This window comes from Zalophus californianus, chromosome 7, assembly GCF_009762305.2.
Source record: "Zalophus californianus isolate mZalCal1 chromosome 7, mZalCal1.pri.v2, whole genome shotgun sequence".
NCBI classification, from domain to species: domain Eukaryota; kingdom Metazoa; phylum Chordata; class Mammalia; order Carnivora; family Otariidae; genus Zalophus; species Zalophus californianus.
This window is the reverse complement of record NC_045601.1, coordinates 74,100,341-74,220,118: the sequence shown is the minus strand read 5'-3', so window position 1 is coordinate 74,220,118 and position 119,778 is coordinate 74,100,341. Positions and strand designations below refer to the sequence as shown.

Genomic DNA, 119,778 nt, shown 5'->3' with positions numbered 1-119,778 from the left:
AGCGGGCAGCATGGGCTTCATGTTCATGCTGGTTCCTGAATTTATTTCCTATTGCTACTGTAGTACCACAGCTTAGTGTGCTACTTAGTACCACACACTTAGTGGCTTAAAGCAACCCCAACTTTCCTTATAGTTCTAGAGCACAGAAGTCCAAAATCAGTGTCAGTGGGCTAAATCAGGGTGTCATCAAGACTGTGTTCCACCTGAAGGCTTTAGGGAAAAACTCACTTCCTTGCCTTTTCCAGCTTTCAGAGGCTGCTCACACTTTGGCTTATGGCCTTGCAGCACTGCATCCTCTGCTTCTACTTTATATCCCTGTCTCTGACCATCCTGCCTCTCTCCTATTATGATCCTTATGATTGCATTGGATTACCCATGATAACCTCCCATCCTGAGATTCTTAATTATATCTGCAAAATCCCTTTTGTCACATAAGGTAGTATATTTACAAGTTCAAGGACTAGGACATGGACATATTTGGGGGACCATTAGCCTACTACAGTCTTCCATTTGGCCCCAAAGATTCATGTGCACCTCACATGCAAAATACATTCACTTCATCCCAATGCTTCCCAAGTTTCAATTATTACAGCATCAACTCAAAGTCCAATATATAGTCTAAATTTTATTAACTCAAAAGTCCCAATCTCGTCCTCTTTTTTTTTAAGATGTATTTTTATTTATTTGAGAGAGAGAGAGCACAAATGGAAGGAACAGAGGGAGAGGGAGAGAGAATCTCAAGCAGATTCTGTGCTGAGTGTGCACAGAGCCCAGTGCAGGGTTCAATCTCATGACCCTGAGATCATGACCCGAGCTGAAACCAAGAGGCAGACACTTAACCGACTGTACCACCCAGGTGTCCCCCAGTCTCATCATCTTAATTATCTAAGTCAGGTATGGGTGAGACCCTGGGTACGATCCATCTTGGGGAAAAATTCTCTCTCTGTGGACCTGTAAAACTAGAGAACAAGTATTTTGTTCCCCAAATGCAGTGGTGGGACAAGCACAGCATACCAGTTATAGACATTACTGTTCAAAAGGGAGAAACTGGAAGGAAAACGAGGAGTCATCAATCCTAAGCAATTTTGAAATTCAATTGGGCTAACTCCATTCGGTTGCAAGTCCTGGAAATAATCCTCTGTGGCTCATGGCTTCGCCCTCTGGGCCTGCAGCTCTGCCCTTGCAATTATCCTTCCTTTTTCTTGAATGTATTTATAACTGAGTAGTTTATCCACCTGTTTCCTGCATGTAGACTTTTGGGGGTCTGACAGCCTTCTTTCATCTTGTCTTCTCTCTGTGCCTTAAAGCCCAAGAGTTGGCAATGTTTCAGCAGGTGTAATATTCTCAAGAACATTGTGAGCCTCCTCAACATGTCACATGTGTTCATTGCATCAGACAGGAGGCACAAATTGCACCACAGAATCATTCCCTCTTGAGGCAGGGACATGACCTTTTGTAACTCCAAGCTGGTCAGGGGCAGGTGGCTTTTGCTTTGACCAACGGCAATTCTCTAGAGAAGGGAGCATGAGTGGGCCAACACACGGGCTAGTAAAGAAATCTGGGTGGGACACTACCAGCACCCTTATAAACAGTAATGGATGACATCTTTGGGTTCTAAGCAGCCTCTCCGGTAACTTAACTTTTGTAATCCTCCTATGAAAACTCTCAACACAGAGACTTAAATGATCCTTTTAAATATAAGTCAGGTTACTTCTCTGCTCCAAATCCTACAATGGCTTCCAATTTCACTCAGCAAAGAAGCTAGAGTCCTTACAGTGACCTCAAGGCTTTCCTCCCCTGTCCCGCAGCCGTACTCATCTCATCCACTGTTCTTCCCCTGCTCATCCTGCTCCAGCCTGGCCTCCCTGCTATCCCTTGAAAATGTCAGACATTCCTCTGTAACAAGGGGGGCTGTTGCCCTGGCCAGTCTCTCTATCTGGAACATTTTCCTTCTAGATATCCACTTGGCCCACTCCCTCATCTCTTGAAAGTTTTTCCTCCAAATGCCCCGTTATGGGTCAAATTGTACCCCCTCCTAACCCGCCAAATTCACATGTTGAAGTCCTAATCCCCCAAACCTGAGAATGTGACCTTATTTGGAAACAGGGTTGTTGCAGATGTAATTCATTAAGATGAGGTCATGAGGGTGGGCCCCCAGCTAATATGACTTGTATCCTTATAAAAACAGAACTGTTGGACACAGACGTGCAGAAGAGGAAGACAACGTGAAGACAAATCAGGAGAATACAAGCCAAGGAGGGAGGCCTGGAATAGACACCCCTCCCAGCCTTCAGAAGGAAGCAAGCCCACTGACACCTGATCTCAGACTTCCAGCCTCAGGACTGAGAGACTACAAATCTCTGGTGTTGAGGTCACCCGGTTGTAGTACTTTGTTGGAGCCCTAGCAAAGTAATAACCCCCTCCTCAACGTTCTGAATGAGGCTGATGCTGGTCATGCTTCCAGATTGGGCACTGCATTCCCCTTATTCCTGTCCAGCACCCCCATCTCCCTGATCATACGCTTTTTCTTTCTCTACAGTACTTATCACCTACATACTATACAATTTACATGATTATTATGTCCGTGGTTTCCTCTGTGCTCTTCCTGCTACAACGTAAGCTCTGCAAGGGCTAAACCAGTGCCTGAAACACAGTAGGCAGTCCATAAAAATTGGCTGAAGGGAGAGAGGGACTGTTCCTTAGATCTGTTTTACAGGAGAAACTGGAAGGCTCTGGGAGATCTGGTATATTGTTCAGATGCAGGGCTGCCAAGCAGAGGACCAAACTGGGTTCCAAGAAATTGAGAAACTGTGGAAGGCTTGAATGGTCCCCTTTCTGTTGGTTTCTATTTATCTGATTCTTTTTTTCTGTCTCTAACTTTTGACCTCTTTATGCATTCTTTTTAACTTTCAATCTGGTTTTATGGAAAGCGAATGAAATCTGTAAATTTATCTTTTAACTTGCATGGTTTTTCCATCTAAATGTATTGTGATTACTGATGATGTTTTATTTTTAGCATCTCATTTTGTGATTTCTATTTGCTTTGCTCTGCTTTTCTCCTTTCTTGCTTCATCTCATGCAGCTGTGGTCAAGAGCATGGGGTCTAGAAATAGCCTATTTGGACTGGTTCCATACTTGCTAACTGTAGAGTCGTAACCAGGGTACCTAACCCCTTTGAGACTGTTTCCTCATATTCAAAAAGGGATAACATCCATCTAAAACTTTGTAAGCATTAAGTGATAAAACATGTAAAGCACTTAAAATAGTGATTGGTCTATTCTGCATACTCCATTGTGGCTCATTTGCTTTTATTCTTTCTCTCTCATTTAAAAATTTTAATTCCATTGTAGTTGTTTTTACTCTCTTTTTAAAGAAGTATTTTATTTATTTATTCATTCATTCATTCATTTATTTGTATATTTATTTAAAGTATTTTAGAGATTACTCTTGAATTTTAATGAACATACTTGATACTGAAAGTTAAAGTCTGTTGTTTAACCACTCACTGAATTGAATTTATGTATCAATTGTTATATATATTTTTATATATTTTGTTTCCATAAGTTCTGTTTGGCTCCTTTTTTTAAAGATTTTATTTATTTATTTGACAGAGAGAGACACCGCGAGAAAGGGAACACAAGCAGGGGGAGTGGGAGAGGGAGAAGTAGCCTTCTCGCTGAGCAGGGAGCCCGATGCGGGGCTCGATTCCAGGACCCTGGGATCATGACCTGAGCCGAAGGCAGATGTTTAACGACTGAGCCACCCAGGCGCCCCTGTTTGGCTCTTTCAAAAAAATTGATCTGTTCTTTTCTCATGAGGTCCTGATTTTTTCATTACATTTGCTATGATTTACATCTATCTCTATTTTTTATATATATTTTTTTAAAAAATTATTTAGCCATACTCATTTTATGCTGTCTTTTAGATTGTTTCATAATTTTAGGCTCTGGACTACTAATCATCCTGGGGTTTTTTTGGGTTTGCTACTTCTTACAGCCAATTGTTTGCAGCTCTTCTTAGTGTGTTTGTGTGTGTGTGTGTGTGTGTGTGTGTAGTTGCACGAGCTTCCTTTCAAGGACTCTTGTTTTTTTCCTATGATTGTCCCATGCACCCTGGTTTTACAAAAATATCCCTAGAGAACAACTTTGTGTTTGTGTTGCTTATCCTTAAGCCCCAAGTGATTTGATCAATCTGGAATTATGTTATTTTTGAATTTTTGCTTGGGGATTTTTTGCCTCTTAAATGGAGTATGAATTTGGATCCCACCTCCACATGAAGCATGAGCTTGGGGTTTAGATGTTTTCAGGGAGACTTTGTTTTTCTTAGAGACCCTGGTAGACCCATTTTCCTCATCCCTTTACTCTGTCAGTCAGGAGTTCCTTGTCTCCTTTCACTAAGGGTCTCAGGAAAGCCGGGGGGTCTCTACATCTGGTATGAACCCTTTTTTTCTGAATGGATATTGTAACCCACTTCATGATGTAGATTAAAACCCTGTCCCCCGGGGTGCTATGGCATTAGCTCACAAGCTTACCATTCTGGCTTTAAGTTTCCTGTTTATTTGTGTCGTCTGAAAACTTCTATCTTTGGTAAAGTGTCTTTCCATGTCTTTGGCTCATTGTCCTATTGGGGGTGTTTGTTTTATTACTGACTTTTGAGAGTTCTTTATTATGGTATAATCCTGTATCAGATATATGATGTACAAATAGTTTCTCTCAGCCTACAGCTTGTCTTTTTCATTTGCTTAATAGTGTCTTAGAGGAGCAGAAGTTCCTTATTATGATACAGTACAATTTATCAATTCTTTTTAATATATGTCATAGTTTTGGGCTTGTGTCAAAGAAGTCTTCACCAAACTTAAGGTCATAAATATTTAATCTTATTTTATTTCCTATAAGTTTTATAGTTTTAGGTTTTATATTAAGGTCTATGATCCATTTTGAGTTAATCTTTGTGTATGTTGTGAGGTATGGATCAAAGTTTACTTTTATTTTTATTTTTTATATTAAGATACCTAATTGTTTCAGCCTTATTTGTTGAAAAGAACCTTTTCTTACCGAGTTGCCTTTGAGCCTTTTTTGAAAATCAGTTGTCCATGTACATGTGTTGGCTTATTTCTGGATGTTCTATTCTGTTGCATTTTTCTATTTGCCTATTTTATGCCAAATCATACTTCTTGATTACTGTAGCTTTATAATTAGTGTTGAAATCAGATATTGTAAGTCCTCCAACTTTGTTCTTCTTGCTTGAAGTTGTTGTAGCTATTTGGGGTCCTTTGCATTTCTATGTGAATTTTGGAATCAGTTTTTGGAATTTCCTTTCTTATGTCCTGTTGTGCCAAAATTTTACCCATTCCTTAAGATCCATCCCCAAAGCCACATTTTCCAAAAAGGCTTTCCACATCCCAGGTGAAAGGAATTTCTTTTTCTTCCATGCTCCACTCACACTTCGTAACACCCTATCGCATTTATTCCTATTTGGCTACGTGTACTTGTCTGATCTCTCCTGCCATATAGTAAACTTCACCAGGTCAGGAATCTTGATTTGTACCCTCTCCCTGCTGAAAAAGCTAGCTTTAGACTTTGCAGGCATGAGCCCTGCATTAAGAGAGATCTACAGAAGACATGTAGCTCATCTCCTGCATATTGTTAAGGAGTCCAACAGATCTAGAATGGTTTATTTTATCATATCTCCAAGTTCTCTCAGGCTTCATTATTCCTATTGCTGGTACCAATGGGCTGTTGTCCAAATATCAAAACATATTCTAGATGACTTGTGGTGATAATTATGCAGCTGTGTCTTAATCTATTGTTCACATGCTCCCTCATCAGTGAACTTCTGGGAGCATGTCATATCTTTAAGGACATCAATGATATCTTTGGCTCCTAGGGCAGCAGTACCTCAACTCAGACTTATTATATTTCCACTGGTTTCCTCTGGCTCTACTCTAGCCCTCCACTGCGGGAAACTTACTCTCGAAAAGCCTATTATTCGCAGGAAGAATTTTTCTGGGAGTATAAGTATATCCTTCTCATGGCGGAAATTTAGCCCAGTGATCTGGCAGTATGGGGATATATTTAGTCTGATTTTGTAGAGTCTAAACTGTTCCATACTTATTAGGAACAAATACGAGGAAACTGCTTTAGCACCTAGAAATTAGCAGCATAATTATATAAGTAGGGAAATCAGCTTTCTCATCACACTCAGGCTATGTCAATGTCATACTCACCTAGGATTATGGTTTCTCCTGTGAACAATCTGAGCTTCAAATTCACACTTATGAATGGCTTTTTGGTTTTTTCCCTTTGTCTTTCCATATTCGCTACACCCGGTAAATCCTATTTATTTGTGGTACAGCACTAACGGTGCTTAAAGCATCATTTGTTTAAAAGGCTAGTAGACAATTTGTTAGAAGATAGAAATCCCCTTCAGTTTTTTTCCTCAAGTAAAGTCTTTGTGGTTAAAGAAAATTCACATTAAAATCTGAAATAGAGTGATATAAAATTAAAAAAAATTAACTATTAGATTCCATGAACACTAGAGCAGTTGTTTATTTCTAAGCCTATTTCTGTAGCAGCTCTGCAATGATTCCTTCTCAATCAAAGTCCCTGAGAAGCCTGGGTCATTGCTGTCATTATCATCATCATCATGGAACTGATTCCTCCAAGAGATCCTAGGAAAATAAAGAGATGAACAGGGGAGGTGGGGATGTGAGTGTATGTGTGTATACAATGAGAAATATAATCAGGCATTGGATGCAGACTATATGTCTGGTTTAGAGAAGAATGTGATCATTAAAACCTGGTGTGGTGAACAAAGGACATGGTGGGGGGCGAGACGGTCAAATGGAAAGGAGAACATAAGCCAAGGTGTTAGCATAGATGGCATGGTTAGATTAGGAGATGGATCTGAATGAGAGGAGTGTGGTAGGCAGAATCATGCTCTCTGCTAACCTCCCCCCAGGGTAGCCACCTGTGAAAATGTCCTGTACCTGCCAAAAGCGACTTTTGTTGTTAAGGATCTGGAAATGGAGGGATGGGAAGAGCATCTTGGATTGTCCAGGTGGGACCAACCTAATCATATGGGTCCTTAAAAGCAGAGAATGTCTTCCAGCTGTTTTGAGTCAGAGGCACAGAAGAATGCTCAGAGAGATGGAAGGTCGCTGTGAGGATGAGGGGAGGGGGGCAAAGCTAAGGAATAGAGGTGGAAAAGGAGAAGGAAAGGCTGGAAAAAGCAAGGAGACATTTTCTCCGTCTCCAGAAGGAATGCAGCCCTGCTGATACCTTGATTTTAGCCCAATGAGAACTGTGTTGGAGCTCTGATCTACAGAATGGTTAAGATGATAAATCTGTGCTGTTTTAAGCCATTGAATTTGTGGTAATTTGTTCCAGCAGTAATAGGAAACTGGCATAGGGAGTATTTGTGTAAGAGAGTAGAGGTCTGGAATGGAGTGAAGACGAAGGCCAGGTCAGACTGAATAGTGCCTTGATGGCTTAGGGTAAGGATTCTAACTTTACACCTAAAAAACAGCTGGGAGAAGTGGGAAGCTGGTATGCATCAAGCAGAGTTTTAGGAAGAACTACCTAGCAATGTTGTTTTGCAGGCTATCTGGAGTGAGGAGAGCACTGGGGGAGAGGCATCAATTAAACTTAACTCTACGAGAAAAGTAAGGAGTAAAATGGTGACCGGGCTTCTGTGGTGGTGGATATGGCAATGGAAAAGGACAGGTAGATACAAATACTATTTTTGAAGAGATTGGCTACAGGATTGATGACCACATGTTGAGGAGAGTTTGTCGATGTGGACTAAATGTTTGTCCCCTCAAAATGCGTATGTTGAAACCCAACCCCTCAGTGTGATGGTACTAGGAGGTGGGGCCTTTCAGAGGTAATTGGGATTAGATCAGGTGGTAAGGGTGGTGCCATCATGAATGAGATTAGAGCCCTTATAAAAGTCCCAGGAGAGCTTGCTTCTCTATTTTCTACCTTGTGAGGATACAAGCGGACAAGACCTCTTCAGGTCAGGAAGCAAACTGTCATGCACCCACCTTGATCTTGGACTTCCCAGCCTCCAGAACTGTGAGAAATGAATGTTTGTTGTTTAAACCACCCAATCTATGGTAATTTCTTAATGCATCCCAAATTGACTGACAGCTGAGAAGGCGTCAAAGTTTAGAACTTTCTGGATGAACGCTTAAACGCAGGGCAACGGGCAGCGGGTTTCAGGAAGAAAAATGACCTGACTTCAAACATGTTGACTTCTTTTGAGAACAGTGGGTAACTCTGGCAGGAACTGGGAATAGGGGCCGGCACTCGAGAGAGAAAAGGTAGAGATGCAGGCCCTGCGTTATCCTGTCGGGTGGCAGAGTGTAGATTAGTCTCTGGGTCTTGGAGGGAGGAGAGGGTTGTATTTGCAGGTGATGGTCAAGGGACAAAAGAAGGCAATTAATGTACTGATACTATGTATAAGGGACGCGGCTGCTGTGAAGGTGCTGAACCTGCTGGCTCTTACTGGGGCTCCTTGCATGTGGCCCTGATAGTGAGCTTAACAGGTAAGACATGGACATGCAAATGTGTGGTTATTTACACTTACTGCTAGGAGCTGGGGTGACTTAAAACCACCCCCGCAAATATGCTTCTTCCTACTCAGTCTTTTCCAATAAGCAGGCTCAATTTAACCCTTTTATAAATATTCTTTCTCTCATGACTTCATTTTTGCCTACCTCACAGTCTTCTCCAAAATCCCTTCCAGACCTTTCTCCAAGGACTTAAACACAGACCATGTGCAGTCTCCTATCCTCTGTCCCCTGCATCAGGATTTTCTAATTGTCATATTAGTACCCTGAGGTGGGGACCACTGGCAGGCCACCATTAAGGGTTCAAGAGCAGGGAAGGTTTAATGGGAGTTGCTCCACTGGGTCAGACTCCTGCTGTGTTCTCACCTCACTTTTGTGCTCCAGGGATGTTTACCTGGTACAATTACCCCTTTTTATTTTTTTTTTGGTCTGCTTCTCCCCAAAGTCTAGTCCATTTCCTTTGTTCCTCAATTACTAATGATTCATTTTGTCCTGATAAAACTCAATGCTTCCCTTCCCCTCCTAGAGAATAGATATCCCCTCTGACACTGCCCTTCAAACATTCCTAACAATTCTACAAAGCGAGTGTGGGTGGAAAAAATGTTTCCTCCTATGTGTATTATTTATGTGGCTGTGGTTGAAGCTTTCAGCAAACCTGGAGACAAATGGACCTACTATGGTTTAGACTTTAGGGGCATAAAGACTAATTAGGGTTGGACAGGTGCTGAGAAAGAATCCATGTGCTTTTCATTTTAGACTTTTCTACAGAAACTGGAAAGGAAGGCTCTAATTCATGGGTTCGAATACCAAAATAGAATTAGAGTCACTTGGGAGGTTTGGAAAATTTTCAAACTTCACTCTTAATCACCATTCATTGCTAAGGAGTTATTCAAAGCAGGATAGTGTGAATAGCTCTGTAACTATAAAATTATCTTATTCTGAGATTATCTCAGTTACATCATGTACCTGTGGATCTGACCTAATTAGAGTCCTTAGTAGTATGGGTAGGAAACTGTTTTCAACTTCTTGGCATTTAGTCACAAATTTAGGATATTTGTAATATGGAATGGGACCCTAATATTTAAAAGTCTGGATTTCCCAAGGTTGGTGGGTTGACACTAGTTATAGCATGCTATGGGCTCAAAGTAATAGATTGAATCAGAACTCTGCACAGAAGCAGTGGTGTCAGCAGCAAGCCCTGTATCCTGATAAGGTTTCTGCCCTATGGATGCAGGTACCTTATGACATTGTGAGGGGGATGGAATTGGTAGGAAGGGACTGATAATTTTTGGAGCTTAATTCTTCATAAAAGCCTCCCTTTTCAAGGGCGCCTGGGTGGCTCAGTTGGTTAAGCATCTGCCTTCGGCTCAGGTCATGATCTCAGGGTTCTGTGCTCAGCAGGATGTTTGCTTCTCTCTCTCCCTCTACCCCTCCCCCCAACTCGTGCACTCTCTCTAATAAATAAAATCTTTAAAAAGTGCCTTCCTATTCAAGATAGCCTAAGTGCTGTCTATCTTCTGTGTTCTCATCCTAGACCCTTTGGACAATGACTAAGGAATGGAGTATGGTTCCTGAGGTTTATAATTGTAACTAATAATTCTGATAGTACTTAGGGATCTTTAATCTGTAAACAGAATTGAACACCTGTCATGTGCACAGCTTATTCCAAAAGAGAAACCGAATCCTCATCAAAATAGGATGTACTTTTTTCTGATAGTAATATTTGATGTTTGTACTTCTTATGTTTCAGAATCAACCATGTTTGTGCTTGGAATGAATGGCTAATGGATAGAGTCAAAAGGGAGGGAGGGGTGTAGCTATAAATTAATGGGTTTGCAGATAAAAAATATACAAAAGTACACTCAATAACCAAAATAGTTTATGTTGTAACTTAAAATTCTTTCACATAAAAAATAGCTACCTTTAATTAATGCTTGTTCTGCCCTCTTAAAGGACATAAAAAATGTTGAACAGTGACATTAATTGAATTACTTAATTTCCACATTTCACATTTGCTACCCATAATTTCACCAAGATCTATTTCACCTGTCTTTTACAAAATATTTCACTATATTATTATTTCAGAATTGCACTTAGTGGCATATGGTCATTGAGCACTTGGAATGTGGCTAGTCCAAATTGAGTTGTGCTGTAAATGTGAAACACACCAGATTTTGGAGACTAAGTATGGAAAAAAATGTAAAAACTCATTTTATACTGCTATTTTGGATATATCAGATAATATAAATTAACCAAATTAATTTCATTTCCTTCTTATCTTTTTAAATGCGGCTGTAATAGGAAACTGAAAATTACATGTGCCTCATATTATACTCCTATAGGACAGCACAGGGCTGGAACACTTGAAAACAAGGTGGCTCCAGCTTGAATTTACCAGTATTTTATATACGATCTGCTTTTGGAAACAGGCATTGTGAAAAAGAACAACTGGCTACTTTTATGCATGCTTTTAATTTTTTCTAATGAACATACATTACTTTTTAAATAAAGATGTTATATTCTGTTTGTAATCTAAGACTTTCAAAAAAGGACTAGTATTTAAGACCTGGAGCATAAAAGATGAAAACAATGAAGAAATCGCATTCCCCTATTACATGTGAACTTCTGTCAGGTGCAAACATGAGGCAGCCAGAGGTAGAAGTGGAAATCTGGGAGAATGCAGAGCGTTCACTGTTTGCTGTACAAAGTTACCATTCTTGTCAATTATTGTGGAAGCTCTACTCTGGGGACTGTCGCTGCGACTGTCCAAACCACTGTGCTCACGTTCTTCTCCATGTTTCCATGAGAAAGAGCTGTTTTTCTGGCACCAAGGATTCAGAATACACACTTCGTCAAAAAATGGTAGAGCGTGAGCAATTTTTTTCTTTCCACATCTAGACTAGAAGACCTTTTCCAACTAAGCTCACTCGTTCTAATCATCTGACACAAAGGGACGTGTCCATAAATTAACATGTGACTGCTTAATGATTTCCAGTAAAATACAGCATAATATTTTTCCTTACTGGTTTAGGGCAATTTATTTTGAAATGTTGCTTTTGTATTGTTTGCTTCCTGGCCACACACCGGAACACTTGTTTTCAAAAGCCTTCTTCTGACAGTGGCACAATCCCGTTCACCCTCCATCTTCAGGGCTTTCCATGAGGTCCTGGGAAATCCCAGTTTCTAGTAATACTCTGGCGCATTCACTTCATCTGCAAAAGCCACCGGCACAACCACCCCCTGTCGGTGCAGCTCTCGAAGAACATCTAATATGGAGTCTAATTCTGTGCGGAACTTGTCCAACTCACGATTCTTCAACTGTGCGAGTCTTTTCCATTTCTCAACTTCTTTGTTTTGCTCAGTTTCTACTACTTGGTGTGTTTGCTGTATTATCTGAGGAAAAAAAAATTCACATTACCATTACAGTTCACAGTGGGGGTGAAGACTTAACAATCTCAAAGAACTCAAGTGGGACAATGCTGACTGTAGAAGGGAGGGAGCAGGAGGGGGAGCCTTACCTAATGGGATCCATTGTGTCAATCAACAGGCTGGTGGGTGAAGCGGGTAAGAAGTGGGAACTCTAAATCTGATAGGGAGTTAGGAAGCTTTAGTCTTTTTTTTTTTTTTCTTACTCAAAACTTAAAAAAAAAAAGTAGCATTTAAAGCATCAGAAATTTCTAATACCTTAGTATGAATCCAACCCCCGCCCTGCCACCTCCCGCAAAAATGTTGTTCCTCTTAAGAATAGCACTTGAGGTGCAATCAAAACAGTTCTAATATACAACACATGTCATTTACACACATTATAACAATAGAAATGTAAAAGAATAGGCATTTTACATATGTTAACTCATTTAATCCTGCCAACACACGAGGTGAATTCTATATATTTATCCCCATTTACCAGGTAGTTTCTGGAAATGGGGGCACAGATTAAGCAAAAAATAATTTGCCCAAGATTCACACACAACTGGTTAGAGGCAGAGTCAAGGTTTATACCCCAGCAGTCTGGCCTCAGAGTCCCTGCTCTTAACTACCACCCTAGACCGTCTTGCTCATGTGGATTAATTTTTTCAACTCTGAACTGAGGGTACCCTGTCCAGTAACTTATAATATACTTCTTATAATTTCAAAATGTCTTACCATAAGGGAATCATTAGTCACAAGTATTACAAACCACAAAAAGCTGGACATATAAACAACTAGCTAGGGCAACAAAAGCAATAATGTTTCTAACTATTAAATATGTTGGACCTCTGCAATATAATTTTTATAATTCTGTCTGGCTATAGAATAACTTCATAACTCTAAAAAGCACTGGAAAAATACTGTGTAAATACTTGAGTTAAGGGAAACACAAAATGCTGTATGAACTTTCAATTCTAAGCTTTAAGCATACTTGGAAAATTTTGGATGTCTATTGAAATTGGGCATTTAACCAATTTTTTCCAGATATATTGATATAATTGACATATAACACAGCGTAAGTTTAAGGTACACAATGCATACATTGTGAAATGATTAATACAATAAAGTTAACATCCATCACTTCACAGTTTTAAAATTTTTTCCTTATGATGAAAACTTAAGATTTACTTTCTTAGTAACTTTCAAATATACAATAGACAGATAGACCAATGGAACAATTTAGAGCCCAGAAATAAACCCATGCCTTTATTATGTTAAGGTCTTCCCTCCCTCCCTCCCTCCTTCCTTCCTTCTCTCTTTCTTTTTTAAAGATTTTATTATTTGAGAGAATGAGATAGAGCATGAGAGGGGGGAGGGTCAGAGGGAGAAGCAGACTCCTTGCTGAGCAGGGAGCCTGATGCGGGACTCGATCCCAGGACTCCAGAAACATGACCCAAGCCAAAGGCAGTCGCTTAACCAACTGAGCCACCCAGGTGCCCTTTCTCTCTCTTTAAGATTTTATTTATTTATTTGACAGAGACACAGGGAGGAAGGGAACACAAGCAGGGGGAATGGGAGAGGGAAAAGCAGGCTTCCCGTGGAACAGGGAGCCCAATGTGGTGCTTGATCCCAGAACCCTGGGATCGTGACCAGAGCCAAAGGCAGACACTTAACAATTGAGCCACCCAGGCGCCCCAAGATATTCCTTCTTTCCCTAATTTGTTGAGTTTTTTTTTTTAAATCATGAATAGATACTGAATTTTGTCAAAGGCTCTTTCTACATCTATTTAGATGATCATAGGATTTGTATTTTTCATTCAATTAATGTGATGCACCACATTTATTGACTTGCATATGTTGAACCATCCTTACATCCCAGGGATGACTCCCACTAGATCATAGTGTATAGTCCTTTTAATGTGCTGTGGAATTTGGTTAAATATTTTTTTGAAAATTTTTGTTGGCCTATAGTTTTTCTTTTCTTGTAGTGTCCTTATCTGGCTTTCTTATCAGGTTAATGCCAGCTTTGTGAAAATGAGCTTGGGAGTGTTCCTTCCTTTTCTAGTTTTTGGAAGAGTTTTTTTTAAAGACTTTATTTATTTGAGAGGGAGGGAGGGGGGGAGAGAGAGAGAGAGAGAGAGAGAGAGAGAGAGAGAGAGAGAGAGAGAGACTGCACAAGCAGGGGGTAGAGGGAGAAACAGGCTCCCCGCTGAGCTGGGAGCCCAACATAGGGTTCGATCCCAGGACCCTGGGACCATGACCTGAGCTGAAGGCAGATGCTTAACCAACTGAGCCACCCAGTCGCCCCACTACTTTTTATGAGTTTGAGAAGGATTGGCATTCTTTAAAAGTGTGGTAGAGGGATGCCTGGGTGGCTCAGTCGGTTGGGCGTCTGCCTTCGGCTCAGGTCATGATCTCAGGATCCTGAAATCAAGTCCTGCATCGGGCTCCTTGCTCAGTGGTGAGCCTGTTTCTCCCTCTGCCCCTCCCCCTGCCTGTGCCCTCCCTGACAAATAAATAAATAAAACCTAAAGAAAAAAAAAAGTGTGGTAGAGTCACCTGGCCCTGGGCTTCTCTTTGTTGGGATATTTTTGATTATGGATTCTGTCATATTAGTAAAATGGTCTATTCCTATTTTCTATTTCTTAATGATTCAGTCTTGGTAGGCTGTATGTTTTTAGCAATTTACTGATTTCTCCTAGGCTGTCCAGTTTGTTGGCATATAGTTGTACATAGTAGTCTCCTATGATCCTTTGCATTTCTCTGGTATCAGTTGTAATGTCTCCTCTCCCATTTATAATCTTAAGTCCTTATTTCTCGGTTAGGCTAAAGGTTTGTCAATTTTTTCAAAGAATCAACTGCTAGAGTTTTGTTAATCTTTTCTATTATCTTCCTAAACTCCATTTCATTTATTTTTGTTCTAATCTTTCTTTCCTTCTGCTAACTTTAGGCTTATTTTGTTCTTTTTCCAGTTCCTTGTGCTGGTAAGTTAGGTTGTTTATTTGAGATCTTTCTCTTGATTTAGGCATTTATAATCTTCCTTCTTAGAACTGCTTTTGCTGCTACCCATAAATCTTGGTATGTTGTGTTTCCAATTGGCTCAAGATACTTTTTTTTTTTAAGATCCTTTTTAATTTCATTTTTAATTTATTTGATCCATTTGTTATTTAAGGGTATGTTGTTGAATTTCTATGTATTTGTGAATTCTCCAGTTTTTTCCCTAGCAATTTCTAGTTTCCTATCATCGTGGTCAGAAAACATACTTGCTATGATTTCAATCTTAAATTTGCTAAGACTTATCTTGTGTCCTACTATATTATGTATCCTAGAAAATTTTGTGTGCCTGAGAAGAATGTATATTTTGCTGTTGTCGGAGGGACTGTACTGTGTATGTCTGTTCTATTAGGTCCATTGTGTCTATAGCATTATTTAAATCCCATGGTTTCCTTATTGATTGTTTGGACGTTCTATCCATTGATAAGAGTGACATATTAAAGTCCCCTACTATCATTGTATTGCTGTTTACTTCTTTTAGTTATTGTTAGTGTTTGTTTTATATATTTAGGTGCTCTGATGTTGGGTGCATAAATATTTAGAACTGATATATCTTGATGGACTGACCCTTTTATCATTATATAGTTACCTCTGTCTCTTTTGGAGATTTTTAGCTTATAATCTATTTTGTCTGATGTAACTACAGCTACTCCTGATTTCTATTTGTTACCATTTGATTGAAATACCTTTTTCTGTCCCATCACTCAGTCTATGCTGTTTTTAAAGCTAAAGTCTTCTTTTAGGTGGCATACTATTTGGACTCTATTTCATCCATTTGGCAATTTCTGTGGTTTGACTGGAGCATTTAATCCATTTACATTTAAAGGAACTGCTGATAGATAATGAATTAATATTGCCATTTTGTTCCCTTCTGTTTTGTAGATCCTATGTTCCTTGCTTCTTATATCTTGCAGTCATCTTTTGTGATGTGATGACTTTTTGTAGTGGTATGCTTTGAGTCTTTTATCATAATCTTTTCTGTAATTAGTACAGATTTTTCCTTTGTGGTTACCATGAAGCTTACATAAAATGTAATATATTTATAACAACCTAATTTAATTTTGATAGCATACCTACACTTTACATTTTCATTCCATGCCCCCCAAACTTTAGGTTACTGAAGTTAAAATTAATTTTTAATACTTTGTATCCAATAACAAATTAGTGTAGTTAGTTATTTTTAATATGTTTTTTACCTAGAGTAAAAACTGTTATAAACTAGAGTTGTAAATGAATTAGGAAGCACCATTACAATATTAGTGAATCTTACTTTGACAACTTATTTACCACTGAGTTTTTACACCTAACATTTGTATGTTTTTATGACGTTAACTGGTTTCATTTTATTTCCACCTGACAAATTACATTTAGCATTTATTTTAGTGGTAATGAACTTAGCTTTTTATGTTTCTTGTATTGTGTATGACATAATGATTGATGTTTGCATAGCCTGTGAAAAGATTACATAATAGTAGTTAATATCCATTGTCATACATAGTTACAAAATGTGTTTTTCTAGTAAGGAAAACTTTCGAGATTTACTCTTTAACAGCTTTCAAATATACAATTTATATTTCCTTATAACTTACTTACAGTAAGTCAGTCACCATCCTTATAACTTACTTACTTTACAACTTTACAAGTTTTTACCTTTGTCTCCCTACATGCATTTTGCCTGCCTCCCATACCTTGCCTCTGAAAACCACCTATCCTCTATGAGTATAGCATTTAAGAATTTTTTAAATTAACTTTTTAAAAATTTCTGATAGCTTTTTATTAGTGTATAGGAATGCAACAGATTTCTGTATATTGGTTTTGTATTCTGCAACTTTACCGAATTCGTTTTTTTGTTTTGTTTTGTTTTATGTTATGTTAGTCACCATACAGTACATCATTAGTTTTTGATGTAGGGTTCCATGATTCATTGTTTGTGTTAACACCCAGTGCTCCATGCAGAACGTGCCCTCCTTAATACCCATCACCGGGCTAACCCATCCCCCCACCGCCCTCCCCTCTAAAACCCTCACTTTGTTTCCCGGAGTCCATTGTCTCTCATGTTTTTTGGTAAAGTCTTTAGGATTTCTTATATATCATGTCATTTGCAAAGAGTGACAGTTTTACTTCTTTTCCAATTTGGGGACATTTCATTTCTTGAATAATTGCTCGGATTAAGATTTCCAATACTTTTTTGAATAAAAGTGGTGAGAGTGGGCCTCCTTGTCTTGTTTGTGATCTTAAAGGAAAAGCTTTCAGCTTTTCACCATTGAGTATGATGATAGCTGTGGGCTTCTAATATGTGGATTTTATTATGTCTAGGTACATTCCCTCTATACCCCATTTGTTGAGTTTCTATCAGGAAAAGATGTTGAATTTTGCCAAATGCTTGCTCTGCATCTATTGAGATCATTTTATGACTTTTACTCTTCATTTTGTTAAGGAGGTGTATCACACTGATTTGTGGATGGGGAACCATCTTTGCATCTCTGGAATAAATCCAACTTGATGGTGTATGATCTTCCTATAACATATTGCTGAATTTGACTTGATAATATTTTGTTCATGAGTTTTGCATCTATGTTCATGAGGGACACTGACCAGTGTTTTCTTGCATGGTTTTGGTATCAGGGTACTGCTGGCCCTGCAAAATAAATTTGAAGAGTTTCCTCCTCTTTTATTGTTTGCAAATGTTCAAAATGGATTGGTACTGATTCTTCTTATATGTTTTTAGAATTCACCAGAAAAGCCGTCTGGTTTGGACTTTGTTGGGATGTTTTTGATTACTAATTCAATCTCCTTACTAGTAATCAGTCCTTTTAGATTTTCTATTTCTTCATGATGTCTTTTTGGTAAGTTTTATGTTCCTAGGAATTTATCCATTTCTTCTAAGTTGTCCAATTTGTTGGTGTACAATTACTCATACCAGTCTCTTATGATCCTTTATATTTCTGTGGTATCAGTTGTAATGTCTCTTTCATTTTGATTTCATTTATTTTAGTTTTCTCTTTCCTTGGTTAGTCTAGCTAAAGGCTTGTTAATTTTATCTTTACAAAGAACCAACTCTTAGTCTCTTTGATCTTTTTAGTCTTTATTTATTTCTGCTCTGATCTTTGTTATTTCCTTCCTTTTGCCAACTTTGGGCTTCACTTATTCTCTTTCTAATTCCCTGAGGTGTAAAGTTGTCTATTTGAAATCTTGTTTCTTGACATAGGCACTTAATACTATCAACTTCTCTCTTAGGGGATGCAGCAAAAAATAGTTCTAAGTTCTGGTATATTGTATATCCATCTTCAACTGTCTCAAAATATTTTTAAATTTCTGTTGATTTGTTCTTTGACCTACTGGTTGCTTAAGAGCCTTTGGTTTCATTACACACACTTGTGAATTTTCCTTTTTTTTTTTTCTTGTAATTGGTTTCTAATTTTATATCATCGTATTTGGGGAAATTGGCCTGTTATTTCAGTCTTCAATTTATTAAGACTTGTTTTGTGGCCAATATATGACCAATCCTGGAAGATGTTCCATGTGTGCTTAAAAACGTGTATTGTTAACTTTTGGATGGAATGTTCTGTATATGTTAATTCCATCGTACCTAATGTGTTATTTCAGCCAATGTTTCCTTAAGGTTTTGTGTCTGGATGATCTATTGATGAAAGTGGGGTATTAAAGTTCCCGACTTCTGATGAGCACTGGGTGCTGTATATAAGTGTTGAATCACTAAACTGCACACCTGAACTAACACTACACTGTATGTTAACTGGAATTTAAAAACTAAAAAAATAAATCCCTACTATTATTGTATTGCTATTTCTTCCTTTAGGTTCATCAAAATTTGCTTTATGTATTTTGTATGTCACATTGTATGTTTTTTGGGTCACTCCTTTATCACTATGTAATGACCTTTGTTTCTTATTACTGTTTTATAGTCAGTTTTGTCTGATATAGTTAGCCAAGCTTTCTATTGGTTACCATTTGTATGAAATACCTTTTACCATTCCTTCACTTTCAGTCTATTTCCTTACATCTGAAGAGAGTCTTCAGTAGGCAGCATATAGATGGGCCCCCCTTTTTTCTTAAATCCATTCTGCTATTCTGTCTTTTCATAGGAGAATTTGGTCCATTTACATTTAAAGTAATTATTGATGGGTATATATTTCCATTCTGTTAATTATTTTCTGGGTGTTTTGTAGTTCTTCTATTCCTTTCTTCTCTTGTGCTCTTCCTTTGTGATGTGATGTTTTCTTAGTGGTAGGCTTAGGCTGATCTATTTATTTTTTATTATTTTTTTAACTTCATAGTTGACATACAATATTCAGGCATACAACTAGTGATTTAACATTTATTTACATTATAAAAAGCTCACCATCTGTCACCATACAAAGACATTACAGTATTATTGGCTATATTCCCTTTGCTGTACTTTAAAATCTATGACTTAGTTATTTTATAACTGGAAGTTTGTATCTCTTAATCCCCTTTACCTATTTCACCTGTTATCCCATCCCTCTCTCCTCTGACAATCAGCAGTATGCTCTCTGTATTTGAGTCTGTTTTGTTTTTAGATTCCCCATGTGAATGAAATCATACAATATGTCTTTCTCCGACTTATTTCACTCAGAATAATATGTTGTAGCAAATGGCAAGATTCCACTCTTCTTTATTGCTGAGTAATATTGCACTGTTGTGTGTGTGTGTGTAAACACACAAATACACGTGCATATGTAGCACATCTTTACTGACACATGTATTGATGGATCCCTAGGTTGTTTCCATATCTCAGCTATTGTAAATAATGATGCAAGAAATATAGGGGTGCATATATATTTTTGAATGTATTTTCATTTTATTCAGGTAAATACCAGAAGTGACACTATTGGACCATATGGTATTTCTATTTTTCTTAAAGTTTTATTAATTTGAAAGAGAGAGTGAAAGAGCAAGAGAGTGCACCAGTGGGGAGGAGGGGCAGAGGAAGAGGCAGACACCCCACTGAGCAGGGAGCCCAACCCTGGGGTCACAACCTGAGTTGAGGCAGATGCTTAACTGACTGAGCCACCCAGATGCCCTGGTATTTCTTTTTTTTTTTTTTTTTTGAGGAACCTCCATATGGTTTTCCATAGTGGAAGGAACAACTTACATTCCCACTAACAGCACATGAGGATTGCCTTTTCTCTACATCTTCACCAACACCTGCTGTTTCTTGTATTTTTTTATACTATCCATTCTAACAGGTGTGAGGAGATATCTCATTGTGGTTTTGATTTGCATTTCCCTGATGATTAGTGATGTTGGGCATCTTTTCATGTGTCTGTTGGTCATCTGTATGTCTTTGTAAAAATATTCAGGTCCACTACCCATTTTTAAATTAGATTTTTGTTGGCACTGAGTTATGAGTTCTTTATATGTTGTGGATATTAACTCTTATTGGATATAAGATTTGCAAATACCTTCTCACATTCAGAAGGTTTCCTTTTCCTTCTGTTGGTTTCCTTTGCTGTGCAAAAGCTTTTTAGTTTGATGTAGTCCAATTATTTATTTTTGCTTTTGTTCTCTTTGTCTGAGGAGACATATGCAAAAAAAATTGCCAAGACTGATTCGAAGAGTTTACTATTTTTGTAGTTTTATGGTTTCAGGTCTTACATTTAGGTCTTTAGTCCACTTTGAGTTTTTTTTTTTTTATTTTGTACTATTGATATTTTGATAGGGATTGCACTGAATCTGCAGACTGCTTTGGGTACTATATCTGAACAATATTCTTCCAATCCATGAGTATGGTATATCTTTCCATTTATTATGTCATCTTCAATTTCTTTCATCTAGGTCTTAGAATTATCAGAGTACAGGTCTTTTAACTCCTACATTAAATTTACTCCTACATACTCTTTTTGATGCAGTTATAAAGTGACTGTCTTAATTTCTTTTTGCTAGTTTTTAGTATATAGAAATGCAACAGATGTCTCTATCCTGCAACTTTACTGAATTCATTTATTCTGATTTTTGGTGGAGTCTGTAGGGTTTTCAATATACAGTATCGTGCTATTTATAAAGAGTAACAGTTGTACTTCATCCTTATTAATTTGTATGCTTTTTCTTTCTAATTACTGTGGCTGTGAATTCCAGTACTATCTTGAGTAAAAGCAGTGAGAGTGGACATCTTTGTGCCTGATCGTGAAAAAGCTTTCAGTTTTTCTCCATAGAGCAGCATCACGTTAGTTGTGGGTTAGTCATATATAGCCTTTATTATGTTATGTTCCCTCTATAGCCAGTATGTTGAGAATTTTTATCATGAATGTATGCTGAACTTTGTTAAATGTTTTGCATCTGCTGAGATCATCATATGATTTTTATCTTTTGTTAATGTGGTATATCATGTTGATTTGAAGATACTCAACCATCCTTGCATCTCTGGAATAAATCCCCCATATTGTAGTGAATGATCTTTTTAATGTACTTTTGAATTCAGTTTGCTAATAGTTTGTTAAGGATTTTTGCATCTATGTCCATTAGGGATAGAGTCTGTAATTTCTTCTTTTTTGTACTGTCTTTGTCTGTTGTTGGTATTAGGGTAATAGTGGCTTTGTAGAATGACTTTGAAAGCATTCCCTCCTCTTCAGTTTTTTTTTTTTTTTGGATAGTTTGAAGAGGATGGTATTAATTCTTCTTTACAGGTGTAAAGATTTCTTCCAACATTTAAAGCTATCTGGTCCTAGACTTTTCTTTGTTGGGAGTTTTTTGATTACCAATTCAATTTTGTGACTAGTAATTAGTCTGTTCAGATTTTCTAGTTCTTCCTGATTCAGTCTTGGGAGACTGTGTATTTATAGACATCCATTTCTTCTAGGCTGTTCAATTTGTTGGCATATAACTTTTCATAGGAGTCTTTTATAAACCTTTGTATTTTTGTGGTATCGGTTGTTAATTTCCTCCTCTTTCATTTTTGATTGTACTTATTGAAGTCCTCTCTTATTTTCTCGATGAGTCTGGCTAAAGGCTTATCAATTTTGTTTATCATTCAAAGAACCAGCTCTTAGTTTCATTGATTCTTTCTATTTTTTGGTCTCTATTTCATTTATTTTTGTCTTGATCTTTATTTCCTTCCTTCTCCTATCTTTGAGCTTTGTTCTTCTTTTTAGTTCCTTTAGGTGTGATATTAGATTGTTTGAGATATTCGTTTTTGTTTTTTTTTTTTAAGATTTTATTTATTTCTTTGAGGGAGAGTGAGCACAAGTGGGTGGGGGGAGGGATAGAGGGAAAGGGAGAAGCAGACTCCCCACTGAGCAGGGAACACAATTCGGGGCTTGATCCCAGGACCCGGAAATCATGACCTGAGCCAAAGGCAGACACTTAACCAATTGAGCCACCCAGGTGCCGAGAGATATTTCTTGTTTCTTGAGGTAGGCCTTTATAGCTATAAAAATTTTCCCTCATAGAACTGCTTTTGTTGTGTCCAGAAGATTTTGGAATGTTGTGTTTCCATTTTTATTTGTCTCAAGGCATTTTAAAATTTCCTCTATGATTTCTTCATTGACCTATTGATTATTTAGTAGCACCTTGGTTAGCCTCCATGTATTTGTATTCTATTTTTTTTTTTGTAATTGATTTGTAGTTTCATAACATTGTGGTTGGAAAAGATGCTTGCTTTGATTTTAATCTTACTAACATTCTGAAACTTATTTTGTGGTTTAATGTGATCTATCCTAAAGCTCATTCCATGTGCATTTGAAAATGTATATGCTGCTATTATATACAGCATATTACATCCAATATCCATTAAGTATATCTGGTCTAATGTGTTGTTCAAAGGCACTGGTTTTCTAATTGATTTTCTGTCCAGATGATCTATCCATTAATGTAAGAGAGGGTGTTAAAATCCCCTACTACTATGATATTACTGTCACTTTCTCCTTTTATGTATGTTAATATTTGATTTATATGTTTAGGTGCTCCTATGTTGGTTGCATAAATATTTACCATCGTTATATCCTCTTGTTAGATTGATCCCTTAATCATTATGTAATGCCCTTGTCTCATGACTGTGTGTTGCTACCTTTTTGATTTCCATTTGCAATGGGATATCTCTTTCCATCTCTATGTTCAATCTATATGTCTTTGGGTCTGAAGTCAATCTCTTGTAGGTAGCATACAGAGGTGTTTTGTTTTTTTTTTCTTTTTATCCATTCAGTCACCCTATGTAAGAATGAGAAATCAATCACACTAATCTCTTTGTCATCCATTTTACATTTTGTAGTTCCTATAATGATAAAGGCTAAAATTCTGACATGATTAAACAGCTAGGGTTTCTGTGGGACTCAGGTCAACCATAAACCTTTGCATTTCTGTGGTATTTTTTGTTTTCAAAGAATATATACATTTACGCTGTTATAGACTGAATCTTTTCTGTGTCCCCACAACCCCCCCTTTCATACGTAGAAGCCCTGACCCACAGTATGGCTGTATTTGGGGTAAGGTTAAATGAGGTCATAAGGGTGGGGTCCTGATCAGACTGGATTAGTGTCCTTATAAGAAAAGACATCAGAGAGCTCTTTCGCTCTTCGCCCTCCCTCACCCCCAGGCACACATGCTGGGGAAAGGCCTCTGCAAGCCAGGAACAGAATGCTCACCAGAATGAATCAGCTGGTAATTTAATCTTAGACTTCTAGCCTCCAGAACTATGAGAAAATTAATTTGTTTTTCAAGCAACTCAGTTTGGCAGCTCAAGCAGACCAGTATACTGTTCAAGCAAAGCTAAATATCAGCAGAAAGGTTAATGCCTAAAAACATCATGCCCTTACTCCTGCCATTTTTAATTTCTATTAATTTATCTGTTTGTAGTTAAGGAGAGTAATTGTGATATTACTAGTGCAGGGCATATATTTTAAATGATTTCTTTTTAATGTAATTCTACTTCTTACAAACATTTATGAAATGAATATGGAATATGGCTTCCAAAAACTCATTCCCAGGATAAAATGCCTAACATTTTAGGCAACCATCAATAATTAAGAACATGAGGGGCACCCGGGTGGCTCAGCTGGTTAAGCATCCAACTCAGTTTGGACTCAGGTCGTGATCTCAGGATCACGATCAAGCCATGCATCAGGTTCCACGCTCAGCTTGGAACCTGCTTGAGATTCTTTCCCTTCCTCCCACTCCCTCTCCCTCTGCTCCTTCCCCTGCTGTGTCCTCTCTAAAATAAACAAAATCTTAAAAAAAAAAAAAGATACAAGTTGTTTCTCTATTATTCCAGAGATAAGACCAATCTTTAAATTTCAAATACATAAAGTCTTATATGCTCTTAAAAGCTGTATTTTTATTCTTAATATCAAGACACAATGAAATACTTTAGGAAGTGTTGGCTAGGGATGGCCAACCTACAGCAAACTGGAGGTACTTAAAAGTGAAGAGCTATACAAATATGTAAATATAATTTACTACTTTACCTGTTGAAGTTCCTGCTCTCTTTGCTGATGTCGCATTTCCATCTGTTTAATTTTCTTTTCTAAGCTCATGAAATGTTTCATCTCTGGTGTATGGTTTTCTCTGGCTTCTCTTAGTTCTTCTAGGAGTTTTGTAATCTAAAATTGAGATACAAAATAAATGAAAAACTGGTAAGAAAAATAAATTTTTTACCAGGTAGTTTTAAGAATATTTACTACATTTCCTTTGTATAAAATTTCTCTAGAGAAGACTCTTCTTGTTAATAAGAAAAATATCTTGAGTTGTTAGAATTAAGAGTTTGCATTCCCTATGTTCAGGAAGAAAAGGCTCATCCTAGCTCTGAAATGACCTCATAATCCAAAGGTTCCCGATGACTGGACCACCTCCTCCCATGTACGCCAGGCTGATTACAGCATTCAAAATGAAGGTGGGCACTGTCTTTGGTATATTTAGCTGTGCTAACAAAGTATCAATGTATTTAACAAGGCTGATTACTTTTAGGGTTATATAATACATTTAAAGCACCCTACACAGTATAGTACCCAACACACAGAGTTCAACCTTTTTCTGAGGAAATACACTGAATTTCTTCTGTCCTGGCTGTTGTCTTAGGTCCTGAGGATACAGACATGAAAGACATAGTCCATACTCATGGAGATTACAGTCTAGTGTGGTACCTCCCTTTTCATACTATGGTCAACAGAGAAAATGGTAATATTTTCATGGTACCCATTAGTAAAACAGAGGGGATCTGAGAGCTCTTTCTTTTGGGCTTGAAACAAATGTATTTTCTTTTTACCACATAATTTTAAATAATTTTCTAATTGTTAGTAGCAAAAGGCAAAATAATAAGTGAAAATGGCTAAAATGAACAAATTCCATCATGTTTCCCATGAAACAGTACCTAATAAAAACACTAACACTACAAGAAAACCCAAAAAACAACCCCTACCCCCCCACCGCCAAACCCCCTACAATTCCTAAGTAGTTTCTAAAATGTGAAAATACAAGCAAATTAAGTCAGGAGCAAATCTAAATCTAAATATTTAAATGTGGGACATCCCTGATGATATCATCCGTGACCAAAGAAATCTGCAGACTTTAATTCGGATGACTGCCACTATCATACACATAATGGTTAAATATCACTTCAACTTCAACACATAAACTTTTTAATGACTGAAATTTTGAGTTTGTAATGAGACAACATTTCCAGTCATCAGTATCTTACGATCCACAAGGAACCCATTCCTGTATACCAGCTGGAAGTTCTGGTCTAGTGAACGAAGTAGTCAAGTGAAGGAGAATTCTAATAAGTAAAAAATCTCCCAATAGGACCCGATGACTTCATAAGTGAATTTTTACCAAAAATTTGAAGAATTAATGCCAATCCTTGTCAAACTCTTCCAAAATACAGAAGAGGCAGGAACACTTCCAAATTCATTTAATAAGGCCAGCATTACCCTAATAACAAAGCCAGATAAAGGGACTATAGGGGTACCTGGCTGGCTCAGTCAGTAGAACATGTGATTCTTGACCTCAGGGTCGTGAGTTTGAGCCCCACATCGGGTGTAGAGATTACTTAAAAATATTTAAGAAAAAAAAATTTTTTTTAAAGACTCTATCAGACAACTATGGGCCACTATCTCTGATGAATATGAGTGGAAAATTTCTCAATAAAATACTAGCAATTTGAATTCAGCAGTACATTAACAAAATCCTTCACCATGATCTAGTGGAATTTATCTCTGGGATGCAAGATAGTTCAGCATATGAAAATCAGTGTAATAGATCACAAAGAATGAAGAAAAAAATCATATTACCATCTCAATAGATGCAGAAAAAGCATTTGATAAAATTTAACATCTGTTCATGATAAAAACTCTTAAATTAGGTATGGAAGGAATGTACTTCAGATGATGATAATATATCATAAGCCCACACTGAATTCCCGATTCAATGGTGAAAGCTTGAACGGTTTACTAAGACCACGAACAAGACAAGGGTGCTCACCCTCACCACTCCTATTCATTATAGTACTGGAAGCCCTAGCCGGAGCAATCAGGCGAGAAAAAGAAATAAAGGGCATCAGAATAGGAAAGAATTAAAACTGTCTCTATTTGCAAGTGACATGATTTTATATAGAGAAAATTATAGAAATTCCACCAGAAAAACTGTTAGATCTAATCAATGAATTCAGTAAAGTTGCAGGATACAAAATTAAAGATCCGTAGCGTTTTGTACACTAGTAATGAATTCTCTGAAAAAAATGATCCCATTTAAAAAGCATCATAAACAATAAAATTCTTACAAATGAACATAAATAAGAAGATGAAAGATTCCTATACCAAAATCTATAAGACACTGATAATGGGAATTGAAGTAGATACAAGATAAAAAGTATTCTTATAATCCATATTCCTGGATCCCATAATCCTTATGATCCAGAAATATGGATTGTAAGAATTAACACTGTTAAAACGTCCATGCTACCCAAGGCCATCAATAGATTTGATGCCATCCCTATCAAGATTCCCACAGCATTTTTTACAGTAATAGAGAAAACCCTAAAACATCTACGGACCACAAAAGACCCTGAACGTCAGTGCGGTGTTGAGAGGGAGAGAGCGGTGTATCATACTTCTTGATTCCCAGTTGTAGTGCAAAGCTAGAGCAATCAAAACAGTACGGCGCTGGCACAAACACAGGCACACAGTCATACATGACAAGAGAGCCAAAAATACTCAGGGGAAAAAAGACAGTCCCTTCAATTAATGGTGTTGGGAAAATTGAATATTCACATATAAAAGAATGACACTAGATCCCTATCTTATACCACTTACAAAAATTAACCTTAAATGGATTAAAGACTTAAATGTAAGACCTGAACCCAGAAAACTTCTAGAAAAAAAACAGTAGAAAAGCTCCTTGACATGGGTCTTGGCAACAGTTTTTTGGATATGACACCAAAAGCACAAGCAACTAAATAAAAAATAAACAAGTTGGGACTATATTAAATTGTAAAGCTTCTGTACAGAAAAATCAACAAAATGAAAATAATCTATGGAAAGGAAAAAATATCTGCACACTATATTTATAAGAGGTTAATATACAAAACATATAAAGAATTTATAGGGGCGCTTGGGTGGCTCAGTCGTTAAGCGTCTGCCCTCAGCTCAGGTCATGGTCCCAGGGTCCTGGGATCGAGTCCCATGTCGGGCTCCCTGCTCCGCGGGGAGTCTGCTTCTCAAATAAAAAAGTTATATAACTCAATAGCCAAAAAACCCCGAAATAATCCAATTAAAAAATGGGCAAAGGACCCAAAATAGACATTTTTCCAAAGATACATAAATAACCAATAGGTACGTGAAAAAATGTTCAGCATCACTAATCTTTAAGGAAATGCAAATCAAAACTACAGCATCACCTCACACCTGCCAGAATGGTTAGCATCAAAAAGACAGCAAAGGCTGGTGAGGATGTGGAGAAAAGGGAATCCATGGGTGTTGTTGGTGGGGTTGTAAACTGGTACGGCCACTATGAAAATGAGTATCGGAGGCTCCTAAAAAATTAAAAATTGAATGACCATACGATCCAGGGATTCCACATCTGGGTATTTACCTGAAGACAGCTATGTTGGAAAGATATCTGTACACCATGCTCATAGCAGCACTGTTTAGAATAGCCAAGACATGGAAGCAACTCGACTGTCCGCTGATGGGTGAATAGATAAAGATGTGATATATATCCAGCCACAAAAAAGGAGGAAATCATGCCGTTGTGATAACATGGTTGAACCCTGACAGTATTATACCAGGTGAAAGAAGACAGATATCATACGATCTCACTTATATGTGGAATTGAAAAAACAAAAAAACAAAACAACCCCCAAACTCCTAGAAAAAGAGATGAGATTTGTGGTTAGCAGAGGTGGAGAGGAAAGGGTGGGAGAGAGGGGAAGGGGACGAAGCGGTCAAAAAGGACCAAACTTCCAGTTATAACTATACTAGGGATTCAGTGTACAGCATGACGACAATACTCAACGCTGCTGCGCGGTGTACGTGAGCTGTTAAGAGTAAATCCTGAGAGTTCTCACCATAAGGTAAGAAAAATCTTTTTCTTTATGGATGATAACTAAGCTTACTGCAGTAATCACTTCATGATCTATGTAGGTTAAATCTTCATGCTGTATACCTTAAACTTAGACAGTAGTGTATGTCAATTATATCTCAATAAAATTGGAAAAAGAGAAAACGTATATACTGACATGAGAATATATATATACTGTTAGGTAAAAAACAGCTTTTAAAAATCATTATGCATACACACATACACAAACATGTATTTTATGTGTGTGCATGCATGAACACACACCCTCACCGTATTTGTATCTGTCTACGAATAAATAAAATCTGGAAGAATATATAGCAAAATATGCTCTGGGTAATGGGATCATGGGTGTTTTTATACCTTCTAATATATATTAATCTTAGTATAAAAACATGTTCAATATTCTTAAATATATAATAAACATTTATATTAAAATATATTAAATGTTAAATAAATATTATTTATAAATAAATCCATACTCAACCGGGATAGAAGTGAATAACATCAATAAAAAGAAAGCATATATTCCTTAATGAATAAAATTCTTATTGTCTTACTAGTTTATTATTTTACTAAAGTGAAAGAGTGATTCTCCCAGATCATGTTACTAAAGGTAAAGGAGACAGACATCACTGACCACTAGCAGCAGGAGGCTCAGGTAAGGGAATTCAGATGATCCATGCATAGCCCACAGACCTCTTTCCAAAGAAGACCTATATACTGTCCTCTTATACGCCGGTGAGTAGAGAATCTTACCAACCACAAATTTCAATTCAAACTGGACCATAAAATTATGCTATTTTTCCCCCTTTAAATGAGCATGACCGGCTTGAGTCTGTGTGCTTTCAACCATCTCGCGTGCCTTCATACTCTGCAACTTACTGGCACGATTCATTTTCCTGGCCACGCTGCTGGGATGAATGCTAGTGGTTGTGAACACTTAATCCAGGGAGTCTAGATTCTAATACGGTCTAGCACTGATGGAGATACTGACCGATTTAAGCCTGTTACTACTGTCCACTGTCCGCAGGCAATGCCTGGTTTGGAGGTGGGCATGTGACTCAGTTCTAATGCAAAGAAAGTTAGCTCGGGGACCTTACAGTCTACATGGATCGGTTTATTTTTCTGTCCCACTCACTAGAATGCAAGCTCTTTGAGGGTGTTACCTTTAGGTGTTCTATATTTCTAGTTCTATATTTCTATATCCCAAAAGCCTGTCGACAGTGCCTGACACCTAAACACTTTTTAAATGCTAGGAAGTAGATTTTATTCCATTTAATAGCTAAAAAAACCCCTGAGACTGAGAGAGTTAAAAACACTAGCAAATGCCTGTGGGTAAAGGGTAAATGTAATTCTTCATTCTGCATGAGAAACTAGCCGTGGGTTCAATTCACTTCCTCGCTTTGTTCTCTTGATAAGGATAGATGTCATCTACGTACACTGCTTGTGGTAATGCCCCGACTGGTGGAAAATCATCTGGGCTTGGAGGACTTGGTATGAACTGAAATACCTGGTGGGACAGGTAGGGGTAGGTTTGGGCTCTCCTGAGTGCAGTGACTCTTGCACTGGGCATGTCCTTGTGGGGTCCACTGTGCATGAGTTATTTGTTCTAAGAGACGCTGGTTCTTGTGGAGTCGGGGAGAGTTTAAGCCTGGGTGGTTCCTCCAACTGCCAGATGTGAGTCTTATTCCCTTGCATGTGTGCTGTTCCTGGGACAGCTGTGTGGACTGCTGTGGGACCTACTCATGCCGGCTGTTGCCTTGTGTTTCCTGGTCTGCAGCCAGAGTACCAAGTGTGGCCTACGGTCACTGTATCACTCTAAATGTTTACATGACTTGCCACCGTAAGGCTCACTGACATGTTTAACAACTTAAACCCAGATCTTATCATAAACCCCCAAATCATTCCTACTATTCATTCATAACCTAAAAGCAGCTAGCTGTAGCATATTTGACACAAATTAGAAGAAGAATTTTGATAACTTTTAGGAGTCACTGTAATAGTCCTTGGGTTCCCATATTAGAGGTCACTCTTGAATGGTTTCTAAAATTTGTATAGACTATACAAATACAACAAAACAAAATCCTATTGATGAAAAAGAAACTATGACCAATAAAATGCATATACTAACTGCAGGACATGGAAACAATAGCAGCAATCCTCTCAATTGTCTAAATTTAAGGAGTTGAGTAAAGATTCAAGTCCTTCCTCTTCAACTTTAGGGTGCAAGGAAATAAATAGATGGTTGTTTCCACTCAACAGTGAGTGGAAAAATAAGACCGGAAATCTATGATGAATGTTTAAACATGAAAGATTACCTTTTACATTTTAATATTTAAAAAAAAGATTTGAGGAATACATGCCTGAGTTAGCATCAACTGAATGAATATACACCAGAGGCGTGGTAATGTTTTCAGCCTATTGCAGCAGATATGATTTTAAAGAGATGTGGTTTAACAACGCTTTAGGTAACATAGGCATGGAACAAAATGCAGAAATTTGAAAAATCTTTTCAGGTTTTCATGATTAACACGCTAGTGGGAGATGGTTCACTTCCCAATGTCTTGAACTATGCTGGAACATTTCAAATCACTGTTTTTTTCTATAGAAATAGAATAACAACAAACAAGCAGTCAAAAAACAAAACAGAATTTGCTACTGTTAAAAAATGTGTATTGTGCTTTTTCTTGTGGTCAGAAAGAGACCGGGATTTACCCTCCTTTCTTAGCCGAAAAACCAGACGACATGTGAAACGACTGTTTTCAAACCCTAGCTAACAGCAATGCAGGATGGTGATTCGTGAGGGATGGAAAACATACAAGATGAACTCTAAGACTGTCTAGCTGGCTGCCCAGAGGCAGTTCCGAAGTCAGTGGAAATGGTAGCCTGAATAATTCTGGGAATTCCTGCAGGGCTGGGAAAATGAACTATTCCCACCAGCCTGAGAGAAAAACCCTTCGAGGGCCTTCAAAAGGTTATCAGTAGTGGGAATAAATAAGCCCTGTTCAAACAACTATTATAAATGTGCTGCATATTAAAAATGCAGATTGTCATTTTATTCAAGAGATGGAGTGTTTTACTTAGTTTTCCAGTAAATAGGTTTGAAAATCATGTGTTGCAGCTTTTCTATTTTCAAAATAGTTTAGCTATTCTTAAACTAACAACATTGTAATTTGACTAAAACTGACCTTTATCATGCAAACACTAGAACATACTTCCTTTTATTGCTTTTTCCCAAAAGTTTACTTTAGGTTTGTGAAGTTGTGTTAAATTACTGCTTATACAACAACGTTCATGTACATCATAAACACTGAAAAGAATGCACATGTGCTGAACTACAGCCTTTCAATAACTGAAACAAAACTTTTTAATTGATAGTTACCTAATTGTGGAGTGTTTGCACATTAATCTTTTTATATTGCAATCAGTTGTACGTTCTGCTTGTATGGTTTAATAAATTCTTGAATAATAAAAAATGGTGTATATGCTTCAAAGAACAGAATGCACAGTTTATCTGTTTTTTTTTTTTAATTCCTAGAATCAAAAGCATCTTAGAGTGATAAAAATGGTGAGTTTCCAGAAAGATCTATTTCCTGTGATATTGTTATTGGGAATCCAGCATGATTATAATGACAGCTGTCTCTATTTCTTAACCAAATTAAACAGTATTAGTACTCAATGCAGAAGTGGCCTTAACCATCCAATTTTATGTCCTTAAGAAAAAAAAAAAAAATCAAAAGAACCAAATACCCCTCCCCTCTATTTCCTCATTGCCCAGAAAAATCTCAGCATCAAATACATAATAAACTTAATATTTGAGAGTTTCATCTGGGGAAAGCAGACGTACCATAAACAAGTTATTAATATTTTTTGACATGTGATAAATATTTTCAGGTTTCTACTTGTACAGTTAAAAAAATTTATACAAAAATATGATTGAAATGGCAAAGAAAAGCTTATGTTAATCCAATATTTTTCTTATTTCTTACCTCTTTCTGTAGGATTTCTTCTCGAACTTGACAAACTACAACAGACTCCTGTTTACCCTGCAGCTCGTTAACTTGATTTTGGAAATGTTTTAGAAGTACCTAGGAAATTACGTTAGAAGTGCTGAGTTAAGAAAGCTCTTCCTCAAATATTTGAAAAATATAAGAAAACCAACTAATGAATTTCGTTTGTAATAAAAAAAAATTCCCAATATTTTAAAATTACCAAATTCTAACATGGAAATAAATTGCCACAGGAATTAAGTTCATTGGATTAATTAAGCTCATTGAATTCACTCATTATTTTGTTTCAATATTTGATATAAAGCATCATACATATTACAAATTAATGGCTACATAACTACTTGGCTTCTTTATCTCTAGTATTTTTCTTCTGGAGGCCTGAAAAACACCTTTTAAAATAAACCTCAATTATAAAGTCCAAGCATTTTGAAGAAAGTAACCAATATTGTCTTTATTACTTTGTGAGTAAGGATAATAGTTTTTATTAAAGAGCTACTGATAAAATAAAGACAGCACAAGCCTAGTATTAGCATGAAATAAATGTCACATTTTTGGCCAACTGAAATACATAAATACTTTCATCAAGAACCTGAAAACTTGAGGAAAATGTGCATCTCTTACCTCCAGTGCTTTCCTTTTACTATTTCTATCATCAGACTATGCTGACTTCCACTTAACTCGTAATTTACAATATCACATTTAGAACTCTGGGAAAGTAACATTAAGGGCACCATGTGTGGCGCCCTGACACTACTTTATCCACCTCTCCCAACTACATACTGACTTGCTATCCTGTTTACACTGCCCACTGACACCCTGCTCCCATTGTGTGTGTGGGGGGGGAGCCAGAGAAGTTATCTGCAACTGCTCTACGATTACCTTTGAAAAGCACTCTAAATTTTTCTCACTGAAATATTAAAATAGACAAAATTCCGTTTCTGAGCTACATGAATTATAGACCTCATTACCCTTCAGGCTTCTATCCCCTGAATACTTGAACGTGCATCTCCTTATAAGGACACCTTCTCACAAACCCATAATAGCATTTTTATAGCTGAAATAATGTACAATAAGTTCACGATATCCACTATCTGGCCCTAAAAACAAAATCGCTCAACTGGGGAAGTTTAAATGGGCTCCATGCTGGGCAGGGCCTGAAATCACGACCCCGAGATCAAGACCTGAGCTGAGATCAGGAGTTGGATGCTTAACCGACTGAGCTACCTGGTCGCCCCTGAGTGATTTGTTTTTAATCAAGATGCTATTAAATAATTATTGATGGGAGAGGTGGGGGTAAGATCATCATTTCCTGGTTTCCGCCCCTCAGCTTGTTTTTTAAAATTAAAACCTAGAGAAAAGAGCACAATAGACATTCATTCTTCAATTTATCAATTGCTAACATTTTTGCCATATTTGCTTTTTTTTTTTTTTTTTTGGAGGGGGGATACAGATACAAATTCTATCTTAATGCTGTTTTTTCAATTTTCTAACACCACAGAAGATGGACCACATAGTAGATACTCATGATATTCCATGTAGATGTACATACTAACCAAGAAGGAAGATACACTTTTTTGAGGAAATGCAGATGAACTTTCAGCATACTCTGTCATAATTCTAAGAAGACTATGCTTCATAATGGCTACAGCTGTGTGTATCTCTCTGTTGATTATTTTATCCCCAGTGCCTGATTGTCTATAGACCTTGAATCATTATTTGTTTAATGAATGAAAGGTAATTGGGCAAGAAGAATGACTAGGATAATTACTTGTCAGCTGGGACTTGGGTGGAGGGAGATGGTTCAACATTCAAGTTCAAGTACTCAGGTCTCAATCACATAATGTGATTGTACCATCCCTTACAACTGCCTTAGAAGAAGAACTATTTAAGAAATGTTGGGACAAAACTATGAAACCCCCTATTTAGAATAATCTTAAAGTAGAACAGTTAAATGCATGATAATGGCATCCTCTCCTATAAAAAAAATCAAGTCAAGAATTTCTCATTTCTATCAAAAAGTGAACTTGAAGCATTTCTAAATAATGTTAACAGTCCTGAAAAAAATAGTTTTAAAGCCAAAGAAAGTGTGTTAAAGTCATCTACCTCTTGAGTTGCTATTTTACGATTTAGTTCAGCTACTTTGGAAGAAGAATTTTCTACTGCATTTTGACAAAGGAGTTTCTCTACTTCTCTCTGATGAGATGCTTTGAGAGATGCAATGCGTGCTGCCGTATCTTCCTTGACCCTGTAGAGCAAATCAAAGAAACTCACACATAAAAACAGCTCTTCAATTCAGAGTTAGCACAAAAATAATGTAAGAAGTCTGGAAATTAAAGAAATGAGAGAGAGCACCAATACCTACTGCACTCTGTCAGGTGCTTTATACATGATTGCCTGTGAGATCTTACAACCATGCCATGAGCTATTATTTGTTGAATTTTATAAGGGCAAACTTGAGTTTAGGAAAGAGTGATGTCTCTAGAGTTCATTAGTAAATTGCAGAGCTGGGGGTTCAAGCCCAGCAGAGTTGGAGCTCAAAGTCTGGGACTTTCACTCAACCCCAAGCCTGGGGCTATACTTTCTGTTAGAATCAAAGGTTCTAAATGTTCTGTATGGATTTAAAGCAGGGGCCTCACATTTTATCTTTTAAGATAAACTCAGATTTTTGCCCAGATTCTTATTTTGATAATCACAGCTCCTTTTAGAATCTCCAAAGCTTTGTCCCTAGGCAACATTCACTGGTTTTTGGTCCATGGATATGACTCGAGACCTAGCTGCCATGTCATAAAAATAAAATAATCTTTACGGTAATTCTTTAGGACCCAGCGTAACCCTGCACCTAATTTGTTTGGATTGCTAAATGTGAGATACTACTGATTTGTCTCTGTGACAAAATTTATGCATTCAGAGGCAGTTTAGTAGGTGACAAAGTTCTGATAAACACTTGAGGGGGTGGGGCGATGGGTTAGCCTGGTGATAGGTATTAGAGAGGGCACATTCTGTGTAGAGCACTGGGTGTTATGCACAAACAATGAATCATGGAACACTACATCAAAAACTAATGATGTAATGTATGGTGATTAACATAACAATAAAAATTTAAAGGAAAAAAATCTTTAAAAAGACATTTCTTACAGATAAGCCATTTTCTCTTATTGGAAAAGTTATTAAAAATACATATTAATATGGCAATTCCCAAACTATAAACGAATTTATCAGTTGATTATTTGTCTATATGAATATTTCCTCATGGAAATGGTGTGACTAGGGTCCTTGGAAAAACATAAAAATCTAAAGCACTTATGATATAACTGAACTAAAGTAAAAAACAAATGAACAAAAAAATCCAAAACAGCCTGAATCTGGGATTGGGAAAGGTTACTCCGCACTTCTCAGGCCCAGAGCTATTTGAAAAACAGATTAACAATACTAAATTATGTATAGAAAAATTTATAGGAAAAATTTCAATTTTAAATTATTTCCAGAAAAGAATATGATTCTTTCCAAATACCTTCATTTCTAGTATCACATTCAGGACTCAAGAAATAAGGTTTCAATTTGGAAGCATTTATGGTTGCCAGGATGACTCAATCAGACATAGCTGCCAATCAATCAATACGTATTTGTCTAGGTGCTTGCTTTGCTCATTCTGCTCCTATGCGAGGTTGCAAAAGTATAATCTTAACATCAGTTCTCAAGGAGTTACAAGGCAGTGTATGACTAGTGCTTTCTTGGTACTTAATATTGGTACTTGGTACATAAATTATAGAGGAGCTGGGAGCAGGAAATTTCCTGGGAGGCTCTAGGAAATATTTTGTGGAAGTGGCAGTACTTGAAGCGTGGATGAGCAAAAGGCAGCAAAGACATTCAGCAAGTCAGGCCCATAGAGAGGTCTTGTAATGGTGATGGCACGTGGAAAGCCATGTAGAGTAATTTAATCTTGATACTTCAGGAAGCAGGGAGTCAGTGGAGGGCAGTGTAACTCAGATACAGGAAAATTTAAAGAATATTAAAGGTTTTTAAGCAAAATGATTGGGGGAGACAGAAACTAAAATCAGGGAGATCAGGGTGGGGAAGCTGTCTAGTAAACCAGGTAAGGCTGCTTTCTATAGGAAGGTAGAAAGCAAAAGGAGACATATTTATAAGGAAGCACCCCATAAACTGTGAGCCCAAGAAATAAAGGAGATAAAGCTGGACGTGGCAACTGTAAAATATGGTCATAGACAGAGATGGAAAAGTTGTGAGGAGGAGCTAGTTTACAGGTAAAAATGGAATAAAATTTGAGATACTACTGATTCCAAGAGGAACAATCCAGAAAATGGTAGATTTAACATCTGTGCTTAGGAAAGAAAACAAGCCTTGAAAAGTAAATTGGAGTCATGACTCATAGAACCCACAAGAATGGATGAATTTAGCAATGGAAAAAGAACAGAGAATAAACAGCTGAAAAGGAACCATGGTAGAAGTCTGATTTTTGAGGAAGGAGAATGAAGAGGAGTCAGAGTTAGTTAAAAGACAAGGAAGAGGAGTGTTAGTCAGAGGTGTCAGTCACGGAGGTTCTGGGAGGAAACCCATATTTCAGGAAAGTCAATGTCAAGGAAATGAGAATAGAGACAACATCACTGGACCAGAAGAGGTCACTACTGAGAGATGAGATTTAAAAGACTGGTGAGGACGAGATCCCTGGTTAAGAGGAAGTGAGGTGCCAACTCTATGGTCAACTAATCTTCGACAAAGCAGGAAGGGATGTCCAATGGAAAAAAGACAGTCTCTTCAACAAATGGTGTTGGGAAAACTGGACAGCTACATGCAGAAGAATGAAACTGGACCATTTCCTTACACCACACACAAGAATAGACTTAAAATGGATGAAAGACCTAAATATGAAGCAGGAATCCATCAAAATCCTTGAGGAGAACACAGGCAGCAACCTCTTCGACCTCAGCCGCAGCAACTTCTTCCTAGAAACATCGCCAAAGGCAAGGGAAGCAACGGCAAAAATGAACTATTGGGACTTCATCAAGATAAAAAGCTTCTGCACAGCAAAGGAAACAGTCAACAAAACCAAAAGACAACCGACAGGATGAGAGAAGATATTTGCAAATGACCTATCAGATAAAGGGCTAGTCACCAAATCTATAAAGAACTTCTCAAACTCAACACCCAAAGAACAACTAATCCAATCAAGAAATGGGCAGAAGACATGAACAGACATTTCTGCAAAGAAGACATCCAAATGGCCAACAGACACATGAAAAAGTGCTTAACATCACTCGGCATCAGGGAAATCCAAATCAAAACCTCAATGAGATACCACCTTACACCAGTCAGAATGGCTAAAATTAACAAGTCAGGAAACGACAGATGTTGGCGAGGATGCGGAGAAAGGGGAACCCTCCTACACTGTTGGTGGGAATGCAAGCTGGTGCACAGCCACTCTGGAAAACAGTATGGCGGCTCCTCCAAAAGTTGAAAATAGAGCTACCCTACGACCCAGCAATTGCACTACTGGGTATTTACCCCAAAGATACAAATGTAGTGATCCGAAGGGGTATGCGCACCCCGATGTTTATAGCAGCAATGTCCACAACAGCCAAACTATGGAAAGAGCCTAGATGGCCATCAACAGATGAATGGATAAAGATGTGGTATAGGGGTACCTGGGTGGCTCAGTCATTAAGCATCTGCCTTCGGCTCAGGTCATGATCCCAGAATCCTGGGATGGAGCCCCACATCGGGCTCCCTACTCAGTGGGGAGCCTGCTTCTCCCTCTCCTACTCCCCCTGCTTGTGTTCCCTCTCTCGCTGTGTCTCTCTGTCACATAAATAAATAAAATCTTTAAAAAAAAAAAAAAGATGTGGTATATATTATGCAACCATCAAAAAAAGAAATCTTGCCATTTGCAACGACGTGGATAGAACTAGAGGGTATTATGCTTAGTGAAATAAGTCAATCAGAGAAAGATAAGTATCATATGATCTCACTAATATGAGGATTTTGAGAAACAAGACAGAGGATCCTAGGGGAAGGGAGGGAAAAATGAAACAAGACGAAACCATAAGAGACTCTTAATCTCAGAAAACAAACTGAGGGTTGCTGGCGTCGAGGGGGGTGGGAGGGATGGAGTGGCTGGGTGATGGACAGTGGGGAGGGTACGTATTATGGTGAGCGCTGTGAATTGTGTAAGACTGATGAATCACAGACCTGTACCCCTGAAACAAATAATACATTATATGTTAATTAAAAAAAAAAAAGAGGAAGTGAGGTACAAATAAGAGGTTACTTGTGGAAAACTGGTACTGACAGAAAGAGGACTAGGACTTGGTTTGATGACAGTGAAAAAGATCTGAGCATGTTAGAAGGGCTCAGAGGAAAGAGACAGTAGACTAGTGATTTTGAGAAGGAAAGGGATAAGCACGGAAGTTCTTCAAGGCGTGAATGGATGTGAGCACTAGATTAATTTGAAGAGTTACTTTGGAAAAGAAGACCTTTTCCTCTTAGAATGTCAACTAGTTTTGTTTTTTTTTTTAAAGACTTATTTATTTTAGAGAGCGGGGAGAGAGAGAGCACATGAGCGGAGGCGGAGGGGAGGGGCAGAGGAAGAGAAACTCAAGCAGACTTTCTGCTGAGCGTGGAACCTGACACAGGGCTTGGACCTATGAGATTATGACCCAAGCCGAAACCAAGAGTTACACGCCCAAATGACTGAGCTACCCAGGCGCACATGTTCAACTAGTTTTAGTAATAGCTGTTTTCTGCAGTCTCTCATCAATGATGACATTCATTTGCAAAAAGGCCCAATGGGTCAGCTTATTAACACTACCTAGATAAATGCAGAAAGACAGGATTTGTCAGCCCGAGGACATGGTTCAGGTTGACATGGAGATTCAGGTTTATCAGAATCTGGGCTTCCAACAGGTAGAGGATCCTACTCTGAAAGAGATCTATGCTTAGCAATGTAATGCAATTTCTTAAAATTTGGCAATGAATTCAGTTCAGGGTAAAACTACCAGAGGAAATACTTCTTATAATTTTGATGTTTTTATCTTTATATGTCCCCATATAATTACAGATTCACATTTTACCTTTTCATGGAATTTTCAAATTGGTTCACTGCTGCTTCAGATTTCATCTTTAGCTCATTCCTCTCCACAATTAATCTCTCCAGTTCATTTTTCAATCTGCAGTTTTCTTGTAAAACCTCTGAAACATGGGAATCAGTAAAAGTATGTGGCTGGTAAAGCTTGCCATCCAGGGTTCCAGGGAATGAGTTAGCACTTCCTTTACCTGAATGCAAACCATCTTTCTTCACCCTTTTTGCAGTCACTTCCTCTTTACCCTTAGAGTTCTGATTAGACAGCATCATCCTTCTTTCCTTCTGAAGCCTCTCCACAGTTTTTGAAAGGTCTTGTATTTCTCTCCCCTTCGCGGCCAGCTCCTCATTAAGTCTCACCAGCTTAGCTTTAGCATGAGCTTGTTCTATCTGGAATTCTATAGGCTGGAAATCTTTATCATCTTTATCATTTTTCTTGAGTTCCAATTCAGCATTTTGATGTTTAAGAATGTCTATTTCAGCTTCAAGTTTTCTTACAGTGAGTTGATGGGCTTCCTTGATGTCGTCGAGCTCCTTCTCTAGTGCTTCAACCCTGCAGGCACTGTCAGGGTGGTTCTGGGGTGCCTCCTTTAATCTGCAGGCAAGTAGCTGCTCCTGCTCCTCTAGTCTCTGTTCATACTGAATCTGAAGAAAAGAATCCATGTAATGTCAAAACCACTGCTAAGTAGGTCATTCGTTACTGAAGCCCTGCGTTCTTCTGGGTCCTACCTATTCCTTCATTCAGGCACTCATTACATATTCTAATGCCTCCAACTCTGAGTTCCCTCAGTCAAATGTACTGAAGTCCTCATCTTAAAAGGGCATAATGGTATATATTCTCCATATGTTGTATAATTTCACAATGTGTTTCTTTATAAACGAAAATTACACATTTCTCTACACCCCAAAACTTATTTTAAGTATCACAATCGAACCTATTATTATGTACCCTTCTCTATGCAAACTGACAAACTGTATGCTTTCAGGAGAAATAGGGAAAGCAATTGGGGGCTCTGAAATCTTTAAGAAATAGTACATTTTCAACTTCCTAGTATCGATTTAGGAATCTCATAGGGAGTAAATCAGCTTCGATTTGTTATACTGGAGCTTTAGTATTACAAACAAAATAACCTAAATAGGTTACTCTGTGGAGGGAGGCACTACAGTGTTTGTTCATTCATTCAATGAATATTTATTGAGCTACTGCTGTGTGCCAGGCACTGTGCCAGATTCTAAAGATAAAGAAGCGCAGCCTTCAAACAGTTCACAGCCTGATCAGGAGAGTGATATGGCAAGTTTCAATGTCCTAGGACAACTGTGATAACGGGCCTATGAATACATGCAACGGGGATGATGACGCACCTCAGTGTGTCTGGAGGCCTGAGAGAAGGTCGGAAGACTGCAACAGAGGGAGCACATTTAAGTTTGGGCTTGAGAGATGAGTGTAAATTTGAGGATAAGTGGAAGCAGGGGCATTTTGGAAATAGGAAGAATACATGTAAAGGCAATCTAATGTTTGGCATGTACTGGGAACCAGAAATGAAAAGAAGTGACAGAGTGAGCAGGGACAGGAGGGGCATGGGGTAGGGAAACGCAAAAAGAGAAAAGTCAGGGTGGGTAGATTTAGATATATAAAAATAGGGTAGGGGGTTGGAATTCATGCCTTTATTTGGTGAGTGGAATGCTAATACCAGTTGAATTATTATAATGATTTATTGAATGTTTGCTGCACTTCAGACAAGGCAGTAGGGCTTTACATATACTTTGCCACTCTATCCCCCAATATCCTATGAATTAGGGATTATTAAGTAAAATATTTTAGCATCTGCTCTGTGTCAGGCACCTTGCTGAATGATGGAACACAATGGTGAGTAAAAGCAGAACAGTCCCAGCCATCATGAAGTCCAGAAGCTAGACAGGGAGAGCGGTCACTCATGATCCAATCAAAATGGCCGGAAAATGTGGTGGATGCAATGGAGAAGTGCATGGGACTAGAGTGCCTGTGAGATAATTTGTCTACTAGGGAGTCCATGAAGCTCTCACTGGGATAGCAACGCCTGGACTGAGAGCTGAAGGACAGGAATATCTTAACTGTGAACGAGGTGGGCAGAGGCAAGAGTCTGCCAACATGTGTGGCTGCAGCAAACATGGCAAGTAGGAGAAACGTTAGCATAACAGGACAGAGAAAGCATCGTGGGAGAACACACTGGACAGCGAGTGGGGTCTGGCCATACATGGAATTATAGGCCATTTATTTATCCTAAGAGGAACAGGAAGTTATTGAGGGATATAAATAAAGGTAGGGGTGTAGGGGTGTGTGTGTGTGTGTGTGTGTGTGTGTGTGTGTGTGTGTGTGTGTGTGTGTGTGTGTGTGTGTGTGTGTCTAAGACTGAGGGATATGGAAATATAATTTTGGCTTTACTGTTAAGAGCTGATTAGAGGATGGATGGGGTGAAGTGGGTATGTGTAGACTAGTCAGGAGATTACAACAGTTATCCAGCCATTTTTTATGAATGATGGCCGTAGACTGACATGGTGATAAAAAGGGACAGAGGAACTGAAAGCAATTTAGGAGTAAAAGTGGTATAACTGGCACTAAGTCAGTTATTATCGCCTTTACATATGAGAGACTCAGCAAGCTGAAGTAACTAGTGCAAAGTCATGAAGCCATAATGGTGAAACTGGGCCTGGACAGAAGGCTGGTCTGACTCTAAAAGCCTGTGTTTTCCACTGCACTGCAGTCTCCTTCGGATAGGAGGCAGTCTATTTAAAAGTAGTGTGGGGTCAGATGAACTTGATGGAAGGAGGTCTGGAGTGAACGTTTCGGGGAATAGAAGAAATCGATTAGCCATAGCAATAGGCTTGTCAAGTAGCACTGAGGGAATTCGCGAGACCAGACACCTACACACCTGTGACAGCCCTACTCTCACAACTGGGCCATCTCCTCAGAAACACAGATTTGTGTGAGAGGAGGAGTGGAGAAAGAGATGGGTGAACTGGAGCAGAAAGCGAGGAAGGTAAGCATGGTTGAAAACTGGGTGGTTTAAAGAGAAGTCCATCTTGGAAGTTAGGAGAGTGAGAGAAGAAAGAGAACCAGGCAGAGAACTGAGAGATTTGAAAAATAGCCCAACTTCCTTGACAGGACCTTAAATTAACTAGCAGGCCAATGTACTGCCAGGTTTTCAACCTTTCACTGTTTCTGGAATCTAATATCCTATCATCTGTTGCTTCTCTCAGGATGTAAATCTGTGGAGAATAAGATCTGCTTCCTAGAAGTAGCATGGCCTAGGATTTGATGCCTTGCTCTAACCCTCACCAGCAGTAGCACCTCAGGCAAGATGTGAACATCTCTGTTGTGAACATCTCTGTTATGAACATCTCTGTTGCCCTAGCTGTAAAGTAGCGTAGCAATATCTATTTCTCACCAGTGACTGAAGGATGATGCAGGATGAACTAAAACGTCTGTGAAAGCATCTAGCATGAATTACCGCAGAAACTGTGTGCTCAACAAATTTTTAAAAGTAAATGAAATACCACATCTTCTTTTATACTTGGTCATCCTAGCACTTGTATTTTCAAATTCTTTCCTCATGAAGGATCAGAAAACTCAGAAAGACATTTTCAACAGGCATTGCCCGGCCCCCTGCTCTACCCCAAGACATATTCTTCTTATTCCCTTCTCCCTTATCTAGGGAAATTTCAAAAAAGTATTTTCAACCATGGTAATTAAAAAACAATTTTTTATTGAATATACATCAGAGGTGTTTTACTCTGCCTTTTCATGACTTAATTTCCACTAATTCTACTATCACTGAGAGGGGGCCCTGCGCTTGATTTTCCATGCTTGAAACAAAAAGAAAAGTTGCTGAAGGAGAACAAAGAAGATAGGATGGCTCTAGGTTTCTTTCGCATCTGCTGACACTCATGGCAAAGGTTTTATAGGCAAAGGTTTTTTAGGATGTTTAGGAATTTGTAAAAATGAGACCTGAGAAGTGCCCAGCGCCCATCATACTGAGACCCTGAGGGTCTAGCTGGCTCTTACCTTCATTTTCTGGAACTGCTGTTCCATGGTCCGAAGGCTTCTCTTTGCTTCTTCATCTCTGCCCTCCAAATCAGCCTCTAGTTTTTTTATCCTTTTTTCCATAAAGTCCACTGTATTTCTATCCACTGTGTCACCAGCTGCTGATGCAGCCAATATTAAAGCAGGTAAAGAATTGGGGTATCTTCTCTTTAGAATGCCTTCCATTTCCTTAACCTTTTAAAATATTTTTGCATATATGTAAGGTCACAAATATATTAAAATTAAGCAGTTTGATGTATAAATCTAGATTATGCTCTATCAGTCATGTCTAGATTTCAAAGAGATGTTTGTATCACATCTTAAGACTGAATCAAATGCACAAAAACATGGATTAATTTCAAATTTTGTATCGCTACATTATCTGATTTTAAAACCCTATAGTATGATGTCTAGTTTAGTACTGGTTAATTTATAGAAATCCTCTTATATTTATTTGAAATAGATCTTGGGACTTTCTATTGTAGTAGTAATAGCCCATGTTTCTGAGGACGATGCTCTTTCCTTTTTTCCCACAGACTCCCTCAGATGACCATGTTTATACTATCTGTTAATTGAAAAATGACTTATATGCACATTTCTGCATACAGAATTTTTGCAATAAACACATAGCTTCCTAAGCACCTGCCCCTACCTGCAACAGTTTCCACCCAACCTCATCCCTCCTACCGATGTCCCCCTCCAAATGAAGTCTGATCTATTTTAAAGTTACTTCTTTCAATTAGAAAGCAAGGAGGATTAGATAATATTTAATGAAGTCTTCACAAAAGACTACTTTTCATTTGGTCTATTAAACAATAATATATTTTAATGGTCTTTCTATAAGAAAGAACAGTGCCAAGGCCCACAGAAACTGGAGCATATTATATATGTGCATGTGTGTATACTTATTTTTGTTAAAGGTATTATGGTTAAGGTATCTTAGAAAAACATATTAAAACATAAAATTCTTTGTTGAGCAGTTTTCTACCCTCTGAGCATACAATACAATAAAATAGCACATGAGAGGTAAAGTGGGAATGACAACAATACCAATTTCATGGCACTGATAAATTTAAGTGAGGATCCAATGACATTTATCTTGGTAAAGTGCTTAGCAGAATGCCCAGCATACCGTAAGGGCTTGTTAATATTGTCTTTTATTATGATCTGGTCTCAAAAACTACTTTTCCCTAAGGCACAATGGGTTGCTGGTGCTCAAAATCCTGTTTATAGATTGAATATTGTTCATGTTAAGTATTCAAGGATCTCATCATTTGCAAAGTTAAAAGCAAATATTTCCATTCACGAAGACAGCTTGCACATTCACATATGTACCATAAATTGAAATATATCCAGATACAAATATTGGTAATTTCATCTGCAACATTTTCAAAGCTTTGCTTTCTCTGGTATTAAAAATCTAGTTATGGGGCGCCTGGGTGGCTCAGTCGTTAAGCGTCTGCCTTCGGCTCAGGTCATGGTCCCAGGGTCCTGGGATCGAGCCCCGCATAGGGTTCCCTGCTCAGCGGGAGGCCTGCTTCTCCCTCTCCCACTCCCCCTGCTTGTGTTCCCTCTCTCGCTGTGTCTCTGTCAAATAAATAAATAAAATCTTAAAAAAAAAATCTAGTTATTTGGAGATCTAAGCATGTGAGTATATACATACACATAACACATCATATATATTGGAAAAGATCTCAATTTTTAAAAATGGTTTATAACATTCATAATTAATGCTTTCACTTAAAATTTTAAGAAATGTTTTAATCTAATTTTGATTTCTTAAATGTTTATTACATTTTGGGGGAAAATTTGATTTTATTTATATTTTCTTTAATTTTGCTTTTCAATATTATTCTTTGGTCACTGATATCAGTGTGGCTCTCCTACAAAGTAAATGCTTTTTTAAATATTCTCAGTGGAAATTAAACTATGGAATATTCCATTAAATAAAAGCATGAGTAAAAAACAGCACATAATCTGAAATTTTCATTATAACATGCATCTAATTAACTAGTCCCATTTTTACTTATATATTATTTAGAAAAGGAGATTATTAATTGCTATTCATTATTCTATAATTAATCTATTTCAGAACATGGCTCCAAAATGATTCTGAATATACTGTGATATACCTTGATTTTAAAATATATGTTAAGGTTTAAAATCATCAGGATAAAAATGTTCATGGGAACAGAATAAGATCTGAAATGTACATGCAGCAAACTACACAAAATACTATTAATGAGTAATATTTTAGAAAGATATAGTTTAAAATGGTAAACCAATAAACTTTTAATGAAACCATTAATAAAAGAGAAAGGTAACCTGTACCAAGTGCTATATTTCTAGTCAATATGGATCATTTCAAGCCTTAATTTTGCTTTTAAGCACGCTTCAGTTTTTTACTCTGACACATTTAGTTCTACATTGTTTCTCTTAAAGTCATCAGGTGGAGAAGAAGTTTCTCTGGTCTTGTTTCTCTCACCGATCCGGATGGCTTCATCTACATTAGCTAATTTAAATCTTCAGCACTGAAAAATAGCCAAGCAATCCTGGACTGTAGTGATTTCAGAATATTTGTAGCTCTTCAAGACACTCTGTCCTATTTCTTTCCTGGCTACTGAGCCCAACTAAAAATCATACCTTTTAATATAAGAACAGGTCCTGTAAAAGTAACAAAGTTAATTTTTTGCTTAGTTTTCCTTCTCTCATAAAACTGGGATAATATTCAGCCCAGTGATGACCTCACAGTTTTGGGTTTGTGAGGGAATAATGGCCGTACATTGAAGTGTCATGATTTGACTACAGATGCATGCTCCCTTTTATGGACAGGGCTGGAAATTCTTATTTTGTTTTAATACTGAGTTATGAATACAAATGTTACATTACAGCTTTAAAAACAGAAGGAGAAAAGTTAATATTCCACCCTACAAAATAACTACTTCAATGAAAAAACATCTTTATCCTAATCAGCATCACTATATGATTTTTGAAAAGGTCTCCCAGCTACCCAGACCATGAAATGAATATTTCGAAACTTGACAGTGAGCAAGAACTCAAAATTAAGGCCAGCTTTTTGGAAGGCTAAATGTTCTATTTCCAGGGCATTTTGCAACACTTCCCAAGCACTTCTAACATGTTCCCAACTCAAGGATCTCCTTTCCTGTACTCCTTTCTCACCAAACTTTCATTAGGAGAAGGAATCCTAACTCTATACCCAGAGTTTTAAAATGCTGCTTGTGTCTAGATGTCTAATAGAGCTGGAATACAAAATAACGTTTCATCCACAGGTCTACCATCCAATGAGGCACAACAGCCTACACATTCTTTATGCAGAAAGACACAGACTATATAAAATGATTTTGTTTACTACTTTTATTACTGTCACTTTATTGTATATCAAGTATTTAAAGGGCAGTTCTATATTAGAATAAATTAATAAAAACAAGAATTTTCAGGTCAATTATATTTTGTAGGAACCACTGAAACGAGAGAAAACAAAAATGCACTGTATATAAAATAACTTAGTGAAAATTTACCCTGAACACATACTTGTCGCTCTAGATCCTGAATTTTTTTGGCATCAGCTGCTTTCTCTTTTAAACGTATCTTCTGCGGAATAGATGGATTTCCAGATTCAGCTTTCAGTTTCTCAACCTATCAAAAGGTAAAGAAAATGTTAAGAAGCATATTTAAAACACACCAGAGAAACCCCAGGAGAGATGCATAATGTATTCATTCATTCATTTATGAATTCCCAGATAGGGCACTGTGCTGGAGATATGGAGGGCAAACAAGATAAGCCTGCTTTCATAGTGCCTGCACTCCAGTGGAGGAGACACATGATAAGCTAATAAATTAAATCAACGAGTAAATTAAATCAACGAGTAAGTAAAATAACTTCAGAGAGTGACAAGTGCTATGAAGAAAATAAAACAGAGTGACAGATTGGGAAGAAAGGTCAGAAGGGGGCAGGATTGGTAGCTCCATTAGATGAGGAGATCAGGAAACGTCTTTTTGGGGAGTAGAAACTGGAGCTGAGACTTGAATGAGGAGTGAGACATGGAAGAAACCAGGCCAGAGTAATCTAGACCAAGGCAACCCGTGGAGCAAGCATGTTCAAGAATCAGAGGGAGGTCTGGTGTGGCTGCAGGAGAGTGACGTGTGGAGTGTGATACATACAGATGAGGCTGGAGAGGCAGACAGGGTTCAGACAATACAGGGACCTGACGGGTTATGAAAAGGAGCTTAGATTTATTCTCAGTCTAATCGAAAACAGACTACACATCTCTAAGAGCAAACCCAAACCAGCTATTTTCATTATTAAAATGTTTAAGGTATTGACTCAATTACACTTATAAGGCTAAGAAGAACTAATTGTTGAATAGGGTTCATCACAGAAATACTTTCTAAAATGATCTTACTACCTCAAGTTTGAGCTTCTCAATTTCTTCATTTGCTTCTTTAAGCCGAACTGCATCTTTATCCAGAAGTTCCTGATTTTCAGCATACCACTGTAATCTTTTTTGCAGACGACTGATTTCTTGTTTATGTGTTTCTTCTAAAATTTTTATTTCGTATAATTTTTCACCTATAAGAAAAAGGAACTCCTGAACTTGATTGTAATTTTCCAAAATATGGAAATAAACTAAATTACATGAAAATCAATGCCTATATAATGAAAGCATTATGAAAAAAAATGATCTTTGCAATGTAATGTCCAGTTTATTAATCAATTAGTAAAGAGCAATGAAGACTATCTTCAAAGTCCAAATCCTCAAATTCATAGCAAAATTGGCTGTGTATAAATTTTTTGATAAATCAGTTATTTTCCCACTTTCATTATAAAAGCAAAGTTGTTTCCATGGGACAATGAATGTTGGATCCAAGAAATAATAAACATGAATTCCTATAATTATATTAAAAATTGCAACGGGAAACAATAGTGTTTACCATGCATGATTTCATTTAATAAAACAAACATGATGGACACTATTATTATTATTATTCTATTTTACAGATGAGGAAAGCAAATGTAATTTTCTTACAAACAGGTAAGTGGATTTTATTGTACATACTTTACACTGAAGATCATAATATCACAGCAGAAAGACCCTCACAAGGGCTCCTCTGATCCACTTTTCTAGCCCTGGGTTCTGTCATCCTAAGCTCCAATCCATAGGCGCACTCAATAACATGCTCAAGAAACACACTCCAGCAACCTCCCTCCATCCCTTCACTTCTGTGTCTTCCAATCTGTCAGGACCCAGCTCAAATGCTACTCTTCCTTAAAAGCCCTGTGTAGTATCATAGTACCATGTCTCATGTTTATTTGTAATTTTTAAAATACTAAACTTTTCTGCATTCTTATCTTACTCTCCTTTGTTTTCCCTTGCAGAGAATGTCACATTTATCCTTGTGTTTTCTATAAACACAGTACAGTGTTATTTGTTCATTTGGCAAATACTTGAGAGCCTAAGTTTCAGACCCAGGGACAAAAAGGCAGACCATGCCCTCAGGAAGGTCACCATCTAGCTAGGGTGACAGACATGAACATGAATAAATACAAGATGCCACAAATTCAAAATAATCCTTGATTTTTTCTGATCCTGCAATTATTCCTGCTAAAACCAATCAAATGTACATACCTATTAATTGGTTTTTTAAAAATTTTCTAAAATTACAACATACTTAAAGGAATAGCATTTTGATTCCTTAAGTAGTAATAGCAACTGTTACTTAAATTCAAGATTAGAACACTTATGAGTATAAAGGTAAACTGTTTCAGCTCAGCGTCTTACCTGTGGCATATGCAATCTGATCTTTGGCTTGGTCTCTCTCTTTCTTCATTTTTTCCAAGTCTACTTCAAGAGCTTGTTTGTCTTGCTTCAGTCTTTTGACGTCTTCCAATAAACTGTTTTTCTCTTTCTTGATAGTCATAGAGTTACAAAAGCAAATTATTTCTAGCCACAAAAAAAATTGTGGTATAGGCTCTCTTTTACCCCATCCATCGTAAATTCTACATACGTATTTTTTATAAATACATAATTATTTTTCCTAAATTTAGTTCTGGTGTCATCATGTTCTTCCACCCCGCCAAATTATTAATAATTCCCCATAGCCTACTAGATTAATTCTAATCATCTAACTCAACATAGCCTAAAGACCTCCCAATGAACTGTTCTCACTTCTCCTGGATTACTACAATAACATCCTAACTAGTGTGCCTCTTCCACTTTTAGCAGCTAGTCTATTCTCACAGTAGCCAAAGAGATTTTAATTAAAAAAATATTGAAGTATAACTGGCATACAATAAATATCCTGTTAGTTTCAGGTGCACATCATAGTGACTTGATATTTTTATACATTATGAAATGATCCCCATGGTAAGTCTAGTTATGATCTCTCATCACACAAAGTTAGTACATTATTGACTAGATTCCCTATGCTGTCCATTACACCCCTGTGTCTTATTTTATAACTGGTAATTTATATTTCACCTGCCCTCCAACACCCCCCACCCCTTTCTGGTAACCAACAGTTTGTTTCCTGCACCTACAAGTCTGTTTTGTTTGCTCGTTTATTTCACATGTAAGTGAAATCATACGCATTTGTTTTCTTTTGACTTATCACTTAGCATGATACCCTCTAGATCCAACCATGTTGTCACTTTCTCCCTATCCTATCTAGCAATCCAGTTAAAACAGAAAAGTTTCTTGACATCTTAGCCCCTTGTGATGGTGGGTGGATGTTTTCCTAGTCTGCTGCCGTACTGAAGGGTAAGGCCAGCTGAACTCCAGGTGTCCTGTCTCCACTTTGCTGTTAAAGCTCCAGCCTGTGGCTACTAAACTGAAGGCCTAGGAGCAGATGTTTACTGTTAGGTTTTTATCCCTCCTCATTTCTGGTCCCTAGAGAGTTCTCTCACTTTCCTGAGAGCTTTTACATTTTGCATTTACAAGATGTTTATTCTATTTTGTCCAGCATTTTCTGATGTTTCTAGTGCAAGTTTTAGTTTCCTATCAGAAAATATTTTCAAAACAGCACTTTTAAAAGGTTGCTAAAAACAATTTGAATAAAGCTGATGTTTGGCTTGAAACCTTACTATGGTTTTCCAAGCCTTCATAAAACACAGTGATATTAATTTCTCTTTTAACTTGCTAATTTTTGAGGCCTACTGGCAAGGGAGTTAGGGAGAGTCCAACTATTCACTCTTTCTTCTAAACCTATCTGCCTAACTACCCTACCTCTTTAATCATGCTATACATGCACACATGCACCTGAAGAAAGTTGCCAAATAGATTCATATTTGAAGCTGCATCTTATATACCACAAAAGCCTGCTAAACATGTTATTAAACCAGGGTATGTTTACATTTCTACGTAACAAAACTTTATATAATTTCTCGTTAAAAAGTGTACGTATTTGGCATTTTTCTAATTCATACAGTCATTCAAATAGGTTAGAAGGGCTTTTTTAGTTTCATGCCATGGTTCTTAATGGGAGGGAGTGGGGAGAATTAACTACATCCCACAGGGGACAAGTTCGGAAATGTGGCAGTGAGCACATACTTCCTGGGGATAGGGATGACAAAAATAGTGCAGTACATGGAACTGTTCTGCCTAAAATAAAATTAACTTGCCCCAAATTCCAAAACATCTCCCACTGGTAAATACCGCTTTAGAAAATTCTAAGCCATATCCTTTATAATATGATTCAATAAAAATAAAGAAAAAAGTTATGGAGCTGCTATTGTATTTCACGTCTGTGTTAAGTACATGGGAAGCAAATATTTTGTAGACATAGTCTCTGCCTTCTAGAAGTGCACAGTTCATTGAAGACTGGTAAAAAGCCACTTAACGTTTTAAGCTGAATAATCACCTTCAAAGTATTTTCCTATTTTAGCTTACATTTCTAATAAGGAATTTTTGAAATAAGGTATATCTGCCCTAAGTAAGGTTATGCCTCCAGTATGGCTCCATCTGATGATCACTAGATGAGAGGCTGGATTATAAAGAGGATACATGGAGCACTGAGTGTTATACGCAAACAATGAATCATGGAACACTACATCAAAAACTAATGATGTAATGTATGGTGATTAACATAATAAAATGAAAAAAAAACTAATGATGTACTGTATGGTGACTAACATCATAAAATTAAATTAAATTAAAAAAATAAAATAAAGAGGATGCAATCGAAAACCAGTACTATGTCATTTTCTCTAAGGTCACATGTATATTAAATGCTAATTTCAGATATACCTAAATTTTTTAATGGTATGAAATTTATAACAGATTTTATCTATTCATAAATTACAAAAACAGATTTTTTTTTACACATACGGAAATTTTAATAATAAATTCTTTACTATACTTATGCAACTTACCTGTGCCACCCGTAGTTCTGCTAACAGATCTGTAAAATTCTGGGTTTTGGTGGGCTCTGAATCTTCAACTACTTGAGACAGGAAACGACTTTTGTGCATCTGTTCTCTGATTTATTTTGAAAAATTACAATATTTTTTTAAACAAAGTACTCCTTTCAATGCAAAATACACAATTCTTAAAATTAAAAAAATCTAATGGACATTGCAACTATTTGAGCCACTGAAGAAAAAAAGGTTATTTAGTCTAAACATTAAAATAGTAAAATAGTAAAAGAGGTATAAGGGAGATGTTTATTCAACTTAAAAGAATCAAAACACTAACGTCTTGCTTTCTTTATAATATAAAAATACCTTCTACTAATTCTCAGAGAAACAAAACCCAATGTGCGAGAAAGATGTGCTGCATTTCTCCTGTGGTGTTACATCTTCCCTGCTACATCATTCTAGACTCCTTTCTAAGAGACACAAATCACCAATCATACACATGGTAAATGACAAACAAAACCAAACACAGTCTATTATTTGGAGTTAGAATCAATTTTTCTGGTTTTCCAGAAACATTATACAAGGAGTTTAGGACTGTATTTAAAATCATCTAATCCTAATGTAAAGAAACCCTCTATTTCATTGTGAAAGTGCATTTAAAGCTTCAGTCTGGGATCCGGGAATAGATCTCTTTTAAACCCATGTAATATAAGATGTGATATTTTAGAATGCTTTACTGAAGCATACTTGATTGGAAAGAAATCAGATATAAATGCTTTCATGCATCAGAACTGTGCAGATTATCACAACTGGCTTGGGGTCATACATTCTTGGGGTCATACATTCAAGGCCAAAGAAGCTGCTGCTGCTGCTTCTTTTTTTTTTAAGATTTTATTTATTTATTCATAAGAGACAGAGAGAGAGAGAGAGTGGCAGAGGGAGAAGCAGGCTCCCCGCTGAGCAGGGAGCCCGATGTGAGACTCGATCCCAGGACCCTGGGATCATGACCTGAGTCAAAGGCAGACGCTTAACCATCTGAGCCACCCAGGTGCCCTCTTTTTTTTTTTTTAAGATTTTATTTATTTGGGGCGCCTGGGTGGCTCAGATCATTAAGCGTCTGCCTTCGACTCAGGTCATGATCCCAGGGTCTTGGGATCGAGCCCCACATTGGGCTCCTGGCTCAGCGAGGAGCCTGCTTCTCCCTCTCCCTCTCTCCCTGCTCATGCTCTCTCTCTCTCTCTCTCTGTGTGTGTCTCAGATGAATAAATAAAATCTTAAAAAAAAAGATTTTATTTATTTATCTGTCAGAGGGAGAGAGAGCACAAGCAGGGGGGACAGCAGGGAGAGGGAAAGGGAGAAGCAGGCTCCCCGCTGAGCAGAGAGCCTGATGCAGGACTCGATCCCAAGACCCAGGGATCACAACCGAGCTAAAGGCAGACGCTTAACTGACTGAGCCACCCAGGCGCCCCCAAAGAAGCTTCTTCTAATAACAATCCCATCTAAGTGATCAGGTGTCTATGTGAAGTGACACATAACTGGTGAGCCATTTCCTAAAAGATAGTACCCTAACTTACCCATGTTTATGAGTTCAGCTTTTTCACTTAATATGTTAAAGTTGGATGTAGTATTATCTAAAAGATCTTACAGATCTTACAGTCTGAAATAGGATTCCTAAGTAGGTGCTGGTGCTCCCTGAGCCTGCCGGGCCGAGTGCTGGTTAATAACAACTCACAAGTTCTTCTCTGGAGAAATGCCCTCAGCCAAATAGCAGCCTCTGCCCCCTGGCCTAGAGGATATCCCCCACTCTCTTCCTGGGGCATACCTCACCCAGGGACTGACTAGTTTGAGGGTATAAAAGATTGCTCCCCTTGCCTCAAGTGGGACCAACTCTGTGATCGAATCTGTTTTCCTGAGCTTTCTGGTAAGAACAGCATAAATAAAGCCAGTCTCTGGCTAAGACCACGTTCTTACTTACCTTCCCTCCCCTTATCCCATCTTGCTTCTCTTGTTCCCCTTCTCCTTAGGGTTATCCTCCCAGAAATCACCTCCATAAGGATCCCTACCTCAGGCTCTACTTCTACAGAACCTGACCTAAAACATTAAGTGATAGTTATATGATACATATATTTTTAGTATGATTAATCACATGGTTCCTTAGGAAATGGCTAAGCATCTCAGGCTTAATGACTGATCAAGAGGAATACTGTATATTCAATTTCCTAAAACTGATGTGAAACTCAAATATGAGTATGCTAAAAATACTAAAATATGTACTACTAGCCATTTAGTACTAAAAGAAAAATATACTGAATCTTAAACCTATAAAAGTTACAAACCATAAATAAGTGTAAATTTTTTTCAGTTCTAAGTAAAAATAAATGTATTTTTAATATAACAATAAAATGTTTAGAAATAGTCCACATATATTTGATTTTACGAATTCAAAAAGAACTTACTTTAAGGAAGCTAACTCACTGAATAAACTCTGGTTTTCCTTGAACATTCGCTCCTCATTTTTCTTGTTTTGTTCTTGGAGATCTTTCACTTGATTATACAATCTTTCATTTTCCTTTTTATAAACAGAAAATTACATTTTAGTTAATAGTCATTGGTACTTACATAAGTATTTATGCTCACAACAGATACATCCTTTAAACGTTTTCAAAGTCTTTTAAGTTTATTTAGTTTTGAGTAAGCAAAATCTTTTTAAAACTCTTTATATCATCTCAGAAGAAAACCTGTTACCTGAAAACAATTCTTTCCAAAATGCTTACTTGAAAAACAAAGTTGCAAAAATTCCCAAGATCCTAATTCAGTGTAAGGCGCTATATTTCACAGGAGTAACCAGGCTGAGTGGCTACAGAAATAACTACAGCCTAACTGTGTGGACTAGGGGCAGAAAGGCCCACTGGGACTGTCTGCATCCTCTTTTTTCTGATTCTAGCCTGGCTTCCTGCAATGAGGTAACTGGATATAGACAGCCACGATGGGCTTCCATGCTTGTTTCTGGAACTTTCTGTGAGCAGGGAGTTAGAGACCAGGTATTTCTGAAAGTGTAAGGACAAGGCAAAGCAGATACTAGGCCCAGTTCTCCCCTAGCCTTGGACTAAAGAGTGACTCAAACCAATCCGTGCTTAGGTGCTGGGGCTTATTAACTTTTTTAAAAATTAAGAATCTGGTGAAAACCAAGGACCTTTGAGGACCTAATAAAAACCATGGACTGTCTCACCATGTCTGGCCTAGTGCTTGCTAAGATGGTCTGTGCTTAAATACCTGCAATGTAATGTATACAGATATGCAAGTTTTGTGTTATATTTGTGGGAGAAGGTGGTTGGCATCCTTATGGGTCTGTGACATACTCCTTAAAAATGTGTGCTCTCAGGGCACCTGGGTGGCGCAGCTGGTTAAGTGAACAACTCGTGGTTTTGGCTCAGGTCGTGATCTCAGGGTCAGGGGATCGAGCCCCATGCTGGGCTCCATACTCAGCACGGAGTCTGCTTGGGATTCTCTCCCCCTCTCTTTCTACTGTTCCCCCCTCCCTGCCCCATACTCTTGCTCTAACAAATAAATAAATCTTAAAAAAAACCACCAAAAAACAGAAACAGGTGTTCTCTACAGCAAGATCACAATGGCAGGCAAAGGATTTGGAAGGTTCTCACTAACTCTAGGGCAGTGTGCCCTACAAAATCAGTACTAGTTCATCTATAGGAAAGTTATGAATCACTGATAGGACAATGCTTTCTCTGGTTATCCTCAGATGACAATGCTTATTATTGACAGGCTTAATGTTTAAAAGTCAAAAGAGAAAACGTTAATGAGTGAGAAAGAGAAGGGGAAGGGAGTAAGGGAAAAAAGGGGAGGAAACTAAGATGAAGTTTTATGCTGGAGATCACTAAACCTGTCCTGGCTGACTGGCTAGTCAGCATTACCAAGAATCCATCACACATGGCAAATATTTGCCTTCTTGTAGGACACACAGATTTTTTTCTCATTTAATTCAAATTTTTTCACTCTCAGCACACTGGCCATTAATTTCAGATTTGTATTTCTGAATATAATACCAAAACTAATCAATATAATCTACTGAAAAGCATTACAGAAAACTAAAGAAGAAAAGGGCAGTGTCTAAGGAATACGGCTATTAAAAATAGTTAACAGGCAACATTCACTAATTGGTTACTGGGTGCCAGGTACTAAGAGGTTGGTTTGCACTTTTATTTTTTTTGCACTTTCATATTTTAATTTCATAACCATCATACGAGGCAGCTACTGTTATTACCATCCCCACTCAGAGATGAGGAAACTGGCTTAGAGAGGTGAAGTGATTTGCCCAAGGCTGCACTGCAAGAGGTGGAGGGAGGACTAACACTGGATTCTTTTTTTTAATTATTATTATTAACATATAATGTATTATTTGTTTCAGGGGTACAGGTCTGTGATTCATCAGGCTTACACAATACACAGTGCTCACCACAATACATACCCTCCCCAGTGTCCCCATGCTCTTAACCAGCTTAATTACATGCCTATGAAAAATGTTCAGACTAGTCAAATTATTAATCATTTTTGCCAGAATTCCTGTTACCCGCTACATAAGCACAGAAATATTTTAATATGCCTTACTTTTTATAATCAAAGGATCTCAAGAACAAATTCACAAAGTGCTGAAAAATCACCACACCTGTTGATATCCTTGAAGAAGCGTCTCTTGTTCCTGTATTTCTTTTTGAATTTGCTTCAATTTTTCTTCAGTGACAGTATCAGCTGTTTCTCCAAAATGTAACCATCTCTGCTTTTTGTTTGTTTCTTCAAAGCTACTTAACTTTGAGAAAATACAGACATTATTTTATTTAGGAAAGGAGATGATGAAGTGAGAGATGAGAAGAATAACAGAAAACTCAAGGTGCATAGATCTAAAACTGTCCTATAACTACAATGGAATTAACACCAACTAGCTAAATCATTACAATGTGATGTTTTGTGCTGATGGTTCTGGTGATGAGAGTAACTCAGAAATGCTACAGAGTGTCATTCTCTGAATCTAGGCCTTCTATAGCAGTTCTTTCTGAAACTGTCTTCTTTGAAGGTCATAGTGAACTAAGGGATTTGTTTTCAAAAAGGACTGCTAACAGAAGAAAAATACCAAAATGAGCCAATTTAAATTTTGATTTTTTCCCAGTGGGTTCGATTTAGGCTCTGTTGTGAGGAGGCAGTCTTGGCAACCATGTTCATATTTTATACAGCAAACACATCAGGTCAAGACAGTCCCAGAAACAAAGGATGACAACGCATTTTTGCAGGGAGTACAAGTTCTTTTTAATCAATAAAAGGAGAAACAGGACAATGTGTCTAGTACCTTGGCTTGAAGAATGTAATTGTCTTGGTTCAGTCTGAAGAGTTCCTTTTCCTGTTGTCTCTTTAGTTCTTCCATCTTATTTTCCAGCTCTCTCTCTTTTTCTGAGAATGTAACTTTAATTTGCTCAATTAGCGCTTGTGCACCCCTCCATTTTTCCTCTGCTTCCTGAACTCTTTTAAACATAATTAACTCGGTCTCCTTGTTCTCACCATGGTATCCTGAAGAATCCTTTTAAGGAGAAGCATTACTTCATTATAGTATATTTACATACTAGGTTTGAACACAGGTGGTTAGAAAAAAAAAAAACAATGAATAAAAATGACATGGTTAACAATGTTCTGCTATGGAAAGAAATCAATAAATTTTCAGTAAGATTAGCACATCATGCTTGATGCAAAACAAATTTCATTATTTATTAGTTTTAATATTATAAAACAGAAAAAATTATGAATGTGATTTTGAAATTCAATACTTACATTCTGAAACTGAACACAGTAATCAGTTTCTGTAGAATCTTCAGCCTTCTTAGGAGTAGCCGGGCAACTTTCAGTTTTGGGAGCTGCTTTACCCAAAGCTGCAGGCTTGATGACTTTTGTTCCCGATAAGATTTCTAAATATTGTAAACAAAGGACAGAAGCACCACAAATGCAAACAAAGTTGACTGTGTATTCAGCAATCATGTAACAATAAGCACTAATACAATGGGAAAGTAGGATAGAAGAGGGTCTGGAAAGAGGCAGGGGTCTAACTGTAACACGGCTGTTTCACTGCAGTCAGAACTGCTGCCCATAATCAACATTTCACTCAATCTGACAGAGAAGGCTAATTGACCCAAGAGTCATATCAAATGATAAACGGAGCTAAAAAAATGTGAGGAGAATGTGGGTGGACAGGGATAATTTCAGGCCTTACTAATTTCAAATACTATTCTTTAAAATAGTCAGTCACAGCAATAACAAATAAGAATATCCAAGTGATGAATCAAAGAGAAGCTGATTAACTTTACGAAGCACTTCAGTTCAAATTAAGGGTGCTTTCAAAGCACACTTTTCATAAATAATGTGTATCAAGATATAGTATCAGAGGAATAATATAAATTGCATGGAAACTTTATAACAGCTAGTCTAAATCTGACTTAAAAGTAAAATTATAGGGCGCCTGGGTGGCTCAGTTGGTTAAAGCGACTGCCTTCGGCTCAGGTCATGATCCTGGAGTCCCCGGATCGAGTCCCACATCGGGCTCCCTGCTCAGCAGGGAGTCTGCTTCTCCCTCTGACCCTCTTCCCTCTCGTGCTCTCTATCTCTCTCATTCTCTGTCTCTCAAATAAATAAATAAAATCTTAAAAAAAAAAAGTAAGATTATAATACTGCTATAAAACCCTGATAATTATATTGAATTAAAAAAATGTGATTAATGTATGTTCTGGTCAAATTTTCAGCTTTTAAGGTACCTCATAAATCCCCAAACAGTAGGAATAATTCTAAGGCCAATTAATTACTCAGTAAACAATAAAAAGAATGTTTATGAGAAATACCTTGAAGAGATCTTGAGGCCCATATTCAAATACTACAAGCTGAACAGTCAGTAAACATTCATTTATCTGCCTTAGAGGTAAATGAAGAATTTGAAATTTATATTTTTAAATATAATTTCTTCAAGATGCTAACTTTTAAGTGTAAAGTTTACTTTTTCATTAAAAGTGAAAAAATACATGGTTATTAAAGATTTGGAAAATACAGAAAAGTCAAAAAAAGAAACAAGTAAGATTTCTTTCTAATCTTTTTTGCAGGCATTCAGTGGTTTTCTTTACAGAGTAGTAGTCATATGTAATTGGACTATTCCGTGTAGAAGGTTTTCTGGAGAACTTAAAGTGTTCAAAAAGAAACAGTCATTGTAAAAGCTGGCATTCATCCTTCCAAGTCACTGGAGATCCATTAATGTGGCCAGTGAATGAGGTGTGATCTGCTAGCACTGTCATTCTCCCCAGGAAGTGGCAGCTAAGGGTGGCAGGTGGTTCTTATTCAAGTTGTAGTCAGCCAATGCTTTCATACCAGAATTCTCTCTTCTTGAATTCTTAATTTTGATTTCTCTAAGAAATTATTTTTAGTAATAGTACATAGACAGTATCTTTTTCCTTTATACATGAAAATTTGCCTGGATAGAAAACTTAAATATGAAAACATTGCAGAATTTGGACCTCATGAACCCTTCTTGAAAAAACAATGGATTAAGAAAATTTAGTCAAAAAATAAGCCAATCAAAATAATTCCACGATGGAGAAGCTATGGCTAAGGGATCTGTGAAAAGCATTCCATCTCTTTAATAATCAGAACGAAGACCTAAATTCAAAAGCTGAGGGGAATTAAGGTTGCAGGATAAAATATAATAAATAAACTTGAACAAGGAAAAATGAAATCAACAAAAATGAGTAAAAGGAATGTGAGTGGGGGATATAAGAGTTTTACTACCTTATATTTCACAGAAGGGAAAACTGATAACGTATAAAGTTGAAAATGCAGTTAAAAGCAGCATGATTCTGGCAATTTTTTGAGTGGTTTTCAAAATCTGTTTTCTTAAAGGGTTCTTTTGGGATATAATATTTCTTAGGATGAAGTTTCTTTTTCTTACAGATTTAAGAAAAACTAAGTCTAATGTTTTATTTAAAAGAACCTGTAGGGGCATCTGGGAGGCTCAGTTGGTTGAGCATCATGTCCGACTCTTGATCATGGGTGCGAGACCCAAGTTGGGCTCCCCGCTTGGGAGTCTCTCCCTCTCTCTCCCTCTGCCCCTCTTCCCCACTCATGCACTCTCTCAAAAATAAATAATATTTAAAAAAAAAACTTGCAAAGAGTGATCCTGTTCTTATAAAATGTTTTGTCCATTTAGCCATATATCTGCCTCTCTCCTTCCATCCACCATCTATGCTTCCTTCTATCTGTATAAGGACATACACATGAGAAGCATGAAATGATGCTCACTCAGTGTGACACCCATTGCTTCTTGCTAAATGATTGCTTTCTTTTTACTTTTCTATATTTTTAAATTTAAGTAATGAGCAACTATTCCTTTTTTGACAAGAAGCTTATTAGTCTAGGGGTGCCTGGGTGGCTCAGTTGGTTAAGCGTCTGCCTTTGGCTCAGGTCATGATCTCGGGGTCCTGGGATCGAGCCCAGCGTTGGGCTCCCTGCTCAGTGGGGACTCTGCTTTTCCCTCTGCCCCTCCCCCCAAGCTGTGCTCTTGTGTTCTCTCTCTCTCAAATAAATCTTAAAAAAAAAAGAAGTTATTAGTCTAAAAATAAAAACGTAATAGGCAAAGAAAATTAATTTAAAATAAAAAGGAAAACAACCACACAGCAGGTACTGCTAATTGCCAATCTCCTCTTTCCTATTAATAGAAACCTCCCTATTAATTTTGCCCTGGGCAGCAATGTACCCAGCTGAAAATACTCATCTCCCTGGACTCCAGGCAACTGAGGGTGGCCATGAGATCAAAATTCAGGCTAATAAGATGAAAGCAAAAGTTTCTTACATGGTGTTTCCAGAAAAGTCACTACTTCCCTGATGAAGAAGTCGATGATTTAACTGGCATGGACCTTTTACTTTTTACCTTTCCTCCTGACCCAGCCTGGAGGCTGAAATAGCCACCTTGTTATAATGAAGACAAAAGTCACAGATAAAGGATTTTGCAGCAGGAAAGAAGAAGGGATCTGGCTCTTTGCACAGTGGTACCAGGTCTGAACTGCCTATTCCTGCCTTCTTGTTACATGAAAAAGAGAAACTCTGAGTAAGCCCCAGCACCTGGCTTCTTTTTCATCCTAAGGTTTATTCCAAGTGCATTCTCTAGACTTTCTGAACACTAATCTGTCTCTCAGAGTCCGCTTGTTGGAGAACCCAACCTGTGACAAGTAACAACAATCCCAAAGGAATTAAAATTCTTCTGAATAAAACTAAAATTGCTCTGGGAGAATTTTACAATAAAAAGAGATTTAAAAAATCATAATAAGTCTAATGAAAAAAAAGTAACTTAGTATGAAAATGGACAGTCAAGGTTTATCATTGTACTTTAATATAAATTCTACTGTTTTATTTTTATTTTGGTAGTCACAAATACCATAAAATTTTGAAACAGGAAAAAATACTCATAAAGGTATTGTTGGTTTCCTCTATCAACCTCTCAATCACGCCCCTCGTTTCTTTTCCACCCACTGTGACATTACTTCGGTCTTCATTCTTAGTAATTTCAATATACTCACAGTCATCCTTTCAACCCTTGGCTCTTGGGTCCACTTAACCTCTCCACCTCAGCTACTTACTTCCATTGGTATACTCTAGGCCGTTTCTCTACTAGTAACACAATCACTTCTAATCTCAGTCTTAGGCATTTCTTCTCTATCAATCCTAGCTCCCACTTCATGCCCTCTGGTATTTGGATTCCATCAATCCTTTAACCCCAACAGTACTCATAGACGGTCGATCCTACCTGTTTCATACTGTATGACACCACTTGATGTCCTTTCTTCCTTACTCAATTTGAAGTCCACCTACACCATTAGCTCTCTTCTTGCTCCTCTCAGTTCACTGCACTCATTTGGCAAAAACCACTCTTCTTGGTAAATCCAACTATACAACTACCCAACACCTGCAATCATGTAGCAAAATGTGGACATGCACAAACACACACACACACACACAAGTACGTTGCCTGGTATCAATTTAAATCCATAATCACTAACTTCAAGAAGACTCTGCTGCGGGCAATCTAGTCCTCCAGGATGGCTATTTCATCTCTTCTCTTCTCTCCTCTAACACTCCTACCCCATCCTCAATGCCAGCTAATGATACTATGTTTTATTTCTCAGAGAAAATGGAAGCAATCAGAAGAAATCATCCACATTCTTTCACCACGTCTACCCACCCACCATATCTGTGTCACGTCCTCCCCTTTCCCATCTGCTTGCACAGATGAATTGTCCACGCCTCTATCTGGAGCCAATCCTTTCAATGAACTCTAGATTCCATTACAGTTCCTCTACTCAAGGACACTGCTCTAGCAATTCTTCCCCTCTCACCACCATGAATCTACTCAAATCTTTCCAAAATGCATAAACATACTATTAGGCATACTATTATTCCTACCGTTAAAAAAAAAAGCAAAACAAAAAGCTGTCCTTGACTCTACTTCCCATGCCAGCTACTACCCCATTTTTTTCTGCCTTTTACACTCTTTCCTCCTGGTCCATAAAGCATCCAGTTCCCTCCTATTCTCATTCGGCCCGCCTTTAACAGCCACATAACCATGGGAACTGTCCAGTTTACTGATGACCTCCTCCATGCTAAACCCAAAGGTCAGTTCCCAGTTTCCACTTTCCTTTCTCTTTCAGCAGCAACTGACAAATAAATCAATTCTCCTTTCTTCACTTGGCTTTCAGGATCCCACATATTCAGGTTTCTTCCAACCTTACTCTCTTCTCTTTGCAGGTTACTCCTCTTCTCCCTGACTTCCTAAGGTTAGCATGCCCACAGCTCAGGCCTCGGTCTGTTTTTCTTCTATAGCAATGCTCACTCTCTTTGTCAGTCTCATGGTTTAAAAACCATCTATATTAGTTTTTTTATTTTTTTAAGATTTTATTTATTTCCAGAGAGAGAGAGAGAGAGAGAGCACAAGCAGGGGGGAATGGCAGGCAGAGGGAGAAGCAGGCTCCCTGCTGAGCAAGGAGCCCAACATGGGACTCGATCCCAGGACCCTGGGATTATGACCTGAGCAGAAGGCAGACACTTAACCAACTGAGCCACCCAGGTGTCGCCCATCTATATTAGTTTTCACAGTAACTCCTAAATCATATCTGCAGTCTACACCTCCCTCTTGAACTCTAGAATTTCTATCTAATTAGTTCCTTGTTGTCTCCACTTGCATGTAGAACAGTCATTTCAAAAACAAGAGAAAATAAGGCAATACAAAAGACTTTGTAGGGGAAGGAATTAGAGGTTCACAGGTTAAGAACAAGATGAAAGGATGCTTGCATTAATCCTACAGAATTATATTCCTGTCTCTACAGAATAACTACCTCCTGCTGGTATTCTCCTCTACTCTGACATAAATCAACCTTGGCCTTCCTTTTCATCTTAGATGCACAGGTTGCTGCAGCAAATACACACAACACAAAGGCAGGAGAGAGTCTTTAATGCCTAAAGAATTTAAAATAGAGTTAAAGTGGTCCTGGACTTAATATCTATTGTCTTAGGCAAAAGCAAGGAAAGACATTTCAAGCTAGAAATGAATTTTCCAGTGAGGACAGTTCTCTTCGTGACAACTATCACCATATAACAATGATCAAATTGGTCACCTATTAAATTTAATCACAAAGGGAAGGACAAAATGCTTCTGGCTCCAGAGCTCTCCCTTCCTCACTGGAATTTAATGGCAGTAGAAATATTGGTTTGATCTGAACATTTCTATTCTTTTAATAGCTGCATGGGCTCCTAAGTTGAAAATTATCCTTTCCTACTGTCACTATAAATGACTGCATTAGGAAATAACAGAGGCACTGCGATATATAAAAATACGCATTATGTGCTATATAAAACATCCAGCCTGGCTCAGTCTATACTGAACCAATATCCAAATAATCTCTATAATCAACCTTCATTTGTAGGTTGCCATTTGCATTCTGAATTTGTAGTTCTTCTCTGGTAAACACTGGATATTCCAAAGTGAACCAGATGAGGATGGGTTTGACTCTCCTACTCACTTCCCATACTTTGGGAGTGTCATTCAGGAAAGCCTAGAGCCAATGACCAAAATCCTCCTGTAAACTGAATCTTTCAGAATGGAATATCCTATCTTAAGATGAATTCTTTCCTATGAAAATAAAAGTTCACAGAAGGAGATAAAGAAATAGGGAAAGCAGAGAACAAGGAAAGTGAAATAATATACTATATGCACAGAACTCTATTACGAAAAGAGCACATAATTACCTTTTTTCCTAGCTTGATTTGAAGTGGGAATGGATCTCAAGTTTTTGCTTTTCATAATGTCCTTTGAAGTTTTCTTTTCAAGAGTAGGAAAAGTCTTGAATGGTGAACTGGATTTGCCATAGCCTGAGCTCCTAACTGATGCATATAATCCACTCTGGGGTTTTCTTTGAAGTAATGGAGGTGCACTTTTGGCCTTCTTGCATGGTACCTGTTTACCAGTTACAGCCCCTTCTTCTCCAGAACCGAGTTGTTTAAAAGTCTGCACACAAGTAGCAACTTTTTAGGACTTAAATAAACTTCAACTATAGTTGTAAATGAAGATTTAACAGATCACAAAACCACAGTGATTACTAAATGATAGTTTGTATTATATTATATACATATAATATTACATACATTATATATATATATAATATATATTATTATATTATAAGGCAAACCACTACACATTGAAGTTCTCAAAGTCTAACTCATCAGAATTTTAGTATTTTGAAGCACATCTTCACAGTCAGGAGTAAAACAAAGCAAAATAAGAGAACAAAATAAGCTTGCCAGAAAACAAGATGTGTAATTACTAGAATTAATATAGAAGAGAAGAGGAAAGAATATGTTTTCAGATGACATAAAATTTTATCTTTTTTTCTCCAGAAGTCTCAAGATAAAAATGTATTAATACCCTGTCTTATTCCACAAAAAACTGGAGACAGTTTATGGTAAACACGTAACTTAAAACTGTAAAATAAAACCAGAATATTGAGATCAAGGAAACTATAAATCAGAATAGATCAAGAACAGAAGAAAAAGGAACAGTGAAATATAACTTTCTCAACAGCTGCTAATAGCATTTATATAAAATGCCAACTTACCTGCTTTTGTAGAACACACACTACTGGAAAGATTTAAAAAGCACTAGAATGATGAATAAACTTTAGTTTCTTGTGCTACTCAAATCCTGGACTATGCTTATTAAAAACAAATGAAGAATGTAAAGAATGGCTTCCAAAAGAAAGCTAATGCTATGGTGGTATTTTAAAATTTGGGGACTATGGGATGTTGTAATAAATACTGCTCACAAATATCCAGGATCTATGTGGAGGTTAGTATGCAATCAATCCCACTAGCTTAAGAAGTACCTACTTATCAATAGCATTTATATAACTTCATTTATCAATATTTCAAATCAACTTAGATTATAAACACTTACTTTATTTATTTTGTCACCCTGAGGCAATGACGAAGGACCAACAGATAGTTTTTTCCTCAAAATATCAAGATACATTTTATCTATATGTTCTTCTGTATTATTTACTCCTGGACAGCCATTTTCTATACCTTTATTTGTTGTCTTTTGTAAAACCACATTCTCTTCATTTCTGTCAAAAAATTCTTTCACATTTCGTGGCTCTTGAGATATAATATTTGGGTTCGTCTTAAGGGATAAAGGGCTAACAAATTCAGTTTCTTTTCTATCAGCCAGTTTCTTATAGCTATAAAACAAAACAGAGAATGAACCCTAAGTGACTCCTCAAATATCAATTATATATACATATACCATACATATCACATATATTTACACACACAAAATATAATATTTATATTTTATTATGTATATTATTATTTATATATAATATTTGTAACCACTCAAATTAGGATATTAATGTCAAACATATTATCTGTAATTCTGGTTAGCAGAGTATACTCATATAGTGTCCCATAACTCTTTTAAATTTCAGATAATTTAATGCAGTATAAACTGGATGACTCTGAGACCTACTTCAAAGGAAAGACAAACCAAGCAAGACTGAGACTGTTTTTGTGTAAGAAAAAATAAAAATTGAATTTCTAATGAACTCTGTAATTAATCTTTTATCCATAATATCATGTCAGCATGCATTTGAGGCATGAAAAACATTTTACACATTTTTAGAAGAAACTAAAGAATAATTTATGTCAATGAGAAATAGAGTATAAATATTAAAAAGCATAAATTTCATCACAGTATAGGAAAAATTTTAAAGTAAAACAGGAAAATCACTAGTATCTTGAAATAAAATTATGTCTGTGGTTTAAAACACTTAAATACAATGTAATATTTCAGACCATTCAATTTTTTTTTTTTTTTAGAGATCTTATTTATTTGACAGAGACACAGCAAGAGAGGGAACACAAGCAGGGGGAGTGGCAGAGGAAGAACAGGCTTCCCGCGGAGCAGGGAGCCCGATGCAGGGCTCGATCCCAGGACCCTGGGATCATGACCTGAGCCGAAGGCAGACGCTTAACGACTGAGCCACCCAGGCACCCCTCAATTTTTAAAATAGAGAAAATATCCCTTAAGGAAATGTTCTACATGTGGTTAAATATCAGTATAGCATAGGGGCTCCAAAAATATGGATAGTGTTATTTTCAAACTGAGTAATCATGGTCTATTAGGTCATTTAATTTTGTAATTTATAAAATAAGATGTCATTTATAAAATAAAGTTTAAGAGGCTACTATTTTCTTGTAAGATAGACCGGCTTCTCAGTAATTGTTAGGCCTTTCTAAAGTAGTTGGAATCATCAGAAAATATAATAGTTCTTTCCTTCTTCAGGTAGCAGAACCTGGCTAGAAGCTCATCAAAACTGTCTCCTGTTCTTTCTGCATACTAACTAAACTACATTTCCTCGCCTCCCTGAATCTAGTTGGGGCCAATTACTAGTTCTTGCCTTTAGAATGTGAGTGCTATGGTGACAAGAACCTAAGATACGTGTCACTGGCTCAGTGGCTGGGTTTTGGGTGGCAAGGAAAATGATACTAGAAGCTGGAGAATGGCAACCTATGTTTTACAGTGACAAAACATTTGCCAAACAATCACCTACAATGGTTTATAAGGCAGATCACATGGCTACTGAGTCTGGGTACTAAGAAAAATGGCAGGAGAGTTTCTAAGTGCTAGCTACTATTGACTACTTTTGACAAGATACTAAAAGAAAGATATGACCTCAGGATAAAAAAGGGCCAGTTTATAAGAAGAAATCAAAGAAAACAGAGAGAGTCTAGAAACTCAGTGCCTCTAAGGTTTATTCTCTGTGAACCTAACAGTAGGATTCAGGATTGAAAAATGCTATGAAAAAGCAGGATTTCATGAGACTTCTAAGTTGAAAAGAGTGACTCAGTCCTTTGACAAAGATCATACTAAAGGAGTCCTCTTCACACTTAAGGTTATTGTTCTCAATAATATACAGATAGCTGCAACTGAATTGAGAGGAAAAAAAGAAAGAAAGAGGGACAAGCAAAGCAAATACTTAAAGCAGTTTTAAAACCTCTGACTAGCAAACTGACTTTAAATGTAGTTACTGGCACATGGGACTCACTGGAAACTAATAGATCAGAAGCCTACTAAACTTTTTGAAGGAACTGTAATGACAAAGAAACTACAACCATATTTATAAAACAAACAATAACAGCCAAAGACTTATTTGGGAGCCTTAAAACCACCTGCAGGCAGGAAGTGGACTAAGAAAGGAATGCATCCTCCAGGACAGGCACAGCCTCCCCACAAAACCCACTTCAGTTGTGGCAAGAGTGTACATATTGTTGTAAGGCCTTTCCCGTGGATTTCAAGGTTGCATTATTTGCTGTATTTTCCTCATATTTTTCCCATCTTAATGGGAGTATTTGTTGCAGTTTCACTATCATATACTGGATGGGGGTGAGGAAGTAGAGAACTTGTGTTTTTAATTCATTGATTAGTAGACAGTGAGGAGCTACATTCAAACCTGTTGGGAAGACTGGAAATCCTGGTCTTTTAGATGGACACAGTTCTGAATGGGACTTTGGGCTGTCTGCTTTGGGGAGGGGATAGTGGGTCTGTGTATGAAGAAGAGTAAAATGAATTATTTGGTTATTAGAAGGGTAGATTCTGGTAGAGACTAACTAGATGCCTATCAAACTCATTTAACTATTCTTTCTGAGCATATAAGCAAATCCTATTTCTTTCTGAGCATATAAGCAAATCCTATTTCCCAGCCTCTTGGACCTTGTTAGCTAGATGTGATAGTTCTTACCAACAGAATGTGAATTGAAGTGATGTAATACTTCTGTGTTGAGGCAGTTAAAAGGAATTGTGCCAAATTACCTTTTTTCTTTCTTTATCAACTGGCTGGATGAGGCTGTGACAACCTTAAAACCATGTGTTGATGACAAAGTAGCCCGGGTCCCTAAATGACTATGTGGAATACAGTCCCATCCCAACCCCACTGACACACATGGGATTATGATGTGAACAAAAAATAAATTTTTGATGATGCTTAGCTACTAAAATTTTAATAATCCTAGTAGCCAGGATTATTTACTCTTCAGTTTACTGAAGAGTTTTCAGATATGTATACTAAAGTTTATACTATTTACATTTCCGTAATGATTGTTCCGCCTTTAATGTAAGTATACTTGTTTTTAGACCTTAAACAAATGAAAAAAATCTCTACTTAGAAATTACACATTAGTAAAATGATTCCACCTATGCCAACAAAGACACAAAAATACGTAAGCACATCTCTTCATTAATACTAACATAGCCCCAAACAGCAATAAGTGAGAATAATCTGCCCTTGAAAACATACTAACTAGTGCTGCAGATTAGTGGAAGAATACTAGACTTAGCAAGGAAGTAGACTGGCTTCATTGCCTCGTTTTCTCTCAGATGGAACAAATGTAGAAACAGGATGAGAAATCACTGCAAGTGGACTTACATGATGAGGATGTAGTATAAGGAGGGACTCAAACTCTGTCTGCTGAAAACACAAATGAACAAATGAATACATGGAGGGAATGACAGGCTTCTCACAGAAATATTTCATGGAGAGCTAAGATCTGACAGTGTTAAGTGTTTAAGCACATGGACTTCTTGTGTTTCCTGGTTATAACCATATGATCTTGAGCAATTTCTTACACTTCTTTTTTTAGGGGGAGGAGTGGAAGGAGCAGAGGGAGAGGGAGAGAGAGAATCTCAAGCAGACTCCATGCCCAGCGTGGAGCCCAACGCGGGGCTCGATCTTACAACCCTGACATCATGACCTGAGCCAAAATCAAGAGTGGGACGCTAAACCGACTGAGCCACCCAAGCCCCCCTATTTAACTTCTTTAAGCCTCAGTTTTCTTATCTATGAAACGGAGATGATAATAAAATATACCACACAAAATGGCTATAAGATTAAGTGAAATCTAATATGTAAAGAACTCTGCACAGTACCTGGCCCACAGTAAGCATGTGATAAAAATGTTAGCTGTCATCACCACCACCACCACCATCTCCATCACCATCATCTGGTTCTTGTGAGAGCTCCACCATTAAACTGGTTTACCTCAGTTTCATCACTTGAATGATGCAGATAAAGATGCCTGCCCTATTTGTTATGATGGATGTGACACAAACGCAAAGTTACTGTGATGTGCTACTCTGTGTGCTGGAGAATGACAGCGAGGTCCCACGAGCTTCCATTAAAATGTACTGACGCCTGCTGCTCTTGTGACCAAAACACTTACCTTGTAAAAGGATGGCTGGTCTGTGACTAAGTGCAAAACTAAGTGGTTTATAAAAAAGCAAGTCTACAATGCATAGAGAATAAAATTCATGGTCCCTCTCACTGTTCAAATCAACTGCCCTGAGCTATTTAAAGCTGAAAGGATTTTAGTTTTCAGTAAAAAGCCATCAGACTACTTAAAAAAATGGCAGCATTTTTTTTTAGTGGCATCTATTTAAAAAATATATATTTTTTTATTTTAGCACTAGAAGAATTTTGATAAACTGAGTAAGAAGTACTAATAAGAAGAGAGCAGTGACTCACAGGTAGACTCATATAAGCTATCCGTTAATCATTTACTAGGAATGAGTATGTAAAAGAAATGACTAAAAGTTTCCAGTAACAAAACAATAAACAAACAAACAACCTGCACAATTCATTCCAAAAACCCTCATACCTGACAGGTTGTACATCAAAACCACTGACACCAAAGGAATCTATTCTGATAGGTTTCATCAGCTCCTCTACCGTGGGCAGATCTAAGAGGAAAAAAAGTTAAAATAGCAACCCAAAAAATCATGTGAATTGCTTAATTTAAAGTCTAATCCCACTAAGATTACATTTTTTCTGACTGACAGAGTTCACAAAATGGCATATACAATAAACCCAGTTTCCCACTATAAACTTACTTGTACCAAGAAAATCTCCTGATTTATATATGAATATATATATATATTTTAATGTATCTAACTATACAATATCAAAAATATGTGCATGGCTATGTCCATACATGCACACACATTTGTTAAATATATTTCAGTTGATTCCAAAATACTGTTCTCTATTTAAAAAATAACTTTAGTATAGAAAAGCATAAAATAAAGTGAAAACACTCAGGTGATTTCCTAATTTGGCCAAGGCATACTGAAGGAGGAATTGAAATTTTATCCCATGTTCAGCTCTAACTTTATAGTTAAACCACTGATTCCCAAATTCCATTTTAACAAACCTTTTAAGTGAAATTCAGAGACCGAGAAACAATCACTACAGCAACCTGCACTGGAATTATACCACACTAGAGACGGTGTGGAGAGGGTCTCGAGTTAACTTTTACCAGATTCTGTAGTAGAGATGTTTTTAGAGGACTCTTCATTTTCTTGAGGATAATCTTTCACTGAGCTCTTGATATTTTCCATTGCATTACTCTCAGTTCTTTGCTCGTCTGCATCTCCCAAAGAATGGGCTATCTGACAATAAGCCTGATGGAGAGCTTCAATGTCACTATTGCTTTGTCCATAAGAAACACCTGTTGGAATAAATGTCATCTCCAGTATAATCACACAAATACATGAAAGACAAAAAACACCAGTATCATCCCTTAATGTGTTCGGAATGGTGAATGAGGCTGGTGGGACAACAGCAACATTATAGAGTTAAGTACAACCCTTGCTAATATGGAGCTATAGCCTAACAGTACAAAATCAGAGCAGGCTCAATAACTCTTTAGCAAGTTGAGATGTGTCCTGACGCAGGAACTGTAAATAAACTCTGACTCCACTAGTTATTGCCTTCTCTTCTTACTATCCTTAATCAACCCCATTACACTGGATAAAACTATTCCCAAATCTCCTAAGCTGACAAAATCTTTCAAGGATTCTGTCTCCCTTACCACTACCACTCTCACTCTTGCATTCTCTCTCTGCTTCCCAGTGCCACCAAGTATCTTGTAGTCTGCATTTCTTCAACTGAAATTCACTCCCCTAACTTTGCGATCCAGTATGTGTTCCAATATCCTGCATACACTGCCATAATCAAAAGCAATTTTCTAATAGTCAAATCTAGCCATCTTTAATTCTCTCCAACCCTGTGAGACATCTGACACTGTCCTCTTCCTGGGACCTGTTTCTTCTGTATGGCCTCTTCTTGTTCTTCCCACCACTGTGATGGCCACCTCTCCATCCTTTTGTGGATATTTCACAATATTTCGAAATATTTAATATTTTGAAAACCTTACCATCCTTTATGGTAAATGGCTCATCTCACAGTTCCATCTTCAGTCCTCTTTTTTAAACCTCTCATTTATTTATTTATTTTTGAGCTGGCGAATTTCATCAAGACCCTTAGCTCAACTGTTACCCATATGATTGTGACTCCCAAATCTATGTCTTTGTCCTTACCTCTTTTCTAAATGTTAAACTTTCTAACAGACATTTACACTATAAGTAAATCAAATCTAATAGATCCGCACCTGAATTAATTATATTCCCCAACAAAAGTTGTTCTACTACAAGCATCTTAGCTAATGGCATCACTATTCACCCAGTCATCCAAAACAGAAAACCTGATGTCATCATTCACTCTTCCTTCCCTATTAATCTCCTCCTTCTCCCACCAATTAATAAATAAATTCTGGAAAAAAGAATTTGAAGAAGACTCTAATGATAATAATGATTTAAAAATTTTTAAGTATTTTTCTTACTCATTTTGTACCTTTCATTACTAACACTGGAATTTTTAAAATTAGAGAAAAGAATAAAAGAGTCATAGAAGAGTGGGGGGAAAAGGAGAGAAATAAGGTAAGTAGTCTCCTCTTCTGTTAATACCCATGATTAATTAATTAATGCTTAAGAATAAAATTGTAGATATAGCCTCATCAGTAAAGGGCTGACTTCTCTGCCTTTTACATGAAAAAGAGAGGATTCTATGTAGTTATTTAATATATTATTACAAGTCAAAAGCTCCCTAATTTTTCTACTTTAGGGAGTTGAGAAGCGTCAAATCCTACACTGCAGAGGCAAGATCTGGTTGTGAAGCAATACTGTCATCATGCAGCATAGCACAAAATGGTACCTACCCAGGAGACAAATGAAAATAAGCAAAAGGCTAAATCTGACCTTCCAACCTTTCTAATACAATAAAGCACAAAGAATTTCAAAAGTGATACCTTTTTAAAAAGATGATCTTTGACAATGTATCACCTAAACCGAGGTTGCTTAATACTTAAAGAAACATTTTGTAAAAAAAAAAAAACAAAAAACCAAAACAAACCACAAAACAACCATCTGATTTTTCAGTTCTTAAACCAAGTTCAGATGCTGATTTGAAGCTTATCAGGTGTATTTTTGAAATAGTAGGTAAACTCAATACCCCACAGCCAGTAAGTATTTATACTGTATGCCTTCAAGTTTTTTATTATAATTTCTACCATTAAACAGAGGATTGCTATAAATAAGTGGTAAGAACCATATAGTGCTACTGCTTATTGAATCTTAACAATATACTAGGCATTATACATTATCTGAGTTGACCAACACAAGGCCTCATTTTAAAAGATGAAGAAACAGGCTTAGAGGCATTAGTTGTCCAGTGTCACACAGCTGATAACTGGCAAAGCTGGGACTATGAGTCCAAGGCTATATATGACAATAAGATCATACTTACTATCTTCCAGTAATAACAATCAAATTATTTCAGAGTCAAGAGCATTTAAGAAATAAGACCAGAACACTACAGCTTTATATAACTGCTTGAATCATCTTAGTAAGAGTTTTTTCATTCAGTAATACATTTTTTTTCTTATCACCTACAGCAGTGGTTTTCATACCGTGTTTTACAAAATCATAGTTTCTCGGAGAAAATCATAGGTTCTACAGATGTTTGACTGAAATTTCATCTTAAATCGTGCTTTAAAACATAAAAATAGAAATTAATCTGCACACTCAACTGTGCTATTTAGGCAAATGTAATATTTTGAAAACCATCAGAGTGATAACTTTTGTTTCCTTTGTTTTCATGCACATCTTAGAATGCAGCTCCTCTGACTATCCTGTATGTATATGCATTTCCTATAATGTATCACTGATTAGAAAAGCTGTTAACTCTATATTGGTCTTTTATAAGAATTTGTGTTGGCTGACAACTGTGCATGTAGGGTGACTACCATAGCACACACACACGACATGTACTTGAACAGCAGTAAGACTGAGGAACATGTGCTCAGCACATGCTTTCATTACGGCGAATATTCAACTGGGTAATAACAAGTAAATGAATAACATGACTCAATGGGAAAATTCTGTTGTAATTTTTTTACCCTCATAATTATGTTTTTAAATGGAAGTGGATGAAACAAGACAGTGGTGACTTTTGGAACAGCAGTGACTAGAAATAAGATCTTGAGTGGACTTTGTGGTTTTGGTCATGCTTTGTTTTTTGATCTGGTTGCTGGTTACATGGGTGTGTTCAGTATATGAAAATTCATCAGGTTGCACTATTATATACATGAACTTTCTGTGGGTACACTATACTTCAATAAAAATGTAAGAAAAATAAAAAATAAAATAAAAATAAAATACAAGCAGATGTTTAGAGTTGGTTAGTGATTTATCATTTCTATTGTTCTTTTGTTCCAAATGTTGGAATTGGTTTAATTGACCATACCAGTCAATTGAGACCTGCAAAGCAAGCTGATTAAAAATTTCTCAGCTGCCACTATTTATGTAGTAAACCAAGAATATCTTAATATTATACAACAAAAATAAAATATACAAACATTCCACAGGTCTGACGATGATATAAGAATATAACAAATGTCTAAAACTTCTGATTTTAAAAATTTCAAAAGACCCTTATTGTTCTCACCAACTTTATAAGTAAATGTAATAAATGTAAATGTTTATATTTATACTGATAAAATACACAGAGAGTACTACATGAGATTTCATTTGGAGGTAAGGATTCCACTGCCTTAATAGTTTGAAAAGGCATTGTCTTAAAGATCTTTATATAACTTTTTGAAAAGTCTAGATGGTCCAAGGCATTTTGGAATTTTGGAATGTGATTTAGCCTTCTCCTACAAGAGGGAACAATAGAAAAGCAAAGTGAGACTGAAATCTCATTTCTCCTACATGTTCCAAATTTAACAAAATACTCTGGAGGGGCAGAGAAAATTAATTAATATTCACTATAGTGCTATACTTTGTATCAACAGCATTCATTCATTAACAAATCTTTATTAAACATACACTTTACTTGGCCTACTAGCATTAAGTGTCACCATTGGCAAGTTCAGATTATTTAAGTTGTCAATAATGGTAAAAATGTGGGATTAACATTTTATTGTTGGGGTGCCTGGGTGGCTCAGTCGGTTAAGCATCTGACGCTTGATTTCAGCTTATGTCACGATCTCAGGGTCATGAGTTTAAGCCCCACACTGAGCTCCGCGCTGGGCACAGAGGCTGCTTAAGATTCTCTCCCTCTCCCTCAGCAACCCCCCACCAAAATTTTTTAATTGTTGATATAGTTATTATATATATTATTATATATTATATTTATTTCTCTAGAAATAAAGTCAACTAGTCTTAAACTATTACATATTTAGAGAATAGCCAGTTTTCTACCTTTACCTGTTCCTGTCATTTCATTATCAGCCATTTCTGGCAGGGCCTCCGGCTTAGTTGCTCTATCCTGTTCATCAAGGTTGACCTCTGCAACAGAGTCTAAGGAATCAAGCAGCACCACTAGAACAATATAAAAAAAAATTAGAGGAATATAGAGACATTTGTATGGTTCCTTCAATGTAATATTTTCAATCACATATAAGCTGTATAAAAACAAAGATAAATATTTCCATATAAAGAGCATATAACCATATATATGTAATAAGCATGATTACATTAACATGCATAACTATGCTTATATACGGGTATAATGTACATTTACATGTGGAATGCAAAGGGCCTGTGAAAAAGAACAAAAAAGCAATATTCTTCCACCCTCAACTTAACTGAGGCATAATTGACAATTAAAAATTGTATATATTTAAGGTGTACAATTTGATGTTTTCATATGTGTACACACTGTGAAATACTGACCACAATGAAGCTAATTAACATATCCATTACCCTATCTTTTGGTTTTGTGTATGTGTGTGGTGAGAACACACATTTCCCCCTCTTATCAAATTTCAATAGCAATAATATTAACTATAACCGTATTGTTATACATTAGATCTCTAGAACTTAATTATCCTGTATAACTGAAACTTTGTACTCCTTAACTAACATCTTCCCCAATCCCCCTCCCCTAGTCCCTGGTAACCATCATTCTACTCTCTTGTTTCTACAAGGTTAACATTTTTAGATTTCACACGTAAGTGAGGTCACGCATGGGTGAACAAGACTAATACCATCTTGGACATATCTGCCGTACCTGTTCTATGACCTGAAACCTTCTTGAGCACAGCTGCCATCCAACATTCTTTCCTTCTCCTTTACCACATCCTTAAGTACACCCTCAGGGCATAGAGTCCTTGATCTGCCCCGGAGATAGGACTATGACCCACACCTATTCTTAAACATTGTCCCCTTGGGTAGTCCCTCAGCATGTACTCCCAGCCTCTAGGGCTATACAGGCAGGTACGAAGGGAAGTGGGGTTATAGAGATCTACTCATCTTGTGGTGCACAAAACATGCTTCTGCCTGTAAATTCCCTTAATAAATCACTTCTTGTCAAGCTGGACTTGTTGGCCTCTTCCTTCAGCCTTAGGACTCCTTTGGCTTTTGAAGTTTGATTTGCATATACTTCCCTTTCACAGAAAAAGTCGTATCTGTCTTTCTGCATCTGGCTTATTTCACTTAGCATGATGTCCTTCACAGTGTATTATTACATGTACTACATTTTCTTTATCATTCATGTGTCGATGGCATTTAGGTTGTGTATGTATCTTGGCTATTGTCAATAATGCTGTGAAGACGGGAGTACAGATAACTCTTCAAAATATATATCCAGAAGTGGGATTACTAAACCATAAGGTAGTTCCATTTTAAATTCCTTTCGGTAACCTCCATATGGTTTTCCATAGTGGCTGCACCCATTTACATTCCATCAACAGTGTACAAAAGTTTCCTTCTCTCCATGTCCTCACCAACATGTTATTTTTTTGTCTTTTTGATAAATAGCCAATCTGACAGGTAGGAGGGGGATATCTCATTTGATTTGCATTTTCCTGATTTGTGAAGCTAAGCATTACATGTGTTTGTTGACCATTAGTATGTCTTCTTTTGAAAAATGTCTATTTAGGTCTTATGCTCAGTTTTAATTGGGTTATCAGGTCTTTTGCTATTGAGTCTCACATATATATTTTGGTTATCAACTCCTTATCAGAAATATGGTTTACAAATATTTTCTACCATCTATAGGTTGCCTTTCCACCCTGTTGATTGTTTCCTTTGCTAGGCAGCATTTTTGTTTGAGGAACTCCCATTTGTCTATTTTTGCTTTTGTTGCCTGTGTTTTGGGGTCATATTTAAAAATTATTCCCTAGTGCAATGCCAAGAGGCTTTTTTCCTATGTTTTCTTCTAGTTATTTTACAGTTTCAGGTTTTTATATTTAAGCCTTTGGTCCATCTTGAGTTGACTTTTGTATGTGGGGTGAGATAAAGGCCTAATTTCATCCCTCTACATATGAGTGTCTAGTTTTTTAATACCATATACAGGCATAACTGAGACACTGCAGGTTCAATTCCAGATTACTGAAATAAAGCAAATATTGCAATAAAGCCAGTCAGATTAATTTTTTTGGTTTCTCAGTGTATATAAATGTTATATTTACACCAAAGTGTAGTCTATTAGGTGTGCAACAGCATTACATCTATAATAGTGTCCATACCTCGTTTAAAAATACTTTATTGCTAAAAAATACCAACCACCACCTGAGTTTTCAGCAGGTTGTAATCTTTTTGCTGGTGGGGTCTTGCCTCAATGTTGATTGCTGCTGACCGATCACAGCGGTGGTTGCTGAATGTGGGGGTGGCTGTAACACTTTCTTAAAGTAGGACAATGAAGTTTGCTACATCAATTGGCTCTTCCTTTCCCAAATGACTTCTCTGCAGCATACAGTGCTGCTTGATAGCATTGTACCCACAGAACTTCTTTCAAAATTGGAGTTGATCCTCTCAAACCCTGCTTGCTTTATCAACTAAGCTTATGTAATATTCTAGATCCTCTGTTGTCATTTCAACAGCCTTCAGAGCCTCTTCACCAGAAGATTCCATCTCAAGAAACCACCTTCATTGCTCATCCATGAGGCTCCTCATCCTTTCAATTTGACCATAAGGCTGCAGCAGTTCAATCCCATCTTCGGACTCCATTTCTAATTTTAGTTCTCTTGCTATTTCTACCACATCTGCAGTTACTTCCTCCACTAAAATCTTGAACCCCTCCAAGTCATTCATGAAGGTTGGAATCAACTTCTTCCAAACTCCTGTTCATGTTGATATTTTAACCTCTTCCTGTAAATCATGAATGTTCTTAATGACATCCAGAATGGTGAATCCTTTCCAGAAGGTTTCAATTTACTTTACCCAGATCCATCAGAGGAATCATTATCTTGCACAATGATAGCCATATGAAATGTATTTCTTAAATAGTAAGACCTGAAAGTCAAAATTACTCTGATCCATGGGCTGCAGAATGGATGCTGTGTTATGAAACATACGCATGAAAACAACATGAATCTCAACATACATCTCTATCAGAACTCTTGGATGATCAAGTGTATTATGATGGCCTATCTCAGTTTTCAACATGCCTTTCTCACTAAGCTTCATCATTTCTAACTTCTGATTTAAAGTGAAAGACATGTGACTCTTCCTTTTACTCTAACACTTAGAGTCACTATTGGGTTCTTAACTGGCCTAATTTCAATATTGTTGTGTCTTGGGTAATAGGGAGGCCTGAGGAGAGGGAGAGAGATGGGATAACAGCTGGTCAGGAGAGCAGTCAGAACACAACATTTATCAATTAAGTTTGCTGTCTTACACAGGCATGGTTCATGGTGCCCCAGAACAATTACAAGAGTAACATCAAAGATCACTAATCACAAATCACTATAACAAATAATGAAAAAGTTTGAAAAATCGCAAGAATTACCAAAATATAACACAGAGACATAAAGTGAGCAAATGCTGTTGGAAAAATGGCACTGATAGGCTTGCTCTATGCAGGGTGGCCACAAACTTTCAATTTGTAAAAAACTCACTATCTGTGAAGCACAATAAAGCAATGCACAATAAAACAAGGTATGCCTTATTAAGGAGACTATCCTTTCTTCATTGTATATTCTTGGCCCCCTTGTTGAAGATCAGTTGACCATAGATGTGTATATTTATTTCTAGGCTCTCTATTCTATAGTCTCAATGGTTTTATATGTTTGTTTTTATGCCAATACCATACTGTTCTGATTACTATAGCTTTGAAATATATTTCCAAATCAGGGAGGGTGATGCCTCCAAGCATTGCTCTTTCTCAAGCTTGCTTTGGCTATCTGGAGTCTTTTGTGGTTCCCTATAAATTTTAAAATGGAATGCCACTAGGATTTTGATAGGGATTACCTTTGTAGACTTGCAGATCACTTTAGGTAGTATGGACATCTTAACAGTATTTCTTCTTCCAATTCACAAGCACAGGATGTCTTTCCATTTATCTGTGTCTTCTTCATCAATGTTTTCTAATTTTCACTGTAAAATTCTTTTACTCTGTAAATTACATTTTCTACTGTCAACTAACCATATTTTTTTTTGTTAGCTTTATTGAGGTATAATTGACAAATAAAACTTCAATATATTTCATGTGGACAACATGATGATTTATGTATACATTGTGAAGGGATTCCTATGACTGAGTTAATTAATGCATGTATCACCTCACTTTTTTTTTTTGGTGAAAACACTTAAATTCTACTCTCTTATCAAGTTTCAATTATATAATAGTTACAACTGTATTCACCATTTTATATAGATTCTCAGACTTTATCTTATAACTGAAAGTTTGGACTTTATTATTAACCTCTCTTGATTTTCCCCACCCCTCAGCCCCTGGCAACCATCATTCTACTCTGTTTCTGAGTTCAACTTTTGTTTGCATGGTATCACTTATAGGTGGAATCTGTAAGAATCTTTGTCTTGCTATTTCACTAAGCCAAGTCCATGTATGTTGTTGCAAATGGCAAGATTTCCTTTATTTTAAGGCTGAATAATATTCCATTAGTATATATATATCACATTTTCATTCATCCATTGACAGACATTTAGGTTGTTTCCATACCTTGGCTATTATGAATAATGCTGTAATGAAAATGGGAATACAGACATCTCTCTGAGATAATGACTTTGTTTTCTTTGGATATACCTATCCAAAAGTGGCACTGCTGGACCATGTTAATAGTCCTATTTTTAATTTCTTGAGGAGTCTTCATACTGTTTCCCATAGTGGCTATACCAGTTTATATTTTCACCAACAACAAGAGTTCCCTTTACTCCACATCCTCACCAGCATCTTACCATTTTGATAATAGCCATCCTGGCAGGTGTGAGGTGTTACCTCACTGTGGTTGTTAATGGAATTTCCCTGATGATTACTGAAGTTAAGCATCTTTTTATGTGCCTATTGGTCATTTTTGGCTATTAAGTTGTATGAGTTCCTTGTATGTTTTGGATATTAATCCTGTAATAGTTATGTAATTTGCAAATATGTTCTCCCATTTCACAGAATGCTTTTTCATTTTGCTCATGGTGTCCCATGCTGTGCAGAAGCTTTTTAGTTTGATGCAATCCCACTTGTTTATTTTGGCTTTTGTTGTCTTTGCTTTTGGTGTGAAATCTAAAAAATTGTCACCAAGACCAGTGTAAAAGAGCTTACCCCATATGTTTTCTTCTATGGGTTTTATAGTCTTAGGTCTTATGTACAAGTGTTTAATCCTTTTTAGTTCAATTTTGTGTACGGGGTTAGATAGGAGTCCAGTTCCACCTTTTGCATGTGGCTATCCAGTTTTCCAAACACGATTTATTGAAGAAACTATTCCTTTCTTCACTGTGTGTTCTTTGTGCCATTATCCATTACTAAGTGGCCATATATGCATAGGTTTATTTCTGGACTCTCCATTGATCTGTCTTTTTAAAATGCCAATACCATACTATTTTGATTACTGTTCCACTGATCTATGTGGTTTTTTTAAATGCCAATACCATAATATTTTGATTATTGTAGCTTTGTAATATATTTGAAGTCAGGAAGTGTGATGCCTCCAGCTTTGTTCTTTTTTCTCAAGACTGTTTTGGCTATTTAGGATCTTTTGTGGTTCCATGTGAATTTTAGGATTGTTTTCTCTACTTCTGTGAAAAATACCTTTTGAATTTGATATGGATTGTAATGAAATCTGTAGATCACTTTAGGTAGTACAAACATTTTAACATTAATTCTTCCAATCAATCAGCACAGAATACCTTCTCACTTATTTTTGTGTTCTTCAATTTCTTTCATCAATATTTTATAGTTTTAAGTGTACATCTCTTTCACTTCCTTAATTTATTCTTAAATATTTTATTCTTTTTCATGTTATTGTAAATGGGATTGCTTGCTTTCTTGTGGTTTTCTTTTCTTGAGGTGTCTTTGGTTTTGGTGTCAGGGTTAACGATGGCCTCATAGAATGAGTTTGAAGAATTCCTCTTCTGTTTTTTGGAAGATTTTAAGAAGGATGAATTCCATCTTTGAACGTTTGGTAGACTTTACCATACTGCCATCTGGTCCTAGTCTTTTGAAAATGAAGTATTCTTACATATAACAGGAATTATTCAAGACAGGCATAAGGTACATATTGCTGAGAAAAATCTGTAGATTTTAATTCATTAGAGATATTTAAAAACAAAGGAAGATAGTAACTTATTCAGAATTATTTAGATACAATTTGAAGAGACCAATCTTTTCCCACCTAATACTTACCATTGGCCAGCATACCAATTTTCTCTTCTTCCTAAATTAAAAGAAAATAATATGATTTGAAATCAAAATTATGTAAAATGCCCACAATGCAAATAATAGCAAAATCTGAAAACCAGTGTTTTACTCCATTATGAAAAAGTCAAGAAATGTACTTTCTAAGTTTCTTTCATCACCCTCATTCACTAATAATTCTATAAGACTGAGAACATAGCTGTGAAAGAACTTCTAGAAGTTTCTTCAGAATTGTAGCAGCAATTACCAATCCCTTTAGGCCTTTAAAAGCTTTGTTTAAAGTATCTAGATGCCATTTGCTCATCACCTTGCTCAGAAATTCTATTTTTTGAACTCCAAGATAACATGGATACTTCACATAAGATTCTTGCTATTGTAACATCAATCATTTTTCTTTTATTGTTCAAAATTAATGATCAAATATAACTTGTATTCTGTTTCACCTACATTTTGAGAAACAAAATTTTCAAAGAGGCAGGCCACCAAATGGCAAGATAGTTGAAATTTGTCAAAATTATAAGTTCTCTAAAAAAAATTGTTAAGTTCCCTTATAGTAAGTTTTATAATTAGTGTCACCTATGTTCTCCACTTGGATAGGCAATGTGTACATTTACACTGACACATTTTTATGCAGGCTATATTTTCTTTATATATCAAACCACTGTGCCTTCTACTGACCTATCTTTCATAAAACATTTAAACTGCCATATTCCAAGTATAAATCCCATTAAGCTTCTAAGGATAACCAGATCACATTAATCTTCATGTATTTCTAAAGGTTTTCTTTTTTTTTTTTTTAAGATTTTATTTATTTATTTGACAGAGGGAGACATAGCGAGAGCAGGGACACAAGCAAGGGGAGTGGGAGAGGGAGAAGAAGGCTTCCCGTGGAGCAGGGAGTCTGATGTGGGACTCGATCTCAGGACCCTGGGATCATGACCTGAGCCGAAGTCAGACGCTTAACGACTGAGCCACCCAGGTGCCCCTCTAAAGGTTTTCTTATTTTCCCCTCCAAACTGAGTGATGTAGAGACACCCAGTGACAAAGCACAAGGTATATTTAAAAATAAGTATTTATTAATACCTGGGTAGCCTTTCTTACTTCTATTTAGACACCTATGGTTTCATACATATTTAAAACATCTAGTCTTAACATGCAGCCACAAAAGAGACCTCACTTGTACAGATCAAGACCAACATAACAAACAGTAATTATCCTACTAGTTAGTTACTATTAAATAGCTTCAATGGTAAGTTCTGTATGTCAGGCATTATGTAGTAATACACTTAAGCCAGTATTTGTGAGAACTGGAGTACAGCAACAACTGAATATGAACGGAATAATTTAATTCATGATCTTAGCCAAGTTAAGTTTCAGACAGTAATGTCACTGTTAGCATAAATACTGATTGTACTTCCCAAGGACAAGATCTACCAAAGAAAATGTAGCTTAATATACCTGTTTAAAATTAGATTTGAGATTTCAATTAGAATTTTAATTTCTAAAACTTAAAGAAGTTACTTGCCAAAAAGATCCTTTAAAAAATCAATTGCCATATTTCATTAAGATTTACATTAAATTGACATCCTAAATTAAGAAAATGTCTGAGTGTTAAGAGACTTACAACTTTACAACAATGAGCAAGACAATGACAAACTCCATACTTTGAACTCTTCATATAGTGACAGTCAGCTAAGGTGATGACAGAAGTTTCAAAATTGTCAAATATATAATTGATGTATACCTGTTTGGGTACGTGTAGTTTTTCAGATTTGGGATTTTCTTTGGTATTAGTCTCTTCTTGAGTAGTCAAAGGTGCATCAATATCCTCCTCACCTTCAAAATCATCACTGTAATTTTCTGAAGAAAATAATTTTTAAAAAATACAAGGATCACACTATCAAAAAAGTCATATTCCAGGAAAAGACTGTTGATTTCCAAAGGAAGGAGTCTGCATAAGAGTATTTTATTGAAATATTACCATAAGGCTATCTTTAGAGGATATACTTTTTTGGGGGAAGATTTTTTGTGTGTGTGAAGATTTAATGAGAATTCAATTCATAAGACTTAGGTTTACTTCTAGTTATAAGAGTTTTAAATTTTTAATCTTTTATATTATTAACTAATAAAACATTTCTAGAGCTGTCCAAAAATTTTTTTATTTTTAAACCAAAGTTTAATGCTTATTTTTTAAAGACAAAGTCTCAAATAGCTTACTTACAAAAGATAGCACTTCTGTGAAATCTTGACATTCTTAAACAAACGGTTGGATTTGCTTATTTTTTTAAAGTTGATTTTTTTGGTCTCTGTAGGTATCTCTAATGTAAGCCTGAAACAGTACTTATGAAAGCTCTATCTCTAATCCTTCCCTCAGGTAAATACTGGCTCTATATGATCTCTATTATTTCCCAATCCTGGGCACTTCTCAGCTTAAATCCCCAATTATACCTCAATGAATTTACACCAGAAGGGAAAGGTGTGTCCATGTTAATATGATGCCATAACACTACTTACGGGGAAGGTGGGGTAGGGGCTATCTGGCCAGGGTCTCTAAGCCAATTTTTAACGTGTTGTTTATAGCCCTTAAATCAAAAGACAGAGATCTGTGACCTTTTCAGAGTGGAAACCATCATTTCATAAATAAACACAATCCTAATTGTATTTTAAAAATTAGATCACATTCAGAAACAGGATGGCTTGATGTAAGAAAGATGTACGAAGTACTGCAGAGTCTGCTCTGGAATAGCTGTCTTTTCTTAGAATGGAGTGCAGAACCTGAGTGCAATTAATAACGAAAGTCTGGGAATGAATTTGAGAGGGCTTACGAGTTAACAGAGATGGTCCCAGTGACATCGACCTACAGAAACATCTCCATTTTAGTTCATAAGGAAGACAAGGTGGGTATTGTACCTTAGGTAAATAAACTACCTTAGTTGGTTAACTACATCGGTATCTATATTCTGAGGCTGAGAAGCTCACCTTTGTTTCTCTTCCGTATGAGAAAGAAGAGTTTCGGATTTTCTAAATATCAGCAGACATAATTAAATTCACAAAACAGTTATCAAGATATTATTTTGTATTAGACATACTTCTAGGTGCTAAAACCAATATAACATGATTAAAATTCTAATGTCCTAGGTGGGAATCACTGAATTTTAAGTAACCTCAAAGATCAGACTTATTTAAGTATAGATGATGAACAAGGAGAGAGGAAATATGGGAGGCTATGACAATGAACTTAGACAACTACATGGGATTTGAGAACTACTTGAAATCAATGGAAAGGGAAGTAGTATTTGTGTGACTACAAAGAGGCAGTGTAAGAAACAGTTTAAATAGTACAGTATAGTGCTTAAAAGCATGACTAGGAGCCAGAAGGCTTGGATTTAATTCCTGGTTCTACTACTTTCAGCGTAGAAACACTGGCAAGTCACATACCCTCTCAACCTCATTTTTCCCATCTGTATAAAGTGGGGATGATAATAGTACTTATCTCAAAGGACTGCTGAGAAGATTAAAAGTTAAAGCGCTTAGAACAGTGGCTTGTGGGGCACCTGGGTGGCTCAGTCATTAAGCATCTGCCTTCCGCTCAGGTCATGATCCCAGGGTCCTGGGATCGAGCCCCGCATCGGGCTCCCTGCTCAGCGGGAAGCCTGCTTCTCCCTCTCCCACTCCCCCTGCTTGTGTTCCCTCTCTCACTGTGTCTCTCTCTGTCAAATAAATAAAATCTTAAAAAAAAAAAAGAACAGTGGCTTGTATATAATATTCCCTATTTATAAGCATTAGCCATTATGTTTAGTAGTAATAATGACTTTCGTTAGTATTATAACTAGTGTTGCATTTAATCTAAATCATAAGTTAATAAGGCCAAATATTATTTCTGAATGGGAAAAGTGCTAATGTGTATTTTTCAATATTGCATTTTGTTAACTGTATTTTGTAACTGAATAGTCTAGAGGCAAATACTGTAACATACAAATGACCAATCCCTTCTCTAGGAATTTGTCATGAATAAACTAGATTTGAGGTAAGAAGGAAAAGTCACTGGAAGATACAGACAGAAAGGACACAGCAGAGAAATGAATGGAAATAAAACAGCATATCAGAGATTTCAGAAACATCGAGGCCAATTAAGTTTATAAAAATCTACGAATAAAACCACATTGAGAAGGTGGTTCTCATATGACAAATCTCAGATAATATGCAGGCTCTTCCATATTGTTTTGGAAAACAATGAGGGTATTAATTTGCTGTGTTCCAACCTTTTTGGGAGGAAGATGTTGTACATTCAAGGTACTATTTCTATTATTATATTCCCTAACTTTATAACTTGAAAATGTTATTTGCATAAATAGAAGTTTTTAAAATTGAGGTAAAGTAAATAAAAGTCAATATAAAAGATCTGAATGATAGATTTTGGAGATATTTTTCATTCTTTGTTGGAAAATTTAGCTGCAAATTTAAGTATGATCCAACCTATAGGACTTTCTCCTCTACTATGTTGGATTTCAAGAACTTTGCAAACAACGAGTAAACTGGACAAAATATATGAAACAACTATTTACAGACATTGGACAATTGGCAGCACAAAACTGTGATTCCTAAGAAAAGATAAACAAGTGGGGTGAGCCCTACAGTTACTTGAAGGTACATAAATTCAGGATTGTTAAGCAGGGAGGGGGAGATCAGGACAGTCTCACTGTGTTAAGGTGACAGAGATAAGAGTTCAGAAAGGCTGAGCTGATTAGAAGTTGCAGGGCAGTAACAGAGGAAACACTTACGTAGAAATACAGCTCTAAAGATCTACACGGAGTCTCCCTGAGTCTTTGCGGAATACTAAGCCATATTTGTATAGTTTGAGCAACTGGAAAGCTATAGGCTAGAAAATTCACAGGCTTCACACAAGAAAGAGAGACTCTGGAGTTCTAACCAGCTTGAGTGGGAAAAAAAATCCTCATTGTTTAGTAGGGTCATTCAGTAGAAACCTCAGAAAGGCCGAGCCTTAGTACTAGTGTCAAGCTGTACTAGGAAAGGCTACTCAAGACTTCCCTTAACAAAGCATAAGAAAAGCCTTGGAAGGATCAAGCTAGCAAGGTCAATTATCTGCCAGAACAAAACTCAACACTTTTTATAGGGGAAAAAAACAAAATCCAGACACTCAACAATATAAAAATCTACAATATCCAACATCCAATAAAAAAATCACAAGGAGAAGCACTATTCAATAGAAGGAGACCCAGAAATGCACAAACATTGGGATCAGGAGAATATACTAATGTTAAGGACTTGGGGGGAAAAAAAACATGAGAAAAGATACAAAAGAGATTTAAAAAAACTGCAAAATGAACTTCTAGACTGAAAGAAAAAAAAGATTCAATGAATTAACAGAAGATCAAAGGAAAGAAGAAAAACAATCAGTAAACTTGAAGACACAGCAGTAAAAACAAGTGCACAGAGAAGAAAAAAGCTTTAAAAAATGAAAGAGTCTTTAGTGACCTACGGGACAAAAAACCATCTAACACAATTGTGATTAGGGTCAGAAGGCAGGGGATGAGAGAAATAATATTTGAAGAATTAGTGAGTGGACAAAACATATTTTTCATTTTGATGGAAACTACAAATCCACAGATCAATGCTCAACCACCTCCAAGCAGGATAAATACAAGAAAAGTCACACCAAGATACACCATCATCAAACTGCCACAATACCAGGCTAAAAATCTTAGACACAGATTTCTGTGTAGGGGGTCAGCATCCCCAACTCCCATGTTGTGCAGGGGTCAACTGTATTTGAAAGTTGCTAAGACAGCAGATCTTAAAAGTTCTTATCTCAAAGAAAAAATGTTTTTCTTGGTACTGGTTATAGATGTTAACTAGACTTGTGGTGATTTCACAGTGTATTAAAGCAGTATGTTGTACACCTGAAAATAATATAATGTTATATATCACTTATACTTCAATATAAAAATTTTTTTAAATTCATTTTAAATAAGAAGTTAAAAAATACCCTCAAATCTACAAAGAATACAAAAAACTGGGAATGATAAATATGTGGATAAATGTTTTTACATGAATATACATTTTTTATATTCCTTAAAAATTTTTTAGACTATTAAAAGCAATATTAATTATAATAATAATAGTAACAATAATACATCCCAGGGTTTTAAGATATATAGAAGAAAAATGTATGACAAAATAGCAAAAAGGTTGGGGGAGTTTACTGTTTTTAAGACTCATATAAAGTGGTATAATGTTATTTGAAAATAGACTGTATTCAATAAGATAAAGATGCATGTTATGAATCATAGAGAAACTTAGAAAAAAAATACAACAAAGAGGTACAACTAACAAGCCCAAAGAAGGGATAAAATGGAATGTTATAAATACTCAATCCAATAGACTGCAGGACGAAATCAACACAACCACCAAATGGCCAAAGAGTAAAAAACCATACCAATGAATATATTTTTATAAAGGTAGAAACATTTCAATTAAAAGTCAGAGATTGTTAGATTAGACAAAAAAAGGAAAATCCAGCTATATGCTAACTATTAGAAAATCATTTTAAATATAAAAACAAGGACATGTTAAAAGTCAAAGGTAGAAAAAGAAATACCTACTGAGCTATGCTTTAGAGACATTGGTCCTGGCTCCATAGATTCCTCTAGCCCTTTTCCTGTCTTCCTAATTGGTCCACTGCCCACTCCCAACAAATGAGGCAGCAGTGCACTTTCAATCATTTCTTAGCAGCTCAGACTGTAACATAGGCAGTTCACTCTACCTGATCAAGGCTCTTTCAAAGATATGGTTTTACTTTTATTTTTCTATCAATGTCTTTATTAATAGTTATATTATCTAGTATTGTACATTTTTAAACCAATGAAATTACCTGCCAATTCTTCATGTTTCGATTCATTCTCATGTTTATCTTCACTTAGTTCTATATTAGCTTGATTACTGAAAGAAAATTTACTTAATTAATTAATTTATTTAAAAGATTTTATTTATTTATTTGACAGAGAGAGACACAGCGAGAGAGGGAACACAAGCAGGGGGAGTGGGAGAGGGAGAAGCAGGCTTCCCGCGGAGCAGGGAGCCCGATGCGGGGCTCGATCCCAGCACCCTGGGATCATGACATGAGCTGAAGGCAGACGCTTAACAACTGAGCCACCCAGGTGCCCCCAAATTTACTTAATTTAGTATTAAACGTTAATAATACATTTCCATGGATTCTTTCACATATATTTTTTAAAAATCTCTAGCATTATACTTTTCTTCTCAAGTACTCTTATTTTAACAAAAACTAAAAATCTGGGAGTTATAAAGGAAATGTTTTGAAAATAAAGGATCCTCATAGCCTAACTGAAGCTATCAAATTAATACAAAGAAAAAAATGCCATAACTTTATACACAAATACACACAATTTTATACATAAGTGTGTGCATTTACATGTCTCAGGGCCCAGATATCCTTTCTACACTAAAGATTAGGAATTGACCACATGAGACCCAATGAAGTCTACATGGAGGCCAGAAAAAAATGTCAGGTTCAGCATTTACCTGTTAATAAGCAATATAATCATGACATAGAGGCTGAATAGGAACCTTAAACCAATAAAATCTCAGAAAAGTAACAAAGGAGCCTAAGCAAATTTTAATTATATTGGGTTAGTTCATATACTGCTTTCTTTCAAACCAAGGAATCCACCCTTTTTTCAGTCTATCAACCCTGTCTTTAGTGAGATTATCAGCAAATCCAAGAAGCTATAACTATAATAATAACAGCAGCAACAATATTCTATACACAATGTTATTTAGCACTCTGACTCGCCTGTCCTAAAGCAGAAATATGACTAGTTAAGAATACTGTTAAGAAATAAAAAGGGGCACCTGGGTGGCCCTGTCGTTAAGTGTCTGCCTTCAGCTCGGGTCATGATCCCAGGCTCCCGGGATCAAGCCCCGCATCAGGCTCCCTGCTCAGTGGGAAACATGCTTCTCCCTCTCCCACTCCCCCTGCTTGTGTTCCCTCTCTCGCTGAGTCTCTCTCTGTCAAATAAATAAATAAAATCTTTAAAAAAAAAAAGAAATAAAGAAAGTTAAGAAATATTACAAAGGGGCCAAAACTTGTAGCCAACTTGTGTATACTTAATCTGTGTTGCTACTACTGGGAGAGGCAATCACCAAGGGCCCTGAGTGTCCCTGCATGTTCTTGTGGGGTACACCAAGAATACAAAGCACAAACCTCTCTTTCCTAGGTTATTTCCCAAGATTGTGTTTGCAGAGTGCAACCCTGAGAGATGAGGCAGTATCTCCTTCCAGAAAAGAAGCAGGCTTATTTCCTCTTACTATAAAAGCAATGGATTCCCCAAGCTCAGTGCTCGTCTCCTATAAAGCAACCCACTGCCCATGCAGATAGCCATCATGGACCCCCCATGTTGCCTCCACATGGTTTGTGGAGCATGGGGGAACTGAGGTAAATAAACATGAAACTCAGATATGGCTTTTATTGTGAGAAATAAAGTCCTTTGTTTCTGACCCAGGAATCTTGTGTCTATTGTCAGCATCCATAAAACGAGCAGGGTAACTTGTTAGCTTACAAACAGGGTAAAAATCTCAAACCCTACAAAATTCATGAAAGTCACTGTACTGCTTTATCCATGGTCTGTAAGAAACCAAGCATTCTAAGGAGGCCAGGTACTCTAATAACAAGAGGTAATGATTCTCCTCACCCTTAATTTAATTATAGTTTGGTGTTCTTAAAATCTTGAAGTTGTAATCTGGCTTCCATTTATAATTTTTTTTTTTTTAAGATTTTATTTGAGAGAGAGAAAGAAAGGGAGAGATCACAAGTAGGCAGACAGGTAGGCAAAGGGAGAGGGAGAAGCAGACTCCCCACTGAACAGGGAGCCCGATGTGGGACTCAATCCCAGGACGCTGGGATCATGACCGGAGCTGAAGGCAGCCGCTTAATGACTGAGCCACCCAGGTGCCTCTCCATTTATAATTTTAAAAGGTCAAAGGTCTACTGTACTTACAGAAGGCCAGCTCAGTCAACTAGTAGGGTTTTCAGGATAAACAAGGTTTCCTGATAATCATCAGGGTCAACCATATACAAAGGGAGGACGGAGACAAAACCTGTCTTGACTCCCTGGTTCACCCTTTTATTTTTTTCTCTGAGTTTATGACAGCTACCTGAACTCTCTTATTTACTTCATCTGTGGAAAATCACTTAAGAAGCTACTTTCCTAGTAAGGTCTTTTTGCAGTGCACCATTAGTCTCAGTAGCATCACACGCATGACATTTCAGATACCTGGATGCAGAGTGGGCTCTTAAACACAAATCAACATATTCCATTCATATATTAGGGAAGCCAGGATCAAACAATGAACATAGAAAAGAGATAAAAATAAGGGATGCTTGGGTGGCTCAGTCGTTAAGCGTCTGCCTTCGGCTCAGGTCATGATCCCAGGGTCCTGGGATGGAGCCCCGCATCGGGCTCCCTGCTCCACAGGAAGCCTGCTTCTCCCTCTCCCACTCCCCCTGCTTGTGTACCTGCTTTCACTATCTCTCTCTGTCAAATAAATAAATTAAAAAAATTGAGAGAGAAAAATATAGAAATCATTTAATGATTAGTTGATATTGTACATACATTACCTATGTAAAGCTTTAAATTGTGTGGAGTCATTAGAATCCAGTTCCTTATTTAATCTTGAATAATCAATGGAAGATGTTAAGCCTTCCTCAAGCCTGGCAAAAAATTGCTCTTTTTCTTCTTGTTCTTCTAATGTGTCCAATTCCAATCCAAGAACACTATGATTGAGTTCAGAAACTACTATCTCTAAATGAAAAGGACAAATATACCTTATTAATAGGCAGAATTTTGAATTTTGATAAAATTTGAATGATGCATTTATTGATATTAGTAAAATTTAAAAAATTTAAAACATACTTTACTTAATCTCTCACCCACTACATATAGACTCCTATTCATAATCAGTATGTAAGGTTATAAGGCTTCCCTCAAGATCTAATTCTAAACCTTCTAGGAAGGTATTAAGAATGTCTACATGCTTCAGTAAAGGAGGGCCCTAGATACAGGTTAGTTCTTATAAAAATTTTAATTAAATTAATAGTATAATTATAGTATTTAATTAAGCACAGTAATTAATATGTCAACTCGTATCCCTCACGTTTCTTACCATTTGTTTCTAAGCTGTCAATACTTAAGATAGAGGTTCCACTGCTCTGAAGAAACTGAATCCTTTCAGCAGACTCTGCTTCTATTTCCATAATAGGCTGAGAAGGCCTCTTTGCTTTCAGATAGCTTACATTTGTTCCAAGCAGTCCTAGGGATGGGATTTAAGATATAGCTGGATATTTATGTTCAGAAAACTGTTCTGACCACTATGTATTAACCAGTAAAACTGTTATACTTTTTTTTCCCGTTATGCTAATTTTGTAGACAGAAGCTACAAAATAAATCTGGTCTATTAAATAAGAATCCATCAGACCTAAAATTCACAAAAGAAAAATTGTAACACTATTTATCTGCATTGTATCTTAATAAATAATCTCAAAAGTTTACATGAGACAAAATTTTAAAAATTACTTTGAAGCACAATTATTTAATACAGTATACCATGCCACTTTAAAGAGTATCCTCTGCCTTATGTGAAGGAAGAATAGGTGAACTAGAAAAGGGAGACAACTCCAGGCAGGACGGAGACAAGGTACAAAGGGTCAGCAATGGGAGGGCAGGCAACACTGGAGGATGCAAAAGGCCAGTGAGGTTGAATCTAGAGAGTGAGGGTGAGTCCGGGTGGAAATGAGCCCAGAGCAGGAGTCAATGGTCAGACCAGGCCAGTACTCATAGCCATGGATAGCATTTTTCTCTTTATGCCAAACACACTAGAAAACACTGAAAAAGCTATACAAAATTCAAAATTTGTCATAATAGCATATATTTGTTATAAAAAAGTGAAAAACAGAGAAATCAAATAATTACATTGTGTATATATTAAGATTAGAAGAATATCACTTTTGCTTAGAAGGAAGTCTTTTTAAGAAGTCAAAAATTCTGGAAATAAGACAAAACCAGAGAGGGAGACAAACCATAAGAGACTCTTAATCTCAGGAAACAAACTGCGGGTTGCTGGTGTGGAGGGGGGTGGGAGGGATGGGGTGGCTGGGTGATGGACACTGGGGAGGGTATGTGCTATGGTGAGCGCTGTGAATTGTGTAAGACTGATGAATCACAGACCTGTACCCCTGAAACAAATAATACATTATATGTTAATAAAAAAAAAAAGTCACAAATTCTGAACTGGAGGGTTCAGAGAAATAAGTCAATCAGAGAAAGATAATCATATGCTTTCACTCATATGTGGAATATAAGAAATAGTGCAGAGGATCATAGGGACAGGGAGGGAAAACTGAATGGGAAGAAATCAGAGAGGGAGACAAACCATGAGAGACTCTGGACTCTGGGAAACAAACTGAGGGCTGTGGAAAGGGAGCTGGGTGGGGGGATGGGGTAACCAGGTGATGGGTGTTAAAGAGGGCACGTGTGGTGATGAGCAATGGGTGTTATACACAACTAATGAATCGTTGAACACTACACCAAAAACTAATGACGTAATATATGTTGGCTAATTTAATTTAAATTTAAAAAAAAGAAAAAAAAGTCAAGTTCTGACTTCAGTTTCCTAATTAGTATCCTCCTGGAAAGGATTCCAATCTATTTTTTTATGGCTTTGTGTGAATAATGGTTTTATAGATCAAATAATAACTTAACTTCCATGGTTGCAGAAAATCAAGAGACGTTATCTATAGACACTTCAAATGAAAAAGTGCATGCCATGGTTGGGGTGCTGTTGTGGTGCCTATGTGGGTCTCACCTTGGCTCTGAAGCTGGACCCAGGGATGTGACCCATACTAACTGAGCTCACAAAAGACTAATGACCAAAACCCAGATCCAATTTAGTTATTCATAATGAAGAGTATGACCAGTAGAAGGATTTGATTGTTTCATCCTCTAGGTAGAACATTTCATCCTTATGGCAATTGAAAGAGAAAATTATAAGGTTGAAGTAGCTCAATGTTGATGTTTAATGATGTCTAAGATTGGGGCGCCTGGGTGGCTCAGTCGTTAAGCGTCTGCCTTTGGCTCAGGTCATCATCCCAGGGTCCTGGGATTGAGCCCCATGTCCGGCTCCCTGCTCAGTGGGAAGCCTGCTTCTTCCTCTCCCACTCCCCCTGCTTGTGTTCCCTCACTCGCTGTCTCTCTCTCTGTCAAAAAATAAATAAAATCTTTAAAAAAACAAATGTCTAAGATTGGTAATGCATTCCTCTCCTCAAGAGGGTGTTTACTTCCCCCTCAGAAGCTTCTACATTCTTGATGGCAGGAATCCTATCTTGTCTGTATACTAGTGCCTAGTATGCCCAACACAACATGAACTCAGCAATATTTGTGATTGAACCAGGGACCAGAATATGTCCTTGAATGGAGAAACCCTCTCCTCAGTATTTAAATGGATGTCGTCAAAGTTTGCTTCTTAAATATCCTTCTTTGAATCTTTTACTAATCAAATCCATTCTGATTGATAAATTCTTTCTTAAAAATTAATACCTTTGGTCAGGTTACATTCAAGTGTTGGTCCAGGACCTAGTCTTTCCCTTTGGGATGAGTATGCACATTCTATCTCTGATTCATTACTTTCTAGAAAGAGACTTTAATGCTAATTAAGCCTCAAATCTTTGTGAACAATTCCAATGGTACTTCATCATGTAATATTCTTTTCAAGCACCAACAGGGAAAAGATTCTAAAAAAGAATTCTTTGCATGCAAACTTTAGCACTGTTATGTGGTTGGGGGATTTATGAAAAAATGCACTGCATTTTTCAATAAGGCACTTCCTTATTTATAGTTTTAAGAACAGAAAAACGACTATCAAATTTACTCTAACATTCATTTATTAAATACATTTATTATTTATTTACTGTTGGGGTCAGGCGATACAAACAAAAAGAAGTGTTTCCCGCCCTCACAAAACTCCCAACCTCAGGCGTAACCCTACAGGTAATGAATGTCAGCACAATGTGTAAGTGCTATTGTGGTGTTTTGAAATCAAAACAAAGAAGAAAATAATTATGCTGAAAAGGGAGCTGGAAGAGTTAGGAAAGAAAGATGAGAAAAGGCAGTCTAGGGGTGAGAAAGCATGAGCTAATGCCCAGAGGCACAGAGTCAATGATGTTTCCAGGAGACAGGGAATAACTAAGTATAGCTGGGGCACGGGAAGCTAGAAAGGAGGGTCCTCTTCAGATGATGCAGAGCCTTAGCAGGCACATTAAGGAATTTGGGCTTAATTTCATGGGGAAAAACAAAAGCTATGGGGCAAATTTCCCCCCTAGGATAGAACAATCCTCTAAGTTTATAAAATGCTGCTTAATGATCCATAAATAGTACAAACCTAGGTTAAGAGAAGTAGTCTAGGGTTCCTTATGGATACGGCAGTATCATATACAGCAGTTATACCAAAGCAAATACTCCAGAGAGTACTTTTCCATTTGTGAAGAGGTGACTAAGAACAGTTTGGGGAAAGGTATACACATATGTCAGGCAAGATCATTAATGAGTTCTTTACCATTAAGGCAATAAATTACTTTTTTTACTACTGTTATTAAGAGACTGTGATACCAAAAATCTAAAGATTTGTTAAAATATTCCCAATGTAATGGCATTAATACATTGTCAGAATATTTTATTAAATCACCTTAAGTCAATTTACCATTATACATGACAATGTAGAAATATACATGTATTATTCATCATCTTAATTTGAGTAAATATAAAATTATCCCAATGTAATATAACCTGATAATGCAGAAACATCATAGATTCTCAATTACATAATAAATACATAATGAAGTGAATATGAAAATTCAAGGTTCAAAAAGTCACGCTACTAGTATTATTTTCTTTATATATGTATAGTCCAATAACAAAATCCCAGAATTAAAAAAGTCTTGACTGACCCCTTGTGGTCAAATAATTTGGAATAAAAAAATCAGCAGTATTTACCACCATCTTCAAAATCATCTTCAGTTATCCACCATGGCACTGCATCTTTCTTTTTCACTTCTCTTTTAGGTTGTCTAGGTGTTTTGTTTGAATTCTCAAAAGAATCATCTGAAAGCTAAATCAGATACAAGCTACTGAATTAAAACTCGAGAATCCCACATTCATCACTAAAAATGTTTCTTTTAGTTCTTTCACAGTTCAGCTATCATGTACATAAACAATATTCTCAGCAACAACATGTAAATTTGTCCTTTTAAACATACGTGGCTAAAATAACTTAAAAATCAAGCATACATTTCTGAACATCAATTTCATGTCTAGAGTTAAATAAGTAAGCTAACCAGGGAGAAAACATCAACGATAACAACAAAGAAATAAAGAAAACTTATCAAGAAACTCGATCAAGAAGGGGAAGAAAAGAATTATGCTATCCTCTTCTAGACATTCTCTAGGGTCTAAGAATAAATAATGACTGAGCAAAGTTACCCATCACTCTCAAAGAGCACAAAATTCTGGGCGCCTGGGTGGCTCAGTTGGTTAAGCGACTGCCTTCGGCTCAGGTCATGATCCTGGAGTCCCGGGATCGAGTCCCACATTGGGCTCCCTGCTCAGCAGGGAGTCTGCTTCTCCCTCTGACCCTCTTCCCTCTCGTGCTCTCTATCTCTCATTCTCTCTCTCTCAAATAAATAAATAAAATCTTTAAAAAAAAAAAAAGAGCACAAAATTCTAAGATGAACTGAATTTCAGGTGTTTACCAGAAAAATTAGCATTTTGTCACAATGATTAATAAACTTTAATAAACTTTTATTTGTCTTTTTCTACTCTTCAGGTCCAAATTTCAGTACAATCCTAAATCCCCTAGTCTAATCCTAACTGACCCACCGCCACCACTCTCAGTCAGTAACTTGGCCTCTCTCTTCACAGAGAACATAAAGACCTTCAGTCAAAAGCCACCCTCCTTTCCCTTACTCCACCATCACACTCACCTGTAAAGACACTGCTTTCCTCTCTCAGAAAAGAAATTCTTTCCTCCACACCAAGGAGAACTTGAAGAGGGGTCAATCACTTCCTACCTTTCTAGGTTCTTACTTCCTTGGTCATCCCATGTCATCTCTGTATCTGCACTTCCTCCTCTTTCTCCCCTCCCTCCTTCCCTCAGGTTATAAACCAGCTCATCTCTGTAACCTCAGGCCATAGCACAACTGTGAAACGGAAGAATGAACATTCAGTTCTACTTCACCTTTTTTTAAAAAAGCAAAGCAGGGAGCACCTGGGTGGCTCAGTCGCTGAGTGTCTGCCTTCGGCTCAGGTCATGATCCCAGGTTCCTGGGATGGAGCCCCCCCCACCCCCCCCCCACCCCCCCCCCCCCCACCCCCCGACATCGGGCTCCCTGCCCGGCGGGAAGCCTGCTTCTCCCTCTCCCACTCCCCCTGCTTGTGTTCCCTCTCTCACTGTGCCTCTGTCAAATAAATAAATAAAATCTTTTAAAAAAAGCAAAGCAAAACAAAACAAACAAGATCCTTATTCCTACCTCCCCTTTATTCTACCTATTACTTTTTCTGTGTATTTCTTGAGTTTACTGCTCAACCCTTTAAAATCTGGTTCCCTTCCCAAAGAGCTCTCCTCCAGGTTCCAAGTCTCCTAAATGCCACAAATAAAGGACCTCTGCCAGTCATCTTCCCTGATCACATCATGGAATTTGATACCGGTGACTGACTCTTCCTGAAACTCTGTATCTTTGATTTCACAGCATCACTTCCTCCAAGTTATACTTCAGTTCTGTGACCTTTCCCACCTGTTTATTTTAATAAGTCTTGGTTCTTTTGCCCATTTCTTTACACTAGACTTCCCCAGGACTCTGTGCTTGTCCTTTTTATCTTCACTCTGCACACTTTTCCTGGAGAAGAAACCAACATTTATTCCATGCCTGCTATATGTCAGGATATATAACCAGGTTCTCAATCTTTAAGCAATTCAATCAAGATTTATTGAGGGGGAAACAAGCTCAGGGAGGTTAAGCAACTTGCCCCACTTGCTACTGTTAGTGTTACACACCTGGGATTCAGACCGAGGTCTGAGAACACCTGTCCACTTTCCACTATACTGCGTGGTCCCCGAACTGGGACAATGTCACCCAGGATGCCCTTTTAAACCTCCAGGATGACAATGCACAAATTTCCACCTGCCAACGAAACAACTCTATCTTAGTGACTTAAAATAAAGTCAATTTTAAAATGTTCAAAAAGAAATCATTGTCTTTCCTGACAATTAGGCAGGAAGAGGGGAAGAGGGAAGGAAAAGTATTCTTTATCTGAATTTTAGTTCCATCACTTTCCACTCAGTCTCTAAACTTGATCATCACCTTGAAATGTTCCATTTCTCTCTCCTCCCTATATCTCACTGTTCACCAAATTCTGACAATCTGCCTCAAACTCAGTCTATTCCTCTTAAGCCCCATGGACAGATAAGAATGTGGAAGGAATATAGGTTTTGGGGGCCAGACAGATCTGAGTTCAAATTTTAACTTCAAAATATACTAGTTGTTGCTTAGGGAAAATTATCCTCTCTTTTCAGCTTGTTCATCTGTTAAAAAATAGTCATAGTACCACTGACCTTGCAAGCTTGTGACAAAGACCAGAAAATGAAATGGAGAGTGCTCACCCTATCATCTAATACATAGTAGGTAGTCTCACTTTTGATAATCTTCCACACTGCTTTCCAGATTCCTATCATTAAAAACAAAAGACAAAAGCTGGTCCCCAGCGAATAACCGTACTCTGGTGAGCATATGGAGAAACTGGAATCCTAATATACTAATACACAGCTGGTGGGAATGTAAAATGGCACAGCTACTTTAGAAACAGCCTGGCCATTCCTCAAAAGGTTAAACATCGAGTCACCATATGACCGACGATTTCCACTACTATGTATACTCACAACAGAAATGAAAACATACATCCACACAAAAACTTGTACATGACTTTTAATTGCAGCTTATTTATAAATGCCAAAAAGTGGAAAGACCTCAATGTTCATCAACTGATGTGTGGATAAACAAACAAAATGTGGTAAACCCATACAATGGAATGTTATTCAGCTATAAAAAGCAATGAAGTACTGATAGATGCCACCAAATGGATGAACCTTGTTTCAACCTATGTTGAATGGAAGAAACCAGTCACAAAAGACCACATATTGTATGATTCCATGTCTATGAAATGTCTATAACAAGCATATATTCAGAGACAGGAAGTGGATTAGTGGTGCCAAAGGCTGGAGAAGGGGGTAATTGCTAATGGGTACAGGTTTTCTTTTGAAGATGATAAAAGTGTTCTAAAAGTGATTGTGGTATTGGTTGCATTGCTGTGAACAAACTAAAAAACACTGAATTGTACACTTCACTTTTTTTTTTTTTTTAAGTAGGCTCCATGCTGGGCCTTCCCCCTCACCGCCAACATGGGGCTTGAACTCACAAACCTGAGCTCAAGACCTTAACTGAGATCAAAAGTCAGACACTTAACCAACTGAGCCACCCAGGCACCCCTGAATTATACACTTTAAATGGGTGAATTGTATGGTATATGATAACTCAATAAAGCTTTGGAAGAAAAAAAAAAGCTGGTCCCACCAATCTCCTTATAAACAGAGATATGTAAGCCATATCACTGAACAAACTATTTGAACAGTAATTTAGCAAAATGACTAAAGAAGTTAGCATGACTCTAAAATCATGGTTTTCATTATTTAAAAAAAACCGAGATGCTGCCTTATCCAAATCTCTAGCATAAGATAAAAGCTTTTACCAGTTGAGCCTGAATATGAGAGAAAGAGTGGGAGGGAGGGAGGGTGTTGAAAGGGAAGTAAACGAGGGGCAGAAGAGAAAAAAAACTGGCCTGTACTGCTTTTCATCTTTTACAGTGAAAATACTTCCTATAATTTTCAAATGTACCCATATTTAAAATTTAAAAAATCAGTTTTCAAACGGGAAGTGAGATTCTTATCCTGAGTGTCTATTACATTCAGCTAATCATTAGATGCTTTATTTTTTTTTTTAATTTTAAGATTTTATTTATTTATTTGACAGAGAGAGAGACAGTGAAAGAGGGAACACAGGCAGGGGGAGTGGGAGAGGGAGAAGCAGGCTTCCTGCTGAGCAGGGAGCCCGATGTGGGATTCGATCCCAGGACCCTGGGACCATGACCTGAGCCGAAGGCAGACGCTTAACAACTGAGCCACCCAGGCAGCCCTAGATGCTTTTTAAAATCCTTACAACAATCCTACAAAGTAGGCATTACTTTTTCCTGTTGATGAAACTGAGGTTTTCTACTACACCCTACATCTAAATCCCCTTTATGAACAAGAATGTTAGTATAATCGCTTAAAATGTGACTCCTGAATGCTCTACAAGGCCTATTTATATAAATACATAGGATATAGTGCAACCCTCTCATTTATTCATTCAGCCAGTACTTACTAAGCATCTATTCGGTACAGCAGGTATAGCAGTGAACATATAGCTGTCACATCACGAATCACACATTCTTACAAAGGGAGGCAGAAAACAGACCTACACAAGGAAAATAATGAATAGTGCCAAGTGCTACACAGAGAATTAAATATATGGTACACAAAGAAGCCAGTTGCTGTTAACTTTTTTACTGCATTAACAGAAACAAAACCTCTCTGTGGTAGTGATAAATTTAAGATGAGATCGTTAACAACCAGATGAAGAATAGGAGAACAGAATTACTGGCAGAAGGAACAGCTCGTGCACAGCTCCTTACGTGAAATGAGCCTGGCATGTCTGAGGGAGAAAAAAGGCCACTGTAGCGTAAGTAGATAAGGAGGAAAAGAGGTACAGAGTGAGGAAGACATGAGTAAAATCATCTAGGGCTTTGTAAACCATGGGAAGAAGTTTGGAGTTTATTCCGTTGGGGATGGGAAGCTAACGGAGTGTTTTACAAAGAAGAGGAACAATCTGATTCATGTTACAGATCACAATGGCTGCAGTGTGGTGAAGGAATGGGCGGACGGTATATGGGAACTGCTACAGGAGCCCAGGAGAGAAGACGGTGTCCTGGACTAGGATGGCAGCAGTGAACAGAAGAGACCTAGGAAGAGGAAAGACACATTCTGGAGGAAGAGCTGACAGAGCTTGGTGACGGACTTGTGAAAATGAATACCGGGGAAACCCCATTCTTTAAAACACAATTGGGAGGTCGGAAGGGGGAGCTCTCACAACCTGTCAATTTGTCATCAACTGCAGACTCCAACAAAGAAGTGTATCTTGCATTTTCCAACAGGAAGAAGCCTACTTTACTACCCCAGCAGGAGGAAGAAAGGTTTATCTTCACGCCCAGCCACAGCTCTGCCAATGAGAAACCATCAACATCCTGAACTCTTGCTTTCCTCCAATAGACTTTCATTCAAAGGAGCCCCTCCCAACTTCCTCCTTTTCTCCATAAAATAATGTTCCTCTCCTTTGATCTCAGGTCTTGCCTAGGGTTTTGCCATAGCTTGCATGTCCTGAACTGCAACTTTTTTGCCATTCCCAAATAAATGGTAAGATAACTGGCTGTTTTATCCTTGAGGTCGACATTACTTAGTGATGAGCAGTGGGATCCAGGGAAGACTCCAACAACTCTGAGGCTGGGGAGCAAACAGGTGTCTGTACCCACTGAGCCCAATGAGTTCACTGCTTTCTCCCTGAGCCTGGGGTTTGAAGGTAAGTCTCTCCTGAATCCAAGCTCTGCTCTCTTTGCGTTTTGAGCTCTCTTTCTGGCTTTATTCAGAATCTGTTTACAAGCTTTATTCTTTCTATTTTTGTGAAGGCTTTGTCCCTTCTGGTGAGTACTCATGTGTTTTTCTGAACTTCTAGTATTGACTAACAGGATCCCAATCCTCAAACTCTCAGGACAGCCCTCCTCCTGGGACCCTGACAGGCTGTCTGTTTAAAAACTCCGATCCTTCCTCACGCACGTTGCTAACGAAACAGACCAACCTAGCTAAATTTAGAATTTCAATGACCACCATGGGGGAACTTTTGATCTCCTCACACTTACTTTTCTCAAAACCAAATTAGAAGACCATACCTCTAAAATTAAACAAACTGAATGGAATGCCCGTTTTAATTGGTACCTGGAGGCTTCCCAACAAATTCAGGACTCCAAAATTGCCTCTCTGCAAAATACCATTTCTAAATTAACTTAGGCTACTTACTGAACAACTGCGAGAAGGCAGAAGGGCTTCTGAGTCCCTGCTCCCTTCCAGTATCCTTGGTCTTGGGACATGCAGCAGCCGGCTTGTGCTCGGGCCTTTCCTTTGCTGCCATCTCCCTACATCCCTGCAGCGCCGTCCCCAGCCCCTCTCTACCCTACCCTTTCGCTTCCTCAGTCTAATCTTCTGACTGTCCCTTCTTCTCTGAACCCCTCCCCGCGCTCTCTTCCTCTGAACCTATCAGAACCGTCCCTTTATTAAGCCCTCTAAGGATCCAACTGCTAAACTCCTACCTTCTTATGTTCCCTGGACTAAAGCTGAACTACAGGCTACAGTCAAAAACGTTCCCAAAGTTACTGAGGATCCTCACAGATTTGTCAAGGAATTTAACACAGTTACTCAAACTTATCGACTAGGTTTCTCAGATTTATATTAATTAGTTCACACGCTTGTTGGTGAGGGCTAGGCCTAACACTGGATGAAACTAGTCTGACAGAAAAGTCCTGAAAGAGATTCAGAAAAACAGATCTCTGACTTTTGGCACAATGACAAAAGCTGTTCCTAAGCCTGATGATTGGAACATCATTCAGACTTGCACACACAAAAACCTGATGCATCTGTTTATGATTATTACAACTGACTTCAGATTATTTTTAAGGAAAACTGGTCTTCCTTTAGATGTCAAATCCACTCAGGTAGCCTTTAATTCTGTGTTCATTAACCAGCTAAACCAGATCTTTCCCTCAAGTTAAAAGGACCAGGATGCAATGGGAAAAACTACATCTGCCCCAGATTTAGTTAATTTAGCAAACCAGCTGGCCCACACCCTAGATGAGTCGACTAACAGTAACACCACTAAAATCCTTAAGTTTCATCTCCAACAAATGCAGGCCCCTAAACAAACCCCAAACCCTCCTGATCTCTGCCATTATTGCAAAAAACCAGGACACTGGAAAAAGGACTGTTACAAACTTAAGCGCTCCAGACGCCGTTCGGTCCTCTAAGCAATCTTTCCTATGTTTTCCTAATCCCCAGTGACTGGGCTCTGAGGAACTACAGGGGTTTGTCCCAATTCTTTCTCTCAGTCGGTTTACAGAAGCAACCCTCCAGACTGGGAATGAATTTGTCTGTCCTCATCACCACTGGAGCTACACTCTCGGTGCACAACGCCACCACTACAAAGCAGCCCCTGCTTCAGAGGAGCAAAACTGAGCAAATAGTGAGGGTTCCCATCTCTAAATCAATTCCCTTTTGTTTAGGCCCTTCAAGAGACAGTCACCCTTTTTCCCTAATTCTCTCACCCAACTCACTTATTGGGCTGAGATTTCTTAGAAAAAATATCATGCCGGAATTTCTTTTTTCAAAAAGGGGGAAGTAATTCCTAGAATTTGATAGAAGCAACCAAAATAGCAACCAAGTGATCCTTCAGCATCTTTTACTTGCTCGTCTCTGACAGCACTGGAGCTAATTCTAAGGACACTAACCATTTGTCCCTATTGGATCAGTTACCATCTTCCTTATGGATAAAATCCTCAACTGATTTTGGCAGAATACATAAAGCACTTCCTACTAAGATTCAAATAGATCCCTCAAAACATCTCCCCAGAATGAATCAATACCCTATAAAGAAAGAAGCCCTTCAAGGCATCAAGTCCATAATAGAAGATGATAAGGCTCAGTCAGGGGCGCATTATCACTTGCACTAGTCCTTGTAACACCCTTATTTCACCTGTAAGAAAACCCAGTGGCTGAGGATGGAAGTTTGTCCAGGACTTCCCAGCAATAAATAACGTTATCCTTTGGCACACTGCTGTTTCTAACCACAACATGCTACTAGCATCTATTCCTACTGAATGCAAGTTTTTCACTGTAACTGATCTTTGTGGTGCATTCCTTAGTATTCCAGCTGATAAAGCTAGCCAATAACTTTCTGCCTTAACTTGGGAAAGAAAACAAAACATTTGAAAGTAATGCCTCGGGGTTTTACTAAGAGTCTTACTTCTTCCAAACCTTCAAAGCTGACTCAGATGATATAAAGTTTTCTGAAGGCCCTACCTGGCTTGTTACAATACGTAGATGACTTGCTTCTCTCCTCCCTTTCCCAAGCCTCTTCACAGGAGGACAGCATGTAGCTGTTAAAACTTTTAGCCTTAAAGGGACATAAAGTTTCCAAGGAAAAAACTGCAGTTTGTTCAAACTGAGGTTCGATATTTAAGGCACCTGATCTTGGAATGGGGGTTTGTTTGTTCATTCATTCACTCATTCATTCATTCATTCATACATTTATTTATTTTTTAAGTACACTCCATGCCTAGCATGGAGCCCAATGCGGGGCTTGTACTTACAACCCCAAGATCAAGACCTGAGCCAAGATCAAGAGTTGCTCAACCAACTAAGCCACCCAGGTGCCCCAGAACAGGGGTTCATTTAGACATAGTTAGGCTTTGTGGTATCCTGAACTTCCCCAAACCTAAAACTAAGTGCCAATTACAAGGTTTTCTTAGGGTAGGGGACTACTGTCAAAAATTGGACTCCAAACTTCTCTCTTATCGCCTAACCCCTATATGTTTTACCTAAACACAACAAGCCTGACCCTATTATTTGGGAAAATCGGAATGACATAGCCTTTGGGGCCTTAAAGAAAATCTTAACAAAGCTTCCTTCCCTTGGACATCCTAATTATTAGCTTCCCATTATCCTTTTTGTATATGAGAGGAAGGCTATGCCCTTGGAGAACTCATCCAAATATCAGGAAACTTATCGACCCACAGGATATTATAGCCCACAACTGTACCCTGTGGCCCAAGGATAGCCCCCCTGCCTCAGAGCCATTCCTGCCACTGCCCTTTTGGGCAGTGAAGGCCCAAAGTGAAGGCCACTGAAGAAATAATCATGGGGGGCGCCTGGGTGGCTCAGTTGGTTAAGCAACTGCCTTCGGCTCAGGTCATGATCCTGGAGTCCCAGGATCGAGTCCCACATCGGGCTCCCTGCTGAGCAGGGAGCCTGCTTCTCCCTCTGAACCTCTTCCTTCTCATGCTCTCTATCTCTCATTCTCTCTCTCTCAAATAAATAAATAAAATCTTTAAAAAAAAAAAGAAATAATCATGGGATCCCCTTGAACCATCCTTGTGCCCCATGCAGTAGAAGCTCCTCCGAATTCCCATCACACTCAACACCTGTTGGCCAGTCATCTTACCTCCTATGATAATCCTCCTGTTAGCTTCTCCTCATATAACTCTTCCTCACTGTAATAACCCTGACCCTGCTATTCTCTCTTTCACCACTCTGATAAACCCCTCACCACTGCTTGATGCTGACAGATCACCTTTTGCCTGCCCATGACAATTTACAGATAACTCTAACCAATGGAGATTTGTCATAGCTTACTGATGGGTCTTACTTAAAGGACAAAAATGGTACTGTCTTGGGTATGCTACTGCAAATTCCTTTTGAAATCATCCAGGCAGAACTTGTGCCTTTGGCTACTTTGACCCAACAGGCTGAATTATATGCTCGTGCTCGGGCTTGTACCTTTGCCAAGGGTAAAACTGCAAACATCTATACTGACAGTCAGTATGCCCTTTGGTCAGCTCATGACTTTGGAATGTTATGGAAACAGCAAGGTTTCCTTACTTCTAATGGGAATAAAATTACAAACGGCTCTTATGTCCAAAATTCATTAGATGTCAAACTTTGCCAACTGCCCTAGCTATTGTTAAGACCCCTGTGCATTCCAGATTTGACTCCCTGGAGGCCAAAGGAAACTACCTTGTTGATGTTTCCACTAAAAACACTGCTCTTAAAGGAACCGATAACCAAACCTCTGTCATGGTCCAAAGGAATGTTGCCTCAAATGACAATCTAGAAAAACTGACAAGAGATGTCCAACAATTGGCCCCAGAGAGGGAAAAATATTGGAAATCAAATAATTGTTGGTTTGATTAAAAAGAACTCTAGCTTGAGAGAAATAACAATCTAGTCCTGCCAGAGTCTCGAAAATCTCATTACTAACCACTGCACATGCATTAATTATGGCTCTACCGATAAGATGATAGCTTTAATGAATCAATTCCGGTAGAGAAATATTAAGAAGCCCACAAAAGTGCCTATTTTGCTTGCCCCACCTGTCCAAAATACAATTCGGGAAACTCATCACACCACACCCTGGCATTTTAAATTGCCCAAGGGATCATTCAAAGTTTGGCAAATGGATTTTATTCCACTCCCCCTGTCTTGTGGATCTATGTTTTGGTCATGGTTTCTTTTCTCACTGATCTGAAGCTTTCCCTTGCAGATAGGGTATGGCCTTTTCTGTAGCTAAAATCCTAATAGAAAAGATTACTCCTACCTGAGGAAGCCCTCTCGAGCTTCCCAGTGATCAGGGAATGGTCAAGTTCATCAATAAGGTCTATGCTGTTTGGCCGGTTCTACAGCACTATCACTGTGCTTACCACCTTCAATCCTCAGGGCTAATAACACTAACAGCACCATTAAGACTCAATTGGCAAAATTTGTGGAGACCCTTCAAGGAGTCCTGCTAGTATATGTGCTGCTGAAGCGAGCACACGATTGGGTCCTTCTAAATCTGAGATCCACCACCCCCTTTGTAACTCATTAACTCTCACATGCTTTGAGACAGTCACAGGGCACCTGATGCACCTGGCTCCTGCCTCGTCTAATCCACTGCTGATAAAAGGAGATCTACTCGGATATTGTAAAGGCCTCATTGCTTCTGTTGAAACTAACCATGCTTTAGTAGAACTATCTTCACGGCACACTCCCGGGAGACAAAGGCCGTAAGCATCGCATCTTGCAACCCAGAGATTTTGTCTACTACAAAGGACACCTCAAAAAGTTCTCTCTTCAGTCTTGTTGGAGGGGCCCTACCAGGTACTGTTTACCAACCCCTGTGCCACCAAATTTCAAGAAACACACTCCTGGATTCACACGTCACATCTAAAGACCTGCACACCAACTGGTGACCTGAAAGTGGTTTCCAGGAATTAAAGCAGGCATCTGATAAAGATCACTTTCCCAAAATGACTGGACCAGGCTTATTTTTTGTCTCTCTTCCATGACAGATAATGCTCTTACCCGCATTTCCCAATTGCTGCAAAAGGGGGAACCTCTCTGTTTGTGGGATTTGTCACCAGAAACCTCAATCTGTCCAGAGCAACAGGGATCCCTTAGTTCACCCTACAAGTAATTTTGCTGGAAGTCCAATTGCTGCTGCATGCCTAAACTGTTGCCCAGCTGTTTATAAAGTTAGAGTATTAAATCCACATATACTTGTTTCCTGCCTCAATTCCACCCAAATCTAGGTGGGAGAAATGAGATCTCTTGAATATGTATGTAAAACACATTGTGGAAGAGCCAATGTAAGTTGGACCATTTGTAAGCTGGCTGTCATACCCATATATTTAGAAGACTTTCAATACGTGGTAACATGGTATTTGAGTCTTGGCTGAATAATGCTAATGCCTCTACACCGACAAATGGGTCCATAAATGCTAATACTTATGAGGGAGCCCTATGTGTAGCTCCTGGCTACTCTTCTGTACGTGGAGGTTTTGGTAATGGCCCCTATGCTTGAGCAATTCATTGCCTTGATGGCTGAAGGATAAAAGACAATGTGCTCTTGCTGTGTTCATTGTTCTATTTATGCTTCATAACGAACTAGCAGCTTCCTACCAGTCTACGTCACTAAACCTTCATGACCATCTTAAATGAGAACTTCCAGGAGGCATACACAACTCCAAGTCTGCCTCCATAGAGAGAGCCTTTCTCCCTTCAGAGTAAGTACTAATAGACACAGAAGTTTTTCCCTAAACTTAGAAGAGCTGGTCAGTTCTATAGCCAAAGCAACACCAGCCCAACAGTGATTATTCAGCTCACTGGCTGAAGTAGCCTTGGACACTCACATAGCTCTGCGTTACTTACCTGCTGAGCAAGGAGGCATCTGCGCGAGAGCAGATACCACCTACTGCACATAGATAAACTCTTCTGGAAAAGTAGAAACTCAATTGCACAAAACTAGGGGACAAGCACCTACTATAACAAATTTCACATGACTCTCAATGATCTTTTGTTCAGTTGGCTTTCTTCAGGCCTAGGACCATGGTTTAGAACCATCATACAATTTAGAATTGTCATGCTTTTAATTACCTTTTGTATAATAATTTTTAAGTTTTGCACCTGTTACTTGTCAAACTTTTGTAGAAACCATGGACCCAATAAGGTGATGCTAGCCCAACACTTCAAGAATGATCTCCAACACGTATGACCTCAACAAGATATAGACTTTAGAAGGGAAATGCCCGAGAGTTTTCCTTCCTAAGCTTCTTTGTTACTCAAATATGGTCCAAAATGGGTTCTGCTATACTTTCTCTCTGACGTGGGATCTGACATCCAGGAAAGCTCCTTCCTGGCACTGAGACACAGACGACCCAACTCTTGGTCAGCAATGCTTTTGAGGAAAGATTTGGATCAAAAGGGAGAAATATGAAACTAAATAAAGGAAACTACATTTAAGAATCAAAGAGGAGGCCAGAAGGGGGAGCTCTCATGCCCTATCTACCAACTCATCATCCATTGCAGAACCCAACAGTAAGACAGCGGGACCTTGCATTTTCCAGCAGGGGGGAGAATGAATTTCTCCAAGCCAAGCAACTAGCTCAGCCAATAAGAAAATACCACAACTCCGCCAATGAGAAACTGTGACCACCCCGAACTCTCTTTCCTACCATGGACTTTCATTCAAAGAAGCCCCTCCCAACTTTTCTCCTCATTTACTCTATAAAGTAATGGTTCCTCTCCTTTGGTCTCAGGAGTTGCCTATGCTTTTGCCACAGCCTGCATGTTCTGAATCGCACTTCCTCTGTCATTCCCAAATAAACACATTTTGCTGGTAAGATAACTGGCTGCTTTATTTTCAAGGTGGCCAAGCTGACTGCATATTAGAAGGGAAAGAGAGAATTGAAAGATGAATTTCTTGTGACACAAATTTACAATGTAGCTTTTAAAAGATAAACATACCTCTTTCATGAACTTTTCAAACTCTTCATCCAGCTCTTCTTTGGAATAGTGAGCCATAATCAAGAATTTTCACTTCCCAAAGTATTTATAACATTGGAAACACTAAATGACAAGAAATAAACATGCTTTGAGGAAATTCATATCACGTTGTAAGAGCATCCAGACTTAAACCTCAGGCATTTCTCTTATGATTTAGTATATATGTACAATTATTGACCAATAACCTTGACAAAAGATTCCGAATTCATGAATTAAGCCGCTTTGGAAAAGCACCTTTCACAGTCTGCACTGTACTTAGGGTCCAGAATTACATTTTCATTATTAACATCCAATTGTTGAAGGGTAGCCTCCACGATATTTCCTACACCTACTGGGCGTATGTTATTTAATATCCCTGAAACAAATCAGGAATCTTTCAAAAATTATAAATTAGCAAGTCCAAAAGGCCATTTTTTTTGCAAAGCATGGGACAGAGTTTGTGCTGCCCTATCATTCGGTTGGTTATCAGTACATATTAATAGTTTGCAAAATAGACTGTTTCCGGACACAGACAAACTGCAATTCACTAAGATTAAAAATCTACCTAAAATACAAGTTAATGGAGTATACAAATCAGAACGAATTATGTTCCTTTTGGAGGGAAAGCCAACAAAACTATTCATAAGTGACTTGTAACGCAAAGCTCTCCCACCCCTCTATTGAACCCAAACAACTTCAGATCTGTTCCAGCTTCTGGATATACCTCCTTGAGGCTGCTCAAACCACAGCTTCACTTTCCAGAGGCGGTGGAGGTGGGGCCGTGTGTGTGGAGACCCCGCCCGGACAATATTTTTCCCAACCTGAGAATAACACCTCCCCGCCTCTTCAGCATTTCTGATCAGTTCAGGGTGTGTGCAGTTAAGGTCTTAGCCCCCAAGATCTTGGTCGGAGACGGATCCCATCAAAAGGGCTCGGCTTGGCGGGGTACGGGCTCAAGGAAGCGCGGGTTCCAGAGTGGCGGAAGGACAAAGACGCACTTGAACGGAGTGTGGGAGGCGGCGGGAGTGACTGGGAAAGTAAAGCCCTGAAGAGCGGGTCTGAGGACAGTCTCGGTCAGGGTCCACCGAGTGGGAAGCCTCACCTACCTCAGCCTCTGAATTCCGCGCTATCCCGAAGGTCTGCGGGGGCCCAAGAGTTACCAGGGTAACATACTCCAGCCGCCTGGCTCCCAAGTCACCTGACCCGGACTGGTCACGTGGCTTGTGGACGCCCCACCCCGCCCCCCGCAACGGGACCGTGGTTAGTGTCTTTTTTCCTGTACAAGAAGGTGACGATTGATGCGGCTCAGAATAATTTGGAGGGTAAGAGCCGTCGCTGCTGCACCAGGAGAGACTCCACAGCTTTCTCTGCGCTCCTTGGAAAAGTGGATTGAGCGAGCGGCTCTCGAGAGCCGGGACACAGGCATGCTGGGTGTTGTAGGCCCAGCCCGTGGCTTCCTGGGAAATGTAGTTTAGCTTCCTTAATCCTTGTATTTCCTCACGTCTTGTCTTTTCTCTTCCTAACTTTCCCCACCCTTGTGGTTTTGGCTCCGCTTTCCAAGCGGAAATTTTGGAAAAAATTATTTTATTGGCTTCCTCCACGTGCAAACCCCTGAGTAGGCGTTGTGAGAGAAACTCAGGTGAGAAAGAATTGTTATGAAGATAGAGGCTCTGTTCCACCATCTAGTGGGCAAAAAATTGAAAATACACATACACCCCCCCAAACTGTTACTCCTCTCAGAGCATCTCTGTGTTTCCCTCTACACCTCCCTTACTCCCACTCTATAGTGGCATCTTACAATTATTTTCTTGGATTTTTAATTTTATTTTTGCTCTTGCTTCTTCTAAAACACACAGGTTTCAGTTTCAGAGGACAGCATTTACGATAGTGAACGTAAAATGAACAACAGTTGAAAGGATTGCCACTGGCAGACACAGGTTAAGGACTTAATTATCACCAGCCTAAGCTTTTCGTTCAGCAAGTGTTTATTGTGAAATAAGTGTATATATACCAGGAGCTGTACCCTCAGATAAAGATTTGAATAATAATGGTTTTCTGAAATTTTATTTTATTGTTATGTTAGTCACCATACAATACATCATTTGTTTTTGATGTGGTGATCCACGATTCGTTGTTTTTGTATAAGACCCAGTGCTCCATGCAGTACATGCCCTCAATAATGGAGGTTTTTTTTAAAGGTACTATTTATTGAACACATAGGTTAATAGGGCTTCACAAGCATTCTTTCTCTTAATCCTTACACTCTTCAAGTCAATTCAATTTAGCTTATATTTTGGTTTCTAATATGTGTCAAATGAACAAAATGATCATAATCCCTGCCCTAATAGAGTCTTTGGTCTAATGGAACTGATAGACAAATGATCAGACAATTGCAATTCTGTATGACAACAGCTATGATAGAAATTGGGTGTGCTTAGAAGATGTTAGAGGTCTTCTCACCCTCCTAGCAGGTTAGAGAAGGCTTCCTAGAGGAAGTCTAAATTGAAACCTAAACCACCTAAAGAATAAGTAGAAGGTAGCAAGGGTTGATGAAGAGAAGAAAGGCAGTATTCAGTCCGAAGGAATCCATGTAAAAAGATGCACAAGTTCTCTATGAAGTTGTTGTCCTCGTTTTATAGATGAGAAAATTGAAGCAGAGAGGGTAAGTGACTTGTTCAAAATCATAGTGGCTGAACCAGAATTCAAGACTTGTTTTCACCTGCTTTCTTATCCAGCTTGCATTCTATCATCCTTCCAAAAGCCTTTTGCAAATACTTTCAATAGCTTTGCCCCAGTGCCCTTGGAGTGTGCCTACCCAATAAAACACCTGCTCTGGAGCCATTGAAGATAGTTTGAGAAAATGACCCAACAGGTCAGACTATAACCAGTTTTCTGAGACATCTCAACTTGTTGGAGTATAAACATGAAGTTATTTTATTTTTAATTATCACTTTTTTAAACAGTGCTGTGTTAAATACCACTATCCCTTTTCTTACCACCTTAGATAAAATTTTATTTTATTTTTATTTATTTTATTTTTTTAAGATTTTATTTACTTATTTGAGAGAGAGAAGGAGAGACAGAGAGCACGAGAGGGAAGAGGGTCAGAGGGAGAAGCAGATCCCCTGCTGAGCAGGGAGCCCGATGTGGGACTCGATCCCGGGACTCCAGGATCATGACCTGAGCCGAAGACAGTCGCTTAACCAACTGAGCCACCCAGGCACCCCAGACAAATTTTAGATTGCATAACTTTTTAGTAATTTTTTAGATATTAAAACTAGTCAGTACGGTTTAAAACTGAGATCTCTTAACTAATTCATAGTTGTCTCTGTATTTGGAGAGTGTTGGAATGGACAGGGGGCACGATCCACTTTTTACACAAACTTTGAAAGAAGGATTCTCAGCTTTTCAAGGATTGCTGAGTAAGGGGTATGAATTGACACAGGTGTCAGAGAAACTTAAATCCCATAATGGTCTTCCAGTTAGAGTGGGGACATATGGAGGCCAGATAAAAATTAGGGTTCTAGCCCAAGTATGTTTCACAAGGGTACAATGGATCTGTGGCCTTTTCTGTGATTGTATCCCCACTCCCCAAATGAATAACTGAGATATATAAATTACCCAAGTATACTTTATAACTGGAAAAACTTGAACTCTTGTGTGGTTCCCTGATCTGTGGAGCCATTATGGTATGAAGAACCAGGTGGAAATATCCTGAAAATATCCCACCCCCATCCAAGTGAGCAAATAAAAAACGATACCTCTTCCTGGGAGGAATGGCAGGGATTAGCACCACCACTTAAAGACGTACAGGATGCAGGAGTAGTAAACCCTGCATTTCCCTCTTCAATCTTTTTGGCTCCTACAAAAAATAGGCAGATCTTGGATGACAATGGACTTCAGTAAACTTAAGCAAGTACCAGCCCCAATTTCAGCTGTCATGCCAGATATATTTGCTTAACTGGAAGAGATCAACACAGTTCACAGCACTTGGTATGCCATTACTTATCTGTCAAATATGGTCTTTTACATTCTCTTCAGAAAAAGCATGAAAGCAGTTGGCATGCACCTGGGTAGGACAATGGTTCACATGCACTTTATCCCCCCTGGCTGAACTAACTCTCCTGTACTCTATCAGAATGTAATCTGGAGGAAATTTGTTGACATTTCACAGAATATCATGATGGTTTATTATATTGATGGCATCATACTAATTGTATTTGTGAGCAGGAAGTGAAAATTATTCTAGGTTATCTTACCTAGGCACATCCAAACCAGAGAGTAGAAGATAATCCTCACAAAACTTTATGGTACTGCCATATTGGTCCCAAACCTACTATTTGGGACATGTTGGGACCAAAAAGATAAAGATAAAGAACAAATTGATACATATCAGAACCTATCATTAAGAAAGAGGCATTGTGGGGCGCCTGGGTGGGTCAGTTGGCTAAGCATCTGCCTTTGGCTCAGGTCATGATCCCAGGGCCCTGGGATTGAGCCCTGCATTGGGCTCCCTACGCAGGGGGGAGCCTGCTTCTCCCTCTCCCTTTGCCCCTCTCCCCTGCTCATGCTCTATCTCTCTCTCAAATAAATAAATAAAATCTTAAAAAAGAAAACAGAGATAAGGAAATCTGGATAGAGAGGCATGTAGATAGATCTATGGGAAGAGTGGGTACATAGCATACAGATCATTGTGTCTCATGCTAATGCCCACCAAAGAGCATTCTCTGAGTAGAAAGCAGCAACCAAATAGGTTAGTTTGCCCTGTGGATATGAGCTACACTCTCTCTTAATCTTTAGACACCTCCCTGTTTGAACAATTTGTCCATGAACAGACATTACCCCATGGTTGGGCAGAAGGCTATTTATGGGCACAACAGAATGGTCTCCCTCTCCTAATACTGATCTAGCTACTGCCACTTTCTAAATGCCCAACTTGTCAGCAACAGAGACTGATACTGAGTCTTTGATATGATATCATCCTTCAAGGACACCAGCCAGTCATTTAATATCAGAGTAACTTTACTGGATCCCTTCCACCTGGGGAAATGGCAACAATTCATCCTCGCTTGAATTTAAACCTAGTAGGGTAATGAATCTGCATTCTCTGCCAGTAAAGCCTCCACCAACTCAGGGCTTACAGAATGCTTTACTCATTGGCATGGCATTCCCCATACATTACTTTTTTTTTTTTTTAAGATTTTATTTAGTTGACAGAGAGAGACACAGCGAGAAGGGAACACAAGCAGGAGGAGTGGGAGAGGGAGAGAAGCAGGCTTCCAGCTGAGCAGGGAGCGCAATGTGGGGCTTGATCCCAGGACCCTGGGATCCTGACCTGAGCCGAAGGCAGATGCTTAATGACTGAGCCACCCAGGCGCCCCACCCCCCATATGTTACTTTTGTTCAAGGGATTAATTTTTGACAAAAGTAGTGAAACAATGGGTGCATTACTGCATATCTCATCACCCAGAGGCAGATGCAGTGGTGGAATAGCCTGTTGAAGGCTCAGCTAAAGTTCTAGACTGGAGAAAGGATACGATATATGTGCTGTGTCAATGGCTGACCTATGGTGCTGTGTTCTTTCAGGAACCGAGGGATGGAAGTACAATTGATCTCTTTCAACATTAGTCCTAGAGACCCATTTTCAAAGTTTATCCCTTCTGGATAAGAGGTCCTGGTTTCCAAAAAGGAGAACGCTTTTACAGAAGAAAAAGTAAAAGAGTTCCACAGAACTTGACTATTACCTGGTCATTTGGGGATCTTCATTCCAGTGACTAGGATCCTCATTTCTGTATCATCAAGCAAAAGTGAATTAATGTCAACATATTTACAGGATTAATCTACCCTTATTAGTATAGAGAGCCTGGGTCACTCTTATTTAATGGAGGCAGGGAGAAATATGCAAAGGCTTGACTGATGCATCTCCCAGTGCTTTTGTGCCAGGTAATAATGGTGAATGGAAGTTACAGCAACTATGCCCTGATAAGGGCAAAGTAAACCAAACCTAGAATGAGAAGGTCTGGGTCACTCTACCAGGCAAGCAACTTTAGATCAGCTGAGATGCTGGCCAAAGATAAGAGAAATTTAAAATCAAGTAGTGGAGGAGAGAGATGATGATTATCAACAAGACTTTGGAACCACCTTTGGTAGCAGGGACTGTCACTAGCTCTACAGACCCTCTTGCAGAAATGGTAGCTGGCAAGCACCTTGAAAGAGATTTGGTGATGGGCTGGAATTAACGGAGAGAAAGGGTGGATCTGAGTAGTGCAAAGGTTCTACTGCATCAGTTACCACTTTTTCCATCACTTAAAATCCTCTCAGCCCTACATTTTACTGAAGTCACTGTTTCTACAACCAGTTCTTATAGATTTTGACCAGTTTCCTGCAGGTGCAACTGGAGAGTGTCTCATCTCTGGCCAAGGGTGTGAGCCTCTTGCTTCCTTCGCTGGAAATTTTCTGACACAGAAATGTGGAATATCCACTGAAATGCCATACATGTGCAAACTACAAGTGGTTATGCGGTAGTCAGTGTCCACGGGGCCACCTCCACCTATGGGGAATGGAAGCTCATAGAAAAATCTTTCTCATTTTTTTCATAGATCTCATTAAAGTTTCTTAGAAAGTTGATGGAATTCAGCACAGGTTGGCCATAGCCATAGTCCCTCCCCCCATTTTTTTAGAAAGGGAAAGGTAGGGAGAGACTCTTAAGCAGGCTCCATGCCCAGCATGGAACCCAATGCGGGGCTTGATCTCACAATCCTGAGATCATGGGCCTAAGCTGAAATCCAGAGTAAGACCCTTAACGGACTGAGCCACCTAGCCATAGTCATTTTCATAATGCATCCCTATTTCATCTTTTCCTTCTTCCTGTTTTTCTCCCTTGTTCGTTATTCCTGCTTTTGAAGTCTATTCCCAGATAAATTACCTCTGGGAAAGGCTTTTCAGGAGGAACTCAGGCCAAGACATTAATCTTATTAGCTAATTTAAGATAAACACATCCAAATAAGTCAGATCTTAATATGCAATTATGTTTCATTATTCATATGTACAGAGATTTAGGAAGAGTGATAATTTTATAAATTACCATAATTGCTTCAACTTATCCAAACTTTATGAGAGCTAGTCGCCACAGTAGTAAGTTGCTGTATCATTGAAATGTACATTCCGCTATATAAAGTGCACATATATTAGAGATTTACAGACTGTAAGAGGGCTTTTTTATGCTTTAAAGTGGCATGAAATTGTCCAACACTTTTTCTACGTTGTTGAATGTACATTCTCAAGGTAAATAAATATGAAAAGGAAAAGGATCTTCAATAATAAGGTAAATGATTTTGTGACATTATTTCGGTTGGTATTTATAATGTCAGTTTACGCTCTCGCCATCAGAGGTCATGAAAGGACAGTGTTGAACATAAAATCGGAACTTTGTTGAAAATAAACTAAAGTTTGAAATTTGAACTGTAACATCATCAGAATGTTTTTTAAAAAGAAATATTACAATCTAAACATCACTTTCTATTTCATTATGATTTCATATTATTGTTTCATTAAGTTTTTTGTTTTAATTCCAGTATAGTTTGTAAGGGAAGAAAAATAGTTTTTAAGAATAAAATGATCTGATGGGTTACAAGAACATCAGGCTATTCTTTGACTTTGGTACTTTCGATTTTTAAAAATGTTTAAGAATAAAATTTCAAATGCAAAGTATTGATGACTATTTGTCTTAGAAATATAGAATATTTAATTTCAGATGGGTTTGTGGGGCCTATCATTGACAAAAGTATTCCACTTATTAAAAAGAGAAAATAAATAAAATTAAAATTTAGAATGATCTGGGAATACATTTCTTAGTGAACATAGCATATACTTCATAAATCGATAGTAAAGTGTCAGAAACCTTGGGTCTGAGAAGCTGGCAATGCAGAATGTCTCAGATATCTTATTGACAATAAATTTTAAATATCTACTATTGATCTGTTTTTTGTTTATCATTGGTAGCATGTGTTGATTTTAAATTTTTCTTGATCTAGGTAAGTTATTAGAAATGCAAAAAATCAATAAGTGAAAAAAACCTTTGTTCAGTTTATAAAAACACACGAATCATCAGTTGCCATTGCCCTTTTTTGGTAAAAATAATAATAAAACCTCCTTATAAAATGATTGTTAATATGTTTGCATTAGCAAAATGTTACATGTTTTCAAAAATTCTGTGGCACATGAAATGGGTGACTCATAAAAAGACAAATATTGTGTGATTTCCCCTTTATGAAGTATCCAGAGTTGTCATTTTCATAGACAAAGAAAGTAAAAGGTTGGGTCTGTGCTTTATTTAATGGGGGGCATAAGTGAGTTACAGCATATAAAAATTCTGAATGGGGACTTGTATATCACAATGCTCAATACATGTTAGCTATTGTGTTATTTGTGAAGCCTGTCCTAGTGTATATACGGTAAACAATGATTTGATACTTATTATCATCACCATTATTATTTGTTCGAGCATCTATAAAGACATTTTTTGTTTGTCTCCTGGAGTGCCAGGCACATCACAGCTATCAAAGAGCCTTTCAAAATAGTAAAGTGACTAAGACAGGTATCTATTTTCATGGACTCTTTGTGTCAACACTAAGCCTTAGTCTTCACTAATGTCCATACGATTGTCCCTCCCCTCACTTCTGTCCTCTTTTTTTTTGAGTCAGTTGTATCTTCCTGGGTTTACTCTCTAATCTTCCAGTGGCTGTCAGGTTCTGGAAGCTTTGATGCTGCTAATATGTGCAGCCTACTCCTATGTGAAATCCCTCTCTACAAACAATGACCATGATGTGTGGTGGTTGGGGGAGGCTGATTAGAATCTGGAGTTTGAGCAATCTTCACAGATTTTATTTTTTTAATCCATGCTTCTTTTTGATAATAATAACTATTCTAAAGTCATCCTTTGGGTTTTCCAAAAATTACTTTTAGACTTTTTATTGTTCACACTTGCTGGATTCATTAGTAAATTTAGGGTCCCTCAGTTCTAACAGGAAAATAGATTCTGCTACTTGTGTAAATACTGGTGTGTTCTGTTACTTGAGAAATATCTTACCTTATTTTTGTTTGTTTTTGGATATGTAATCAATCTTAAAAGGAAAAATATAAATTAATAGTTGATATGAAATGGGAGAAAATTTTGATTTCTTGAAGTTCTTTTGTGAAGAACTCCTTTATTCTGAAAGTCAAAACCCACATACCATTTTCTAGTCACCATATAAATCTCATGGATGGAAAACAAGGTTTCTTTGAAAGAAAAAGAAAATATGAAGAGACTGTTTCTACAATTCCACCAAATCTTTCACCAATGCTTCTAACAAGTTCCAAAATGAATTTCATCTCCATATCCTGCCTTTTTTGGCCTCTGCAGCAGGTTTTAATGAGCAATGAACTGGCTCTATGGTGAAAGCCAAATGAAGAAAAATTCTGAATAATCCATCACCTGCTTTATTCCATATTCAATAATCAAGGATAATGAGAGTAGAGTTAGTTCTATATCACTACTGCCTTGTTAAATGATCTACCTGGCTTTGGAAAAATCACATAAGGAGCAAAAGGACATCCAATTCAGATTTATTTCATGCTCACAGCCAAGCCTTCAGTGATATTCTGATACTTCAAGTTGGAAGAAATTTCTTTTTTTTATATCTCAAATAGAAAAGGTTTATTTTAATGTTTTTAAAAACTTGATTGATTGATTGAATGTCTACTCTTTCTCCTTTCTCCTACCAGATCATAGACTCTTTGAGGTTGGGTGTTGCATTATTAATTTTTGTAATATACTGATGTTTTGCACAAGCAGGTGTTCCATAGTTGTTGAAACTATTGGCTTTATTTCTTGGTCCCATTTTATTATCTGATGGTTTAAGTTGTAACCTAAAACTCTTCTAAGTTTTAATACATCCTGAATGGTTATCTTATTCATGGGACTATTGCTCTCACCGTCCCCCACACACCACCTTCCAGGCCATCCCTGTGTATTAGGTAGAGAGATCGTCCTTTGGTCTGTGCGTAGGCAGACATAGTATTTTTAGGCAGAAGTAATTACAGTCACAATATAAACATGGTGATCTGTTATTACTTTCTATAATCTCCACGATAGCAACAATAACCAAATGTCTAGTGCTATACAGTGAGATGTGGGAACTGTAGAATGTCTTCTATCAGCTCAGTGGTTGCTCAGTGTCAATCTACAGGTGCTCTACCCTCCCAGGGTCTAGTAAATGGACGAGTCAGTTGCTTCTTTTGATCTGGACGAATATTGCATCAACTGGAAAATTCTTTCATTTTGTGTCTTAATTCTGAAGGACTCGGAACAAATAAAAAATCTCAACTAATTGCCTACTACTCAAGAATAGATCCTTAGAGTTAGAATGAGGATGACCACTGGTGGTTACCTTCTGAATAAGTTACCCACCCTAATGTCTTTGGGAAGCCTGAAGAAGCTTTGCTATTTGTACCACATTTTTCTCCTAAGTTAATGTAGCTTAAAGTAACTCTCTTCTGCAGTTTCAATTTCCTTCCTCTTACAACAATAAACACATTTAGGCTGTTCACCTACTCTGAGAGCTATTTGGAATACATAGGTAAAGATGCAAGATTTAAACTCCCTCTTCCATTTCCCCCCTTAGGAAGAGAGGTGTTAATGCTTTGT

General features: G+C 37.7%; 1 protein-coding gene across 6 annotated transcripts; it reads right to left on the bottom strand.

Moving 5' to 3' along the window:
• Nucleotides 1–10,441: 10,441 nt before the first annotated feature.
• On the bottom strand, nucleotides 10,442–110,295 carry CEP162 (centrosomal protein 162). 6 transcript variants are annotated; one of them, XM_027604139.1, is made up of 29 exons: nucleotides 110,198–110,295; nucleotides 109,074–109,175; nucleotides 95,822–95,936; nucleotides 91,941–92,087; nucleotides 91,396–91,579; nucleotides 88,630–88,697; nucleotides 83,482–83,597; nucleotides 81,726–81,756; nucleotides 75,353–75,466; nucleotides 71,062–71,253; nucleotides 70,405–70,486; nucleotides 69,177–69,218; nucleotides 65,651–65,933; nucleotides 64,447–64,705; nucleotides 57,949–58,082; nucleotides 57,473–57,700; nucleotides 56,798–56,938; nucleotides 54,573–54,685; nucleotides 52,132–52,237; nucleotides 49,544–49,670; nucleotides 48,170–48,333; nucleotides 47,295–47,399; nucleotides 43,725–43,937; nucleotides 39,877–40,327; nucleotides 39,675–39,792; nucleotides 34,693–34,834; nucleotides 32,569–32,667; nucleotides 24,472–24,606; nucleotides 10,442–11,965 (listed from the first exon to the last, which is right to left on the bottom strand). In XM_027604139.1, exons 2-29 carry the CDS (start codon nucleotides 109,128–109,130, stop codon nucleotides 11,756–11,758), a joined length of 4,176 nt encoding a protein of 1,391 aa, XP_027459940.1. In that variant the 5' UTR covers nucleotides 109,131–109,175; nucleotides 110,198–110,295; the 3' UTR covers nucleotides 10,442–11,755. The 6 variants fall into 6 exon arrangements, with proteins under 6 accessions (XP_027459940.1, XP_027459936.1, XP_027459937.1 ...); XM_027604135.1 differs by having other exon boundaries at nucleotides 39,675–40,327; XM_027604136.1 differs by lacking the exon at nucleotides 110,198–110,295 and adding an exon at nucleotides 109,816–109,892 and having other exon boundaries at nucleotides 39,675–40,327.
• Between the last annotated feature and the right edge of the window lie 9,483 nt (nucleotides 110,296–119,778).

Bases quoted from the DNA above. Each gene is read 5' to 3' on its own strand.
- CEP162 (XM_027604135.1), bottom strand. From the start codon at position 109,130: ATGGCTCACTATTCCAAAGAAGAGCTGGATGAAGAGTTTGAAAAGTTC. The intron at 75,467-81,725 runs GTAAGTATTAGG...ATATTGTTCTAG, and splicing joins AATTGGTATGCTGGCCAATG to TGGTGCTGCTTGATTCCTTA. The intron at 69,219-70,404 runs GTATGAGGGTTT...TTGTGTTTTCAG, and splicing joins TTTGATGTACAACCTGTCAG to CAGACAGAGTTTGAGTCCCT.